The sequence below is a fragment of the Salvia hispanica genome, chromosome 2 (assembly GCF_029641045.1).
Source record: "Salvia hispanica isolate PSC_SH4W2 chromosome 2, Shi_PSC_v1, whole genome shotgun sequence".
Classification (NCBI taxonomy): Eukaryota; Viridiplantae; Streptophyta; class Magnoliopsida; order Lamiales; family Lamiaceae; genus Salvia; species Salvia hispanica.
The window spans coordinates 57,173,644-57,289,502 of NC_142693.1; the positions used below are offsets into that span (position 1 = coordinate 57,173,644).

General features: G+C 36.5%; 12 protein-coding genes and 2 long non-coding RNA genes across 14 annotated transcripts; 7 read left to right on the top strand and 7 right to left on the bottom strand.

Annotated features, from left to right (window-relative positions):
- The first annotated feature begins 16,882 nt into the window (after nucleotides 1–16,882).
- Nucleotides 16,883–19,027, top strand: LOC148932721 (uncharacterized). The gene is made up of 7 exons (XM_089063606.1): nucleotides 16,883–17,121; nucleotides 17,249–17,325; nucleotides 17,678–17,928; nucleotides 18,154–18,262; nucleotides 18,378–18,445; nucleotides 18,562–18,799; nucleotides 18,910–19,027. Exons 3-6 carry the CDS (start codon nucleotides 17,918–17,920, stop codon nucleotides 18,635–18,637), a joined length of 264 nt encoding a protein of 87 aa, XP_088919732.1. The 5' UTR covers nucleotides 16,883–17,121; nucleotides 17,249–17,325; nucleotides 17,678–17,917; the 3' UTR covers nucleotides 18,638–18,799; nucleotides 18,910–19,027.
- Nucleotides 19,028–30,451: 11,424 nt separating this feature from the next.
- Nucleotides 30,452–32,397, bottom strand: LOC148932722 (uncharacterized). The gene is made up of 3 exons (XR_016134859.1): nucleotides 32,251–32,397; nucleotides 31,144–31,477; nucleotides 30,452–30,780 (listed from the first exon to the last, which is right to left on the bottom strand). It is a non-coding gene; the product is annotated as an uncharacterized LOC148932722 (long non-coding RNA).
- Nucleotides 32,398–36,776: 4,379 nt separating this feature from the next.
- On the top strand, nucleotides 36,777–39,654 carry LOC148932723 (uncharacterized). Its single transcript, XM_089064126.1, has 3 exons — nucleotides 36,777–37,225; nucleotides 38,131–38,211; nucleotides 39,066–39,654. Exons 1-3 carry the CDS (start codon nucleotides 37,057–37,059, stop codon nucleotides 39,449–39,451), a joined length of 636 nt encoding a protein of 211 aa, XP_088920252.1. The 5' UTR covers nucleotides 36,777–37,056; the 3' UTR covers nucleotides 39,452–39,654.
- A 6,685-nt stretch (nucleotides 39,655–46,339) lies between these two features.
- Nucleotides 46,340–47,246, top strand: LOC148932724 (Cupredoxin superfamily protein). The gene is made up of 2 exons (XM_089064295.1): nucleotides 46,340–46,550; nucleotides 46,721–47,246. Exons 1-2 carry the CDS (start codon nucleotides 46,388–46,390, stop codon nucleotides 47,059–47,061), a joined length of 504 nt encoding a protein of 167 aa, XP_088920421.1. The 5' UTR covers nucleotides 46,340–46,387; the 3' UTR covers nucleotides 47,062–47,246.
- A 2,710-nt stretch (nucleotides 47,247–49,956) lies between these two features.
- LOC148932725 (uridine/cytidine kinase UKL1, chloroplastic) lies at nucleotides 49,957–54,501 on the top strand. The gene is made up of 14 exons (XM_089064409.1): nucleotides 49,957–50,248; nucleotides 50,346–50,437; nucleotides 50,918–50,987; nucleotides 51,108–51,226; nucleotides 51,416–51,512; nucleotides 51,613–51,692; nucleotides 52,348–52,542; nucleotides 52,889–52,972; nucleotides 53,054–53,114; nucleotides 53,259–53,319; nucleotides 53,588–53,681; nucleotides 53,788–53,860; nucleotides 53,946–54,028; nucleotides 54,123–54,501. Exons 1-14 carry the CDS (start codon nucleotides 50,068–50,070, stop codon nucleotides 54,267–54,269), a joined length of 1,437 nt encoding a protein of 478 aa, XP_088920535.1. The 5' UTR covers nucleotides 49,957–50,067; the 3' UTR covers nucleotides 54,270–54,501.
- A 60-nt stretch (nucleotides 54,502–54,561) lies between these two features.
- LOC148932726 (chloride channel protein CLC-a-like) lies at nucleotides 54,562–57,969 on the bottom strand. The gene is made up of 6 exons (XM_089064408.1): nucleotides 57,614–57,969; nucleotides 57,207–57,407; nucleotides 56,924–57,101; nucleotides 56,212–56,744; nucleotides 54,948–56,109; nucleotides 54,562–54,853 (listed from the first exon to the last, which is right to left on the bottom strand). Exons 1-6 carry the CDS (start codon nucleotides 57,808–57,810, stop codon nucleotides 54,749–54,751), a joined length of 2,376 nt encoding a protein of 791 aa, XP_088920534.1. The 5' UTR covers nucleotides 57,811–57,969; the 3' UTR covers nucleotides 54,562–54,748.
- Nucleotides 57,970–73,338: 15,369 nt separating this feature from the next.
- On the bottom strand, nucleotides 73,339–74,842 carry LOC148932727 (small ribosomal subunit protein bS21c-like). The gene is made up of 2 exons (XM_089063827.1): nucleotides 74,386–74,842; nucleotides 73,339–73,743 (listed from the first exon to the last, which is right to left on the bottom strand). Exons 1-2 carry the CDS (start codon nucleotides 74,811–74,813, stop codon nucleotides 73,635–73,637), a joined length of 537 nt encoding a protein of 178 aa, XP_088919953.1. The 5' UTR covers nucleotides 74,814–74,842; the 3' UTR covers nucleotides 73,339–73,634.
- Nucleotides 74,843–77,859: 3,017 nt separating this feature from the next.
- On the bottom strand, nucleotides 77,860–78,468 carry LOC148932728 (uncharacterized). The gene has a single exon (XM_089066106.1). The coding sequence runs from the start codon at nucleotides 78,404–78,406 to the stop codon at nucleotides 77,954–77,956; it is 453 nt and encodes a 150-aa protein (XP_088922232.1). The 5' UTR covers nucleotides 78,407–78,468; the 3' UTR covers nucleotides 77,860–77,953.
- Nucleotides 78,469–88,323: 9,855 nt separating this feature from the next.
- LOC148932729 (WEB family protein At3g02930, chloroplastic-like) lies at nucleotides 88,324–92,343 on the top strand. The gene is made up of 3 exons (XM_089065707.1): nucleotides 88,324–88,809; nucleotides 89,287–89,482; nucleotides 89,549–92,343. The coding sequence occupies exons 1-3, from the start codon at nucleotides 88,793–88,795 to the stop codon at nucleotides 92,099–92,101; spliced, it is 2,766 nt and encodes a 921-aa protein (XP_088921833.1). The 5' UTR covers nucleotides 88,324–88,792; the 3' UTR covers nucleotides 92,102–92,343.
- A 1,502-nt stretch (nucleotides 92,344–93,845) lies between these two features.
- On the top strand, nucleotides 93,846–96,694 carry LOC148932730 (uncharacterized). Its single transcript, XM_089065591.1, has 7 exons — nucleotides 93,846–94,146; nucleotides 94,225–94,329; nucleotides 94,526–94,640; nucleotides 95,158–95,273; nucleotides 95,666–95,845; nucleotides 96,111–96,253; nucleotides 96,355–96,694. The coding sequence occupies exons 1-7, from the start codon at nucleotides 94,022–94,024 to the stop codon at nucleotides 96,537–96,539; spliced, it is 969 nt and encodes a 322-aa protein (XP_088921717.1). The 5' UTR covers nucleotides 93,846–94,021; the 3' UTR covers nucleotides 96,540–96,694.
- Nucleotides 96,354–99,002, bottom strand: LOC148932731 (cinnamoyl-CoA reductase-like SNL6). The gene is made up of 5 exons (XM_089065592.1): nucleotides 98,755–99,002; nucleotides 98,483–98,640; nucleotides 97,667–97,858; nucleotides 97,249–97,580; nucleotides 96,354–97,135 (listed from the first exon to the last, which is right to left on the bottom strand). The coding sequence occupies exons 1-5, from the start codon at nucleotides 98,885–98,887 to the stop codon at nucleotides 97,027–97,029; spliced, it is 924 nt and encodes a 307-aa protein (XP_088921718.1). The 5' UTR covers nucleotides 98,888–99,002; the 3' UTR covers nucleotides 96,354–97,026.
- Nucleotides 99,003–101,049: 2,047 nt separating this feature from the next.
- LOC148932732 (uncharacterized) lies at nucleotides 101,050–102,547 on the bottom strand. The gene is made up of 3 exons (XR_016135023.1): nucleotides 102,484–102,547; nucleotides 101,878–102,060; nucleotides 101,050–101,752 (listed from the first exon to the last, which is right to left on the bottom strand). It is a non-coding gene; the product is annotated as an uncharacterized LOC148932732 (long non-coding RNA).
- Nucleotides 102,548–107,605: 5,058 nt separating this feature from the next.
- LOC125220775 (inositol-tetrakisphosphate 1-kinase 2) lies at nucleotides 107,606–108,979 on the top strand. Its single transcript, XM_048122915.2, has one exon. It carries the CDS (start codon nucleotides 107,699–107,701, stop codon nucleotides 108,665–108,667), a length of 969 nt encoding a protein of 322 aa, XP_047978872.2. The 5' UTR covers nucleotides 107,606–107,698; the 3' UTR covers nucleotides 108,668–108,979.
- A 1,602-nt stretch (nucleotides 108,980–110,581) lies between these two features.
- Nucleotides 110,582–112,360, bottom strand: LOC148932733 (transcription factor MYB41-like). The gene is made up of 3 exons (XM_089065548.1): nucleotides 111,872–112,360; nucleotides 111,053–111,763; nucleotides 110,582–110,968 (listed from the first exon to the last, which is right to left on the bottom strand). The coding sequence occupies exons 1-3, from the start codon at nucleotides 112,126–112,128 to the stop codon at nucleotides 110,947–110,949; spliced, it is 990 nt and encodes a 329-aa protein (XP_088921674.1). The 5' UTR covers nucleotides 112,129–112,360; the 3' UTR covers nucleotides 110,582–110,946.
- Between the last annotated feature and the right edge of the window lie 3,499 nt (nucleotides 112,361–115,859).

Genomic DNA, 115,859 nt, shown 5'->3' on the forward strand with positions numbered 1-115,859 from the left:
TTTTACTTGATTAACATTTTAAAATGCAATTTATTCAAGTGGGTTTAGTACTTCATTCAGAAACTTTATTACTTCATTGGATAAGATTTTTACTTCATTCTAGTAGGATTTCAAATGCTTCTACACATACTTCATTCCAATAATTTATTATATTATTCCATGTGTTTATTAAACCATATCATCACCGTGGAGGTGGTGATAGATATTGTAGAGAGAAGAATGGCACGCGACGGCGAAACCGCATTTACGTACTGAAATGAAGTAATAATCCTATTGGAATGAAGTAAAAACCTTCAGGAATGAAGTAATATATTCTGGAATGAAGTTAAATCTTCGTAACATGTTAGTATGACTTATTTACCTTCGGATGAATTAAAATAGGCTCGTGATGAAAGCGAAAATAATTTATAAATTTGTGTATCTCATCCATAAAAAATTAGATCTAAAAACCCTAATTTGGTATGGTTCGGTGGTTCGGTCTTTAAGAGTGGATTTATGGATAATGCAACTCTATATATATATATATATATAGGGACGTATTCAAATTCGTTTCATATTTTTTGTCCTTTTTCCTTCTTAATCCTAGCCCCACGATTTTGTCATCTGACGGTTAGATTAATGCCACGTGTCATTTAATAATGCACATTTTCATTCTAATAATGCACAGCGGCTAATAATGCAACATTATAGACTAATAATGCGCATTTGCATTCTAATAATGCACAGCGGCTAATAATGCAACATTATAGACTAATAATGCATTGATCACAACCATCCAATTCAAGGATCCAAGGGCTGAGATTAAGAAGGAAATAGGACACTTAGGGTGCAAAGGAGCCTAAGGCACCCCTATATATATATATATATATATATATATATATATATATATATAGGGTTGCGCTAGTGCGCTAACTAATTTACAGTAATAACTAATAACTTTCAATTCTGTGTATTAAAAATATCAACACAAAAACATAATTATATCAATAAAACATGTAAAATTTAAATATTAACACAAAGACATAAGTTTATCAGCACAAGAAGATTGATAAATTTATGTCTCTGTGTTGATATTTTTAACATACAACATTAATATTAGTTATTAGTTATTACTGTAAATTAGTTAGTATTTGATCACACACCTATATATATATATATATATATATATATATATATATATATATGGGTGCGTTAGGCTCCTTTGCACCCTAAGTGTCCTATTTCCTTCTTAATCTCAGCCCTTGGATCCTTGAATTGGATGGTTGTGATCAATGCACTATTAGTCTATAATGTTGCATTATTAGCCGTTGTGCATTATTAGAATGAAAATGTGCATTATTAGTCTATAATGTTGCATTATTAGCCGCTGTGCATTATTAGAATGAAAATGTGCATTATTAAATGACACGTGGCATTAATCTAACCGTCAGATGACAAAATCGTGGGGCTAGGATTAAGAAGGGTCCTATTGCCCCCTTAGAGTCTATTTCCTTCTTAATATCAACCATTAGATTAGTATGATGGACGGATTAGATGAAGCCTCACAAAATCATCCCGTGTTGCATTATTAGATTGTTTCTGTGCATTATATCGGTAAAATTGTAAAACAACCATGAATTAAAACGGAAGGAGCGAGATTTCAGTGGGATTTTCATAGACCTTCCATCTACTCACTCTCTCTCTCTCATTCCAACCGTCTCACTCCTCAAACCCACGACTCAATCTCGTCTCCCTCAATTCCCACCCATTTCCAAACCCTAGCCGCCACTTCCTCCCACCAAAATCAATCCAGAAGACGATTTTCACCATTTATTCAACCCTCCGACGCCGTTTCACTGTCGAAAATGCACTCACCGTCGATTTTCGTTGTGAAGAGCACCGTGGATCGACGATTCACAACTACAAAGTTTCGGTTTTGTTTTGAGCGTGCCGCCGGTCGTCGATTAAAGAGGAACTAACGAAAACGGTGTGCTTCAAAAATCCCTTTCTTGAGTTAGAAACACTCCTAATCGTCGATTGTCTACTTTTAGGAGACAACGTAGTAGGCGATTCACAGTTTTTAGCGTCCATTGAACTTTGATTTCGAATAATGCACAAAAGTTGTGGTTGTTTTCTTTTGGAAAATATGAGATTGTGAGCATTTGATTTAGGGTTCTTCTCATTATTGAAGTGTGTAGTTGATTTCTGAGTTATTTTTTTGCTTCGTCGATTTTAGGGTTCAAACCTTTACTGATTTGGTCGTTTCTGTTTTCGATTCTGTAAAATTGCGTCGTTTTACGTAGCTTTCTGGGTTTGTAGTGGATTTGGATTCAAGAATGAAACTAATGTCGATTTTGTGTCTTACAGAGAACAAATGACGAAGAGAGACAGAACATACACAAGCCAACCAACAGATGATGAAGGTTACATACTTGGTGCCCCTGTTTTGATGCATTATTTGTTGGTTTTGTGAATTACACATTGGACATTACTGCATTAGTAGTCTAATTTATTGCATTATAAAATGAGAAGCATGACTTACTGTTAGTTACATTATATGTCTGATTCATTGCATTATATTAGCATCGGCTGTGCATCGTGTGATCTGTAGAGTCTATGGGTTGGTTTGCATAACTGGAGAAGCTCAATGCTCCTGAGTTCATTCTTTGATTAATTTTGAGAATCAATAAGCAATCGATATTTGGTTCAGTGAATGTTATAGATTGCATGAATTATTTGAAGGTTACATACTTGGTGCCCCTGTTTTGATGCATTATTTGTTGGTTTTGTGAATTATGTAGGCTAATCTGTGCATTATGATTGGTATTAATTTCAATTAGGCATTATTAGTTTGGTATGTTGCATTACACATTGGACATTACTGCATTAGTAGTCTGATTTATTGCATTATAAAATGAAAAGCATGACTTACTATTAGTTACATTATATGTCTGATTCATTGCATTATATTAGCATCGACTGTGCATCGTGTGATTTGTAGATTCTATGGGTTGGTTTGCATAACTGGTGTTTGGTGTAGTGAATGTCATTTAATTTCGTGCATTATGTGCTGGAATGTGAGCATTACTCTATTAGGTTTTTGGCATTATGTTTTCATTGACCATTGGTTTATGCATTACACAAAACACAAACTTATACATCTCTGTTTGCTATTCTGTACTACAACATCTAAGCAATGACGAACTGCTTTTGACCAAGCGATTGACGATTTGATTCCAATCGCCTTAGCCCAGAAGGTGCTAAGGCGACTTGGAAATGTTCAGAATTAAGGTTGCTACTGCGCTGCTGACTTCCGCACATAACTCCAAAGGTGCAAACAACCATAGATATATATATATATATATATATATATATATATGATTTTGATCAAAACAGGAATAGCTTTAAATAAAGAAATACAGGCCAAATGTGGTCCCTAGGATTTGGCGAGATTATCTTAAGATTAAAAGATCTAATGGCTCAATTAATTTCATAAATCTTATTATTTTATTCACTAAAAATCTAATAAGGTTACTAATGTCATTAGCTCTTAGTCGATTGTTATTCCAATTCCTATAATCTTGTTATTTCTCTTTCCACTAACAAATCATATGCGTTAATTATGAGTTAATATTCCTCAACTTCATCTCCTTCGTATCTTCTTTCTTCTTCAGCCGATGTACCATCAATCTTCCATTATACTTTTTTCCATGAAGAATTATTATTTGTGATTAAGTAGTTGCCAGACTATTCGATTTTTTAATATCGAGAATCAATCTCTCGTTGCATCCGTCGGTATCCTTCATCTGGAATTTTTTTTCTCCGGATACAATATAACTGTAAGTTAATACTCCTTATTATTGCTCTCTCATCTCCTTATTCACTTCATCACTTTGTTATCATTGTGTAATCTATAAATTCAGTTTCGTAATTTTCATCGATTTTTTTACCTTTTTTTTTGCCAGATCCAATATATACTCTAAGTTCATCTCATTTTTCTCAATTCAGCCGGCGGTTAATATATAACCCATAGTTTTAGTTTCTGAATTTCCATTGATTTTGTTTAATGTTTTGATAACAAAATTTGTTGTTTATGTCTTTGTATAGATTCTCGTTTCTTCACTCCAAAAATGGAATCCAAAACACCTTCTACTTCGTATGTAGATAATCAAGCATCCTCCGATGACATTATTGGGAATACATGTTATAATTTTGATTAATATAATATTACCTTTTTATGATTAATTTTCATAGTCAGTCCGCATAATTTCTTCAAAACAGTTTTTGTGCCTGTAATTTTTTTTGTTGTACTCTGATTCTTAATATGACTTAATTATGGGTTTAGTATGACATATAATTATTATGATCCCAGTCCGCATTTAGCATGACCTAATCTTATGAACACTTATTTTTGTACTTATTTTTTTGTAAGTTTTAGTACTGTTACAACCATAACTTATTTATCGTTTTACTATGACATGTTATTGTATGACCTCAATATGCTCTTAGCATGACCTATGATCATTTGTAACAGTACTTTATACTACCTATATTATTTGCTGTCAATCATCAACCACTAACTGTCTTTGTTTTTATTATTATAGATTTAAATACACCAGACTGCCCTGTAGAACTCAAACCATTTGTTGGTCGTAGCTTCCCTACATTGGACAATGCTATTGAGTTTTATGAGAACTATGGTCGTCATGTTAGTTTTGACACAAGGAAGAATGGTTCAAAGAAGGCTGATGATCGGACCATATAGTTTTACATGGTTTGTAACAGAGAAGGTGAACAGAAATTTCACATTGAACAACCCAAACGCCGTCGTAAATCGAAAAAATGTGGATGTAATGCTCGGGTGGCATTCAAATTCGACTCTGGACGTGGTTATGTAATTCAACATTTGAACGAAGAACACAACCATCCCATGGTTTTGGTACAACACCAGAAATTCATGAGATTAAATCGTCAACTTGATCCAGTTCACCAAAAATTTATTACGGATTGTGCCGATGCTAATATTAGACCATCTCTAACTTTTAAGCCCTTGATTGAATTGATGGGCAGATATGAGTCCGTCGGGTGTACTATGTTGTCTATGTATTCTGCGTTCGAATAAATTTTTGGTTTATTTGATATGTCAAACACATAAGAATAATTGTGTATTTTACTTCAGTTTGTTTGATATGAACATTTCGATCAGAATTGTATAAGACATTCTGGAACTCAGTAGTTTTATATCATTACTCGAATGTTGGTTTATTATGACAAAAATTAACCATACGATGCTATGACCCATATATTTATTTATTATGACCCAATGTATTGAGTAATTATCATCCCACAGTATTTCGTCTGCAGGAAACAAGAGGAAAACGTTACAAGGTTATTGTAAGTGTAGTTTTATTCAAACGACTAATTTTTTATTCAAAAGTCCAATTTTAAGTCATTTTAAGTGTAATATTCAGTCATATGACTGAAAATTAGATGGGGAAAGGACTAAGTGTTGTTTAGGTCATTGTTGTTGTATTTTTGGGTCATATCATCGCGCGGTTAATCTAAATTTGTCAATACCGGCAGAATAATTGTACAGATGAAGAGTCTTAATTGCTCTGTTTTTTTAATAATTGGTACAATGCAGCATCAGCTAGATTACTGGTACATAGAGACGCCAAAAATAAATACAGATGAAATAATATATAGTAACAATAACATCCAACTGACATATGTAAAATATGGTCCACAAAATGAGAGTTACAATAATGGTAATCTATAAAGAAATGAACAAAAAGATTCAGTAGTTTTAGGTATGACATAACTATTGATTAAGATCCGTAGTTTGCTATCATCTTTTCTACGTTAATCTTTGTTTTCTTGCTCTCCCTTGCATAATGTTTGGATGCCGCCTCTTTATTCCAGAAATGGAAACATCTAAAGCTGTTCCTTTTCCTTCTTCCCCTTCTGCACCGATTTGTTTGTGTGGTACTGTATTTGAAACATCAATAAATTAGCATACAACAATAACACAACCAAAGCATAAAAATATGAGTTTTATCCATATCCTGTTACCCACATATCTCCTATTATGAAAACATATCCCATACCAATTCATGAGTTCTTCAAAAGCAGAGGTACATGACTTTAACCTTGTTTTGTGTCATGGATATCATTCCCCAGTTCAGTCGATTTTTGTGTGGAACTTTGACCTTTTGCTTATGAAAAAAAAATACAAATAAATACCTGAGTTCCCAAAACGAATCAAAACTACATTCATTCAAAACCCAGAAAATTTAGTCGACATACCTTTCTGCGATTTTTGTTTTGGCGGCACCTTCTTCTTCCCAGTCGTTCTTTGATACACTACGTTATATCCAACCAATTGAAGTGAAAATTGGGTAAGATTTGGTTAGTTTTCAGTCCATCAATGTAAAAAATCTTACTAACCTTCTCCGTCATGCGTTGTCGTACCAGAAGCTTGTGTGTCGACCATTGTTGAAGAAGACGTTTGGTTTACCGCGTCGATTTTAGAATCGTCAAGTAGGCGTTAGGTCAGATTTGGTCAGTTTGCAGAATCGTTGTTTTACAGTAGGGTTTTTGTGGATTAGATAGAGAGGGACTCCAATTTAATCTTCTCTTAAAAAACGGAACGACGGTTCCTTACTTTTTGATTCCTAATTTACCCCTCGCATGACATAAAACCGTTTTAATATGACCCACAAGAACCGATGATGCACTCCAGATCGTGGCCACTAATCTCTAGATCTAATGGTCCAGTCTGTATTTCAATACTTAGGGGCTTCTTTTGGTAGATGAAAACCCTATATATATATAGAGAGGGAGAGTTGTGATCAATGTCGAACCAATTTTAAAGACCGAACTAGAGACCAAATCTGGGCCATTAGATCTAGTTTTTTTGATGAGATGTGCTGCAGTGAAATTTTTTTCGGCTTCATTACAAACCCATTTTACTTCATTGTATAGGTTTATTACTTCATTTTGTACGTAATACCTTGAAACAACATGTTTTTACTTGCTTCCAGTAGGTTTTGAAATGATTCAACGTATGCTTCATTCAAATTCATTGGCGTGGGTTTTTCCTTGATTAACATTTAAAAATGAAATTTATTCAAGTTAGTTTATTACTTCATTCAGAAACGTTATTACTTCATTGGATAAGATTTTTACTTCATTCCAGTAGGACTTCAAATGCTTCTACACATACTTCATTCCAATAATTTATTACATTATTCCATGTGTTTATTAAACCATATTAGCGCCATGACGGTGGTGATAGATATTGTAGAGAGAAAGAAAGGCACGCGACGGCGGAACCACATTTACGTACTGGAATGAAGTAAAAGACCTACTGGAATGAAGTAAAAACCTACTAGAATGAAGTAAATACCTACTAGAATGAAGTAATATATTCTGGAACGAAGTTAAATCTTCGTAACATGTTAGTATGACTTATTTACCTTCGGATGAATTAAAATAGGCTCGTGATGAAGGCGAAAATAATTTATAAATTTCTGTATCTTATCCATAAAAAACTAAATCTAAAAGCCCTAATTTGGTAGGATTCGGTGGTTCGGTCTTTAAGAGTGGATTTGTGGATAATGGGACTATATATATATACATATATAGGTTTGTGTTAAAATGACAACAACTCTTAAAGTGACACTGTGACGCCATATATACAACAATATTATAAACTCTACATAGCAATATTTTAAACGCTACACAGCAATATTTTAAACGCTACACAACAATTTATAGATTGCTGTATAGTGTGTTGGATATTGCTAGCCGAGAAAAATTGTTGTATACAGTGTTGCATATTGCTTGCAGAGATTTTTACCTTTTTTTTTTGCCACATGGCAGCTTATTATTCGTCCACGTGTACAAATGATTGGCTAGGAATGGTGGTATGATGTTATTTTAAGAGGTGTTGTCATTTTAACGCACCCATATATATATATATATATATATATATATATATATAGGGATCATATCATAACTCATATTGTGATAACCTAATAACCCTATCATTTTATGTGTCAAAAGTAACATTTTTACTAAAAATGATATTTATACACGATAAAATGATATTTTTTCAGCATGCATAAAATGATACTTTTATTCCATAAAATGATATTCTGTTCCATAAAATGATATTTTTCGTCCATAAAATGAGGGTTATTAGGTTATCACCATAAATATGGGTTATGATATGATCACATCCCTATATATATATATATATATATATATATATATATATATGTATATGTGGATGTACTAATATGCTAACTAATTTTAAAGTGCTAACGTACATCCAATCACGTGTTGCCATGTGGAACGAAAAATGCAATATTATATACAGAAAAATGCAATATGCATTTGTAAAAGTTATAACTGAATTTCGACAGATTGCATTTTTGTTATATGCAGATTGCATTTTTTTAATTTTGAGTTTTGCATTTTCGATATTGATTGTTTAATTTGCATTTAATATCTATACGGATTGCATTTATATATGTGAAAATGCAAAACTTAACAATATAAAATGCAATTTATGTGAAAATGCAAAACTTAACAATTAAAAATGCAATTTTTCTATAACTAAAATACAATCTACGGAAATGCATGAACAACTTCACAAATGTGTATTGCATTTTTATATATACAAAATTGCATTTTTCGTGCCACGTGGCAGCATGTGATTAAATATACGTTAGCACTCTAATTAAGGATGCGCCCTACTGCTCCCCTATATATATAGGTTTGTGTTAAAATGACAACACCTCTTAAAGTGAAACTGTGACACCATATATACAGCAATATAATAAACTCTACACAGCAATATTTTAAACGCTTCACAGCAATCTATAGATTGTTGTACAGCGTGTTGGATATTGCTGGCCGAGAAAAATTGTTGTATACAGTGTTACATATTGCTTACTGAGATTTTTACCCTTTTTTTACCACATGGCAGCTTATTATTCGTCCACGTGTACAAATGATTGGCTAGGAATGGTGGTATGGTGTTATTTTAAGAGGTGTTGTCATTTTAACGCACCTATATATATATATATATATAGGGGTGCGTTAAAATAACAAAACACTTAAAATGACACTGTGACACCACGCTAGACTGCAATATTATAAAAGCTAGATTGCAATAGTATGAACGTTACACTGCAATCTATAGATTGCAGTCTAGCGTATTGGATATTGCAGTCCTTGTAAATTTACCCTTGAACTTGCCACATGAAAGCTTATTATTCGTCCACAAGTACAAATGATTGGCTAGGAATGGTGGTTTGGTGTTACTTTAAGAGGTGTTGTCATTTTAACACAAACATATATATATATATATATATATATATATATATATATATATATATATATCAATGCAATTTAGGAGGAATCAATGAAAGGACATCAATTCCAATCCTGGATTTTCGAATTGCGAGAGATATTGAGAGAGATCAAGAATTCTCACCATTTCTTAGATTCATGAATCCAATTCAATTCAGTGAGGTCTTTCATTCACATTTTTTTCCACCAAGAACGTTTTCTAAAACTCTTTGACCCCCGAATTTTGAGTATCCTACTTTCACGCAATTCACAGGGTTCAACAAGCAATCGATATTTCACGATCAAGGGTGTAATACTATTTGTAGTAGTATATATATATATGGGTGCGATTATGTCATAACTCATATTTATGTGATAATCTAATAACCCTATCATTTTATGGGTCAAAAGTATCATTTCTACTAAAAATGATATTTATACACGATAAAATGATATTTTTTCAGCATGCATAAAATGATACTTTTATTCCATAAAATGATATTTTTTCCGTCCATAAAATGAGGGTTATTAGGTTATCACCATAAATATGGGTTATGATATGATCACATCCTTATATATATATATACATATATAGGTTTGTGTTAAAATGACAACACCTCTTAAAGTGACACCGTGACACCACTTATACAACAATATTATAAACGTTACACAGCAATATTATAAACGTTACACAGCAATATCCGACACACTATACAGCAATCTATAGACACACTATACAGCAATCTATAGATTGATGTATAGTGTGTCGGATATTGCTGGACAAAAAAAATTACTGGTTAAAGACCAGCAAATTGCTGGCTGAGTTTTTCAGAATTTTTTTTATTTTTTTGCCACGTGGCAGCTTATTATTCGTCCACGTGTACAAATGATTGGCTAGGAATGGTGGTATGGTTTTATTTTAAGGGGAGGTGGCACCCTAACATGCCTATATATATATATATTGGTGAATAATTTGGGGGATATGGATGAAGGAAGATGGAAGATGAGCACGGGATGAAAGCACCAATTGTTACGGACGTTCTCCGTAACGAGGCCGGTTAACTAACTTCTCGGAGTGATAGGGTGATCGAACCATAGACAAGCTCGAAGGAAAGGTCACGATTTGTTGTTTCACGGTCGTTTTCCGATCAACAGCAAAGAGACAGCGAAAATATTCTTGTTGCACAAGTCAAATTTAGGGAAAATATTTCATTGATTAAAATGATAAAAATCTCTCCTGTTTATAATACTCTAATACTACTACCTTAACTTATTAAACAAGAAACAATTATCTAAACAAATATAGAAAAGATACGGTAAATCAAAATATAACAAAATAATTTGTAGATCCTAAAATAGGGCTGGGGAAAAATACCGAAAAAATGATATATCGCGCGTATCGTATTGAAAAATATCGAAAAATTATCGAATTTTGAATATATCGTAATTTTCGATACGATACGATATCGTATCATAAGTTTTCGATACGATAACGATATGAATTTCCTTATATCGCGATATATTGTTTTATATCGAAAATTTTCGATATATCGATATTTAACGATATATCGAATTTCGGTACGATATATCGAAATATCGATACGATAGCGATATGAAATTTTTTTATATCGAAAGTTCGATATATCGAAATTCGATATATCGAAACTTTCGATACGATAACGATATGAAATTCTTCTTCTAACAATACTATCTGTATTTTCCATAAATTACACTGTATACTAATATAATGAACGAGTTTTCTAAAAAATTATTATTGTGATATACCTATAAGGCTATATGACAATGTTTATCACCATCGACCCAACTCAACCTACCCTAATCATCAACTTTTTTTATATTTAATTAATTTCTATCTCCTCCACCAACTCAACCTCCCTAAATCCCTAATCATCAACTTTTTTAATATTTAATTCATTTCTATCTCCTCCATATCATCTTCGAAATCATCAATATGCATCCAATTCAACAATACTATTTTTATGGTTTATCAACGACCACCCTACCACACTATTATATATTTTTGTTTTTATATTATTTTTTAATTATATTATTATTACATGAAATATTTATTATTACTGCCTTAGTCCCACATTAGGAGTCACATTTACTTTTCTCTCTTACTTTACTATTTCTCCACTTTAAATATTTATTATCATTACATAAAATGAGTGGAGAAAGGTAAATATGACTCCTAATGTGCGACGGAGGTAGTATTACACAATACAATTTATAAAAAACACAATAAATGACAAATAAAAAATTATATAAACAAACAAATAAAAAATATAAATTACAATAAATGAAATACAAAATTGAATATATGAAATTGTATGAATGAAGAAGGATTATATTATAGGAGGATAAAAGATGATATTTTTTTATGCAAAACTATAGCAAATATGGTCCTTATATATAGAGGATGAAAAATTATGAATTTTAATAATTCCTCCGTCCCATAAGAGTGTCCACAGTGGGAGGGCCGCGGCTCCCTACTACTAGGGCCGAAGGGAGGCGTGGCTCAGGGGGGTGGACGAGAGAGAGGCGAGCTCTCGGCCAGGCCGAGGCCCTTAGGCGCAAGGCGCAGCCCTCCACTGCAGGGGGCCGAGAGCTGTGGCCCTTGGCTATACGATTTTTTCATTTTTTTTTCTAATTTTTTTATAAATTCACCATTTTTCCTCCATTTTTTTACCTCAATCCAAACTCCATTCTTTCCAATTGATTTCAATTAACTTTCAAAATATGGATTCCGACGATGAAAGGTTTCAACAAGCGAATGATCAGGAGTTCGATGAACTCGTTGCAGCGGTGCAAGGTGAAGCTGACGAGGAGGAGGAGGAGGAGACGGCGGTGGCGGTCCCTCGGCCGATCCATTATCGGCGTTATATCAACCGCGACCATGTCGGGGCCGACCAGCGGTTGATGGAAGACTACTTCGGTGATAACCCCCGTTATCCGCCGGAGATTTTTCATCGGCGATTCAGAATGTCGCAACGACTCTTTTTCCATATAACGACGTGTTTGTCTCAGCGGTTCATGTGCTTCACCTTGCGACATGATGCCACCGGTCGACCCGGATTGTCGGCATATCAGTAGTGTACCATGGCAATTAGGCAGCTTGCCTATGTCGGGCCTGCTGACATGTTCGACGAGTATCTACGGATGGGCGAAACGACTGCCCTTAAGACGCTGTGACAGTTTTGTAGGGGTATCAAGGATATCTTCAAAGGGGAGTATCTACGGAAACCAACGGCCGATGAATGCCAGAGACTGATAAATATGCACGGGACTGTGCATCATTTTCCAGGGATGTTGGGCAGCATCGATTGCATGCACTAGGAGTGGAGGAAATTCTCGGTGGCTTGAAGCCATTGCTGACTACCGTTTGCGAATCTGGCATGCGTATTTTGGTGTCGCTGGGTCGAACAACGACATCAACGTTCTACAATCGTCGCATCTCTTCAATGAAGAGACCCGGGGTGAGGGTTTGCAAGTCTCATTCATGGCCAATGGCACGCAATACAACAGGGTACACTATTTGGCCGTTGGGATATACCCTCGCTGGCCCGTGTTTGTTAAGACAATTCGGCAACTAGTTGGGCCAAAGCAGACCTATTTCGCAAAAAATCAAGAGGGTGCTAGGAAGGATGTTGAGCGTAGGGCTGGCAAAATATACCGAAATACCGAAATATCGCACTTACCGTACCGAAAAAATGCCGAAAATATCGCATTTTCGGTATACCGCACTTTTCGGTACGGTATGATACCTTACCGATAGATTAAGGTACGACAAAGGTATGAATTTTGCATATACCGCGGTATACCGCATCATACCGCAATTATGGTATATACCGCAAAATTACGGTATATACCGTAATTTTGCGGTATATACCGTTAATAATTATATATATATTTAACATATTTATTATTTATAAACTTATACTAATATTTTATGGTTTTAGCAATTAGGCGTAAAATTTAATCAATATATATTTTCAAAACTTTTGAATTCTCTCCACCACCGCCGTTCTAAATTCTAAACTTTCAAAACTTTTCAAAAGTCAAAATTAAAGAGTAAAGTTAACCCTAATTCTTAATTCCAAATCTCCACAATCCACTCCGCCGCAGGCCCGCAACAGCACTTCACGTCTCCACCACCACGCCGCCGCTGCACTCCACCACCACTCCACCACCGCCGTCCGCCGCAGGTGATTCTCTCCACCACCGGCGGACACACAATTGATTCTCTCCACCACCGCCGTTTGCCAACACTCCACCACCAATCTACCACCGCTGTCCACCGTTGAAGCTCTAGCGTCACTTTCTCTACCTAAACCATGTTATTTAACCTTTTGGAAGTTGTATGAATATTGATGAACTATGTTTTGAATGTCATGAACTATGTTTTGATTTTTGAATGACATGAATTATGTTTGATTTTGATGGAATTTTATATTTTGGACCTTTTCTAGATAGATGAAATGTTACATTCAATATTTTATATATCAAACAGGTATGATATGCAGTATACCGCAATACGGTACGGTATACCGAAATGTCGGTAAGGTAAAGGTTTTCAAAGATTGACATACCGAATTTTCGGTATACCGCAATGCGGTATACCAAAAAATTCGGTAAGGTATAGGTACGACATTTTCTCATACCGCAATTTGCGGTACGGTATGCGGTATGACATTCTCTGTGCGGTATACCGTACCATATACCGTACCGTGCTAGCCCTAGTTGAGCGGGCTTTTGGAGTCCTCCAAGCGCGTTGGGCCATTATCTAGTGCCCGGTTCGACAAGCACGAAGATGATGTCGCAGACATCATGACTGCGTGTATGATACTCCTTGTGTCCCACAAAAGATGTCACACTTGTGGGATGGCACAAGATTTTAGGAGGTTTTGTTTTGTGTGTTAAATGTAGAGAGAAAATATAATTTTTATATTTATTTGAGGGAGAACTTTTTCCAAAAAGGGAAATGTGACATCTTTTCTTGGACAAACTAAAAAGGAAAGTGTGACATCTTTTGTGGGACGGAGGGAGTAATAGATGATGAAGGATTTGCTGCAGAGCGCTTGGCACCGGAAGAGGGTGCTAGCACAAGTCACGGTATTGCAAACCCCCCCCCCCCCCCCCGAAGATGGGTGTACCACGTAGTAATGCATACTTGATTCGGCGGTTCACCGATATGCGCAGGGAAATAATAACAAAAAATGTAAGAAAATAAGTTTAAATGGTGGCTCGGAGGGCCACCATTGTGGTGGCCAAGTTTTCATGGGCAGGGCCAAGTTTGTTGGACATGCCCAAGAAATAGTGGCTTGGGCTGCCCAAGTGGGCCACCACTGTGGACAATAAGATGTCACACTTTTCTTTTTAGTTTGTTTCACAAAAGATGTCACATTCACTTTTATGCAAAAGTTCACTCTCACATTAATATAAATATATTATTTTCTCTTTCTACTTAACATATAAAATAACACCTATTATGGGACAGACCATATAAACTTTATAATTTTAAAAAAATATAGTATTTATCAACCAGTAAGATTTGCCTGACAAAATCCCATTGGCTGATAGATTAAATACGTTGGAAGACAGTTTGGTTTGTGGTCGCTGCTCATGCAACTACGATTCTAGACCTGCCCAAGGTTTAACGAACCGACGGTTAAAACTGAAACCGTAACCAACGGTTACGGTTCCGAACCAAAACCGTGAGAATTTACCCGAACCAAAACCGTCAATTTTTGAACCATGGTTCGGTTTAGGTTCAAAAATTTTCGAATCGAAATCGTGCCGGAACCGCTAAAAACCACCGAAAAACTGTGAAATCAAGCAGGACCTAGGGGTGAGCAAAAAAACCGAAAACCGAATATCCGAACCGAACCAAATCGAAATTTTGAAATTCGGTTCGGTTTGTTCGATTTTTCGGTTCGGTTCGGTTTTGAAAATACAAAATTTTTGGTTTTTCGGTTCGATTCGGTTCGGTTCGGACGGAATAAAAAACCGAAAAGCCAAATTATATTAATTTATATACTAAATATATATATAGGGTTGCACTAGTGTGCTAACTAATTTACAGTAATAACTTATAACTTTCAATTCAGAATATTAAAATTATCAACACAAAGATATAATTATATCAATACAACATGTAAATTTTAAATATCAACATAAAGACATAAATTTATCAACACAAGAAGATTGATAAATTTATGTCTTTGTGTTGATATTTTTAACATACAAAATTGATATTAGTTATTAGTTATTACTATAACTTAGTTAGTATTTGATCACACACCTATATATATATATATAGGGTTTTGATCTATGAAGCCCAGATTTAAATACAAAAATGCAGAACAAAGTCATACGTTGGGCATTTTTAGGTCATAGTTAGTTTATTTTTAGGTCATGCTAAAAAAGCATGACCTAAAATGATCTTAACATGACATAAACCCAAATCTTATAATATGACCTAAAACTACTTAATTATGACCTTCCGTGTTTTGGGTTAATTATTGACCATTAGATCATCTAATCCTAGGGCCAAGATTTGGGCTACATTTATGGATTTAAATGCATTCATACATATATATATATATATATATATAGTTTTGTTCTATGTAAAACTCATTCTTAATACAAAAATACAGAACCAAGCATACAGAGGTCATTTTTAGGTCATCGTAAGCTTATTTTTATGTCATTATAATAAGGATGACATAAAATGATCTTAACATGACCTCAAACCCAAATTTTATAATATGACCTAAAACTTCTTTATAATGACCCACCGTGTTTTTCTTTAATTATTGACCATTAGATTGAAAAATCTCTTGGTCAGGATTTGGTCTGGATTTTGTATTAAGATGATGCATTTTTGTATTGATCATTTATATATATATATATATATATATATATATAGGGGTGCACTATGGTGCCACCATAGATAGGATAACACCATACCACCAATATAGTCCGTTAGATCTCATTTGTGGACGCCTAGGATTAAGTTTCGTGAAAAAACACGGGTTTGCAGCCTACTGTATTAGATATTGCAGTCGTGATAAACTGCAATATTGTTGTGGTAAGACTGCAATATTCAATGAATAAGACTACAATCTGGTAACGTAAAATTTGAAATTTCCTATTTTACCCCTCCGTGTTTTTACACGTGGCAGCATGACAAGCACGCGATTTTCAGATCCAATAGCCTAAAATGGTGGTATGGTGTTACAATAAAAAGGGTTGTCATCTTAATACATCCCTATATATATATATATATATATATATATATATATAGGTTTGTGATCAATTGAGATTATTTAGGCTAATTGAAAAATGAGATGCAATATCAGCCACTCATTTTTATTAAATGAGTGGTCCAGATTTTGCCACACAATAAATATTTTTAGATTAATTTAATATGAAAGGACATAATAGTAATTTTATGCTTATTTGTCAATCTCTCACGCAAGGCGGCGGAGTTCTAAATCCAGATCCAATTTCGTCGGAGCTGGTCACGATTCGCCTTCGCCGCGGTGGTGAAATCGTCTCCATCGGTAAGTTTGCGCGGTCGCTGCTCGGCGCGTGCGGCAACGGCGGCGATAATCGCGGCATCGAGGTCGGGTGAGAGGTCTGCGAGGGATCGGCTGATTTTGTGCGGAAAATTCGACTGAATCCGGCGGGATCGTCGATTGCGGTGGTGAGGGAACTGCCTTTCTCTCTCTGTAAATTAATTTTCGTGGTGAGCATCTGGTGAGTGGAATGTAGCGGATTGGATAATACGAAACGATCTAACCTCTCGTTTCGTAGTTATAAAATTCTCACTTTTCTGAGTTCAAGTTTGAATCGTGATTGTTGAATTGCAGGTGCATTTTTGTAGCTGTTGAAGGAGAAGGCGTGGGAGCTCGATTTTGTTCAGAGAATCGTGGCAGACAGCAATATATCATTAGCAAGACGGTTCGTGGCTCGTCATACTTTTCCAAGTCCTTTTAAGTCATATGGTTTCACGTAAAAAGCTTAAGGTTTTAATCCTTATCTGGTTAACTATATTTGTAATGTGTATTTGTTGTTTTGTACTAGTTCTAAACTTGTTCAAACTTGTTTTGTTGACATGCATACGTAGTAGCACTGGACATATTTTTCTTGTAATTGTTAACATCTTCCAAATGATACTTGCTTATGAGCATATTCATCTTTGTTTCTGGTTCAGATGGTTTACTTTTCTGTTTAATGAGATCAAAACTCGTACAATTTGGGAACTGTTTCCCTGCATTGACTGATATCAAAGCATTTCTTCTTTTTCAAACAGGGACTCATCGTACTTGGAGTCTTATCTGGATCCTGCATTCATGTCCCTGATCAAAGATCCAGATTAGAGACGCAGAGAACAATGGGAAAAATCAGCTCAGGCTCGAAATGGTTGGTGTTTTGCTAAAATGCTTGGATATGGAGACATTGGCAGTCCTCCTTTATCAGCTGCTGAAGAAACTCGCTCCATTCTCGATACCTTGCTAAAGCAAATTCACTTAATCTTTCTGATATTGCTGAAATGAAAATTGTGTAAGGCACTGTTAGCTTTCTATTTTAATTGATGTTATGCATTTAAGAGGGATCCCTCCCTACAAATGATTCATGTCTAGCTTGACTCGGATATATCACTGAACTGTTACTCAGATAAAATTTTTTGTAGACCATCTCTTTGTTATTATCAGATTAAACTTTAATAGTAGGATTTTCCCTGTATGAGCATCCTAATTAATACACAGCCTCTTGTCTTAATTTTAGTTACCGGGGTGGGGTTGATAGTGAAGGTCGTCCGGTGATGGTGGTGGTTGGAGCACACTTTCTCCTAAGAGGTCTTGATCTGGAGCGGTTTGTGCTTTACATAGTGAAGGTAAATGACCACATTTCAGTAATTTAATTTATTGGACCACTGGTATCTATCTACTACTTTTTTGAATCCTTACTTGCCTTATTTGCTAGATGACTACTTATTATTCTGTTTTCAGGAGTTTGAGCCCTTGATACAGAAGCCTTACACAATAGTTTATTTCCACTCTGCTGCATCATTGCAGATGTGAGTATTTTCTCAGACAGATTATTCTCTTAGTGCCATTTCACTGTTTGCTTTAAACTCCCTATAAAATGTTAATGAGCCAACTGCAGCATCTAATTAAAATTCCTATTCAACAGACAACCAGATCCAGGGTGGATGAAAAGGTTAGAGCAAATACTTGATCGGAAACACCAACGCAATCTCCATGTATGATAATTCTCTTTAAGAGCTCGTATATCAACGCTGACAGACATTTTCTCTTCACATGCTCTTCTCACCGGTCTTAGCTTTATAATTTGGGCAATATACATTCTTCATCCAACCTTTGGTCTGAAGACTGCAATATTAGGATTGCAGATGCTTGTAGATAATGTGGTATGTGTGATCTCAGTTTATCCCGTTACACAACAAGGATGAATCGCCCAAATTTCAGATACCATGTCTCTCTTTTCCTGAAACTCTAGAAATTCTAATCCAATCTTCAGGTCTGGAAGAAGGTGGTCTACGTTGACCTTCTTCTGCAGCTATTCAAATACGTCCCTCATGAACAACTGACTATTCCAGACTTCGTATTCCAGTGAGTTGCTGTGCCTTCCAATCATCACTTTCTTTATCGGCCTCATATAATCAATCCATGTTAATATGCAGCTAATGTAACTGATTTACGTAGGTGAGGTAAGAGAAGCGTATGATAGGGTAGGATTTGAAGTGGTTACTATTCGAATTACTGATTGCCTTTTTAATTCGAAATTTGTGAATTCATTTGTTAATTCTATGGATTCGATTTTTCTAAAATCAAAAGCAAATTACAATTAATTTGTGAAATATATGGATGCAGCTTTTAATTCGATTGTGTTGCTGGAATTTTTGAGTTGTGTAGATAAGGTGTTTGTGATATTGCCTAAAATATTATTGTTGACATAAATTATATAAGTTGTTGACATGAAGATGTTTATTTTTGACATGAATTATATAGCTCGTTGACATAATAACGTTTGTTGTTGACATAAATTATATAGGTCGTTGGCATAAATTTTATGAAAAATGTTGTTGACATAAATTATATGTAAAACATTGTTGTTGACATGAATTATATGTAAAACGTTGTTGTTGACATAAATAGTATAGGTCGTTGACATGAAAATATTTGTTATTGACATTAATTATTCGTAAAATGTTACTGTTGACATAATAGTTGACATAAATAATGTTTGTTGTTGACATCGTAGTTTACATGAATAATGTTTGCTGTTGACATCATAGTTGACATGAATAATGTTTGTTGTTGACATCGTAGTTGATATGTGAATTATAAGTGTTATTTTTTAGCTGTTGACATTTTAATACGAGTTGTTGACATTCGATATTCTCTGTATTGATATGTGAATTATAAGTGTTATTTGTTAGTTGTTGACATTTTAATACGAGTTGTTGACATTCGATATTCTCGCTATTGATATGTGAATTATAAGTGTTATTTTGTTAGTTGTTGACATTTTAATACGAGTTGTTGATATTCGATATTCATGGTATTGATATGTTAATTATAAGTGTTATTTTTTAGTTGTTGACATTTTAATACGAGTTGTTGACATTCCCTAATCTCGCTATTGATATGTGAATTATAAGTGTTATTTTTTAGTTGTTGACATTTTAATACGAGTTGTTGACATTCGATATTCTCGGTATTGATATGTGAATTGTAAGTGTTATTTTTTAGTTGTTGACATTTTATTACGAGTTGTTGACATTCGATTTTCTCGGTATTGATATGTTAGTCGTAAGTGTTATTTGTTAGTTGTTGACATTTTTATACGAGTTGTTGACATTCGATATTTTCGGTATTGATATGTGAATAGTAAGTGTATTTGTTAGTTGTTGACATTTTCATACGAGTTGTTGACATTCGATATTCTCGGTATTGATATGTGAATGGTAAGTGTTATTTGTTAGTTGTTGACATTTTCATACGAGTTGTTGACATTCGATATTCCCGGTATTGATATGTGAATAGTAAGTGTTATTTGTTAGTTGTTGACATTTTCATACGAGTTGTTGACATTCGATAATCTCGGTATTGATATGTGAATTGTAAGTTTTATTTGTTAGTTGTTGACATTTTAATAAGTGTTATTTTATTGAATGTTGAAGATTTGAAGATTTGAAGAATGTTGAAGATTTGAATGTTGTAGATTTGAAGATTTGAAGATATGAATGTTGAAGATTTGAAGATTTGAAGAATGTTGAAGATTTGAAGATTTGAAGATATGAATGTTGAAGATTTGAAGATTTGAAGATTTGAAGATTTGAATGTTGAAGAGATTTGAAGAATGTTGAAGATTTGAAGATTTGAAGATATGAATGTTGAAGATTTGAGATTTGAAGATTTGAATGTTGAAGATTTGAAGATTTGAAACTTTGCAGCTAGAGTTTTAGAGAGAATTTTAGAAAATGTTTTCAAACACAATTTAATAAAAAGACAATTATACCCCTTGTTGACATAATGTGGTATTTGTTGACATTTTGTTAATCTTGTGGATTAGTGACCCATATTGCATCTCATTTCTCAATTTAGCTAAATAATCTCAACCTAACAAGACCCTCTCTCTCTCTCTCTCTATATATATATATATATGCTATTAACATAAAACTAAACCCTAAAAAATTAACTCCTCCACACCTTCCGCCTCCGCTCTTCACTCTTCTTCCTCCACTCCCTTCTAAGTTCCATCTCCACTCCGCCTCCATCTCCAGACTGGAATCCTATTCTCTCCAGCTCCAAGCCTCCAGCCATGAGCTGTCCACCCACACTATCACACTCGCCTTCAACTTCACGTCGTCACCGGGAAACCTCCGCCATCCGCGACTCCAGATCTGGCATCCACGCCGTCACCCTAAATGCTAGATCTCTCCGGCGACTCCAAATGCTAGATCTCTTCGGCGACTCCAGATCTGGCATCCATGTTGTAATCGAAAATTATAAAAAAATTTAAGATTTTTGTTGATTAGTTTACTGTTAATAGTGTACTCATTTTGTGGAAATTGTAGAAAATTATTGTTGATGAGTTGATTATTTTTTACCCATTTTGATTAGATTAGTTAATAATGAAATTTAAATTTTTTTTTTCCAGATTTTAGTTGTTCTTAATGGATGATAATCAAGGTTTCTATTATTTTTGGTTTTAGCTTTTTTAGTTTTTTTAAAATCTTGTAGAATTTCGGTTTTTTTGTTTTGTTCGGTTTTTGTAGTTCGGTTTTTCGGTTTTTCGAATTTCGGTTTTTCGGGTTTTCGGTTTTTGTTCGGTTCTAGTTTTCACTAAAATTTGGTTTTTTGGTTCGGTTCGGTTTTGGCAAAAAAACCGAACCGAAACCCGAATGCTCACCCCTAGCAGGAACCGCAAAAAACCGACGGTTCGGAACCGTGAAGAATCGTCGGTTCGGAACCGAAAACGAAACCGACGGTTTTGGAACCGGAACCGTAACCGCGAAACACCCTCGCAGTTCGGTTCCGGTTCAATAGTTTCCAAAACCAGAACCAGCGGTTCTGATGGGCACCTCTACACGATTCAGGAGAGAGAGACCTTTTTTTCAATTTTCTTTTTTTTTTTAATTGTTTGCTGACTTGGCGGTTGATCAAAAATTATCGATAAACATGGTCTAAGCGGAGATATGAAATCAATTAGTACTACTAAGATTGGAGCCAGAAAATTGAGAAAATATCCGTTCTCACAAGTGAGAGAATATCATATTTAAATGGAGAAATTTTCAGCTCCAAGTTCTTTCCCTTTTTCCTATTTGGCTTTTCTTTGTTATCTTATTTTCTTTTTAGCTTTTTTAGTTTCTTAATCATTTTTAAGTTCTTATCTTTGTCAGTTTTGCTATGCTAATTCTCTCATATCCCTTCGCAGTAACTAGTTCAATTACATATGACTATGATAGAAAGAAATTTACAGAACTTTGCGTCATTTCATTGTATCTTTCTTACTACTAAATTTAATTAATAGTCTTAATGTTTCACCTTTAGAGCATCTCCAACTACTCCCTCCGTCCCGCTTAAGATGACACGTTTTTCTTTTTAGTTTGTCTCAACTAAGATGACACATTTTCCTTTTTGGTTACTTTTTCTCTCCAATTAATAACTCAACCACTTTTTCTCACTCCTATTAAAATATCAATTTTTCTTTATCTCTCTATTTTAATACTTACCCCCACCTTCTCTCTCCAATTACACACTTTAACCAATAACTTCTAAAACCCTGTGCCGGCTAAGCAATGTGTCATCTTAGCCGGGACGGAGGGAGTATTAAATTAAACTCAAATTTATATTCGTATAGAAATTACACTTTTTATGGATTTTACTCTACACGAAAATGGATTTTACTCACATGCTTATTAAACTAACAATACTAGAATCTTACCAAACGCATCAAAAAACTTTCCTAAATTTCCACACGTATCATGAAATTAAAACTACCATAATTAACATATTATATGCCTAATTATCGATCAACCAATGCTAATCATTGATTAAAAATTCTATATAAATGTGGTGTCCGTCCCTTAAATTTTTGACAAGCGGCGAAGATAGAAAATTCATAATTCTCTCATAAATAAAATTCGATTACTGATGCATCTCAAGATTGAATCCCTCCAGTCACTTTTTTATTTTGCAGCATTTTCATTCACAAGTATGTTGATAAGTCGCGTTCTAGGCATTGATTACTGGTCAGTATGGTGAGCTAACATGCATTATTTGCAAAAAAGTTGCTTAATTGTGCAGAAAAAAGAGTACAAGCCAGTAGGGAAAAGACCGGAGAAATCAAGTGGAAAGGACACCAGCAGGGTGCAATACTGGTTAGGATGCATGCCAGAAAAGCTCGAGATGAAGAATGAATGATTGCTAGGAAAAGCCAACTACAAACGGGGGCAAAAGAGACATTTCACGAGGAGAATCAACCCTAAAAGTTTAGGCAAGCCACCCTATAAATAGGTCACTTGGAGAGAGAAAGAAGTTCGAAATTCACCCTCTCGGATATCCCAAGTTCCAGTAGCAGCGGAGGCTAGCTCCTGCACTTCTCGTTCCTCGCAACCAGTCATGATCACTAGAAGACTCCGGCCACCTGCCAGAGAAAGTTCTCCATCGTTCCAGCTAATTTTCATGTAGCAAACACACCGTTTCATCGCCCATGAGGCAAAACAATCTTTAATCGATTTCTTAGTTTAGTTTTAGTTGTGTTTTGTTGGATCTTTAGTTATCTTTAGTTGTCTTTTGGATTCTGAAATATTGCGTTTAATATTGATATAATTATACATACTTCATGTCAGTATATAACTCAAAATTTTAATTACTATATTTTTATTTTAAATGCTCAACCCATGGGTTAACCCACCATCCATCTGGGCCAGCCCGCATAACCTGCCAACCCGAACAGGCCAGTCCGTGTAGCACGCTTCTAAATTTGGGTTATGATTTTTCGGCCCTAACTGATGCACTATTTTTTAGCACTATAAATACCTGCAAGTATACAGAGTATGAGCATTTGTCCTAGCGGCAAGGAGCTTAGACATCAACGTATTAGATGCCGAGTTCGAGCCCTCTTGACCTTAATTGTAATTTTCTCCTTTCTTAGGAGTTTATTTGTAATTTCCTTCTTCATGTTGGAGTTTTTTTTTTTTTTTTTGAAGTATACAGAGTAGGAATAGTATAGCTAAAGGTCAGTACCGGATATCGAACACGGGGAAGACGAACACAAAGTGTCTATCCTCTACTAAAACTCAATTACTATCTGGAGAACCGAAAGAATTTTGGAAATTTTGAAAACAGAAAACAATTGAAAGCAAATAACAACTAGTTGCAAATAACTCACATAGATAAACAATAGAGATAAAGGAAATTCCAGGGATGTGCGTTCACAGTTATGGTTATACAAATTCCAAACTACAATACCCTAGCGCATTTATTACTTTGATAGAATGAGTCACCTAGCTTATGCTCATGCGATACAAACATTGATTACAATATTGGGGTTGTCAATCCTAACACGTAACTCCAAAAAGCTCCTAAGATCCTTGAAAAGTCCTCACTCTCAATTAACATTGCCGTTTAAATGAAGCTAACAGTAGTGTCTACTAAGTGGACCTAACACGCTAGAACTCTCTCACAGTTATGAAGCAAGTTATATTAAATCATACATAATTGTGTCACTCAATCATGCATCATCGAGATTAACTTAGAAAAGAAACAAAGTAAAAACAAAACGGATATTAAATAGAAAATTGGAATTGTATAACCAAAATCGTTACTAACACATCCTTAGAATCTTATTGATACGCTCGGATTTTGCACTATTTTAAGGTCATTATTTGGTCCGTTTTTTATATCAAAGTCACTCTACACGTCCATTATTTGCATATTTTGTCTATTTTGGTATTTTGACGTGTTTTGTGAGAAACGTGCATAATTGAGCCGAAAAAGGGAGCCAAAACGCAAAGTCTGGAAATCTGGAGTCAGACGGCAACCGGCAACCGCCGGCGCCTGACCGGCAGATCAATGCAGCGGTCCGCCTCGAAAAAATACGCTTGGAAGAGAAGTCTCGTCCGGCGACCGCCGGAAGTCTTGCGGCTGTCCGCTGCCGAGGAAACAGACTCTCTGGACTCCAACGCGGCGACCGCCGGCCAAGGTGCGGCGGCCCGTCGGAGAAAGGCGGCGAATCCGAGATGCCCTAGATTTGCTCCAAGATTTACCATATTTTGGAGATCTTTTCCTTATACAACAAGGATTGGTTTTCCCCTATAAATAAGACCTCAAACTTCATCAAATTAGAGAGTTTCTACTTGCAAAATAATTCGTAGAGATTAAGAGCTAGAGTACTTCATTTGTGCAAGGAGCTGGAGAAGGATTTCAAGAACATCAAGAACGACGGGTTTTATTTGCTTTAGTTTTATGTTCAAATTGTCTTCCCTTCAATCTATGTGAAGAGTGGGTTTAAAAGCTAGTAGTTAGCGAAAGAGTGTTCTAAAATTAATGAAGAAAACCCTCGGTCCAGGGAATCCGCTAGACACTGGGTCTAGGAACTCAGAGAACCTTGAGCTACCTATCGTTGGGCACACAATCACTACCTTAACTCCCCCTTCAAAACCCTCAACCCGCTTTAGCTAAGAAAACTAGTACATGGAAGTAGGGATCGAATCCACATAGATGAATGCGCAAGTAAACATGTTCAAAGACTCGGGAACTATTTTTTTGTTGGCTGCTGCCACGCAATTTTGGGGTTGAGCTTTAATTCCTAGACTTGGTAATTGAAATATTCTACTCTAACAGCTAGATCTAGGCAGAGACATAAAAGCATGCATATCAATCGAAATAGAGTGAGACAATTGCTAGATCAAACGAACAATTTCCTAAATTAACCTAGACTTGGGAAAGAAACTAGACGTGGGGACCATTTTCTGAAAAGGTAGAGTACGATTAAAAAGCTGCAAAATAACTAACTAAAGGACTAACTAACAGCGACATCATCTTCTCCAATATTTATCATGAAACAACCAGTTAAAACAGAGCAAGAACGTAGATCGAAGCAAAGTAAACGAAATTAAACCGATAGAAATTAAGAACAGTTAAAACTAAAGCAGATCTACAACTACTAGACGAGGCAAAATGAGAATGCAGAACTTAAACAACTAAATAAGCGAAAACAACCAGATCCATCCACGGGACGCTTAATCCACTCCGGATCCAAGCCATCCACGACAATCAAACATCATTTTCATCTCCGATCCTCACAAGTTTACGTAGATTCAACCGATCAACCACAAATTTCTCACAATCCAACTTCAAACTCAATTCATCCAACAATAATCAGCAAATCAAACCAACAACACCACAATAAAGCAAACGAAACAAAAGTAGCGACATCCATTTCAAAATACGAAATATTCGACGTCAATAACGAAACAGAGCCGAGCCTCAAACAACGAGGACTCGGAAAGTACGAAAAGAAAATAGGAAAACTAAAGATAATTGTTTCTTCGCCTCCGTAGAGACGGTGTTGCTCCACAATCGAACTGAAACGTGAACCCCCGCACCAATTTCCCCGTGAAAGTGCGTGTAGAGAAGTGGAAAACTAAGCTAGGAGCTGAAAAGTGAAGGAAAAAAAAACATTCTCTTCATGTTGATCGCATGCTCTTATTTATAGTGGATAGAGCTTCTAGATTGTTCCTGTGTTTCCAATTTTTCCCTCCAATTTGATGCTCCTCAGTCTAGTAACTCTTCCTTCTTCCGCTCATTTTCCTCGCCAGCTTCTTCTTCCAGACAATCTTCATCTTCTTCCTGGGGCTGGCGATTTCTCTACACACCTGGCTTATAAAACCTTGTTAGACCCAGGAAATCGCAGAATTTTACCACATAACCAATGCATGAAATTAGTCTTATCACTATGTGTTTAGCTTATTTCATTATGTGTAACTAAACTCATAGGATTCTAGGGATGTGTTAGTAACGACTTTGGTTATACAATTCCAATTTTCTATTTAATATCCGTTTTGTTTTTACTTTGTTTCTTCCCTAAGTTAATCTTGATGTTGCATGATTGAGTGACACAATCTAGTATGATTTAATATAACTTGCTTCATAACTGTGACAAAGTTCTAGCGAGTTAGATCCACTTAGTAGACGCTATAATTAACTTCCCTTAAAACGAAACTGTTAATCGAGAGTGGGGACTTTTCAAGGGTCCTAGGAGCTTTTTTGGAGTTACGTGTTAGGATTGACAACCTTAATTTTGTAATCAACGTTTGTATCGCAAGAGCATAAGCTAGGTGACTCGTTCTATTAAAGTAATAACTGTGCTAGGGTATTGTAGTTTGGAACTTGTATAACCATAATTGTGAACGCACATCCCTGGGATTCTCATATCTCTATCGCTTATCTCTGTGTTTTATTTGCATTTAGTTGTTGTATGCTTTTTTATTGTTTTTAGTTTTCAAAATTTTTCCAAAACCTATTGTTTTTCCAGATAGTAATTGAGTCTTAGTAGAGGATAGACACTTTGTGTTTGCTTTCCTTGTGTTCGATATCCGGTGCTGACCTTTGGCTATACAATATATACTCTGTATACTTGCAGGTTTATTTAGCGCTGAAAAATAGTGCATCACTTATGAGTTTAGCTACACATAATGAAATAAACTAAACACAGAGATTGAAGGGAAGACAATTTGAACATAAAACTAAAGCAAATAAAACTCGTAGGTTGAATCATTGTCGTTCTTAATGTTCTTGAAATCCTTCTTCAACTCCTTGCACAATGACGTACTCTAACTTTTAATCTCTGGGAATTATTTTGCAAAAAAGAAGCTCTGGGATTAGGGTTGGAGGAGGAGTCTAGGAGACTTCCCTTTTTTTGGGGCTATGGAAGGGTGAATATTATGAATTAGGTTATGGGGTATATATAGGCTTGAAAATGATTTAAATTTGGTAAAAAGTTTCCTCCAAGTATTAGGAAAGGTAGAATTTTCGACTCCTATAGTAGAAGGAAAAGATTTGGCTTCATAAGGTAATATCTTCTTTACTTCTTTAAATTTCCGCCTAGACTGCACTTGACAGCTTTGCGCGACTTTGGTAGAACAACCATAACTCTCTGCACAGAAATGCGATTGAGATGATCTTGGTACCAAAGCGAAGCTCTTTCGAAGAAGAAGAGAATGACATGTAGAATGACCTGATCAGACTTCAGGATCGCTGGACACAGCTGTCGTGCGCTGCATTTTTGTGGCGGGCCGCCGGAGAGAGTCAGAACAATCTGGACAGGTTGCGGCGACCGCCGCGTTGGGTACGGCGGGCCGCCGGGTTGCGCTTCAGTTCCAGCTCCCAAACTTTGTCGTTTTTATGCCCCTTTTTAGCTCTATTTTGCACATTTCTCACAAAATACCAAAATAGACAAAATATGCAAATAATAGACATATAATGCAACTTTGACACTCAAAACGGACCACAAAATAGCCTTAAAATAGTGCAAAGTGCGAGAGTATCACTAACCCTATGATTTTACTGGATTATTCGGGTCGACCCGCAGATTTCGGACTAGATTGACATCCCCCGAGTCTCAATACAATTACTTTTTTCATCTCAAATAAACTGACTCATTTTAGACGGTCTATTATTATGTCGTCCACCATTAAAAGTCTCGGTTTACTATTTTAGTACATCTACTATTAGGAGTCTCGGTTTACTTTTACTATAAATGGTAGGTAGATCTAACTTTTCACTAACTCAATCCACTCACATTCTATTATAAAACTTATATTCCCACCTTCCCAAGATAAGCGAAACACTTCTTTTGGGGACGAGATCTAATGAATTGATATTTAAAGAGTTAAAATAGAGAGATAAAGCATGAGAGACAGAAAAGTAGAGAAGTAAAAAGAATAAAACCTCTAGCTTATACTCTCTCTGTCGCGTAGAAATAGGCCATATTTCCTTTTCCGTCCGTCTCATGCAAATAGTCCATATTCGTTTATGATAACAGTATTCTCCTTCTTTTTTACTTTATCTTATGAGCCTCATCATTTACTACATAATTTCAACCACTTTTTTCCTTTCTCTTTTACTTTACCAATCACACATTAAAACTTGTGTCAAATCCAAATGGTCTATTTCTACGGTATGTGAATCTTAAATACTAGGGACTAAACATGTCCTTTACTCATGATTTTATATCGTGTTATTTTATGTATTACTGTAAAATAAGGAGAGAATAATGTATTAGAGAGAATAAAATAGAGATAATCATATTTTTTTAGAAATAAATCATACTCCCCTTGTCCCATAAAATTAAGGACTTTGAAGATTGATACGACCCCACGTGGCGGACCCACGACGAGGGCCATAGTGAGGCGGCTTCGAGAAGAACTCGCCATGTTCATTCAAAAGGCCATGCAAGAGGAGCCTATGAAGACGGAGGAGCCGACGGTGAGGTTGTGCTGAAAAATGAAGGCCAACCCGGGAAGCAAGAGGAAGCCGTACATCAAAATTTGCACATGCAGCTGGATTTAATCAGTATTATGCCTATCAATATGGAGTCCAAATGCCCTGAAAATGCCACCAATCTCTTTGTCTTCTTCGAAAGAGATTCACGTGGGCACCTTGCATGCCTCAATCGGAGCCTGGATGAGGAAGTTATGATCGTTTTACATAAGTCGCGCAGTCCAGAGTGAAACGCGCGGCTCGGGAGTGAAAAACGCCCGGGTTCAATAGAAAAATGCCCGGTTCCAGAGAAAAACGCTCGACCCGAGCATTTTTAAGGAGGAAAAATGCCCGACCGGGCATTTTTTGTGACTTGCGTTTTTTTCAATCTTTTTGTCTCTTTTTTTAGCACTTTTATCCTCTTGTATAAATACTCATACCTAGGTTTTTGTGGAGGGACTTGGATGAACAAAGAAGCTTGAGAGACTTATTTCCCCTTTGAGGGTTTTCTTTCAAATTCCTAGATCTAGGTTGCTTGAATCCATCAATTGATAGTTCAAGTATGGAATATCCATCAATTGCTAGTTCAAGCATGGATCAAGTAGAGGTATGCTTTGAGGAAGTGTGATCGCCTTGAAGATTTAGCCATGAATGCTTGTTAGTACGGTGTAAGTGCCTTAACTTACTCTATCAATGACTTTGTATTCTCTTTTCCACATTATCTTGTATTGATCTTCTTTTTTTTATAGCTTAGATTCAATTGCTCTTGTTGGATCTATGTTTTACTTGCTTTGGACCATTTCATAAAAATATTGTTAGATTAAACATCATAAGGGTATAAATCTTGGGTTAATGGATCACAATCTACATGGATCCTTATCAAAGATGACAAGTGTTTTAATGCAAAATAGGTAAAATAAGAGAGAAATAGAAAGAAAAAGTGATTGAAGTATTGTTACTCACCTCATAAGAAAAAATGGAAGATGTTTATTTTTGTGGGACGGCCCCAAATAAAAGAAGAAGAGTATTTTTATTTTGAAGAGGAGTATTTATTACTATGATTTGAAAAAAAGAAAAAAAAAAGAAATTGAATTATCTTTGTTTGGACATATGGAAATATTTCTCCACACCCAAACCACTGAATTCATAGCAAATCTCACATTGCCAAAATCGGCGAAAGAAAACTGCGACTATGATGAGACCTCGAAAACTAACAATCAATGCTGCAATTTGGTAGAGGTGAAAAAGACGAGCAGAGCAGCATTCAACCAGAAGATACAAAGATATGGTCACTTGGGAAGGACTCCTTCAGGCATATCCCAGTTGTCATCTGTCTTCCTTTTTGCTCTTCGAGATCTCTGGCTTATCTTGTGTTGTGAATTTCGCTTGAGGACGTCTGTTGATTATTCATAAAAAGAATATGATCAAGGAACATGTTTCTTAAAGATAATCATGTCCGCAATGAATTATCTTCAAATTCATGGATATTTGAACATGTAACAGATGTAAGACCATTGTGCCACAAAAAACCACATCAATCTGATCAATATATGAAAATTTTCAAGGAATTCCAACAAATATGCATCTATAGACATGCCAGTTTTGACAAAAAAGCTCATCAAAGTTTAAACCTCAAAACTTCAAACATGCAAATATCTAAAGACTCTAAGTAGCATGCACTTAATCTGCCTAGATAAGAGACATAGAAACAGAGCAAATTGCAGAGCGCCAACAGTAATCATTAGAGTGTGAGAGAGACCTGCGACGGTTGCGCTTTGCAGCATTCTTCTCTGCCAATTCCGCAGCACTCTTCTTTACAAATTCCACAACACGTTTAGATTGCTTTCTTGGGCATTCCTCAAACGGGGGAAAACTTTTACATGGCAGCTTATCATTCTCAATACAATTTCCACATATTCCACAGAAATTGAAACCTTTATATTTATGAACAAGTTTCCAATGATCTATCATGTTAATTGGGTCAGACAATCCATTTGACCTGTCCCAATTATCACAATTGGGATGATTACAATGGAGTTCCCTAACCATGGATTTCATATAGTCGTCGTTAAAAGAAGAATAGAATCGAGAACCTAAATAAATAAATAAAAAACAACATCCAATCAGCTCCAATAAGAAGTAAAATACAAATAAGAGTTATGACATTAAATCTCATATTGCAAGAAATCCAAGAATTTCTGAGGGCACTAGCACAAGCAAAAATAGTGGAAAAGTCTACTGTTTGAAAGAGAGTAAAACAACCCGAAATCCCAACACCTAATACAAAATCACCGAGAAATGAATTAACAAATATGAAGCGTATCTAGTTTGGAATAAGGACCCAAAAATTGTTAATATTAATAAACTTTTAGTATGGATTTACATGAATAATGTTTGTACCCCCAAAATTGTTAATATTAATACAACTTTTAGTAATTATTTTTTATTTTTCATATTATGCCTATTTTTTAGTTGCTTTCATTTTCTATATTACACCCGATTACTATATTTGATCATTTATGTAATATTTACTAGTAGTAAGACTCAAAATTAAAAAAAAAAAAAATCTTACTTTTTTTAATTGCTTTGTTTTTTACATTATATTCATTATATCATATAATGTTATTTTCAATACAACCACTTTACATCAAATAAAAATTCTTGTTATAGTATAGTATCTTGTAATTATCTCGAGTCACCAACATTGGCATAAAAAAAAGTAAAAATGGATAAATTAGGAACAAATTGAAGAGAGTTATCTCCAGTCACCCACATTGGCAGAAAAAAAGTAGAAATGGATAAATAACACATAAATCGAGGGCATAAAACTGCGATTAACATCCAATGATGGAAACGTGATATTTACCACTATACTAAGAAGCAGCCACCAAGCTCCGCGGTGGCGCAATGCTCCGAGATGGCGCAAAGTTCCAAGAGGTAAACCTTCTAGCCACGGCTCGGATTGTAGACATCACTGCAGAAGGGAGTAAATACAGAATTGAAGAGCAGCGGCGACAATAAACTGTTAGCGGCGGCGTTAGAGAGGGAGTAAATTGCTATTTATATGAAAAATGAACGGTAAAAAATTAAAAATTTAAAATTAAATTAACAAAAGAAACTTACTGATCAAGAAAGAGGAAATAGAAAAATATAGTAGTATAAAATTTACTTGTATGAGAATGAACGGTAAAACCTAAATCATGGGCCAGTAAAAAATTAAAAATTAAATTAACAAAAGAAACTTACTGATCAAGAGAGAGGAAATAAAAAAGAGTATAAATTTAAGAAAAAATGTGAAGAAAAAACTAAAAACAACTTGTTTACCAAAAAAAATTTCTTGTAGCCCAACTACTAGACAGAACTGCCCCAATTTTAAAATTGAATTGTTATCTTAGACTATACTCCGTCTAAGATAGTTTTAAGAAACTGTTTGGCATTATAATAATTAAATAAAATCAAAGGATATTAGAGCATTAACAGTGGGGCGAACTGTAGCTCCGCGTACGATGCATGCCCTATGCATTGTCCGCGGACGATGGTGTCGGAACACGCATCGTCCGCCCCATTGCGGGTCACACGGACGATGCAATGCGTTTTCCTTTTTTTTTTTTTTTTTTTTTGAAATTTCTTATCTATATATACCTCAACGCCTAATGCAACCATTTTCTAAAATACCTCAAATCCTGCCTTGTCTGACTGAATCACCACTGGTTTGGACATCTGCATTGCTAGCTTTGGTGTCTCCTTCCTCCCGACAGCCACGTTGAAAACAAGATAGCCCCTGTTTCTTGTCTGCACCACGCATCCTAATCCCTTTCCTAAATCCGGCAAGAAACGGCTCCGTCCACATAGGAGTCGGTCTTCAAATCCTTTGAATTTGGATTCATCGTCTCCATCTTCATTGCCTTAAAGCATTAAGAGAAACTCTATAGTTACTTTATCTTCATCTGCATCTAGTGCTTGTGATTCTGTCTCCTCATCCAAGTTGAGTGCTACTGCTTTCTCATCTCCCATCATGGAGTCAAGCTCAGTTAGTCTTGTCATATGGGATTGATCTTGGACAACTTCTTTAACAACCTCACTTGAAACTGAGCTCTCCTCTCCCTCATCTTGGATCTCAAATCCCTTATCCTCCACCTCAAAATCAAGAATGTCGTTGTCTGCTTTATTTGAGGAGTTGGCTCGTCAAGATTAAGGTCGTCCATAGGAAGATCTTCTTAGCCAGCTCCTCTTTGGCCCCCTGGTGACGGAAAGGAAGCAAACCCAATTCAAGCTGCACCTGTCTCGGAGACTTTTGAGCAAGAAATAGAAGAACAAAATGAAGAAGAGACAAATACATCTAATGTCCCCTAATCAGTTAAAAGTGTCTGTGTTGCAGATACAGAAAATGTCCCAGAGTCGAGCATTCGTCAAAGTTCTGCTGAGAATACAGGTCAATGTGACAAAAAAGAAGGAAATCAACAAATTGATTCCCCTCTCGTCTTGCCACATGCCCCATGTTCAGACATCAAAACATCAGAAAATGAGCCACAATATGTTGGAGGTTTTGGCTAGTGCTCATGTAACAGAATTGGAGGCATGCGTGCTGAAAACACTGGTGAGGTTGAGCATGAAAACATAAGTATTAAGATAATGTATTTGACAAAAAATATCATAGTATTAAATGTGTCATTATTGGATATTTGTTGAATAGAAATGTTTGTACTCCGCTTATGGTGACAATATACAAGTACTATAACTTATGGTGTGAATGTTACTCTATCCGCTTCTTTGTGTCTCATATCCGGCTAGGACATGTGTAGTTTTCAAGCGGTCGCCCAATAATAAGTTTTGTGCCCTAATTGATCGCTTAACGACCTTGTCAAATAATCCGTAGTCAAATTAGTCTAATGATACACATATTTCACCACTAATGAAAACACTGGTGAGTAGGGATGTCAATGTAGCCCGCAATCCGTAGGTCGGCCTGAATAGCCCGCCAAATTTATAGGTCAAGGCTGAAAATTTCTAGCCCGATAAAATTGCAACCCGATTAGCCCGCACCCGATTAACCCGCAACCCGTTAGGGCCAGACCCAAAAACCCGATGGACTGGCCCGAAAACCCGATAAAATTTCTATCGTTCTATTTGTTTGACTCTAATTCAACACTTCATTGGTTATTTTATAATATAGATTACTAAAAAAATGACTTTCAATTTTATATATTAAATATATAAATTATAATTAAATTTTTATTAACATATTAATAGATATATACATTTGAAATTTCAAATTCACTAAAAAATATTATTTAAATTTCTAAAACATGCTTTAAAATTTCTTGATGTTTATGTTTTATTTTGCATAAATCTCAAATATTAGTATTTGATCATGTTTATATTTGAGTTTAAGCATATATCTCAAATCTATCATAATTAAATATTTTATATTTTATAAATATAGCTAATTTCACCATAATATATTAGATTGATTGCATGTTAATTTTATCGGTAGCAATCCGATTAGCCTGCTGGGCTAGCCCGAAACCCGAGCTTTTAGGGTAAGGGTTGAACTTTTATAACCTGAAAAAATCACAACCTGATTAGCCCGCACCCGATTAACCCACAACCCGAATAGGATTTGCCCAAAATCCGGTGGGCTGACCCGATTGACATCCCTACTGGTGAGGTTGATTACCAAAATAAGTATCTGACATAAAATTTTGTAACAGTATGAGAATACATACTTGGTTGAGATCATACTTGGAAGTTAAAAAAAAAAAATCTAAAGAACATTTAGTTTCTCATTGATTTCATAGTCGTTAACAAGAGTGAATGAATGAATAGTTTTCCAATTATACTACATTTGATCCTGAATTTATTAGAGGTCAAAGTTGAAAATTTTATTTGGACAACGAACATGTGCGCCGCCCAAATATTTGCAATTATAATTAATAAATTACGATTATTATTGATTAAAGTCGACTGTATGCGGGTGAACCGTGAACGTGCCTAGTTGAACTTCTCCACGGCCAAATTTAATTAAGACATGTTTGGATTTTTATCATGTCCACATAGCATTTCTGAATAATTATGAGACTCAATTTATAAAAAATGACTCTATATTTATTTACATTCATGATTTTTACAAGGCTTTCAAAATGTTGTGATCAAAATACCATCTTATAAATTTTGTTTGGCAATTGTAACATTCTCAATTGTTTTAGTTAACAAGCAATTTGTTTATATATTTCCCCATATTCATTTATTAGTGTAGTTGACACTTGACACATCTATATACTTATGTTTTCATGTATAAATACCACAAGACAAATTGAAAATTACTTGTTAATGAACATAGATGAAAAATATGTATAAGTGTCAAAATTAATGGATCAACTTAGCATTTAGTTATTAACTTTTGTTTATACTATGCCATACTATAATTCTTGGTCGAAAACTGAACTTTTTTAATATCTCATGTTTAAATTATTGATTAACTCAAAAACATGTGTATGAATTATTTAAGAATTTGTGGTGATAGATACATGTTCAAAATGATCACTAAATTAATTTGAATTTTATATAGAGCATGTAGCGCGCATTTCTTTAACACTTAACATTAACAACACATTCATATTTGTAGCTGTAATTTTGTATCCAAATAAATATCATATTTGATACACGTAATCGAACTTTTATATGATAGTATAGATTTTGAGAATAAATTACAAACACGACCACCGTTTCAAATGTAGATAATAATAATAATAATAAATTTTAAGATATACAGACAACAAAAAATATTCATGTCTATATACATGCAAAGTAAAGACTAAAAAAAGATACGGTAATGAAAGAAAACATGATTCAATTTGAGAGGTCTAGTTATAAATTTACTAGTGCTTGATATAAATTTTCATTAGTAAAGAAACATGATAATATACTACTAGTTCATTATATTTGAATTAAAAAAATTTTATCAAACGAAATAAATATTACGCGTGACGCCCAATTTAATTAAGTGGATCTTTTATTTAATGAAATCAGCTTTGAATTTTCAATAACTTCTGACGCGTGACGCCCAATTTTATAACCATATAAAAATCATAAATAAACACAATATTAGACGCATGATTTTACTAAAAAATATCTACACACACATTTAGTAATTAACGAAAATTAATAATTATATCGTGATTTATTTGGCAGCAGTCCGAAAACGAACAAATTCCACTAAATAAACATAGTCCAATAATTCGACCTTTATCCACCATGTGGGGCCAAAACCATGTTCTTTTCACACACATACACACACTAACTTCGCTTTCAAACCCCTCCCAATATTTCTCTCTCATCAAATCTACTTTTTCCACTTAATTTCCCTGATTACTTTGGCATGAATTTCATAATCTAAAACGTTCTCCAATTTATATTCCCATTTGCAGTGAGCGTAACGCAAGAACGCAATATCTCTCCCTCCGTCCCTTCCCCTTCTCTCTCTTCTACTTCACTCCCTCTCTCTCTTTCTCTAAAACACCCCACCTTTTGTCTTCCATGATGAAGCTCTTATAAACAGAGCTAATCATTCCTTTTTCTGCCTCACAAAAAGAGAGGAGAAAAAAAGTTTGTTGATGATGATGTTGTGAATCGTGAATGATTATTGTGTTTTAGTATTTAATTTGGGGGAGAGATGGGATCGTGTGTTTCGGTGCACAAGGACTCGGATTCTTTAACGAAGCTCCGTTTCTCAATCGGGTCGAAAAATGAGATCGCTTCGCCGGTCAAGGAGAAGCCAATCGCGGTCAACGCCGCGCCTGCGGTCACCTCGCTACGGTCACCCGCCCGTTATTCTAGCGTAGGTGGGTGACGTCGTCTTTATTTTTGGTTATGTTCATGCTGTCTGATTAATTATTTATCCACCGGCAATTTAATTTTTAATTCTTTTATTGATAAAATTACTAAGCTGTCATGTTCTGTTTAAAATCACCAATCATGCATCTTTCTGTTTGTAAACACTTTTTGTATTTTTCGGGTGGTCGTAAAGTTAGTTACATGATCTTTTTTCTTTTTTGCCTTTTAAAATTTATGAAAAAAATGAGCCTTTTGTTTTTATTGTCACGATTGAATAAATTGCTAGGCAATGAATTTCTTAACATCTATGCTATCTATATGTTTTGTACTATATATTCTAAGATATAGTATTAATCACCGCGAAAGCAATTGAAATATTATAAAGACGTCTACATTGAGATCTTTATGTATATTTCATGGAAAAGTTGCTATCGATATTTACTATTTCTAGATATTGAATATATTATTTCAATGACCCTTTCTATTTTGTTTTATGGGTTAGATTCAAAGGCTACTCTAATTTATTGATAGATCGTTGAAGACAATTTTGTATGATGTGAACATAGCATTTGTTGCTAGAGGCCATGCCTGTCTACATTAAGTTCACATGGAAAGGCCTAATTTCCCATAACTTTATATGCATAATGCATTAATGAATTTCTACCTATAAAACGAATTCATTATTTATTTTTGAGTTACATGCCCTCACGCAAACTCTAGGTGAAATATTATGATTTGAGCTATATCTATCAAGAAGATGATGGCTTATGTTGTTTCTTTTTTTATAAAAATTGATTGAATCTCGATTTTCAACTTATGTTGGTATCAATTTTATGCAATTATGACGATCAAATTGCTAGGATGATCCATGTCTATCGTCGTGTTGTTCTAAGACGTGTCTCGATTTTTGCAGGTAGCAAAGACGAAGCCTTCTTCGACTCCCAACCATGGTTGGAATCGGACTGTGAAGATGACTTCTTAAGTGTTAATGGTGGTAAGAAACCTACCCAACAAGCAAAATACATTTTACTTTTATTGGAATTTTGTGTGTACTTAGGTGATAATGATACAAGAATAGGAAACTAGTCTACCAATTTTTATTCAAAATTAAGTGAAATAGATAACACTTTGAATGGCTTTATGGCCTTTCATTACCAGTTGCCAGTCTTATAGTATGAAATGAATTTGTGCTCACATCTACATTAATTTTAAAGTGTATATTGTTCATACAACTACTAGTAGTTAAAACCACCTAAAATCATTGATTCAAAAAGTTGGGGTAGGAATAAGTTATAAATCCACATTTAAGTGGATGGTCTTCCTCTCATCCTTTCCCTTAAGGCCAACAATAATTGAAATTTTAAACAACCGATAGTATTGATATTCATTTACTCTCATTTATGCCTATTACTGGGTGTAGTCTTCATTCAGAATTGCAAATATGTCGTTGAAATATGAATTTAAATCCAAACAAAAAAGTTTTAATTAATTTAGTACTACTATTAAAATGGGCTGGTAGCGTGAACATTTTTCGTTGGGAAAGCCAATATCCAGCCCAATTTGCCATAGGTAGGTGGCCTGGCCCAAGTACCACTTCTTCATTGTACTATTATTTGCAAAAAGTTTTACTCTGCTTGTTTAGTGTGCATAAATTCAACATAAATTGATTGTATAGATAAATAAAGATGATACTTAATGTGCTAGCTAGCCTTAGATGGTTATGAATTTCGATAATGAAGCACAAATTAATTAGTAAGACACTTTATTTCCAACCAATAAGTTAGAGATTAAAGTTATCCGGGTTGTGTGTAAATGAATCTAAAATTTGATTATGGATTTGGATTGCAGATTTCTCATCATCACGGGGAAATACTCCAGTCCACCCCAACTCCTCTTTGGTAAATAAGTTGCCATCGGAGGAGGCCAGGGATTCCATAGTGGAATCGCCTCCTCTGGACAAGAAGAAAAGGCTCTCGGAACTCTTCAAAGAGAGCTTACGCGAGGAACAATACGATGAGGCTCCAACAACCACTACCCTAGCCCAACAACTCAAGTCCACTAGTGGGACTCCAGACTTCTCGGGAGGGGGGAGTAGCGAACAGGCTACCCCGAACCGAGTGGTTGGGGAAGAGAACAAGTCATCGAGGTCTACGCAATGTTGCCTTCCCATATTGCTCTCAAGTCGAAGCATGAACGAGAGGAGGCGGTCCAGCCCTGTTCCAAATGGTGGTTGATGCTCATGATCCTATCTTAAATTATCTTTGTTTGATAAAGCATGAAATGTATACCTGAAACTTGTGTTTCATGCAAAAGTGAGAAGTGACAATCTTGTCCGATATATACAAATTAGTCTCGATTGGCTGAACTTTGTTGAATCTATGTTGCGTTATAAATGAAGTACTAGATGGAATGTCAAATAATAGTTGATTTGGTTTTATCTATTTTTTTTATATGGCTTCTAATCATGAAACAACATACGTTTATTAAAGTCATCGAAATTTGAGGTCAATCGAAATGGAATTTCGTGTTTATAATTCATGATATGAGTGGACCCATATTGGAGAGAGGTTAGTAATAGATTGAGTAAGAGGCCAAGTCAATGAGTGGAGTAGATTGGATTGGTCCCTCCCCCGCGTAAATTGCTCCGGTTATTGGTATTACGAATTCTAGGATTAATCCCATAAATTACTATGATATTTTTTGTATTTGATGATGTATCAGTAAGAAGTATTGTGTGTATTAAAAAAACTAAAATGTTTTGATTGATAGTAGTTTTTTTTTTCTAACTCTGTGCACGAAAACTACTGGGCTTCGTGATATAATTATAGAATTCGAGGGCATCAAATTGAAATCGAAGCCTTTGATTTTAGATTTAATATTTGGTGTTACAATATTTGGGTTTGAAAATGAAATACCTGTCAATTCAAAATCACATACACCAACACCCACAATGCACACACACAACATATACTATACACATTGCTCACTATACACATATTACATATATAGACAACACACCATTTATACACCATATTATGCACACATACACATTGCGTGCAAATACTCATATAATACACACATTGCACATAAACTACACACTGCATGAACATACACACACATTAAGAACTGACCAAATTTGGACCATGTTTACAAAATTTGTCTGTGTGGTGCTGAGAACGCCCACGCAAATTTAATAAGCTTGGTATGAATTGTGCGCACACGTTTGGTAACTCTTATGTGAATTAATCGAACACATTTCCTCTAAGAGCATCATTAACCCCAGCTCGGATTCAGGCCCCAAGTCTCCTCTACATCATCATTCCCCTAATTTTCAGGGCCAGATCACAACTCTCATAAGGGCATCCGCAGCGCGGCTCGCCACCGGCTCGGTCTTGTCCCGGCGAGACGCGACGGCGGCGAGACCGCGTTGCAACAGATATCTTGTAACGCCCCACTTTTTCAAACCCTAATTTTCGGGTTATAAAATTTTTGCATTAAATGCCTTAAATGCTATGATATGTGGATTATTTGATGAATAATTAATTGCATGGTGTCTTTGTGACCTAATTGCGTATGGGAATTGAGTTTGAGTTGAATAGTCAACTTGTTGAAATGTGGACGTGGCTATTGAATAGTCAAAGATGGGAAAAATATGACGTGGCCGTTGAAAGGTCAATGCGTTGAGAAAAAGAAGAGAAAGTGAAGAAATGATTGATTGGGTGTGAATATTTGATGCGGAGAAATATAATTATGGGTGAATTATTTTCCTAAGGGATGAGTGAGAATTTAATAGGAGCATTATTTAATCATGTGGAATTATTCGATCCCTCCTATTTTTTTATTTGAAGAAGAAATCCTATTTTTCTTGGATTCAATTATTTGTTTGGGATAATTATCCAAATTAAATCCAAAGTCCGAATATTCCTTATTTGTTGATGAAATTTTTGAAACTCCACCTTTGATTTTCCATGAGATTTTCGAAAATCTCATATATTGTGGGAGAAGGGATTATTTATTTATTGATCTCTTATTTATTCTATTCCATGAAGAAATATAAATATGCTAGAATATCCTAGCATATCTTGCCAAATCTAAGGAGATCTTACCATATCCTAATTTAATTAGGATTTATATTAAATCCCTTTTGGAGATTGAAACTACACGCCACTTTTCCTGTTAAATTGGGGAGATTTAATTATTTATTCTTGCTCCATAATATATTATTCTACTCCGTGAAATATTTGAAATAAATTATAGGCTAATAAAATAGCCAAGAATTTCGAATTCCCCTCATTTCTCCCCTACTTCACGCCAACTTCAACCAACAAATCTCTCCATATCTTCCAAATCTTGATTTATTTAATTATGGGATATTATTTTGGCACTCTATAAATACATGAGAGATCCTAAACCCTAGCATTCACAAAACCGACGCCTCCCACTCCTCATAATTTTCGAAAATCTCTCCCCCACTCTCTCCAAATTTTCTTCAAGTTTTCTTCAAGATTTCTTCATCAATTGAGAAGAATTCAAGTTGGAGTTCAAGATTTTGTGGAAGAATCAAGGCTATAACTTGTTTCTACCGATTGTTCTTTTGGAAAAGGTACTTTAATCTTTGATATCCTCTTCTTCTACCGATTAATCGGTGTTCTTGAGTCCACATGCATTTAGATTGAGTGAAGGGGAAATAAATTGATGAATTTTGGGATGCATGGATGTGTGTGTGTGTGTGTGTGGCCGTGTATGCGTGTGCGTGCATGCCTCGGGAGGCATGCACATGTGTTGTGATCGTGTGCGTGTGTTGTGTGTGTGGAACACTCATGCGTGACACGATTTAATGGTGAATTTGGAGTTGTTATTTGAATAAAAATGATATGTTAATCATACTTTGATTTTAATTGATGATTTTGAAAATAATCGATGGGAAAAAGGGAAATATGGGAGACATGCATGATTTGAAATCAATGATTGAAACTGATTTGTGATACCCCTAATTTAAAGGTGATACTTCGCGCTCTCAGCGTGATAAACGAGGAGAAGAGAATACTCTCGAGCTAAGCCGACGAGGTGGGCTTTCTTTTAAAATAAGGACATTGTCCTAAATTGATATTGATGAGAATGAGATATGTGTTATCATGCCCTGATTTGTTTTGTCGTGCCTATCCCTCGTGGCTATGCCACTATTGATTTAATCGAATTCGGATCCTTGTAGAGCCGCAAACTCTTCTTGGGTTAGTGTGCACCAATGTTAGACCGAGTGTCAGCGTACGGGTTGGCCGGTCTAGTGACCTGGATTGCGGCCGCATTCCTTGTCATGTAGAATGAGGATATGGTAAACGTCGATGTGAAAAATGGTTGTGCGACCGTGATATTTGATAAAGAAAATATTTTGGTGCCTCGGGTCTTTCTAAAGTTAAAACCCCGATGGACACTTGAGAATGGCATGATGATAACTATATTTGTGATAAAACTGTTTTCGGCAATGAGCCCACTGAGTATGATTATAAGTACTCAGCTCTGCATTGTTTTCCCTATGTGCAGGTTGAGCGGTGGCGAGCGGGCGGCGGTGTTGAGTAGGAAATAATAACATGATCTGTTGGAACCTTAAGTGTCGTTGTGTCTCCATACATAGCCTCACTTCTCTCTTGATCGCTTCCGCTATATTATGAAACTTGTGATCTTTTGGTTGGGTTAAACTCTTTTATTTCGTGGGAATATTTTGGATATGGAACAGATGAGATTATTTTGGAACCTTTGCTATTTCAGAGCATTTATTGTGATAGCCTTTTGTTGGATTTCTTTGCTAAGGCATTATTCTTGTTCTACTTAATTGTTCATTAAATGCTTTGGTTAAATCCCTTTTTAAATGGAACCCTAGCATATGATCTTTGATGCATTTAAGTCCGCCTAGTTAACGATCGCCGCATTTATTATACCCTAGATGGGCGGGTCGTTACATATCTCGTCCCGACGAGACGGGACATCCCGTCACGCGTCGCGCACGGAAGGGGCTGGCCTCGAGCTGGCTCGCCACGCGCGCGGCGTGACGCCCACTCGCCGGCACGCGAGTGGGCGTCGTAATAATGACGTCATAATTTGATTTTTTTTTAAAAAAAATCGATTTTTCAAAAAAAAATTAAAAAACGGTAATATGACCGTTCAACGGTCGGATTTTAATTTTTTTTATTTATTTTTTATTCTATAAATACTCTTCTCATTCTCCATTTTACACACAAACACACATCTATTCTTCTCTCATCTCTCTTTCTTTTCTCTCCAATCACTTCTATAAATCATTCCTTTATTTTTTTTCTTCTCCCAAATTTAATCCATTCATGGATCCATTTGAGCAAATGCGTCGAATAATGGAAGAATCGCTAGAAGAAGATCGACGTAGGGAGGAGGAAGCCGCTGCGCCTCCTCAAAGGCGACCCTGGACTTACATCCATCGTAACCGGGAGGAAGCCGCCGTAAGGTTGGAACGTGATTACTTCAGTCAGAACCCGGTATGGGGAGATATCTACTTCCGTCGTCGTTTCCGTATGTCACGCGCGCTATTTTTGCATATCGCGAATACATTGGCGGCACGAGAAGAGTACTTTAGAGGAGGGTTCGACGCTGTTGGCCGTTCTAGCCACACGACGCTCCAGAAATGTAATGCAGCGATCCGTCAGCTTGCTACTGGACAAACGGAGGATTCGTTCGACGAATACCTGCACGTCGGAGAATCCACTGGGAGACTTTGTTTGTTGAACTTCTGCAAAGGCGTCTGACAGCCTTCACTGACGAATTTCTGAAGAAGCCAACCACCGCAGATTGTCAGTTTCTGCTCCAACTTCACGAACAAGTACACGGATTCCCCGGGATGCTCGGGAGTGTCGATTGCATGCATTGGCAATGGAAGAATTGCCCTGTGGCGTTGAGGGGGTCATACACGAGCGGCCACAAAGGGACCCACCCCACCGTTATACTCGAGGCCGTCGCCGACTACCGGCTATGGATTTGGCATGCGTATTTTGGGGTCCCCGGCTCAAACAATGACGTCAACGTGCTCAACAATTCCGACCTCTTCGCTGAAGTTCTGAATGGTAAAGCGCCGACCACCAACTTCATCGCTAACAATCGCCAGTATAAAATGGGGTACTATCTTGCCGACGACATCTATCTGAAGTGGCCAACCTTCGTGAAGACGTTCAACAGGCCTGCGAACGAAAAACAGTCTCTTTTTGCGCAGAAGCAAGAGGCTGCTCGCAAGGATGTGGAGAGAGCGTTCGAGGTTCTCCAAGCTCGATTTAACATTATCAAAGCCCTGGCTCGTACGTGGTTTATGGATAATATGGTCGACATCATGTATACGTGCATAATCTTGCACAACATGATTGTCGCCGACGAAGGACCTGAGGCGGGAAATTGGTTCGACCCTGAAACTCCGGGAAGCTCAACCGCAAGTAGTCCGCCTCGAAGGGGAGTGCATCCGTCTTTGCAAGAGCGGTTGTCTATTCGGGCAAGGACACGTGATTCTACCGCCCACACCCAACTCCAGGAGGATCTAATGGAGCACGTTTGGACAAAATTTGGCAACCGTTAGATGATCGTCACTAGAGAACTCCTTCTTCTGCTTATTTGCCTCCATTTTTTTGTGATTTGAATTTAAGTGTGCAATTTGTAATTTCTAGTTTTTTAAATTATGTCTTTTTTATTTTTTTAGGTATTTAAATTGTAATTTTATTTTATTTAATAAAGTGTTGTTTTATTATTAATTGAATTTGTTGGAAATAAAAATAAAAAATGAAATTGAATGAATAGTTAAGGGATGAGATGGTTAAAAGATGGAGGGATACATGTGCTGTCTCTAAGTTAAGAGATGGGCTGAAAAGTACAGTGGGACCCATGAATAGTTAAGAGATGAGATGGTTAAGGGATAAATAAGAGATATGGATGCGAATGACCTAACCCTGCAGGCCCCATCACACCCTTCCCGGCCATTAACGTTGTGGGCCGGACCACACCTGGGTCTCGGCTTGCAGCCTAGCGCGTTGGAGGGGGCGGGGATGGGTCAGGACCGCAGCGTTAATGGATGGGGCCTGCAGGATTATGGGAGTTAGCACTGAAAATTAGGGGAATTATGAGTCGTGATTAAACTAGACAATATGTAGCACCTACTACTTAATTAAGGTCAAGATTAGTGACGACATTCAACTAAATTCAGCCTGTGTGTGAGAAAAATACATAAAAATAATAATTATATGCAAGCAGCCACTTTTGTCTTTGATGGCAAGGTTAGCTTAATTTCAAAGCCAAGTCTTGATACTCATACCAGAATTTGCTTAACATGCAATCAAATTCAATTATTCCTAAACCACCGAAATGATAGAGCATGCTTCTAGAATTATATATAGACAACATCTAATCACTTAAAAATGAAGTTTCATAAATATGGTAATGCATCAACAATTAACTATCTATATATAGTTATTTCAAAGTGCAAGATTTATTCCAAGAAAAAAAAAAGTATAGAAAAGAATGAGAGTTTGTTCTAGAGTAAATAGACACACGAACCCAAATCAAGATTGAGAATACGTAAAACATCAAGTTAATCAACTATTACTCCTATATGCTAATATTTTGTCATGTTCACACTTGTGATCAAATATAAATTTATTTGCAACTTGTAGATATTAGCACTTAAAAATGACAAGATTGATAGTGTGATATGTTGTTCAAACAAAATATAAAAATTTTGTGGAGACACACGGTCATATCCAAAGTTATACTACTATTCAAGAACATAATAGTAATTACGTATACCAATGAAATTACACATGTATCATTACCATTTACAATATGTGATCGAATTCGAATTTTGACTCATTCATCTTACACATTATTTTATACTCCATAATTAAAAAAATTTAAATAAATTATGAAAGTATGAGGCGGTGACACATCTCACAACCTTTTGTGTTGTTGATGTTACTCCATAATGAAGGTCACATCAAATTCAAGTCGAACAACCCAAACTGAAAACTTTCATTTCTTGGTGGAAAATAATGTCGTATATAGCATATCTTTAGATTGAAGAAACAACTGCTAGAGTTGTATATATAGCTGCTGAGATCATATCATCAGAAGCTATCAAAGAGTAAGAAATATATTAAGATAAAACAGATATGGTGCCTTCATACAGATTGCTAGTGGTAGTTTTTGTTGCAGTTTTTCTCCGACAAGCATTTGCGACGAAACATACTGTCGGAGGAAGCCAAGGTTGGGATGAATCCACCGATTTCGACTCTTGGGCTTCTGCTCAAACCTTCAAAGTCGGAGACGAACTCGGTAATAATATTATTGCATTAGTATTTACCTTAAATTAAACCAACATTTTTTGTCATTTTACTAGTTGATTAATAGTACAAACTTAATATCGTTTGGTACTTAATTCATACTAAATTATTTATGAAAACGAATTTCACTAAATTAACTAGCACTAATTTACGATATTGCAGAGTTCAAATATAGTCCGTTGCACAACGTGGCCGAACTACCTAGTGAAAGCGCGTTCAAGCAATGCGACGTTAGCGCTGCGTCGAATTCTTTAAGCGGCGGCGACAGCAAAGTTAAGCTAACCAAGGCCGGTACACGTTACTTTGCGTGTGGTACATCCGGCCATTGCGAGCAGGGGATGAAGGTCAAGATCACCACCGTGGCGGCCGATGGCTCGCCGTCGTCTCCCACTGACAGCTCAACCACTCCGGCAGCCACCACCGGTTCCACCTCGGCCGCCGGGCCACGCCACCAACTCCTTAGCTTCTTTGGCTTGATGGTGTTCGTTGGGATCTTCGTGTAGAAAATAGCTAATAAAGAAAACTCGACTATAATTTTGTTTGCGGTTGTGGTGAAGGTTTTATTTTTATCATCCTTTTATTATTTTCGTTTTTCCAGCTATTATTGAGTCGGCATTTATTTGTAGAACTATGTAAATTTTGATTCTTGATTATTATATTTCATATAAACGATTGTTGGTAAGTCTAATATTTCTTCAATTTTCATTTTTATTGGATTAATTTTAAATTGTAATTCAAACTTTGACTTTTTATACACTATTTTTAGTCTAAATATAGGTTATTTTGTGTTGGGAGAATTTGATCCATGCGCCAACTTCACTACAAAAATCACGCGAATCAGCGGCAAAATCCCTTGGGTAAAATTAATTTATCCGTTGGAAAACTATGATACTAAGGGATTACCAAGGGACACTACACGTTGGTAAAAGGCACGTTGCAAATTTTTTTATCAAGGGATATTTGCCGTTGGAAATTTTCCCAACGGTGACTGACATTTTGATGTGAGTTGTTAAGTAGGAGTAAATAATTATATGTATTTGTAGTGTTTTTTGCAGATTGTAATGTGTTAGCTGTTTGAACAAATATGTTTTGCAGTTTGTAATGTGTCGACCTATACAGTTTTTAAGTGCTTGCTACTTGAAATCGATTGCGGAGAAAATAAGTGTCCGCCTACAAAGTGCAATATTTAAATCATTCAATGATGGAAGATAATACTCCTTCTGTTTCTTCATAGTTGATGTGGAACTTTTCAGCACGAAATTTTAGAAATGAATGTTAGGTGTGTTAAATAAATAGATAAAATAGTAAGAGAGAGAAAAAGGTAGAGAGAATAAAGTATAAAATGAATAAAGTAGAGAGAATAAAGTAAGAGAGAGTAAAGTAAGAAAGAGAAAAAAAATACCATATATAGAAATGACTCAACTACGAAGAAACTTTTCGAAATGAAAAAATGACTCAACTATGAAAAAACGGAGGGAATAATAATTAAGGTGTTAAGGATGAAACACTACTATGTTATAAACTTTGGAGTATTTTTTTATGAGACAAGTGGATTTAGTTTTGGTAAGTGGGCCTTTATATTAACGTCTTATTAGCACAATAAGCCATTTTAAAAGTTCTTCAAAAGAAGAGCCCACAGAAGGAACTAACTACAAATAAGAAGACTGAAGCTTATTTAATTATATAAATGAGTAGTTATTGTTGTTGAAAGTAAAATAATTGATGAAAATCCAAATGCAGATAGCAAAAAACGACAATTTGTATCGTTTTGATCATATCCATTCACACAATAATCCTAGTCATCCGTTCAAAGACATAAGGCAAAAAGTACAAACATACTTTTGATTCTAGTCATCATAAAAATAAAAATTAATCATAATCATCCATTAAAATGCAAAAATACAAATTATATACTTTTTGATCTTAGTCGTTTGTCATGAAAGCACGAATTATTTATTGACTATGTTAAAGTGTAGAGAGATACATTCATATCTTCAAGTATGAGAGCTCGTAACATCACAATTTCTATCTTCAACTTTTTATTAAAAAAAGTCTTTTTCGTAAAGAAAGATATGCAAATGATGAAGGCACCCTTTATATAAAGTTTATATGCAATTTCACAAGACCCACTCATAGAGATATGTCAATCATCACAACGTTTCTGGAAACGTAAACGTTCGGATGATGTATTCAATGAAGATAGAGACCCGACTTCGCTAGAATCCTCACAAAGTTCTATGCAGACTCGTATTTAAACCATCAAGAAATCAACAAAGAAATTTCATGAAAGTGTTTATCATATAAGAATTTTCTCAGTAAAATTTCTTTGATGTTTCTCGATGGTTTGAATATGAGCATGTAAAGATCTTTGTGTGCGCCCAACTAAGTTGAGTTTTTATATTCGTTGAATGCATTCCCACACACTTCAAGAATTGATGTGATGATTGACACGTCTCTATAATCAAAGTATTTTGAAATTTATATATAAACTTTACATAAAAAGACGTATTCGTCATTTGCATAGTTTTTTTTTGGGAAGACATTTTGTTAAAAAAAAGTTCAAGAAGGAGATAGAGTGATGTTGTCAGATCTTCTATTTATAGAAATGAACGGATTTCTCTATATTTGAATGGATAATTGTGATTAATTTATGCTTTTAAGATGAATGACTAAGATCAAAAGCACATGGATTATGTTGTTTTTGTATTTGGATGGGTGGCCTTGATTAATTTGTGCTTGTACGATGAATGACTAAGATCAAAAGCACACAAATTTTGATTTTTTACTTTTCGCATTTGAGCGAAAGGTTAAGATTAATTTGTGATATTACTATGAACGACTAAAATCAAAAGCAAATAGATTATACCTTTTATGCGTTTGAACGAATGACTAGGAATAATTTGTTCTTTTACGATAAATGACTAATATCAAATGCAGACAAATTTATGCATTTGAAATTTTTTTGTAAATTGAAGACAGGTAGTACTACTTATTTTGTCATATCAATTAATCACTCAATTTGTTGTTCACATAACTCTTTCTTCTTTTAAAAATCTTATCTAACCTTAATTCCCATTTTATTCCTAGTAGTTATTTTAGATGTGAAAAAGTGTAAAAATGTCTTTTATTGGTTAGGATTTTTTTTGTTTTATTTTTTCAGTAACCAAAAATATGAAATCCCAATATTTAGGAAGCATATATAATTATATATAATTAAGGCAAGTTATTATACTGCACTACATGTAAAAACTAATATTGGCGAATACTATGTAAAGTCAGGCCAAATACATTACTAAAGTCAATACCATCAAAATCATGTGCATAAAATGATCACTAAAAAATTGGTGCTCATAGAAAAAAAATTTAAAAGACAAAGAAAGCAAATAAAGTAGGAATAGCATTTGCCTAAGGAAGATCCCATAACACATTCGCCACATTTGAAACCACTGAACCAAACAGCACCTTATTCTCTTTCTCCTTCAAACAGCCCCTAAAAGCCAACACTACCCATGCTGGAAGAGACGACGGCGATCGACTACGTCATGGAGGCGGCGTCCGGCCCCCACTTCTCTGGACTTCGCCTCGACAGCCTGCGCTCTGCTGCGCCCTCCCTTCCGTCGCCGCGCGATTCCGCGCCGCTCGCTACGCCGGCGTCCGATTCCGCCGCGCAGAAGCAGCCCTTCGTGATCGGTACTTGTTACTTTCTGTTTTAATTTGCGTGCTCGTGTTGGAGAAGGTTTGAATTTTGTTTTTGAGTGTGGCTGCTTGTTTTTTACCCTCGGAGCAGGGGTTTCGGGAGGAACTGCTTCGGGGAAGACGACTGTTTGCGATATGATTATTCAGCAGCTCCATGATCATCGCGTGGTGCTAGTCAACCAGGTTTGTGCTTGAATTCTTTTATTGATTGATGCTACTGTTGTTGAAAAGTCATAAATTGAAACTTCATTACCCTATTTTGACAAATAATTGAGCTCACTTTTAATTTATCTTCTGCTATTTGTGGAAGTGTGGTGGACAACTTTAGCTAGTGTGCTTGGGCTTTCCATGTTAGATTACTGAACTTCATTTGATTTCAACACCTACTTTTTCTGGACTTAATTTTTCTGAAATAATCTTAGAGAGGTTCTGTAAGGCTAACAAATATATGTGTATATACATATCAATGTGGCATGGTATCAAATTCAATCACTCCAAGGCATAATGTAGAGTATTACCTTCACTTTGATAAATCCCTTATTTGCTTGTTGGTGCTTTGTTTCTCCAATTAAGACCAGATGATGAGAATGAGTTCACAGTACTAAGTTGATCACCATCTTAGTTCTGTTAAATTCTTAAACACGTCATCCTGGTGTAATGCAGGATTCTTTCTATCGAGGTTTAACTCCTGAGGAGTTGGAACGCGTGCACGAGTACAATTTTGACCATCCAGGTATCTCAGTTCTTGATATGGAACTTTACCTTTAACTGAACTATTCCAATCAGCCTATAGTTGCTTCTATAGTTCTATAGATTTGTGAGAAAGTTCAATGCTTATGAACATTTATTGCAGATGCCTTTGATACTGAGCAGCTTCTGGAGTGTGTTGGAAAGCTTAAATCTGGCCAGCCAGTCCATGTCCCGATATATGATTTTAAAACACATCAAAGGTGTTCGGACAGTTTCCGCCAGGTAGTTATCTTGAATCTTGAATGTTTGCCAGCAGATTGCACTTTTTTTTACTCTAAATTTTTTTGGGTCAATGCTTAGAATTTGCATAAAGCATGGTATTTGCTGGCATAACCATTATGCTGATTGCGGCTGGTATGTGAAAATGTAGAGAATCTTTTATTTTCCAATACAAAATTCTTATGATTTCAGGTAAACGCATCTGATGTAATCATACTTGAGGGTATCCTTGTTTTTCATGATCAACGAGTACGCAACCTTATGAACATGAAGATTTTTGTTGACACAGGTGAACTTTGAATTATTTCTTTTTCATTTATTCCTAGCTGAGATATCATTACAATCATGGTTAAATCATGCATTTTGTTAATGATAGTTGTTTGATTCAGATGCTGATGTGAGACTTGCTCGTAGAATAAGGCGAGATATAGTGGAGAGGGGTAGGGAGATAAACTCTGTGCTAGAACAGGCAAGCTCCCACTGTTTTTATTTTCTTTTACACTGAAGATTAATGTAGTTTCTTTTATTTTATGCCCCACAATGTTTAGGAAATTGCTTGAATTCATTTACTCCCTCCCTCCCTTAAAAATATGAACTATTTCCTTTGTAGTTTGTCCTTTAAAATTATGAACTATTTCCTTTTTAGTCCGTCCCTTAAAATTATGAACTTTTTGTTGTAAGAAACTTTTTTTCCTCTCTTATGAGGTGGTACCCATTCTCCACTAACAATACTTCAATCATTTTTCTTTCTATCTCTCTCTAACTTTACCAATTGCAAAACCTTGTCCCTTCAAAAGTTCATATTTTTAAGGAAGGGGGGAGTATTATTTTGTGGTCATTTATTTGAGGTTGCCAATGTTTCAGTTTGCCAACCTCTTGTTTTTTAGTATACCTAGATAAAAGCCCCTGGAGACCAATAACTTGAATTTTTCCTTGTGTGAGTTCTTTAGTTTAAGCTGGCTTGTATTGGAATTGAAGTGTTATTTTTCTTGAAAACATACTAGGAAATAGTAGTGCTTAACTTCTGGGTTCTCTATTTCGGAGTTTCAAGATAATGTACTTTTACTTGCAGCCTTGAGCCTTCATATTAACAAAGTTTCTTTTTAATATTATCCTTGGTACAGTATGCGAAATTTGTGAAGCCTGCTTTTGATGATTTTGTCCTGCCATCCAAAAAGTATGCTGATGTAATTATACCTCGTGGAGGTGACAATCATGTTGCAATTGACTTGATTGTCCAACATCTTCGCACCAAACTTGGGCAGCATGACCTGTGTAAAATATATCCAAATGTTACTGTCATACAGTCGACCTTCCAGGTATACATTCTAGCTTTGTTCTTGTTATAGATTCATGGCATCTTGCAATTTAATGATTTTTAGAAGATAAAAGGTCCCTCCAACTTAATCTTTTATAAAAGTAGCTATTAGGACTGGACTGTGGTAGAGCTTCGTCTTTTGGAAATGCTACGAACTCACTGAGTAATAATAATATCTAATTTCAGTTACATAATAGTAAATGATAAACAAGGTTTTTAATAGGCTCTTTGCTTAACGTTGCAGTACTGTTACAAACAACTGAATTTAGCAGCCTTTATATCTTTCAGTTGAATGTTTGTGATATTATGAATCTATAGACTTTGATTTCTGCGATTTTGTGCTACAGATTAGAGGCATGCATACCCTGATTCGAGACCGAGACATTTCCAAACATGATTTCGTATTTTACTCTGACAGGCTTATACGTCTGGTAATTATGAATTCTCTTAATTCACAACATTACTGAATAATAGATGTTCCCAGATACGAACTTTTGATTATGATATTTCAGGTTACAGAACATGGTCTTGGTCATTTACCATTCACTGAGAAACAAATTACCACCCCGACTGGTATACTTAAAAATATGAGATGTATTTTGTGTGTGTGCAAGCTTCTTCCTTTTTGTTGTTGGGGGTTGGGGTGCCTCTTATTTTTGTATTCAAGCATGTAGTGGTTGTGGACGTCACTCATTGCATTATTGGAACTTAATGCAGGATCGATATATACTGGTGTTGACTTTTGCAAGAAACTGTGTGCGGTTTCCATTATTCGAAGGTAAGGAAACAATTTTGTGTATCATGGTCTGAATATAGCAAAGTACTGAAATAGTTAACAAAGAGGTAGAGGTTAAATTTTTGGTGATATTACCATCAGAATTTAGTAAATATATAGAGAACGTGTGCTGTCGATTTCAATTTCATCTTCACATTTTCTACTTTCTAGTACTAAAATATAAGTCTGCTAATCTCTTTAAAATGGATTTTGGTTTTTTCCATAGTTATTTGGAAATGGGATCATATCTATCACATATATTTTCTTGCAGTGGGGAAAGCATGGAAAACGCATTACGTGCTTGTTGCAAAGGGATTAAAATTGGGAAAATCTTGATCCACCGTGAGGGCGATGATGGGAAGCAGGTTGTATATTCGTTCCTTCAGTTTACCCTCGTAGATTAGTCTGTATCAGAATGGCAGCAAAATCTTCTGACATTTTCTGTTGTTTCTAATTCTCATACCTAAACAGCTCATATATGAAAAACTTCCTAATGATATCCGTGAGCGCCATGTCCTCCTCCTTGACCCTGTCCTTGCTACAGGTAGAAGAATCTACTCACATTTGTCGGTAATGGCTAGTCGCCTAGTTGGTTATGATCTTAACTCCTGAAATATCTTTTCTGTCAGGTAATTCCGCTAATCAGGCAATCGAGCTACTAATACAGAAAGGAGTTCCAGAATCTCACATTATCTTCCTAAACCTCATATCAGTGAGTCATTCTTTCTTCTCTTGGATAATAACCAACTTTATCATGCAGTTCTGATCAATGCAAATTATTTCTTACATATCCCGTGTATGTACAGGCACCAGAAGGCATACATTGCGTTTGCAAACGCTTCCCCACATTGAAGATCGTGACATCAGAGATCGACGTAGCCCTGAACAAAGAATTCCGTGTAATACCGGGTATGGGAGAATTCGGCGACCGTTACTTTGGCACTGATGATTGATCGTTGCTGGTCCTGATGAGGCATTTGGTTGCCTATTGACCGTATTTATAATTGTACATTTTATGCTAATCCATGTTTGCTCCCTTCGAGCACGAATCTCTTGTACCCTTTCTCAGTCATTGGCTTTTACCAGTTCATGTTTTACCATAATCAAAATACAGTCATTGAACATTTGTAGAAGGTGGATGTATTTTCCTAATATGCTCTTTTTAATCTATTTTTTTCGATAATATTTGAATTCGCATCTAGCTTGTTGTGAATGGACAAGATTGATAGATTTTCACACATTGGAGAAAGCAAAATTGGGTGGCACCCTTAAAGATTCATGTCACTTTGATTAATGATTATTACATATCAAAACAGTATTTAAGCTTATAGATGAAACGATGTAATCTTGGTGTAGTATTTCTATGATTCCGGACAAAAATAGGGAAAAGAATCTCAAGAATATTATCATGGTGGAGAGTTGGCTGATGAGATCAATGGCTCTTCTTTCCCTTTGAGCTAGAGAGATGAGGAAACACATCCAAAATGTTGTGAGCTATCAAATCTTGCCTTGTCAAGATCCCAACAACAGGGAAGACCTACGAGTTGATCAACAACAAACAGGTCAGCATTAAATTTTTGTCAAATTTTATGAAAGAAAAAGGATTAAATTTTGTTGAATTGTGAACTTACTCCTGCAGCTTGATACTTGGGCAGAATGAGCATGTGCCGTAGCCCGACTTGCCGGAACAGCACCAGGGCCTTGGCGACAGACATGCTCTCAACAACGGTGTACGGGGTCATGTTGGTCAATGGGTGCAGGTCGATGTACATAGCCATCTCGGCCTTGGTCACAGTCACCTCCTGTATGGTTGTGCCCCTCTCAGCAAGGTCGATGGACGTGAACTCTTTCCGTACCTCCCAGTCCTCTGTCCTCCGTGGCTCGGGCAGGAACCACTTCTTCTTGAGGGCTAGTATGAGGTGAGCTCTCAAGATAAGCCCGTGTAGCTCGTTGGCACCGTTTGGTGACGAGCTTAGTGGTGGATGGACGGTGATCCCGCTGTCCACGACCGGGAACCCGTTGTGCGTCGTGTTTTTCAGGACCTCGACTATCCGTCCCACCCTCTCGACCCCGTTGAGGGTGACGACTGATGGCTTGACATCAGCGAGCTCGCCGACTGTTATATTCCTCATCCATGGCTCAGGGTTTGCATCCAAGAAAGGCAGCCCTTTCAGCTCAAGGATTATCTCGTAGATGCTCGGGTTGAAGCAGTCTCCAACAGTCTTTGCGATGAGCAAGACAAGCATTGTGATGGGGAGCAAGAGGAGGTTGTTTGTGAGCTCAAGGAAGATGACACAGAGGGAGACTGTCATTCTCATTGATCCAGCCATGAGGGAGGCGGCTCCAAGAACCGCATACAGCCCTTGATCAATCTTCGTGTAGGGTGCCATGACGAGGCCGAGCATTCGCCCGTAGGCCGACCCCATCAAAATGATGGGGAGGAAAAGACCAGATGGAACAGCAATGCCAAAGGTGATCAGCCCTAATACGCAATACAGTGCAAAGAATATGACCAGGGAAACAATGTTGAACTCTGATGCAGTGTTTATGGAGAAGATGTTCCTCACTGCATCGTCGTTCGTGGTGAGGAGCAGTGTGGCGAGATCGTTGTAGTGCCCCTTTGGGCAATTGAACTGCTTGAAGTTCCCTTCCCTGCCAGTCGAGGGGCATGAAGAGTCTAGCAGGGAGGGATCACAAGGCCGGCACTGTGCAAGGAACGGTAGCCCATAGAGGCATACGGAAGTGAAAATGGAGACACTCAACGCAAGGAGAAGCTTATGCATCTTGCCCTTCCTGTGAAAGAAACACGAAAAAAAAAGAGCCGGGGTTTAATATGTTGCGGGCCAAAAGGCAACCGAGTGCTTGCCCTAGTGGAGAGATGGATAGAGATCTTACTTATTGATGACATTGTAGACCTTGAGAACTTTGTGAAGAGCATAATTGTAAAGACTTCCCAAGAGGCCACCAAGAACTCCTATCACAGCCACAGGGATGAGGTCCGCAGCATGATACGTCACCTCAACGCCACTGACATCGAACATGATGAGCCCTCCGTGCCCGAACAGGCCACAGTAGCCTGACTTGCAGGTCTCAATCGCAGCCCTAAGCACCACCACCACGACTGCTGTACTGAAGAAGGTCCTCCACAGGAGTGCACTCCTCCACCACGTGGCCACCTCCTCGAGGGCAAAGAGGACCCCACCAACTGGCGCCCGGAAAGCAGCACAGACTCCGGATGAGGAACCACACGTGATCAGATCACGCCTGTCCCTATCGTTGTTGAAGTATCTCAGCCAACGCCATTTTACCCGATAGTTGTCCGGCCCGCCTTGCCCTAACAACGAAGCAATGCAGCTTCCAATGTGCACCAGAGGCCCCTCTTTCCCGAGATCCATCCCTGCAGAAACAGCTCCGATGCTTCCAATAATCTATACACGGTGAAAAACAGCAGCAAAACTTTAGTTCCAAGGTACTAATATGGAGTCTCTCTATTCTATTGATCATAATCAAGAACTTTGCACACACCATACATCAAACTAGTTACATTTCCAATCATTTAAGACATAATTTTCTGTAATCTCAAATTTTTATGGCAAAGGAAGAGCACCTTAACAATCAATGTTGTAGCACCAAACATATCAGGAGTGTCAATTCCATTCAGATAGGCTTTAATCTCAGGAATTCCTGGGCCAGCTGCTGTAGGTGCAAAGAAAACACAGAGAAGTGCAGCTACCAATGTAAGAATAAAATTTGCTCCAGCCATGACTACAAATCCCATTATATATCTGCAAAAATACATATATACTTTCCACATCACACAACTTTCTTACACAGCTATGATCAAGAATTTGTTCAAATCAAAAAAATTAAGTACAAACTTGAATAGTAACCTTTCTTCATCTATGTATTTGACCACAGCCAGAAGTTTGTATCCAGCTATATTCTCAACAGCAAGATTGATCAAAGTTGCTATCCCCCCTGTGAGAAGCCCAACCAAGAATGCCAGCAGCCATTTCATTAGTATATACTGCAAGACTTGAACTTTTGATCTGCTTCTCCAATCATGCTTGAACAAATCATTCTCATTGATCCTAATACCAAAAACCCACATTAGATTTTCTTAAAGAAAACCATTGAGAGAGATCTTTCAAAGTCCCACAACCAAATTCAAGGAAAAAAATCATAACTTGCAAAGTGGGATTTCCTCAAAAATCTTTAACTCCCACTCACAGTTGAAACAACACCACATGCTAAAATTTCAAGAAATCAAAGACTTGTGGAAATGAGAATGGCTTACTCATAATCCAAGCTCTCAATATGGGAAACCTTGGTTCCAACAATGGCAAGTGGGCTTGATGAGAGGGTTCTGTTTCTCTTGAGAAGAGGCTGGTGAAGATCATTGCTTTCTGGGTCATTAAAACCATCAATTTCTTCTTGTTGACTTCTTTCTATGCTTTCTGATTCAGATTCGGCAAACCTGTTGAGCTCCTCCATCAGCTTCAGTGGCTGAAGCAGATGAGAGAGGGAGAGAGATGTGTCCGAGTAGGATATACCAGGATTCGCGGTTGCAAATGGAAAGTGCGTTGTTTCCACTTTTTCCACTGATTTTGGAATATATACACAAATAAATATAGGTGGTTTTGGGCAGTGGACAAAATTGTTTTCTTGCAGAGGATGATTGTGTTTTTGTGATTAATTATTTTGTCGGAAAGTGGTCCTCTTAAATATTTAGATTAATTAAAAACTGTAATTACGCTGGTTTTTATCCATATAACAAATTGGCTTTTGGAATTTGTAAATCACACATACCCCTTGAAACTTATTTATATTTTTTTAGGATTTAATGTGAAAATCATTCGGAGAAAGAGTTTTGATGAAGTAGATTGATTGTTAAGGTTAATTAATGATCTATGATTTGGAGAGTGCACCTGGAGAAACACATCTATTTTAATCATCATTCTAGGTATTATGACAAAATTCTTACATCTTTATCTCTGAACCTTTAACTAATATGTTTTCCATGTGTTTAAATAACCGTAGTGCTGATATTTTCATAATTTGAGTTTGTTCAAAAATATAGAAAATATTAGTATTATTTAAATCATAATCATAGTATTATTTACTTGACCTCTGATCAATTGTATAATTTTTAAAATGTGCGGATTAATTAGCAATTTTACTATAACTTGCAAATGTCCATGACATTCACTCATTTCTGATGATTATCTGATGTTTATGTAAATGGTATGACACTTATGTAACACTAATACAGATTAAAGCGTAGTCCTAATTTTCATGCAGCAATGATTTGCGAACCACAATCCTTAAGAAAATTTGCGAAAGACAAATACTAGAAAAGATCTTAATATTATGACGTGCAAGATATAAACTAAGAGAAAAAATTCCTAAAATCGATTTAAATGACTGGAACGACAATGTTTCAAGTATGATTCAAATCGGCTCTTTGACCTCACCAGAAAATCCGACTTCCTTTCACCACTAATTTCACTGAAAATTAAGAACAACTGCGGATCGTAATAAAAATGCGAATTAATTCGCATAGTTCAAAAATTGTGGAATCAACTATAAGTCAAATAAAAGTTTGTACTACATTTTAAATAATAATACGAATGAAATTGCATGGTTTAAAAGATTAGAAGTTAAATAAAAGCCACTATGTAAATACAGTATAATACTTTCTCATCCTTTAATTGGTTGTTCAACTGTGTTGTTTTGCTGGAATGTAGATTTGAATGGACTATGCTCATTGGTCTCATGTTGGAATTTTTGTAATAGGATATATAGGTGGAAATATATTTTCGATATAGTACTATGGTTTCTAGTGTTAATATTCTATACAATTATGAACAGTTGTTTTGACCCATGTGGCAATTGGATTAGAACATTTTGGAAGTTATTGTTTGTTCTGTCAAGACAGATAAGCTAAACATGTGGAAAAATCAAGTTGACAGATTTTCAGATCCAACGGTGGAAATTTAATGACCTCTTCAATGGATGATGAGTCACTATTATCCAAACCCTCTTCCAACTCCGGATCAAACTATCCTCCCAACATAATTGCCCTAAAAGCTTTTTCAAGAAAAATAGGTAAATTGAAAAGATACTCCATATTTTACCTCTTTAATACAACAAGTATATCTTTTTAAAAAGTAGTGAATTACAAGAGAAGAGGGTAAATTGAGAAAGATATAAAAAATAATTATCAAATTTACCTTTTGAAGAAGAGACAAAGACACTTTTAAACTTGAAGAAGAAGGTATGAAGTATAATACATTCTCAAATATTATTTTTATTAAAAAAATAATTTTTATAAAAAGGAGATAAATATAATATTACTCTTTACATTTCTATTATCCCTTGGAGATGCTCTAACCATCTTTTGATATATTCAACTTTTATCCAAAACTAGTTTCTTTAACATCTTCGAATACTGTTCAATCTCAATCAAGTGGCATTTTTCGATATATTGATAAGTAGTTAAATGATAAGCTAGGTTTGAAAATTAATTCAAATAATCACTTTAGTAAATGATAATTATTCTTTTTTTATTTAATATAATTATCATCTTTTTTAGGATATCATCCTTATTTTCTCTATATAGAATATTTCAATTATTTGGCGATAGCATTCTTTGATAAAGGCCCATATTTACGTCTGATTTCGGGGCCTACTCACACACCTTAGAGAAATTTTGTCCACACACAAACCAGATGCCTCACTTTATCAAATAAATAAATATGCCCATTTTTCCTATATGTGTACTCTAATTTAAACACGTCTACAAAAATGAATTATCCACACCTTATAATGCTATATAAGAGTATTGTTTTATCGAAATTGATAATTCAAAAGGGAAGGTTTGTAATCAGAAAGTATGTATATACCAAAAAAATTCAAAATTTAGATGAGGGTGACAATTGACAAGTCAAGATCTGGATGCAAATTCATGTCCAATAGCATATTCATAATTATAAATATACTATTTGGATTTAAATCTTTACTCTTTTGATCATGGAATAATTTTATTTTGATATTTTCACTTGTTTAACAAATGTTGATCATGGAATAATTTGTTAAGTACAAGACACTCCCATATGTAAAGAGAGTATGAGAAATAGAAGATAAAGTTGTCGTAGATAACTTATTGTGCATATAAAAGTACACTAGGTCTGATAAAATGTAGTACCTCTCAATTAGTTGTTCGGCTGACAAGATTATATTTCGTATTGAATATGTACTGTTGTGTTTGGTTCATGAGATTAAATCTCACAACTTAAACTAGCTAAATTAAAAATCATGTGATAATTAGTCATAGTCTACCCTCTCTAAGTAAAATAATCTTACAACTTAATCCTAGATTATATCTTGATATTATTTTATCTTGCCTAAGAGATTTAGTTTGTAACTATGAGTGTATTATTTTAAATTAGTAATCGATAAATTTTAACTAGATTGTGGCTATTTAACTATGGTGGAGTAGATGAGGTGTGCAAACAAGTATATCCAATCATGCCACCAAATTGAACTAGATTCTACATTTATTTCTCTATTCTTCATGGGGTGGTGGGCCTACAGAACCACGATTTTCACGTGAATTGATATGAACAAATGGCGATAATCCCATGTTCCATTAGCTAGGCCTCTACTTTTCATCCTCCTTTTTAACTACTCTACTTTGTACTTATGATGAATTGCTGCATATGGCTTCTCTTTTCTTTTAAGAAATGACTAATTATTACTCTTTTGGTCTGTCATTAATCGTTTCAATTTGCTAATTTCATCCGTCCGTAATTTTCAATGAGTGTAAACATTTGCAATGTTGAGTTGCAGCCACGTCCCTCACAAAATGGGAGTGGGATGACGGAATATTATTTTTAAGTAAGGAATGTAGTAAAAATGGTACTCCCTCCGTCCCGGCTAAGATGATACATTGCTTAGCCGGCACGGGGTTTTAGGAGTTATTGGTTAAAGTGTTTAATTGGAGAGAGAGAAGGTGGGTGTAAGTATTAAAGTAGAGAGATAAAGAAAGATGAATATTTTAACAGGAGTGAGAAAAAGTGGTTGAGTGTATTAACTGGAGAGATAAAGTTACCAAAAAAGGAAATGTGTCATCTTAGTTGGGACAAACTAAAAAGGAAAACGTGTCATCTTAAGCGGGACGGAGGGAGTAATATTAAGGAGGTCATAAATAATACTCCCTCCGTCCCCCATTAAGAGTCACATTTTTCCATTTCAGTTCATCCTCAATTAAGAGTCACACTTCATTTTTACCATAAATGGTAAGTAGGTCTCACATTCCACTAACTCACTTCACACGCATTTTATTATAAAATCAATATAAAAAGGTGGGTCCCACATCTCACTAACTTTTTCAACCAACTTTTCTTTACATTTCTTAAAACCCGTGTCCGGTCAAACTATGACTCCTAATCGGGAACGGAGGGAGTAGTAGTATGAAAGTAACAATTTTGGTGACTCAGTATGAAAGTATTAATATTAAACATCTGTTTTAAGAAAAGTGTTTCCTAGAAATATAGGAAATGTGACGCCCGATTTAAATAATTTTCTTTGATATATTTCTACATTCCTAGAAATGTGGCTCATTGTATATGGAGTAATTTTTTAAAATTATAGTACAATTTAATCCGAACCATACAGTCTCACTAAAATCAAAATATAAAATAATCATATGAATAATAAAAAAAACTGGATGATGCTAGAACTTAGAAGGCTGTTGTTATTGTGTTACACAATCATTGGTCAATCCTCAACTATACATAGTTCCTTTTTGTAAAGCAAGTAGTATTAACTTTTTTTTTGTAGATATAATTAAAAAATGATAGTGTCTACTGATTATAATTGTTGATAAGTAAATCTTTGAGGATTACAGGATGCCAGATTGTGGCTAAGAAAGATGTCAGATTGCGAATTTTTGTGCTAAAATTGTATTTTGAGATCTGAAAATGATTGTGGCCTTATCCCTTCATTAGACTTTCATGAAATTAATTATAATTTTTTTAATATATTTTATGGTGGGCCATTTTTATATTCAATTTTAGTGACTGTAGATAGAGAAAAAGACTGGCCTACGCACCCCCATTCACTGCATGACTCCCGTTGCCGTGCACATATATATTACTACTAAAATATGGTTAAAGTATTTTACAATAAAGTTGGAGGCTAATTTGATTATTCTTTTTAAAAAAATTACATAAGTTGAATAAAAGTAGAACATCTTACTAATTGAGCTGTATTCATTGTGAATTTAGAGAGTGATATTTTAAGGTCATATGATACTATCAATTAATATGAGAAGTCAAGTAGAATTGACCAAAAAATAACGTCGTATGATGTATAATTGTATTATTGTATATGTACATTTAAATACGGAGTAATGCTTATGCGCCTTGATTTAATAGATGTTGAAAGTAAAACGTTGTCGCGTCGCCGTATGCTTTCAAATTAAAGCCCACTACATTCACCCACTCCACGCCAAAGGCCGTAGGCCCACCCCTCTCATCCCGAGTCTGAATGAATCAATACAATTACTTTTTTTCATCTCAAATCATTTTAGCCGGTGTACAAATTTGCTATCTACCATTAGAAATTTCGATTTATTATTTTAATCTGTCTACTTTTAAAAATTTTGATTCACTTTTACAATAAATGACAGGTAGACTCAACTTTTCACTAATTCATTTCACCTACATTTTATTAATAAACTAATATATAAAAATAGGTCTAATATTCCATTATTTTTTTTCATCCACTTTCCTTTACATTTCTTAAAATACAAGCCGAACTTCTAATGGCAGATGAAGAGTATAATTTTGGAGTGAACTACGTATGTAGTCCTTAGTAGGGGTGGTTATTCGGTCGGTTAACCACCCCAAAATTTCATCAAAAAACTAACCAGAACGACCCGATCTGAAGTTCGGTTACTTAATTAACCGACTCGGTTAGAACAGGTCGGTTATCGGTTATAACCGAACTAACCGAATTGAAACAAAAATTATTTATGGTTTTAACTTTTCATCTATTTTATTATTATTATTATTATTACTATTATTATTATTATTATATTTCTATTTACAAGTAATATATAAATTGTTTAGGAACTTTTAAAGTCTTAAACTTTAAATGATCTAAAATTTAAAAAAATTTCTCCAATAATAAGTGAAGGGTTATCCAATTTTTAAAACAATAGTAATGCTTAAGCAGTTTGTTGACTTTGAGAGATCTTATTTATAAAATTAGAAACTTTATAAACTTTGAGATATTATAAGTATAACTGATAGTGATACAAATTAAAATAGACTTTTTTGATATTGCAATAGGAGACTTTGGCAAATTTGGAAGTAAATTACAATTTCTTCTATTGTGACAAAGTTTGAAAGTAAATTACAATTACTTCTATTATTAATTAAAATATAATTGAAATTAAAAATATTTTTGGTATTAACTTTTTTCATCTACTTTTATTATTATTATTATTATTATTATTATTATTATTATTATTATTATTATTATTATTATTATTATTATTATTACTACTACTATTACTATTATTGTTATTATTATATTTCTATTTACAAGTAATACATAAATTGTTAAGACACTTTAAAAAACTTAAACTTTTAATGATCTAAAATTTAAAAACTTTTCTCCAATAATAAGTGAAGAGTTATCCTATTTTTAAAATAGTAGTAATGCTTAAGCAATAAACTTTATTGACTCTCTGAGAGATCTTATTTTTAAAATAATATTTAGACTTTACACACTTTATAGACTTTGAGATTTATATGTATAACTGATATAAACACAAATTAAAATAGATTTTTTGACTTTGAGAAAATTTGAAAGTAAATTACAATTTTTTCTATTGTTACAAAGTTTGAAAGTAAATTACAAATTTTTTAGTATTAATTAAAAATATAATTCAAATTAAAATTGAATTTAATTTCGATTATCGGTTATAACCGATAACCGACTTGGAGCAAAATGTCAAACCGGAACCGACCCGAACACCATAAATTTCGGTTATCGGTTAACCAAAAACCGTTTACCCACCCCCTATGTTAGGATTGGTATACTGAAAAGCATATTTCGAGCATGTTGCACGGATAGAATTGTTTGTATACAATAAACTCTACAATCCACTTTTAACCCAAGGCGAGAAAAAGTAATTTTATCGCATTGGTGTTTGTTTATGCATTTATAAGATGTTTCTCAAACATTTAAATGAATAAGAAGCAAACAAGTCTTATTCTTCTGCATAGTAGACTGGTCGTGAACGATGTTCACAGAAGGTGGCGCAATCAGTTCTTTGTAGAAGAGAAATAGAATTTCACAACCTAGATAGGCTTTGGCTACCTATCGTGAAAGGTTGCAGTGTCAGTCTGCATGTTTCCTTACTTTAGGAAATAAACGACATTGGTGTGGTATAGCACTAAAGGATCTAACAGTTGATCTTGCTATTTACTGAAAGACGAGGTCTCGGTGATTGTTATTTCTTAATCATTGTTGATATAACATTGATACGATATTGATTATGCACTACTTTGATTTATCAAATGGTGCGAATTTTTCGTAATCCAAGAATCCAGTGGTGATCAATGTCTAGAGGTGTTAGTATTGTTATTGCAACGAATCGTGTGTTGGGTGAGTCCAGTTTGATAATATCCTCAAGAGGTGTTCGAAAAAGGTTTTATTATTCAGAAATCCGACCGGGTTGGAATTTATTCCAGAATAATAAATAAAGATTTTGAACTAGACAACACTTGGAAAAAAATATTAATTAATTAACGTTAAATAGCATACTTAAATTAATTAATGGATATTTATATCTTAAACACGGGAAATAATAAATTAAAGAGGTAAAGCCCGGATTACTCGTAATTTGGGATTGGACAAGCAGTCAACATTATTTTACTGTAATGGCTGATAATAATATTCTCTTGGACTTGTATTAAATTGGGGCTCAATTTAATTAGTAAAAGTCCAACAGGTTTGGCCCAAATCTGACCTCCATGGATCCCTAATCTGACCCATAATAACTCTATATAAAAGGAGATTAGAAAAGAGATTAATGATAATTTTAATCATAATTTTCGTGCTCCCCTCTGGGAGTGGACGGAAAAATCAGTTTTTGACAAAACTGATATTCTGTCTTCTTTCTAATCAAGCCCTTTTCGATTCTGACAAGCTTTGCCCACCCAAAAATCATTATCTGAGTTCGGGATACAGATTAGAAGATTTGTGGTTGAGTACGAAGAACATCTCGTGGAGAAGGCGCAAGCAATCGTCAATTCTTTGGAGATTTAGATCGGTAATTCTAAACTGTAGGAAATTCATGTTTTAGGTTTTAATTCCTTTTACATGAATTATTTGCGTTCTTGTATGCAATTTTGATTGTTTAACATGTAGATAATTAATTCCATAATTGGTCAAATAGATCTGTGAATCTGATTTATTTGTTTATGCATGTCTTCCGCTGTGCAAGGGGGCACCAAACCCCAGCACCCTAGTCCTTAGTATTCGAGCTTTTCACACTATAGCCTCTTAGCAAAAAAAAAGTTAGCATGGTTAACCTCTAGCATTTAAGTTATTTACAATTGAGGTCATTTTTCACCTTCTTAGAATTTTTTTGGATGAAAATGCCTCCAATGGACAGTTTTATCCATCTCAACTCCCTCAACCTGCAGCAAACTGACACAACTTTGATGGTGTCAAATCTGTCCTTTTAATATCTATTCTCTATACTGACTATGTTCTTTCTATTCTTCTCTATGTTATTCTTCTTTATTTCTCTCCGCAACTTTCGAATTCCATTAAAATGTTGAATGTTCTTTCTTATGCATTCATTTAAGAATTTGAAATGATTTCTCATTTGGAAGCTTACTCATTGAAAACATGAATCTGAACGCTCTAAAATTTCTCTTTTGGACGCACCATTCATGTAACCATTTTTTACTGGTATTTCGCAGGTCATTGTTAACCCGCCGCGCTGTTTTGATGAAGCCTCACAATGGCTTTCTCACATAGAATCGATCTCACGGTAGCGGAGGAGTTCGAACAGTACGTTCGGGTGGGTTTCAAGAGCACCGAGCACATCCGACTATCCGTTTCAAAGAAAAAGACCGAGGAGAAGTTAAAGATTCTGGGCGAGATTGCGACGGTCGGCAAGATGCTCGTCCAGAGTCGCATCACCAGAAATCACTGTCGGGATGCGGAGAGTGGTGGACTAGCTTCGTATCTCGTCCGGGTGCTGGACAAAGTGACGGTGGCGGCCAGAGAAGGACCGCTAGAGCTTCCTGCACTTAGGGCTGGCAAATCGTGCGGATTGGGTCGCTATTGGGTCAACCCAATATCGACCCAACCTTATCGGGTCCCAACCCAACCCAAATCATCGTGTTCTAATTGGGTTCAACCCAAACAGATTTGTGTCGGATTCGTGCGGATTTCGTATTATCCAAAAAAATATCGGTCGTGTCGGATTCGTGCGGATTTCGTGGCATCCAAAAAAATATCAGTCATCTTTTAATGATAGTAAGTTACTACACAATATAAACGCTATACGATAACGACCGACATATGATATTATATAATTAAAAGATAAAATAAGATATTACTAAATTAAAATAATTAATTAAAATAATTTTTAAATTCAAATAATAAAATTAAAGTATATTAAAATTAAATCTAACTAATAAAGTTAAAATAATTAAAATAATTATTTTTTAATAAAATTTAAGTATGCAGTAATATTTTTTATCATAAAAGTAATTAATAATAGTATTAATCATATTTTTACTAATAAAATTAAAATTATACTCCCTCCGTCCCGGAGTATTAGACTCACTTCTTTTGGGCACATGATTTAAGGAATTGATATTTAAATAGTTAAAGTGGAGAGAGTAAAGTATGAGAAAGGGAAAAAGTAGGGCAGACAAGAGAGAAAAAGTAGGTGGAGAATAAAATAAGATAGATGTTTTTTGCTAAAAAATGAAATGAGTCTAATATGTTGGGACATCCCAAAAAGGAAAGTTGGTCTAATACCTTGGGACGGAGGGAGTAATACTTTTAAAATTAATAAAAATAATTAAAATTAAAATTTAAAATATTATTTTAATTAATAGAAATAATCAAAATAGTTATTTTTTCCTTAACGGATAACCCAACCCGACCCAAATCCGACCCAACTCAACCCAACCCAAAATTTTCGGGTTCTTATTCGGTCGACCTTATGATGACCCAAATCCTAAACGTGCGTGTTCGTGTCGAGTTAACTTCGTGCGGATTCGTGTCGAATTATCGTGTCGAATCAAAAATTGTCAGCCCTACCCGTACTTGGCCTTCAGTTGTCTGAGGCATATGCTGAGGCCGCAAACTATCAGGCAAAACTGGAGCTAAAGGTAGCCGACATCTCCACTGAAAGGAAATCCTCCCATTTTCGCTATATAGCTTTTCTCGCAATGGTTTTTTTGGCCTCATTCTTATAAAGATCTGAGGTCAAAGACAATGAGGGAAAATATGGGAAAAATGTATCCGTCAACTCCTCTGAAAGGGAATCACAATCCTCTCTACTTGGTTATTTTGGTTATTGTTGTGTTGTTGTAGCAGGTTTTTTCTTCCTCATTTTTAAAAAGATCTGTTCACTTGAGCCACAATGGTGAGTGATAGGTCCTTGACCTATCAAGCTTGAGCACCACAATTTGAACGAACAATTTGAAGAACAAGATAAACCCTAGTTGAGGTGCTAGGCGGCGATTTCCGCCAGAACCGGAATGAGAACAAGTAATTAACTTTATTTCTCAATGAATCAAAATACTAGAGAATTCTATAATTTATAGAATTCTAAACTCTAAACATATTGTCACGAGAGGTGGTGATATTGAATCAAATAAAATAAAAGATACTAGAGATGATCTTCGGCGAGATTCACTAAATCGAGGATCCTATCAACTCTCCCACCCTCGAAAATCGCCTTGCCCACAAGGAGAAAAATAACGAAATGTTGATAGGAGGGCCTTTGGCGGTTCCCAAGGCGGCTGTGATGATGGGTTTGAAAACCAATACACGAGCTGAAAAAGATGAGCTCGGAGTTGAGGTCCGAAAGGATTCTGCACTAGCATGATAAGCAAATTATTATGGATAACACCCTTATATTCTTTCCATCTAGAAGCCACTTCTGCAGACGTACTCCTTAAATCAATTGAGATAGAATGAGGCACACATAAAGAAGGCCAAGCTTGAAGAACTTGACTTCCATCAGCCAAAACATCCCAATACCACTCCAATAATTGTGGCAACACTGGGCTCTCTACACTTGAAAGATACTTCACAGATGAATGCAACAACACAGAAAAATAGAAATCAACAACTGATAGTTTTAATCCCTCGTGCAGCGTAACGGGATTTGTAACAAATTCATCAATGAAGTAAAGAGCCGTAAGCTTCTCAGCAATAGTTTGATTCTTGAAGAAATGAGCAAAATCCATCGATCTCACAATCTTGATTTTCATGTGAAACAATTCCTCACCTGTTGACGAGCCCAACAACATCTCCAAGGGAACCTTGTCTGCACCTTCAGTGATCATCGGGGAGCTAATGATAGTGGGAGTCAATGGAATGGGATGATCGAGGCGGTTGTTTTGCTCTTCACTGTAACTGGCCCTGAGAAAGAGATTAAGTTGTTCGTTCATACACAACTTTACATAGGGTTGACAAGGAGTCTGATCCTCTGAGCTGGGAACTTTCACTTCTCCAAAATAGGCCTCCTTGTCCTCATCAGCCACATAGAAGCTCAAAACGGTGTGTTGTAACTGCTCGATACTGGGAACCAAATGTTGGTTATTGATACTCTCAGGCATGGCATCATCATTAGGGGCGGCAACGTCGTGGAAAACATCACCAGAGAAGTGCTGCCCATGATCTACCACGCGTCTCGTGGTATTCCCCTCGATATACAGCTTGTTGTTAACACATCTCCAACTGCGCAAGTGTTCAGGTTCCTCTTCATCAGAAACTTCATCTATCAATCTCAGAGTGCAGATAGACTCGCCAGGGTCCCATGTAGCCGGCGCTTCCTCCTCATCTTTTTCACATAAATGATTTGTAATAGGAATCAAATATCATAGCAGGCACATTGCTTCTACCAGTTAAATCTGTTGAGACTCCCTTGTTCGCTGCTTCTTTTAGTGGATCCTTTGGACCACCTCGTGACAACATGGGTTGTGAATCAGCTGGAACCTCAGAGTGGGGGTTGACTGAATCAAGAAATTCGGTGCAGAAATCAGTCTCGGCAAGAGCTTGAACCTGTGTGGACTGCTCCTCAATATCCTCGGCAGCGATGACTCCATTATTAATATTCAAAGCCTTGTAACAAGCTTGGTCAATGAGACTGTCATCTATGGGATTTATATCAATAGAAATCAGCCCCTATTACATTCGTTGTGCTCCTTAGTGACAATATCCACATATAAGGTATTCATGCCCATATTCCCATCGCAAATAATTGAATTGGAACCACTCTCATTAGTAAAATCATTGCTAGAAGCATTCCCAGGTAGAACACCAAATTGATTGACAACACTTACTTGTGTGACCTCCTCTTTACGCTGCGGTGGTTGATGATTGGGATCCTGATTTTCTGCTGGTCCCGGTCGGTCCATCCCCTCCCCATAAACAACTCAGGTGAGGTGGTCGCCGCGTATGGTTTGTAAAATTCGAGATCGAACCGCTGCTCTACGGCCAACAAGAAATCATCCCAACTCTTACCTTTGTTAATTTCCACCCAATATTCTCTCCAATCCGATGTTGGCTGATCGAATAAATATTGTGAAAGATAAAGACGATCATTCTAGCGGTGTGTAGTGGTGGTTATAGTACTTTTGGATCTTTTGGATCCACTCGGGGGGCATTCTCTCCGTCGAAACGTGGTGGCTCGAGGCGGAGACGTGGTAGGGAGTGTGGCTTGATACCCAGCGGTGCCTGCGTGACCGACGGCGGGAAAGACCGACGCCGCATAGGCGCCGCAACATCGGGTGGTCGCTGATGCGGAGGTGAGTGCTCGGCAAGGCTGTCCGGAGCCTCCTTGATCAGCAATTGTTGCTCGAAATTTTCAGTGAAGGCTTGATTTTGAGTTTTGATCAGTCTTTTTAATTCCAAGAGCATATCATCGATGGTTGGGCGGTGGTTTTGGGATTCCTTGAGAGAAGGCATGGTTCTGTAGAAGGATAGGTGTATGTGTGTGAATTAAGGTTTTCAACAAAAACTTGGGTTCAAGAAAAAACCCTAGGCAATCGTGAATTTGAGAGGAATTGATTATAGTGGGAGGAGTAAATCAATGGAAGCACCAGTTGATAGGTCCTTGATCTATCGAGCCTGAGCACCATGATTTGAACGAACAATTTGAAGAACAAGATAAACCCTAGTTGAGGTTCTAGGGGGCGATTTCCGCCAGAACCAGAATGAGAACAAGTAATTAACTTTATTTCTCAATGAATCAAAATACTAGAGAATTCTATAATTTATAGAATTCTAAACTCTAAACATATCTTGCTAAGCAAGCAAGATAATTAAATAAAAAGATTACAATAAATAAGGATAACTAACTGAAATAAAAGATACTGAATCAAATAAAATAAAATATACTAGAGATGATCTTGGGCGAGATTCACTAAATCGAGGACCCTATCAGTGAGTTTGTCGTTATTGTGTACAGAGATATCAACTACGGTGGAGGATTGGTGCCCTATGTGAGGATGGACTCGGGTTGTGCTCGGATGATGGTTGATGTGCTTACCAATTTCTCGGTCTCTATGGATTCAATGACTAAGGAGGCGATGCAAGGTCTATCTGGCTTGCCTATGACAACATCGCTCTAACGTAGAGTATAACATCGGTGATACGGTCCCTTTATGGCTTTGTCTTCCACCATTGTCGGTTAGCGCACCGGACCAGCTGCCACGTGGCTTTGATCCAAGTCGATCGATTGTGGTACCTGTTAAAGCTACTGCAGAACAGATATTGTCATGTGATGGTGTTCTGCAGCACCAATGGTTGGTGCGTTGGTCTTTGCAATGTTCACCTCCGCCATGGGAGCTGCGCGACGCGTTACTTCACCATTTTCCAACACTTAGCCTTGAGGACAAGGCTATTGTTATGGAGGGAGGAGTTGATAGGGACTCCAATCTAGAAGATCCGCCCACGAAATACAAAGATCTCACACCTTATTAGAATTGATCTTTGTAATCTTATTTTATTTGTTTTCTTTATTTATTTTCTTTTTGTCACATTGTTTAATTAGGATAGATATTGATAAATCTTTTCGGATTTTCTTCTTGATTCTTTTCCGAATCGTAAAGTCGAATCAAGCAGTGCCCGATCTCTATAAATGCTAGTGATCATTAGAGAGTCAAACTATTGAGAAATATAAAATAAACTTCTATTCTCATTCTTGTTCCAAAAACCCTAGAACTTCAGGAATTATCTCTTTTGCTCCGTTCAATCTTCGCGTGCTCTACAAACCTCTCGATAGGGAACTTAACCCCTATCAATTACGCTCCCCCTTATAAGGCCTTTTAAGTGGTGAATGGTTCATTTCTAATAATTGTTTACGCATCCAACACATCTCATTTATAATATTTGCATTGAATAAATGAAGAAGATGAAAATACATGAGGCATACATTGTCTATATAAAGGGAGTTTATTTGTTGAAGGAAGTTAAGAAGATGGTAATTGCCATTAATGACAAACATACGCGCACATAATTAATGTTGTAAAAAGCAACTTATTAATATATGAAGTACTCGTCTAAATTTTTACATAAAGTACCTTGACAAAAATTGGATTACATATACAAAAACATACACTTTACTTCAGATCAATGCAGAAAGGCGTAGAAAGGTACAAAAATATAAATGCCCAAAACTGCCCTTCATGGGTTGTGGGGCGTTTTCATCTTAAAAAACCTCATTCGTGAATAACTTAAATGTTAGGGGTTTACAATGCTAATATTTTCTACCAGGGGTCTGTGGTGTGAGAATCTCAAATACTACGGACTAAACATGTATTTCCCTCATGGTTTTATACCGTGTTATTTTATGTACTAGTACTAAAATAAAGAGAATAATGTATTAGAAATAATAAAATAAAGATTAATATTTTTTGAAATAAATTATACTCTCTCCATCCCATAAAAATAGAGATCCTCAGATGACACATGTTATAGTGAAAAATTGGTAAAACAAAAGAGAGGTAAAAAGAAATGATTGAAGTATTTAGTGGATAATGAGACTCGTCTCATAAGAGAAAATAAGTTGCCAAAAATGGAAGATGACTATTTTTGTGGGACGGCACCGAATCAAAAAAGAAGATTGTTTTTATGGTACGGGAGGAGCTTTTGTTATATGATTTGAAAAAGAAATTGAATTATCTTTGTTGGGACATATGGAAATATTTCTCTCCACCCAAAATATTCCGATCAATATTGCTTCACTAATTCCTTGTCTTCCACAATAAAAACTAAAGCCCATTAACTGCACTAAATTCTGAAGCCCATTCCACAAATATCGATTAATATCTAATTATATTTAAAATTATTAATTTATTTTCAAAAGTAATTCGTAATTGGAATTACAAAGAAATGTAGGGTGAAAAAAGTTTAGATTCTCAACTTCTACCCACGCAATTTCCAACCATATTTACCCATCAGGCGCTGTAATTTATAAATATCAAAATAATCAACAAACCGCATGTCATGCTAATCAAATTCTAAATCAAAACAAATAGGAGTACTCCATACTAACTTGACAGCATTATAATTTTCAAGTTCACCGTTAGAGTTCATTGCAAACAATCCTTTTTAAATTTTCAATTGTAAATCCAAAAGCAATCTAGTGGTAGAGTTAGATTTCGTTGCAAACAATTCCTTCTCAAATTTTCAATTGTAAATCCAAAAGCAATCTAGTGGTAGAGTTCAGACACCAACAACATATACTTGCACAGGACCATAATATTAACACCTACTACTGCATACAATTTACATAAATCCAATTTCATCCATCTCAATTTGATCAGTAGTAAAATAATGATTCGGATGAATACAAAGCCCACCTCATCCGAACCAGTGAATTCATACTAAATTTCACATTGCCAAAATCGGCAGAAGAAAGCTGCAACGATGAGACCTCGAAAACTCACATTCACTGCTGCAATTTTATAGAGGCGAAAAAGACGAGAGGCAAAAAAGACAAGCAGAGCAGCATTCAACCAGAAGATACAAAGATATGGTCACTTGGGAAGGACTCCTTCAGGAATATCCCAGTTGTCATCATCGTCTTCCTTCTTGCTCTTTGAGATCTCTGGTTTATCTTGTGTTGTGAATTTCGCTTGAGGACGTCTGTAGATAATTCATAAAAAGAATATGATCAAGGAACATGTTTCTTAAAGATAATCATGTCCGCAATGAATTATCTTCAAATTCATGGATATTTGAACATGTAACAGATGTAAGACCATTGTGCCACAAAAAACCACATCAATCTGATCAATATATGAAAATTTTCAAGGAATTCCAACAAATATGCATCTATAGACATGCCAGTTTTGACAAAAAAGCTCATCAAAGTTTAAACCTCAAAACTCCAAACATGCAAGTATCTAAAGACTCTAAGAAGCACGCACTTAATCTGCCTACATCAATACCTTATTTGGATAATCAATCAAATCTCCCGCCTTCCCCCTCTCTGTAGCACTTAATTTCCCAACTACATATGTTATACATACAGCACACACCACTTCAATCTCAATTTTATTTAAAGATAAAAAAAAGCATCAACTACAATTGCATCCATATATTTCACAATTTTTCGAGTTAGCTAATAAAATTCACTAATTGATTCAATTATCACGGATTATCCTTCAAATGCAAATATACTAAACCAATCCTCATCCACCACTAATGAATTCGAGCAAAATAAGAGAAATAGAAACAGAGCAAATTGCAGAGCGCCAACAGTAATAATTAGAGTGAGAGAGAGACCTCCGACGGTTGCGCTTGGCAGCATCGCGAGCCCTCCGCTTCTTCTCCTCCTGTTTGTTCTCGAAGAAGCGGCGGCGCTTGCACTCCTGAATGATTCCGGCGCGCATAACTTCCCTCCTGAACCGGCCGAGCAGCTTCTCCTCCGGCTCGTTGTCGTCCACGATCACCTGCACATTGTAGGCGGATCGGAAGAACATCGTGTTGGCGTACGCCAGCGAAGGGCACACCACCGCCGCGACGTCGGAGGAGTACGAAGGCCGCGATTGCGCCTCGTTGGACAGGACCAGCGGCTCGAACACTGGATGCGAGTCTGACGAGGAGGAGAGATGAAGCGGCGGGAGTTTGGGAGCGCGAGAGGGCGCCGCCGACGGTGGTGGCTTCGAGGGGTTGAGGAGAGAGAAGAGATTGGCCAAGTGTGAGGTCGCCATGACTGGAATCGGTGTTCCTAATTTCGGATAAGGATTTAATCAGATTTTTCGAATTATCTTAAATAATTAAAAACAAAAAAAAAAAGTTGAGATATTATTTTCTGGTTTAGCTTTTGATTTTAAATGGGCCTATTTTGGCAAGGGCCCATATATTGAAAATATAGAGGAAAATTAAATGGGCCAATAAGATGGATTTTGATATGCGAAAATAATCTGATTGTGAATCAATAATTGAAATGGCCGAAACTTTAAGTATTGGGCATGTGAGATTTTTGTTTAATCTGCATATGGAAATTCATTTAGGTGTATCTTGAAGCATTTGACAGAAATTGAATTAAGAGATGAATCCTAGGTAAAGTTTTTTTTTAATTTCTTTGATTTTAATAGCTTAAGATTAAAGTTAGTGTTGGCCGAGATTTTAAGGGTAGAGAACGGAGAATGTTTTGATTAATTGGGTTGGTTGAGTTTGATATGGAGCACTATAATTGCTAATTTTACAAAAGAAGTTAGTTCATAATATATGTTGGTAATGGAGTTTTTATACTTGAACTAGTGAAATTAACTTGGAATATGTTGGAAACAAAGATATCTTATCAGCTCAACCTAATAAAATGTTGTCAAAAATTAAACCTAATAAAATGTTGTCAAAATTTTGAAATGATCGACTGATGATTGTTGTGAATATCGTGTCATTTACACATGAATAGGTAACATAAATCAGTACACATTGCTAATTTATTGCATAGAAAAGTGATAACTATCATTCTATCGACGACATTGTGATTGCCGTTTCACATATTTTTGTGAATCTCATGCTAGTTTCCAAGGTGCATGTGATCTATTAAAACTTCTGCTAACTAATTTCAGGTTTGTTGCAGGACGTTATGTAGGTTTTTACTTGTTACTTGGTTGGCGAATCCTCTATATCACATTCTGCTGATGATGATCATATATATACCAAACTTGCAAAAAATTCAAGATTATAAGTCTTTACCACAATGGAATTTAAATATTGGATTATTTGCATTAATATCGGGTCATTTCGTGCCAAACCTCACAATTGGCAAATTCTTACTTTGCAAGGCATATTTAGATTGCCACCTGATGGTAACAAATCATATGGATTATGTTGAGCCGTTTGCCTTTCTTCTTACACTCAGGATTTTCTTTGACATAAAATTTGGTGCTCCATTCATGTGCTAAAGCAATAGAGCTTGTTATATTCTTTGTGAGAGATAAGGTGGCAACTAAAGAAGTTGAGCTACCAATTCTTCTCGAGATTATGTACTAGGTTTTTCTATTACCAACTATAACGATAGATGTCTTCTTTGGTGGTCTTGTATCATGTTTCTGTTTGAGATAGAGAGGGTTTTGGGATCTGAAGATGCAGGGGTGGATGGATCATGGATTGTAACATGGCGGTGGCGATGCAGCTGTGCGGGCGAAATTGCAGCGAGGCTGCTGCAAGAGATGACGACGGAGTGATTAATATATAAATTTTGTCTTTTGTCAAAACTGGCGGGTCAAATTTTATTTAAATATATAAATTTTGATCTGTGTATTGTTATTATGTAGTGTATAATCACGAAATATAAATTTTAAACTCCTACTTTCCTTTTGGAGCAAAAGTTAACAAGTTTAATTTTTATTCTTTTAATATAGTTCTACTAAACAAGTAGTAATATTTTTTGTACACGTTGTATATTGTAAAATTATAATTTATAAGTTTATCCGGTGTTTGATCGGTCTACTAACGTTTCTTGTTATTAACAAATACTGCTACTAGAAATTTCCTTTTGACATCAACAAATAAATAAATAGTAGTAGAATATATATGGGATTTGTAAATAACCAACAATTTAGCTTACCATATTATATACGCAGCTAATTCGAATGTGGACCTGGTTGCTTCAGTCCCACGAATGGGTTAGAAGTTGGTCATGGTCAAGATATAAACCAAGCAATAATATTTCTGGTCCAGGTTGACTTCGTCATCCAGGACGTATTCTAGTGTCACCAATTTTATATTTCAATTATGCGAACGCTATGTCGAAATTATCTTTATTTCCCAAAATTAAAGTATTATGTGAAACTTGTAATCTATTACTATTTTTAAATTTTGTGTTAGATCGCCGTATAATCATTTATAGTTTTATAATCTTAATTATTTATGTTTGATGTCATGATGTCTTTGAATATAAACCATGATAGTACATGCATCTTATCAATTTTGACATGTAAAACTATCTCACAAATTTTACTCTATGATTCTAGATTCTATACAAAAAATTTACGCCACATCATCATTTTGCCTTTGTGGCATCCACTTTTCTTTCTCTCTTTTATATATATTTATTTTGTTAAGTTTACAACTAAACATATGGAAGACTGGAAATCTGGAAGAGTATACGTAAAATGAAAAGATGACAGTTAAATAATAAATTTCACAAAAGACGCGTAATTAGCTTTTCTTATATTGGACATTGAGTGGTGTGCTTTAATTGAATTATTATGGAGGATCTAATAATTTCTATTATTATTGTTGTTTTATTTGCCTGAATCTTTAGTTTATTGGTTGAAAAAGAAATGTCTAATTAAAATCTTAATAGTTCAATCATTTTACTCTCTCTTAAATTCGCCTCATTTATATGATTCATGCCTAATGAATTTCCTACAACATGAACTACTATTTTACAGACATTATCTATTCGAAAAAGCCAAGATCATTTTGTGTGCTACTAAGGCCAAAAGAGCTTGTTTTTGCATAGAGACGAGTCATCGTGTAAAGGACACATAACGACCATTCACCGTTATCCAATCATGGTTTGCAATCGTGAAATGTCTTGTGCATATGTATGGTACAATGACTTGTTCGTAGACATCATACATGCATGTATCATATTGCACAAATATGAGAATTGACAATGAGTGAAAGGTGCTTCTAATTGAAGAAATTTGAGTGCGCTGTGGATGAATAAAATCCATCTCAGCAAAAATAAATAGTCTCGAATATTAATGCCAAAAAGAAAAAAGAAAATAAGAAGAATAAAGCCATAATAAAGAATATATAATCGTCTCGAATACCAAAAGAATGAATCCCTAGCTCTACACAAATCATCAAATGAATAATTCACAACTAATCATTTACACGCCGTCACCGCCACCGCCGCCGAGGGCGACGACGCCATCATGACCTTGAACTCATCAAACGTGAGAACTCCGTCAGCGTTGAGATCGTAGGTGGCGATCATGTCGCCGCACTGATCGACGCTCCTCCGCTCCCCCAGTCGGCTGAGCATCCGGCGCAGGCTCGACGGCGTAATGCAGCCGCTCCCTTCCATCTCGTACATCTTAAACGCCTCCCTCAGATCGCTCGCCTTCTCCTCCTCCGCAGCATCCTCCACCACTCTCACCAGATCCTCCATGCTCAGCAATCCGTCCCCGTCCGAATCCATCAGCGCCACCGCCGCCGCCGCCTCCTCCTCCGTCATCTCCCCAACTATCGCCGCCACGCACCGCTGCAGCTCCGCCGGGCACACCTTGCCGTCGCCGTTGGAATCGAATCGGTTGAAAACTCGCGCGTATTTTTCCATGGAATCAGATTTGAATCCCTAATTAAATTAAAACCCCCAAATTATGAGAAAGGAGAATTAGTACAAGTAGGAATGATTGAATTTCCTTCAAACTAAGCAGAATTGGTGTATTTATACATATATATAGAGGAGTTTCGTGGAAGTAAATTAAACGCGCAACTAAGAAATAGTAGGGTTTTACGCATTTTGACCAGTATTCTTGTTTGTTGAAACTGACATATATGTTGACGTATCGAATTCGAAATACTCTGTAACAAATTTCAAATACGCGGTTAAATATATTTCGGCTTCATATTGCAACACTAGGATTCATAATATACATGTTTTTTCTTAAATATTTGTGTCACCTTTAAAAAAGTTATGAATAATTAAATGTATACATTCGTTAAATGGATATAATCTGTAGTTTTAAATAAAATATCAGTTAGAAAGGAAAAATATGTATTTATTCAAAATAAAATTAATAGTATAATACTTATTTGAAAGCGGGGGCTTTCAAATTATTGGTTTCAGTTAGATATACAGGTTAATATGAGTTGTATTATGCTCAAATATATATTCATTTCTGTATCGATAGAAGCACCCAATGCATTAATTGATTTTGTTTTGGAAAGTACTACTTCTATAAATCTTGTTTCAACTCATTTTAAACTGACATCCATATTTATTTGGATTTTTCATAAGATTGGATTAGATTTAGGATATCTTTTTCTTCAAAATTTGGGCATTCGGTTTGATTCAGATTGTATTTTAAATAAAAAATCCCAAACTCATAATTACATTGTGTACAGTATATAATACTAGTGTTTTATGCTCATGACTTTCAGCAAATTCTATACAATGTCCTCAACTTAATAATGTTCATAACTTTCAACGTATTTCACAAAATATTCCGCTATGCAAAAATTCCCATCAAGTCATCAACACATGAAATAACATCGTTTTAGCAAAAAAAATCGAGAAGGGTTAATAGGGTTTGGTGTCCTCAACTCATTTTTTTCAAATGTTATGGAGATTTTCTGGAATATGCTAAAAGTAAGGGACATTTTATGAAATACACTAATGTTCTAAAAGATGAGAGCATAAAATGTTTTTAACCTTTTTTCGCTATAACGATGTCGTTTTATGGGTTGAGGAGAAAAATATTTCACATTAGACTACGACTAAGTAGATCGGCTTTTCGTCACCCCAGCAATTTACTGTTTTACATAGTTGGACATTTTATGAAAACCGCTAGAAAAAAAGAAAGTCAAGTTTTTGAGAATTTTTAACAAACGGTTACCTAAAAGTTGTTCACATAAAATTCTATAAGTTCACATTGGTGTAATGATAATTGATACATAAATATGATCTGGATACTTCACAATTTCTACGGAGAGTCGGAGATCCATGTCAATAAATTTTATAATAGTATAATATTGTCAGAATAAAGTAATTAATGTGTGCTCCTCACGAAAAACTTCAAAGCTATCACATATTTTAATTCACAATGTGAATAACTTATATTTTGTGAGGATTTGTAAAGTGTTATATATGAAGTTGAATATTAGAATAAAGTAGGAAAATGTCTGAACAAAGCCGCGTCGGCGACGATTCATAATTTCAGTTGTGATAAAAAAAATAAAAAAAAAAAGAAAATACAGGCGCGCATCATACGCCCTCACTCACGTGAGATTTTGTTAAAATATAGTGGCAGTTGTTATGTTTGAGAAACTTCTTAATTCAATAATATATGAATAATAGAAAATTCGTTATTTATTAGTTTTGTTTGTATAGAGGTGGATAAGAGGTGGCCGGTGACGGCCGAAGGAAGTTGAGCGGCTTCACACCGTTATTTCCTGTTTGGTTGAAATGATCTACAAATAAGTAATCTCATCACTTCGCATTGTTTGAATTGGTTCACCTGAAAAATAAACAAATTAGCTTAACTCGTAAGTAATGGAGATTTGGCAGAAATACCTGGGCTATATGACTGTAATGGAATTAGAGCATTCAATTCTCCTTATGGGTGCTTAAACGGTTCTCGGTTAACCGAAACCGGCCAGTTAATTGATGAACCGGAACCGGAACCGGCCAGTTCCTAATCGGGAACCAGATTATAATTCAATTTTATTTTTTTTATAATATAATATACTAATAAATATAATTTAATTAAATTAGTTTTGAAATAAAGAAAAATAATTTGAAACATTGAGTGATTTTTAGATTTAAACAATGTTAGATTTGTGAGCTATGTTTTCTGAAATATTAAAATGTTTAAATCGTGATACTTTGAATCTACAATTATTTTCCCAATCCATTTTTTATGAACTAACTACAATGAATAAGAGATTATATGTTTGTCTTTAATGTCCAAAAGAACTTATAAAGATACAATATCATTTCATATGATAGAAATTTAACTTTATAACAAATTTATGTAACAATTCATTTAACATACGATTTTAACATGTTTGTCAATAATTTATTAATTGTTTTGTTATAAACCAAAAAGTCACACCAAGATCAATTAGTATTGGAAATCCATTGAATATTTGTTAAGCCAAAAAAGGAAAAATGGAATTCAATTTTAAAATAAAATTGCTAAAGTAGAACTCCTATTTTTTATAAAAAAAAATTGTTAACATAAACTAGTCCGACCTACTACACTTGGCATCACTCTTATCCATATATGAATATTATTGTATTGTTGGTTTGTATTTTTTTTGGTATTTATTTGAATTTTAAGGTATTATTTGTTATATTTCTAGATGTTGGATTATTATTTTTTAGTATTGAACTATTTAAAATAATAAATAATATCGGATTAAAATTACACATCGGTTCCGGTTCGGAACGTGAATCGACCAGTTCTTAACCGGCCGATTCTAAACCGGAACCGATCGGTTCCGGTTCCGGTTCTAGGATTTGTGAAAATTTAAAACAGGTTAACCAGACAACCGGTTCGGTTAGAACTGGAACTGGCTTATTCCGAATAAGCAGGCCTAATTCTACTATACACACACTACACACGCTATATATATTGCACACATTGTGTGTGTATATGCAATGTGTATTATGTGTGTTCCGAGCGTATAAATTTTTCAAATTCAATTTCTATTACTTTATTTTTATCAAAAGGATTTAGAATTAAATACTTCTAATTCAATTTTATAAAATAATAATTTTATTTTAATTAATTCTAATCCCGTGTAGCAAACAAACTCTTAATATATATATGTTTGATGTGATATTTATTTAAAATCATCATAATGTATATGTTTGATATGATATTTATTTAAAATCATCATTCGATATTATATTATCATATCCACTTGATTAGGAATAAAGGCATCCGCAATGGTGCGGACGATGCGACGGACGATGCATCGTTCGTCGTATCGTCCGCCATTGCAGCATCGCAGACGATGGGTTAACCATCGCCCGCGCCCAATAGATCGTCCGCGGACGATGCGCGGAGGATACCCATCGTCCGTCGCATCGTCCGCCACTGTGGACGACGCTGACGATGGGCACGCGTTTCGAATTTTTTTGAATTTTTTCAAAAGTTTTTCTTATTTAAACTCTACTATTCACTACCATTTCACACACTCCAATTTCACATCTCTTCAATTTCTCTTCAATTATTCTCTCTCATCGACTCAAAAATGAATTCCGACGACTACGATTTGAGTACATCGGAAGGCTGCAGACGGGCCTTGACTTGAGCCTTGTTCGATGCCGTTAATGAAGCCAAGGCGGAATGCTTGACACAAATGCAGCGGGAGCAGGAAGCGGCGGAGGCGCGGGTCCCTCGCCCGATACGACGGCGGACGTTTGTCCCCCGCGAGCACGACGTAGCGCACGAACGTCTACTCGCATATTATTTTGCTGAGAATCCAAGGTGGGGGCCGAATGTTTTTCACCGCCGTTTTAGAATGAGCCGAGATCTTTTTCTCCGCATTGTGCATACGTTGGAGGCCCGTGATGAGTACTTCCAGTATCGGGAAGACGGGATCGGCAGACCCGGACTTACGCCGTTGCAGAAGTGCACGGTTGCGATCCGCCAGTTGGCCTACGGCACAACAGCGGATATGTTCGACGAGTACCTTCACATCGGGGATACAACTGGACGCGAATGTCTGAAGAATTTTTGTAAGTTAGTTGTGGAGGCTTTTGGCGACACATATTTGCGACGCCCGACTGCTGACGATTGCCAGAGCTTGATGCGGATGCACGAGACGGTGCACGGCTTCCCTGGGATGCTAGGGAGCATCGACTGTATGCACTGGAAGTAGAAGAACTGCCTGACGGCCTGGAGAGGCCAATTTACTAGCGGCTACAAGGGCAGCCACCCGACGATGATCCTAGAAGCCGTCGATGATCCTAGAAGCCGACGATGATCCTCAACTCGTCCACCCTATTCGCCGATCAGTGCAGGGGTCGCGGTCCGGCCATTCAGTTCACTGCCAACGGCCGCACACATCATATGGGGTACTACTTGGCCGATGGCATATACCCTAGGTGGCCTGTTTTTTTTTAAGACGATCAGCTGCCCAATTGGTGAGGGGACAGTCTTGTTTGTGCAAAGCAGGAGTCCGCGCGGAAGGATGTGGAGCGGGCTTTTGGGGTGCTCCAATCGCGGTGGGCAATCGTGAAAGGTCCGGCGCGTTTCGGGTACAAGGAAGTCATCGCCGACGTCATGTATGCGTGCATCATCATGCATAACATGATAGTCGAACAAGAACGTGGCCATGTCACCAATTGGGTGAATGATGAAGCCGGATCTAGCTCCAGCACGGCGACCTCACCGGTCACTCGAGGATTACCGACTGGCTTCGGTGCGGTTCTAGAGCGACAGGCCTCAATGCGCAACCAACAAGACCATACTCAACTCATGACCGACATGATTGAAGAAGTTTGGACCCGCAACCGCCGCCGTTGAGAAATTGTAGTTTTTTTTTCGTATTGTAATGTTTGAATTTTAATGAAATGAAGTTTTAGTTTTCCAAATTTTGAAGTATTTAAATATTTAAATAATAGAAAAATGCTTAAGGCGTCGCTTATGGGGGGCTATAGTCTGCCCCACTGCAGGTGGAATAGGAGGAGGATAAAATGCTGACGTGGCGGTGCATAGGGCGTCGCTTAGGGCGTCCCATTGTGGATGCCCTAATAGTAGTAATTCCTTTCTCGTTGTATTAGTCGTTCTTTGTTTATTATAGTAGAACACTTTTTGACAATTTTTTTTTTTTTTTTTTAATCGTGTGTTACCCATCGATTAGGCTGATGGCAGACCTATCAAAGTCCAGAAAAACTGGGTCAATAACATTGAGTTTTTTCGAATTATTGGATGCCCAAAAACATGGCCCAACTCTCAAGCCACAACCCCAACATGCATTTATTACCTAAATAAAATTATGAATGTAATTAACCGAATATAACATATATCTATGTAGACGCATCTATACCCAATGATTGTTAGGCCAACAACAAGAAAGCGACATCCGTTATACCCTCCAATAAAATGATCGATTTCATTGCCACACTCTTCAACGTATGGATAAGAATATGATTTTTGTTTAATAGTAGTATTAATGTAAAATAAACTATGCACATTGTACTCTGTTCTATAGTAATGGAGACGTTTCTTTTCGACACGGAGATTAAGAAAAAATTGTGTAAGTGAGTTAAGTAAATGGAGAATAAAGTGAAAAATGTAAAAGATAGAGAAAAAAAAAGTATCTAAATGACTTTTACTGTGCCACCGTACGTAATGGATATTATGAAATTATATAGTAAATGATTTTACTTTAAAATTTTTAGCAATTTTGCAATTTTTTCATGTACCAACTTTTGTTGACGGATTGAATGCTATACCTTACCACATTAATTAATAATAACCACGTTGAATAAATATGAAAGTGAAAAAGTAAAAAGGAGGCATGAAATTCAAAGTTATTTTACCTTTCATTTTCATATTCATTTGGGTAGAAAAGTTGGCACGCTGCAGTAAATAGTTCGGTGCTCCATCTTTATTGGTCAGTCCGTCAGAATATCTATATGCAATACTCAATCTCTATTAAAAAATGGAAACATTTAAAACTGACATAAAATTAATGCACAATTTATAAAAATTAATGCACAATTTATAAAGTAAATATAAAAAATTAATAAAATAAGAAAGATAAAAAGAAAAATGAATAGAATAAGAGAGAAAGAGAAAAAATTAGTGAAAGTAGAGTTAGTGGATTATGGGGTCACATCCTAAAATAGAAAGATTCTAAAATTTATATTTTTAAGGAACAATCCAAAATAAAAATAGTTGCTATTTTATAAAATGAGGGAGTACTAATAAGTAGTAATATTACTTTTTTTTTAAAGAAAAGTAGTAATATTACTTAATTTAAACTTTAAATGTATAATTTATTATATATAATTAAAATTTATTATGTACATCTATCAAAATATCATTTATATAATAACTTATTATTATTTGTTACGATAATGATGATATATGTGATCTATCGTTAGTGTACTCTTAAAGATGTTTTCCAGATTTTATGTATATATTATTGTGATTAAATTTATAAGTTTTTAATACTCCATTTAGATTTGATACTCCATTGATGATATATAATATGAGCAGTGATAAATTAACAAAAATTGTATATACAAAATTGGACATTTTAGACATTTTACATCTATAATTACATTAATGACGATTAATTAGTTTGTATATCACATATGGGCAGTGATAAATTAACAAAAAAATTGTATATACAAAATTGGACATTTTAGACATTTTACATATATAATTACATTAATGACGATTAATTAGTTTGTATATCACATATTTACCCTTTCGTAACTATTTTAGGGAAAAAATAAGTTTGTTAACTAAATAACTACAGATTTAGGAAAGTATTAAGTAGTTCTATCTTAAAGCTACATAATTACAGATAGATCAAAACTAAAATGATGGATTCATCACATTTTTCATCATACATTTAATAAAATCTTGGGTAAGTAATTAGTCAGACTCAGCATTTAAATGCTACAGTATTATACAATAAAATTTTATTGAATAAATTGACATATAAAATTTTAGTCACTAAAAGAACGTCACATAATGTATTTAAATATTTAGGATTATCATTCAACTAATTATAATTTATTATTTCAATTTTCAGTATTCTAACTAATTAAAGATTATTATTTTGATTTATTTATAATAAAAATAAACTAAATAATAATAGTTATTCAAAAAACTAACTATTTCTTTGTTAAATGGAATAGTAGCGAAATTATAAATTATAAATATAACTACTTGTAAATATACTTAATTAATTAGTATTGTCATCCAACTAATTAAATATCATCACGTCGATTTCCTTGAATACTAGACGTTTTAACTCAAAAATTATGAAATGAATACAACAATAAAAAATAAATTAAAACAAACAATCATTCGATCAAACTATTTTAATAGTATTAAATAATTTTTAAAATTGTAAATTATGGACAACCACATATATCTACACTTAATTTTATAATACTAACATTAAACTAACTGATAATCATTAATTCAATATCTTGACGCAAAATCATGAAATAAAAATAAATTTGATATATAAGTAATAAAAATAAATTAAAACAATAGTAGGAGCATTAATTATTATTCACATCCAAATATTTTATTATTCAATAATTTTAAATGCAAATTATAAAGATGACCATATATATATATACTATATATATACTTGATTTCTTAGTACTCTCGTCCAACTAATTGATGATCGTTAGTCGGTTTTTTTGTGTAATCTACATCTTGACTCAAAAATTACAAAACAAACATAATACAATGTATAATAGTAAAAAATATATTAAAATGATAATGGTCATTCGCATTCAATTATATTATTGTATAACTGAATGATTAGTTAAGAAATAATGATTAATAATTTATTAATATAAAAATACTTATCGCTAAAAGTAATTAAAATTAAAAAAATTATGTATATGCTTTTGGATATTTAATAAAAAAGGAACAAGCTAAGGAAAATATTAAAGAAAAATAGCGCAAAAATAAAAAGAAAACATAAAATATATTAAATTATTATGACTATAAGTATGTTCTCATGTATAGTTGACATTTCAGTTATATAAAAAATTATTTTATTATTTGAATTTATTATTTTCATATATTGAATTATTTCATTGTAACAATATTGATGATTTACAACAATTTGAATGAAATATTAAAAAAAAAACCCCAAAAAAGTTATGAAAAAATAATATGAATGACAATAAAACACTAGATACTAAACTATAAAATGAACAAATATAAATTTCTTTTAAAAAGTAGTATAGTACTTTATTAAATTATATACTACGGAGTAGTATTTATTTTATAATTAAATATAGTAATTTAATTATGTAGTGTGTTAATCAATATTAACATAAATAGTTTAAAACCTAAATCAATGATATTTTCCTAAACTAGTACAGTTAGAAATATCCAACATTAATTACTAAGGGTAAATTAGTTATAAAATATTATCCTCAAAATAAAATTAAATTAAGGGGTATTTTCCATTTTGTATATACAATTGTTGTTAATTTATCTTTATCCATATAATATTGTGATATATGTATATAGATTTGATACTCTATTTAAGTTCAATTAAGACTTGTACTATATGAAGTCCCATATCATTAGTGTAACCTAAATGGCGTTAAACTCTCTCCCTCTATCACTTACCTAAACCATAAGTGTTGTTGAAAATGTCAAATATTTTTTAAATATAAATAATTTTATTAAAAATACGCATATTGAATTTTTTTGCAAACTTGTTAAATTAAATTTAAGTGTTTAACACGTGAATGCATCATGTATCCCACTAAGTTCCCCACTATTTTGTTAGATCATACTATTAGGTTAGCAGATTCCCTAATAATACAAAAAAGTTGCACGATCGATTTTGCATTTTGTCGACACAGTTGATTAAATTGAATGTTTACGAGTGTCATTATCATATTTTCGAGGGTTAATTACACGACTTTGATCATATTAATATCGACTAAATAACTATAAAATGATTAATATGTTCAATTTCACCTAACATTATATTAAATCATAGTATCTGCGATTAATTGTCTCTTTTTCATCCAATCCTAAATAATTGTCACATTTTTTTTTTTACCACCTTTAATAAAGAATACTATCTCATTTTATTAATATTTTATTGTCTAAATTATATAAAAGTATGACTAGTAGTGTTTCACAAAATTTTATGACATACTTTCTTTTATTGAGACAAATGTAATTAAATAATGGAAGACAGTGAGAGTACTATAGAAAAAATAAGATGGCTATAAAAATATTAAATAATACAGTAAATCATTAATATGATTAAAGTAAAGAATATTAAAAATACTCCTTCCTTCCCAGATAATTTGTTCCATCTTGATCGGGCACGAATTTTAAAAAATATAACAAAAAGTGAATTGAAAAAGTTAATGGAATATGAAAATGAAATAAATTATGTGAAACAGATCAAAATAGAAAGATGAGATAAATTATCTGAATGGAGGGAGCATTAGCTCCTAGGATCAATTTCTTCCAACCCTGCCTCAATTAAAAATAAAGAATAAAAAAACTTGAAACATATTTTTACCCACTTTCTCATGATTTCGAGATATGACATGATGGGCAAAAATGGGTAAAAACTGAACTTTGATGGTCAAAGCATATGTAACATTCCTTTTTTCTCCAATTTTATTCCAAGAAATTAATTAATGATGCTTCTTATCTGGAGAAACAGAGCTGAGCTGCATCGATTAAAAAAACAATTAATTAAGCTTTATTCTTCCCAACGAAATTTTCCAAATTAAAACCAAATCCACAAATTAGGCTCAATTGCATAATGCAAACAAAATAGTAAAAGCAAATGGCTCTGAAGCGATTAAAGTTTCTCACTTTGTAGAGAGCTCTTTATCCACCATTTTAGCTGAAAAAAGCAGTAGATTCACATTCTCCCCTCTCTCCCCTTCTTTTTGTCTGCGACAGTTTTTAGACTTTGCAATGGAGGGGGCAATTTGGTAATTTCGTCGGACTGGTAAAGGTGGTAGGGAGAGACAGAGAAAGAGCAGCGGTGGTTTGTTAGAATCTGCGACAAGAACACCCCACTCAACTCCACCACCCTAAATATTTCTTTTTCAATTTTTTCTGTTTCCTATAATCACTCTGTTGAAACTAAAGATTTCAGATTCAGGTTTATTCTCAGAGTTGGAGTGATAATTTCCCTTTCTCTTTTCACGATGTCGACATTATAGATAAACCCCCATTTTCTTTTTTAGTACTTCGCTGTTGAAGAAATTGAAGCGAGAGGTTCTTGATTTTGCGCAATGTCTGCTAAATCGAAGTAAGTGTAGCTCTATCTACTCTTGTTGTGGATCTGGTGCGGTTTTGCTTTCTCATTCGCTATAAATTTTTTTTGTGTGTTTGATTTTTTTTTTTTTCTGAATTGAATCTGCCATTTTCGTGTTTATGATCAGATATGTGTCTATTGCGAAGATAAGAACGTAATGTAGTTAGAAATTGTCACTTTAATTTCTTTGGGTTGCCGCAAAATTGCTTGTTTTTTTGAACCTGCATAGTTATCTTGGTTGAATTGTTGTGTATTTTAGTGTTTAATTCAATTAGGTTTTCCGTTTAATTTTTTTTTTTTTGGATTTCGCATGTGTTGTGAAAATGCCTTGCTGTAGAAGTGGAATTGGCAGAAAATATTCCATGTTTGGATTATTATCCATTTTTGTGGAATTGAACTTCATTCCTGAAATGTGCGTTTGTGGATCTTGGATTTTTAAGTTGAGAGTTGAAGAATTTCTGCTTTGTGTAGATCTAGTTTATCTGGAACTCCAAATGCTAAAGCATCACCGGCAACTCCTCGAATCAGCAGGGGACTTGCTAGGCCTAGTGGTGATTCGATTTCCTCGTTGCAAAACGGCCGCCTCTCTATGGATCGTTCCCCGGGATCTGTCACGCCCAAGTCTAAAGTGGAGAGGGTGTCTCCCAAGCCCAGCACGCCAACTGATGTAAGTCGAACTAACTCTGTTTTTCATAGCGTAGTTGCATTGTGCTGATCTTGTGTTTTGTGTCAGAGGAAGCCAACGCGTTTGGTGAGGCCCTCTTCAGAGCTTCAGGCGGAGCTGAGTCAAACGCAGGAGGATCTGAAGAAGGCGAATGAGAAGTTGGTCTCAGTCGAGAAGGAGAAGGAAAGGGCCCTTGATGAAGTGAAGGAAGCCCAGAGATTGTGTGCTGAGGCGAACGAGAAGCTTAAGGAAGCTCTGCAGGCTCAGAGACGTGCGGAGGAGAATACTGAGATTGAGAAGTTTCGGGCGCTTGAGATGGAGCAGGTGGGGTTTGGGGAGAATCACATTAAGGAAGACGAATGGAGGAAGGAGCTGGAGGATGTGAGGAGTCAGCATGCCATGGATGTGGCTGCGCTGCTGTCCACGACTCAGGAACTTCAGAACGTGAAGCAAGAACTGGCCATGACGTCTGCTGCTAAGAACCAGGCACTGAACCATGCTGATGATGCAACAAAAATAGCCGAGATTCATGCAGAGAAGGTTGAGGTACTGTCTGCTGAAGTGATTCGCTTGAAATCTGCGCTTGAGTCGAGGGTGGAGATGCAGGCCGTTGAGAACAACAAATTGGTGTCAGGTTTGGAGTTAGAAATACATTCTCTTCGACAAGAACTAGAACGAGTGAAGTTTGTTGAGGAGAAATTGGCCGGAAAAGATGCTGCGATGGAGAAACTCAATGTTGATCTAGAGGCTTCAAAGTTGTCTGAATGTTATGCGCATAATCTAGTGAGGGAGCTTCATCAACAAGTCGTGGAGCTAACGTCTCAGGCTGAGCAAGCACGTGAATCAGAGAAGTCGGCTTCAGAAACTCTTGGAACGGTCGCGAAGAAACTGGAAGACAGTAATGATCTGCTGCATGATGCAAAGTCTGAAATCGAGCTGCTCAAGGAGAAGCTCGATTTGTTGGAGATCTCGAATGAGAGACAGAAAGGTGACTTGGAGGAGTCAGAGCATCGTCTAGAGCGAGCTAGAGCAGAATCTTCTGAACTGGTGAAGAAGGTTGAAGTGCTCGAGTCTGAACTCGAAACCGCGAGAGAAATGAGAAGCATGGCGTTGAACAACGAAAAGATTGCAGCTGCTAGTGTAGAAAAGCTGTTGGAAGAGAAGAACAAGCTCACGAACGAGCTGGAAACATCCAGAGACGAAGAGGAGAAAAGCAAGAAGGCATTGGAGAGTTTGGCATCAGCGTTGCACGAAGTCTCCTCGGAAGCAAGAGACGTTAAAGAAAAGCTAATCTCAAGTCAAGCTGAAAATGAAAGTCATGAAACACAAATAGAGGATCTGAGACTGTCACTGAAATCAACAAATGAGAAGTATGAAAGCATGCTCGATGATTCAAGAAAACAGATCAATACTCTTACCGATTCGGCTGAGGAATTGAGGCATAAATGTGGTAACTTGAAGGCCGATTTGGAGCAGAGGGAGCTAGATTTGGCAAATTCTGTGAAAAAGTCTGAAGATGAGAAATCCGATATGGAAAACAAAATAAGCAGGCTGATTGATTCAGTTGAACAGTCGAAGATCGATTATGGTAACTTAAAGGCTCAGTTGGAGCAGAAAGATCAAGATTTGATGAAGTCTGTGAGAGAGTCTGAAGAAGAGAAATGCCATATGAAAAATGAACTAAGCAGGCTGATTGAATCGCTTGAACAATCGAAGCTTGATTATGATAGTTTAAAGGCTGAGTACCAGCAGAAGGAGGTAGATATGGTGAATTTGGTGAAGCACTCTGAAGAAGAGAATGATAGCATGGAAAATGAAGTAAGAAGGCTGGTGAGCTTGCTAAAACTGGCGGAGGAAGAGTCATCTGCAGCGAAGGAGGAGAGGGATCAGTTGAATAAGTCCTTCAGCGAGGCTGATTTAGAGGCAATTCACCTAAAGCAAGTACTTGGTGAAGCGAATGAGGAGAGCGCGAGGCTCAAAGAATGTGTGAACGAGATGGAAAACCGATTGCATAGGATTCTTGCAGAGAATGAGGATTTGCACAAAAGGGAGGCAGCGTCTCAGGAAAAAATCGAGGAGCTATCTAAGTCACTCGAAGAAGCACTGGCCAAGCAGGAGGAAGAAAGTGGCAACCTAACGGACTGCGAGAGAGACTATGATATGCTTCCAAAAGTGGTAGAATTCTCCGAACAGAATGGCAGGGGAGATGTGAGGCATGCAGCCGAACCCCTATCTCAGCTGAACGAGCTGCGTATCAAGGAGGGGCAAGCCGAAGCGAATGCATCTGGTGATGAAGTTGAGAACTCGAATGGGAAACTAAAAGATGGTGAAAGAAACACAGAATCCACAGAGGTCGACCTCAAGATGTGGGAAAGCTGCAAGATCGATGCGAAGGACTTCTCTCCTGGGAGAGAAACGGAGCAAGAATCATTTGAGGATGAGCTGGAGTCAAAAGGCGAAGGCGCTGATATGTATGATCAAGCGAACGGGGTGTTGTCGGGTGATAGTGCTGGGAACAACGGGAGCCCCCAGTCGAAGTCAGGCAGTCAGAAGAAGAAAAAGGCTCTGCTGCAGAAGTTTGGAAGCCTGTTGAAGAAGAAGGGCAGTAGCAATCACAAGTGATAGCAGACATATATTTGTGTTTAGGGAGGTAAAGTGAATATTTTTCCATATTTGAAATGGAATTTGGTTTTGGTGATTTGGTTCATTTTTTGTTCCAATTTCAGCCCTCTTAGGTTTATTTGGAAAAGTTGAAAGTGGAGATTTGTATCATCATGGTTTAGCATATTATTTGTCTGACAATGTAATGTGAGTTATGTTGTGGACTTGCCCTTGTTTTTTTTATTAGGTCTGATCTTTTATTCTATGTCGTGTTGTGATTTACTCATCACGGGATCTTGTATTGACCTGTACTGATGAAATGAAATGTACACGGTTATGTCATTGTGCATGGGGAATTGGGGATGTTATGCATGACTATGTCAGTGTGCACCTCTCAGATCTTACAAATATGAGTTCAAAGTACCAAGGCATATGACAAGAGCATGGCGATGTATGTTGTGACAGTGTCTTATTATTTAGTTATTTGGATTATTTATTATCTATTTTGCCAGAAACTATTTTATTTTTGAACAATTATAGTCGAGCAGAATTATAAGCTCTGTTTCGGAGTTTCTTGTTGGTTTCTTTCCGGAATGATCGAGTCGAACCAAACTTAGGATGCTTAGTTACAAAAAGGGATTCTGTAGATTGAAATCATTAATCAATATATTTACTTTCCTCGCAAGTATCCTCATAAGAATTTACCTTATTTTTTGTGTTTATTTACTTTCCTCATAAGTATCCTTGTTCCATCAAAAAACCCTAGCAGATAGCGGCTACTCGACGGAGAAAACCTCCGCGAACGATCCCCCCGCTAGAAACCTTCGTTGAACCCGTGAATACGACTTCCCGTCGTATCATATTAACTAAGCTACGCGATGATATGTTACTTTATACTTTCTCCGTCTAGTTGAGTTTGTCTTTACTCCCTCTTCATCTCTCTTACTTTACTCTTTCCACTTCAACCTTTACACATTAATTTCTTAAATCTCGTGTCTAAAAGAAATGACCGAGGGAATATATAAGAATCAATTTCATTATTTATATTTGGATAAAAATTGGTATTTTCCAACAAACTTTAAAATTGGTCTAAAATATTTGTATAAATTTTACATTTTGTTTGTTATTTTTCATGGCAAGTCAATGATTATATCTGACTCACTTAGGATGCATTTTTTTTTATCCTACTATAAACTTAAAAGGTATATATACTTCTTAAAAAATGGCGATGACAAGGGAAGAAGATAAATTGAAAAATACTAGTAGTATATAAAAATAACTAGCGCATTTTTTTTGAGAAGAGATAAAAATAAATATGTTAATTATTTCTTTTTAGTTTTCTATTTACCTCTCTTCTCTTAGGTCATCTCCGACCATTTACGCCAAACTCAAATTCATTTTTAAGCAAAGATCACGTTAAAAAGTTGTTTTACTCTAATCATTTACACAATATTTAAGTTTTACACCATTTTTGAATATTTGACTCACAAAGATTTTGCAGTAACACCATATTTGGTGTTATTTCATTAAAAAAATCTAAAAATAGGTTTTAGTTTGATATATACTTGAAAAAATTATCTATACCAAAAATAAATTTTAGTGTATAACTAGAGATGGTATTAAAAATATTCTATAAAAATTCATTTTGCATTTTTTAGTAGTAGTACTTTTCCTCCGTCATTAGAAATTTTCATTTCTTCGCAAATTCATAGTGATCTATTTGACATTTTGAATCATCGTTACTTGCTATTTAAAAAAGAAAAAAAAATACTACAAAAGTCGAGTGAAAGAGCGGTGAGAATGTGAAATTTCTATCAATGATTAGAGAGCGTGGGTCATAATATCATCCATCCTTAAACATTAAGATTCAAAACCCCAAAAATAATCTCTATTGCTGTAGAATTCTCGCCATAGTTTACAGATTAATCAATAAAGCTAACGATGTTCGCCGAATTGATATGCGGTTTGGTTTTCTACCGGATAATTAAGCGATTTTTCTTCGACGACGATTCCGAATTCGATCTCGATTCCTCACGTTTTAATGCCCTCACTGCCGTCGCTAAAAGGTTACATTTATTAATTTTATGAATTGAACTATCCTCATTTCTATTGATGTTTTAATTGTACTAATTGTGTGGGATTAGATTGGAGAAGCTGTATGCAGGGAGCAAAGTTTACGTGGGGCTCCAAATTCCAGACCCTGATTCTGCTTCTCGCAAAAACATTGATCTTATTCTCGTCACGAATCAGTAAGTCTCCCTCTTTTATAAATTTCATGTGCTTACTTTACTGATTCTGTAGTCTTGTTTCGTACGACATTGTTTAGTGTGTTTAAGCTAGTGATGTTTTTGCCTGGTGAATCGTCAGCTCGTTTTGTAATTCATGAAGTTTACAGAGGAATTTGAATTGTTACGGTTGGATGAATGTTGTGTTCCTCTTGTGCAGTGAGGCAATAGTGATTTCTGTAAAGAATGTATCGGGGTTTGTTTCGGTCGATAAGGATGGTAATTGGGTGTGCACTGACAAAAAGCATCGAAGAACTGACCGCCTTCCCAATCCCGTAAGCTACTTTCTTTATGGAGTACATTCTTCCATCCATTCCACCTTGGTTTGCATACACTTTGCATACTTCACCACATTTTCTATAGGGTACTATGACTTAGTTAGAGGTGGATTTGGAAACCACTGCTAGGTGAACAATTTGACTCTTCTATTAGCCTCGATGGCGTTGTGTGCTTTCTGTACATAATCATAGCTTTTTGTGTGATAGATTAAGGACTTGGATTTGAAGTTACTGAGTACTATGGCACATAGAGCATGCTGACCTGACTTGTATTTCATCTAAAAATGAGCCAATTCCATATTAGTGGGATAACAGATTATTTTGAAGTTGTAGAGTACTTTGGTCTAGAACAGATAAGGATAAGATATCTTATAAGATTTTCAAAAACTCTTGGTGGTTAAGTATTTTCTGATCCTAAGAGTTGTGTCATCGTCTCTAGCTCAAAAACTAGTGATTTTCTTTCTCTTGCAAGAACTCATGCCTTCCACAAGTAATCTAAATTTTTACAATTCAGGTAGCTGAAATCGAGCACTTGGTTTCCATTCTTGAAGGGTACCTTGAACAGAGGGGAGTTGCTCTTCCAGAAGGATATTTATCTTATAAAGTCATATGCCCTGATCCGAATTTTTGGTATGATTTTTGTTTTCTATGTTTTTATGGGATATGTTTGATTGATTTATTTTTTCCTGTTTTTTCTTCGTTTATGACTTGGGAGTTGGGTGATCCACTGATCTGTATTGGTTTCATATTGAGGGACTGTTTTTGCCTGCTATTGAGAAAAAACTTTTTTTCCCTATGGTTTTATTTGATTCCTACATGAGTTGTGTGTTTAGTGAAAACTAACCTTTGCAAGTTTCTTAGGATTCCTCCAGGGTGTTACGTGTGTATGTACGTGTGTGGAGTATGCATACTTGTTCCGTGGGAGTGTGATTGTGTGGTGTGTGTGATTGTGTATGCAGCGTATGTAAATTGTAAACTGTATGTAGTCGTTCATTTTTCTGACCTTGCTGCTTTTCAATCAGCCAATCGGTCCCCTTTCCACCTGAGGTCATTACTTATGGTCAGTGGACACAATTAAAACCCGACCAAAATAGTTCATATTCTGGATGGATCAAAGGTGCGCTTTTTCGTGGGAAGAAATTGCAGGAGTCATTTTCCGAGAAGCTCAACTCTGTTCTCTGCACTGCTCCAGCGTGTGATAGGTTTGTTTCAGAGTCACTTTTACGATTGTGTCTTACTAGCTTTCTAATCAGTTTGACAAAACTTTAAGGGTTGGCCTGTGCTGCAAGCATCCCTTCAAAAATAGACTCAATAAATTAACACCACATTGATTTAGAAAAGATCATGTGAAACATCGGAGATTTGTTGTTGTTGTGTTGGACCCCTTAGACTAGCTCGACTTTTCACTTTTTAAAGGAGCTTGGCCTGCAACTTAACGAATATGGACATTGGCGTAATGTGATGCAGGTTGGAGGTCAAAGGGAATAAGTCTATTTTGGGAGAGTTTCTAGAATTCAAAGGCAAACAAGACGACCTCCAGGCGTTAAGAAAGATCAAAAGATCGAAAGTCAGTCATATGACCTTTCAGAAGACTAGCATGTTTTCTTTTGGTAAATTCTTTCGTCCCCTCTGTTGGATTTTGCCACAAAAAATCTGCATCTCATTCACAGAACTTCTTCACATGTCTTGCTGCCGGGTTTGTTCCTTGCAGTTCATTCAGAAGTCCAAGTCTTGTATGCTTTGCGTGATTATCGCGTTGAAGGACCTTCTTGGTCGTCACAATGGAAAGAAGTTGCTGTTAGATCGAGCACGGAGGTACTTTTTAGGCCGCAGAACTCTACTAGATTATGCAAGTATAAGCTTTCTACAATTACTTCGATCTCACTGAGTGTTTGAGCACTGCATATAGTAACCACCACATATATGAGGTAGCAGTTTAAGTTGTAGTACTTTACTATTCCCTCTTCCTCTCTTGAATGCATGTATCTAATCCATGGATTGTGGTTTGTAAATTTATGAGCATAGATTATTATTTAAAAGTAGCATTAGTATGATGTTTGTAAAAAGTAGGCTTGTCAAAATTTGTTGCTGGGATTTGGATTATACTTGGCCAAGTTCATTGTGAGGAATAATCTCATGACATCAGCCACTTTACCCTTTTCTTCTTCTGCTAGGTTCAAAGAATCGGATATACATTGGGAATATGCTACACACTATTTTAGTGAGCTTGAAAATATTCTAATATGTCTAAGACTTTACTTTTCTTCATTTTCACTCAACGTATGCAGTGTTGCATTGCCAAAATGCATCGTCTCCTTGTGTGCAAACTGTTTGTGCTTTTGTGTCTTTTTGTTTTTCCCTTTGAACAAATCAATTGATTGATTCATTCATCTTCGCTTGTCATTTGCAATCTACTCTCGAAATCCACCATCAACTTGCGCAATTTCCCGTTGCTTATCCTCTGTTGGTGCACACTGTCGTCGTCGTCGAACCTGTGATCGCAACAAGATTCACGAATTTTAACATACAGAGACAGAAAGATTTTATCGATTCTATCATGGTTTCTAAAATATTTCTAGCTCTGCCACCAAGCTACCAGACTTACATGTCTTGTGACGGTGATGACGGTAGGAGCATCTTTGCCAGCTTCACCACATCATCGTTGCAGTTTATGATGCCATTGAAGCACAGGTACCGGCCATATGAGGAGACGTCCTCGAAGACGCAAATGTGTGCGTCAACGAGGAAGTCGAGATCGACAGTGACAAGGACACCGTCCTTGAACATCTCAGCGGCCCCAAGCAAGTAGGGGTCCTTGATGCTCAAGTCAGGGTACATCAACAGCCCCGCGTTTATCGACACCATGTTCACCTCCCGGTCCATTGCCAACGCCCATGCCGTCTTCTCGGCTATGGTTTTCGACAGGCCGTGCCACAACTGCATACGAGAATACGAGATGAAAAACTATAACAAGACACAGTCAAATCGGTAATAAAAGAAACATTATCTAGCTAACCAAATACCTTAAACTTCTTGCAAAAGTTGACATCGCTCCAGTTTCTTTCATCGACATCGGACGTCCGGCTATCGCCATGTTCCCTCCAGACCACAGCCGTTGCGGACGAAGTGAAGACAACCTTCTCGATGGTGTCCGTCTGAGCACACGCCTCCAACACGTTGTGGGCCGCTCTTACTTCCAGCTCACCCATAAATTCCTGCACAAATATAATCACACTAACGTGATCAATTGCGCTTTCTTGTAACTTTGACGAAGACAATTAGTTTACAGCTAAAGCTGTCGGATCGTTTTAAAGGGTGTCTCCATTTGAATTCCAAACGACATTTAATTCCGATTTATGTCGCATTCTAGATTTCGTGTGGGCGAATTCCTAACTACAATTCAACGATAAAAGATTGAAGAGAGATGAACTTTTAAAAAATGAAGCTGATGATTAAAAATCAGTTAAAATTGAATTCCTTTGATAATTTTTAATCGAATTATTTATGCAAATAAAATAAAGTTGAAGGTGAAAAAATACAGAGTAACGTAATGGATGACTGAATGAAAATTGAATACATATGAGATTTGAAATATATATTTGGATTTTACGTGCACACGTGGTTTTGGTGGTTTTCTCATATAAGCCGTCCCTAACTTGAGAAAAAATAAGACTCAATCAATATCCTTCTAGAAGCAGCCATTGGAAATTGGTTTATGAGCTATCAAATGAAATTCATGAATTTAATAAGCTGCAAAAACAATCGGCCTAATTTGTCTCTATCTCTACAATTTTTAGCGGAATTAGGTGAAAGGGGGAAAAAATCGGAGACGAGCTTACATCGTAGGTAGGGTGATCGGAGGGGAGCTCGAAGGAGTAGAACAAGGCGCAGCAGCCTTTGAGAGCATCCAAAATGCTGTGATAATCCAATGGATCCGAATGAAACACTCTCAGCTCCTTCTTCTCCATCGATTGCCTCTTGTAACGATGCATCTCCTCTGAAAATCCAACCAATTTCACATCACAAATTGAAAATCGGAAAACCTAATTACGATCGATCAACGCGACTGAAATTAGAGAGGTAGATAGATAAGAGAGGTGAATAAACATACCGTGGCTATGGACGGCGGCGTGCACGGTGTAGCCGCGGCGGAGGAGGCGGTGGACGAGAGCGGAGCCGAGGCGGCCGGAGGCGTCCATGACGCAGACGGTTTTGGATGAGTTCCAGAAAGAAGCTGGCGCCATTGCGGAGCTGTACAGAGTGGGAGGGATGTCAACAATGTAGAGGGGTTTTAGAGAGAGAGAGAGAGAGAGAGTGTGTGTGTGTGTGTGTGTGTGTGTTTTGAAAGGAAGTTGAGGGATTATCGAAGGGGTATACGTATTTAAAGAGAGAGGGAAAGAGGGGAAATGGGCATTGAAAGAGTGTGTCGTTAGCAGATGGTTGGGAAGGTGGTAGTTAGTCACAGGTAAACAACAATACTTATTTTAATCCTCTATTTATTATTATTATTTTAATACTCTGCTAATAGTAATGAGTTTTTTTTTTCATAAAGAATAATAATGATTTTCGATTTATTGAAGGTAGAAAAAACGTTTTACCAGCTAAATTGTGATTTATAGTCATTATTATGAGTTAGGAAGAGGCTAGTTGCTGCTATTCCTATTGAATGTGTTTTACCAATTAAAATGTGATTCAAAGTTGTTATTAGTATGATTTATGAAGAGGCCAGTTGCTATTATTCCTATTGAACGTAGGAAAAAACGCTTTACCAACTAAAATGTGATTTATAGTCGTTTTTATGATGAGATAGTTATGAAGAGGCCAGCTCTACAAATAGTAGCAGCAATTAGTGTAGATAATATCTAGAAAGAAGCCTCGACAATGACTCTAAATTAGTCTTCTCTACGCAATTGAAATAATTAAAATTAGTCAAGATGCTAAAACAGTTGTTTCATTAAAGTTTGGTGTGTAATTATCTTCAGAGATTTTAAGAATGAAATAATATTTAATCGCCTAATTTTACTGCTCACGATGTGCATTCAAATGTAAAATTGAACCATTGTAATACAAAATTTGACTTTTTAATTTTCTAAATGACATTAAATCTTTCTGCTTGTAGTCAGTCCAATATCAATTTTACAGAACAGAGAGCACAGTTGAATTATTGAATAAAGTTGACTATGATTGAAGCATTCCAATTTTATATGAATTGTACTATTATTTTTCTTCTTATAATAGTCGCCAAGATAGTGGTCTAGAAGCTTTTAATCATAGATGTAGCATGTAATATTAAATAAGTCATATTTTTAGGATTTGTATCAAAAGATTGGCCTATAAAAAGAGCAGTTCAAAATTTAAAAATATAAGTATTGTCAATGATTGATTCCACTTGCAGAATGCTATACGATAATGATGAATGATGAGAGAGAAAGAATTGGAGCCATAATTCAGAAGAAAATGAAAAAGTTTGGTAGGAAAAAAACGTGCTGTTTCTCAACTGTAGATGGTTGGTTTGGCTTTTGGGGCATGTGTATTTGGCTCTTTACACAAATAGCATCGTCACATATTCGAGAAAAAATGACAAAGTAAATCAATTCAAATCAAATTGCAACCATACTAATTTAGTTTAAAGATAATCAATTTATATCTAGATAAGACTCTTAGCAATGTGTAGTTACACGAGAGAGTATTATTCGGATTTATTCAACGAAATTTGAACTCAAATTCTTAGGCTTATTTATGTTAAATTTCGGTCATTTTAAATTACTAAAATCTTTAGTCTTTTGATTGGCTATAAGCGACATTGTCTATTGGATTGTCTTGATGATGGCTTCCAATTTCTCCGCTTACGCATAGTAGTATAAGGTGGTGTTTGGTTTCCTAAATAAAATAGTACTACTAAGATATAATCTAGGTTGAGTTGTGAGATTATTTTAGTTGGAGAGGTTGACTATAACTTATTATCATATGATTGTTTATCTAAGATTGAGATTCAATCTCATCGCCCAAACACACCGGTTGACAAGATTAAATCTCATGATTAAATATGTATCATGCTTGGTTCAGAAGATTGAATATCACACCTTAATCCTAGATGTATAGTCTCATGATAATTAGTCATAGTCATCCCCTCCAACTAAAATAATCTCACAACTTAATACTAAATGGATAGTCTTATGATAATTAGTCATGACAACACACCATACATTTTTAATCTCAAAATACAATCTTGCAAACTGAATAGTCCTTATATGAATCTTTTAAGAGCATAAGATGGTGCACTTTCGTTTAGTGGTGGCGCAAATGGAAAAGCTTGCAAATTATAATCCACGGCATCCATGTTGAAAGGGTAATCTTACCGAACCACTTAATTATTGCAAAAATAATTGAAAATCTTCCTGGATTTCATGAATTGCCTAAAGCAGTCATTGTATACAATCATCCTGAAGAGGAAAATAGGCAGTATCATCGTAAGTTAGGGAAATAAATAGAGCTCACAGTCCACTTTCATTTCCTAAATAGAGCACAACAACGTTGTTGCCAAAGAAATCCAAAGAGAAGAAAGCTTTGAACTTAAATTTACCACAACTCCAAAGAGCCCTCTGTGGAAAAATGTTGATGAATTGAATGAGCACAAACCAAACACTAGTGAGCTGTCATACCACGCGTACACGCTGCCCATACTATTTAACGGTTACAGCTTCACCATGTCAGTCAATTAATACCACAAACATCAACTACCACCAAATATACATAAATCAAAACAAAATACAATAAATTCACGAATTAAAACTCAAAACCTCATGTCAAAATTCGTCAATCTAGAAAGAGTAGACTCATGAATTTGTTCTAGAAAGAGTATACAATAAATTTTGCAGTTACATTTTCTTGTCCTCTATCATACAAATTATTGCATTAGTATCATAGAAACATAAATAGGCCAGAACATTATGGATTTACCTGTCTCTTCCAGCAGTCACCAAGGTCCATCCATCTTCGGATATTGCAATTGAAGTAACAGTTGATTGATGTTTTTCTAGTGTTGCGGCACACTTTTTCTTCGCAAGGTCCCACACCCTAGCAGTGCTGTCATCACCACCGGAGAAGATCTGTACAGAATTTAATCACTTCAATCCAATCCATCCAAGCGAGATTTCCAAAGTAAGATATCCAGAAGACTATTAGAAAATTAGACCTCATTGAGATATTCTTTGTTTCAATAAAGTGAACTCACAAGTAATCGGTTCGGGTCTGGGTGAAACATGAGGCTGGTTACCACCCCTTTATGCCCCTTGAAATAATGTGTGCAGAAGCCTCTATCAACATCCCACACTTGCACTTTCTTATCTGCACCAGCTGTTGCCAACAACCCTCCTGAGGAATGGCAAGCCATTCCCATTACTGGCCCTTCATGCCCCTAACCCCAACAAGCCAATATATAAATTAATTTCAAATAAACTCAGGTATGTAAACTAGACGAAAATGCTAGACATGCAATCATAATTCTCAGCCTAAAGCAAGTTCCACCTCTGTTTATAATAACAGAGGAAAAGGTCATTTCCATATGTATACAGCAGTCTAAGGCTTGGCAAATCATAAAGCTCACGTGTCTAACCTCATCAAAAAAACAATTGAAACTCAAACAAATTCACATGCTTACATTGTTGAATAGTATCATAATCAGATTGATTCGATTCATTTCCAGCTCTATAACCGAGCTAAATCAACTAAAATTATGAACAGCGACCTCTTCGAAACAAGCTTCAATTCTTCAATACCAAAAACATTATCTGATCACCATACAAAAATCAACAAACAACATAATGAAATAGCACCGGACCTTCCACGAGCGAATGCATTTGAGCGTGGAGACCTCCCATACTCGAATTTGGCGGCTGTGGCTGGAGGAGAAGACGAACTTGTCGTCGGGGCTGAGGATGAGGGCAGTGACAGGTTCGGAGTCGCCTTCTATGGTTGATCTGATGGCGGAGTTAGAGTGTCCACTATAGTTGGCCGGGCGGAGTTAGAGTGTCCACTATAGTTGGCCGGGCCAAACCACAAAGTGTGGCCAGGCCACAAAATCGTGGTCAGGCCACCAATGCCCATGTTTCCCACTATAGTGGACATGGCCAAGCCACCAAAAAATTTATTTTTTCCATTTTGTTTATATTTTAATTCTACTACAATAAAAATTGTTAGACTACAATAATTAAATAAAATGCATAATTTAATGAAAACTAAATCGAAAACTAAAACTTCGTTGTATTATAGAACGGGGTAAAATTATACAACGAAAATTGTTTTAGAACACGCAAACAAAAACATAAAAAAACACAGCCATCGCCGACTACTCGGTGTCATCATCAGAATCCGCCGCTTCATCTTCACCCGTTGCATCGTCACTGCCAACGCCATCACCGTCACCACCACCGCCACCGCTCTGAGGTCCCGTCGCCGCCGCCGCCGTGTCCTCCCACCCCAACAACGACCTCAGCCTCACTGTAAGGTCGTATTACATCATCTTGGTAGTCGGGTATGTCGACTTCTCATACAAGGCCAGAGTGTCCTTGAGTTCCTTTATCATCTGCACCGCGGTGTTGTTCAACGCCGCTCGGGCCGATCCGGGGGGGGGGAGGGTGCAGACGGGCCCGCAGCAGAATGTTGGGAGGCAGCGGCGGAGGCGGATCTAGCGGCTCAGATTGCGGACTGTTGACCCAGGGGCCGTGGACACCGGGATAGTGAAGAGGGGGGGGGGGGCTCCTCCATAACCTCGTCGTTGAGGTCGAAGGTCCTTGAACCGCCGCTACTACTACTGCAGTTGCCGCCCCTGCCCCGTCTTGTACGGCTCGGCCCCAGAATCAGACGCGTTCTCGCAGATGGCTCTGAATTTTGGGGAGTCCCCCAGAACGAGGAATTCTGCCCAATAGGTAAACTTCTTGCCTACTTGCACACTGAACAACTGCATCGACGGGGATTTTATGTCGGCTTCGCTGCGGCTACTCTGAGCAGTGCGCATTTGGTTCTCGTATATACCAATGAACTTCCGAAGAGCTGTAGTGATCCTGCCGAACTTCTTCCGAATCTGATCGGGTGTACGGTCGACGCTCCTTGGCGGTTTGAATTCATTGTACACCACCAAGACTTTCCGCCAGAAGCATAAGTCGGTCTGATCCGTGCCAACTATGACATCTGTCGTCACCGCGTCCCATGCCCTAGCAATAGCAATGGACTCGGCGTCTGTCTACAGAAACCCTCGTCGACCACGACCGCCATCGCCATCTCCGTGACCACCGCCGCCGCCTTTCTGCCCGCCGCCGCCATCGCCTTGTCCGCGACCACCGCGGCCGCCTTGCTACCCGTCGTCGCCATTGCCGCCACCTCGCGCGGATCCTCCGCCTCGCCCACCGCCGCCGCCGCCCCTTCGCCCACCGTTGCCGCCGCCACTTCGACTGCCACCGCCGCTGCTTCTTCCACCGCCTCCTCTCCCCGTCTCTACACGACCGGGCGTCGGCGTCGGGGTATCAGGCGACCCCATCAATTGTTCCCATGTGAATCTATCAGATTCATCAAGCGGAGATTGACTGCTCTGGAATTGGGAGGATTGAAATTGGGACGAGAAGTTTATCGCGTCCATGTTGGGTCGGTAGTCGCCGGTCCCCGGTTGGGTACGACCCGCATATCTCTGCTGATAAGCCGGGGACTGACCCCGGTTTTGGGGTGTTTGTTGCTATGGCGCCGGCGATGGCGGACTCCACATCTGGGGTGGAGGAGGGGTGGGAATCGATCTCCAGCGTTGGGGGGGTGGAAAGCTCCCCTGTCCCAAATCTCCATAACCGTGATCATCTCCACCTTGCATTTCACAAAAATTCAAATTGAAGGGAATAGGGTAAATTGTGTGTGAGAGTAGAGTAAAAATAAGATATGAATTTTAGGTATATATAGAAAAAATTTCGAAAATTTAAAATAAAAAAAAAAAATTCAGCAAATAGGAGAGCCGCGGCCCGTGGCCAATGCAATAGGAGGGCCGCGGCCAGGCCACGATCGTGGCGCTCCCATGTCCACCCCCCCCCTCCCCCGCCGCGGCTGCCCACCCCCGTCACTATAGGGAGCCGCGGCTCGCGGCTCTCCCGTGGCCCGGCCGCGGCTCCTCTATAGTGGATGCTCTTAGAAGATTCGACGAGCTTGATGGTGTCATTGCAGGCGCAGACAATGAAAGAGGCGTCGGAGGCGACGGCATAAGAGCCGCCGGTGTAGAACCGGTGCAGAGATTGGAAGCATCGGTAGTTCTTCTTGAGCGCCACTGCCGACGCCATGAGCTCAACGGAGACGATGGAGGGAAGGGTTTAGGGTTTTAGGCAGCTTTGTAACAAAACCGTTTTTTTTAAGTACTGATGAACTTCAAAATTGGTTCTTTGTATTTATTTTTCTTTACTTATTCTTTTTTATTTTGTTATTTTTTTGATATTTTAAAAATTCAAATATAAGTGAAAAATTACAATTTATTTTTTAAAATATACTACTGCATATATTCATGTAAGACCATCTCCAACCATACTCCATAAATGAGTTTTGGTGTAGAAATCTTCTCCAATTCATACACCAAACTCAAACACATTTTTGGTGTTTTTTGTGAAACAACACCAAATATGGTGTTATTGCAAAAATTTTGTGAGACAAAAATCCAAAAATGGTGTAAATTTTGAATTTGGTGTAAATGGTTGGAGTAAAACTATTTTTTAGTGTGACGTATATTCAAAAATTGAGTTTGAGTTTGGTATAAATGGTCGAAGATTGTACGACTCCATCATATTGTATATTGCGGAGCCATGTGTAAAAACAGAGAACACATAAGAAGAAGACACTCCATTTGGTTCTTATTAGAGAATGTACAATGATTCATCCAATTCTACTTACATGGTAACAATTTTGATTTCTATTATCCATATTCCATGGAATCAATAAAGACACCACGATATGTTATTGACATGACATGTAAAGAAGAGTGGCTTGTTATTTGCCCAAAATGTTCAAGCAATTTTTTTAAAATGGCTTTCAACAACAAAAAATGAATACTTAACTTCCATCCACGTTGGAGGGTCGAAACAAAACAAACGAGTACTAAATTGGATCATAAAGAAATATTTGGCCGTAATAAAAGCAACTCCGAGGGATAGGTAAATGAGAAGGTAAATCATGATAACTGCCAAATTTACCTCTTTTTGACAGAAAAACATTCTGCCAAATTTACTACATTTTGACAGAAAAACATACTCAAATAGAAAAAGCTGTTTTTGAGCTTGGCGGGAGATAAAGAAGTGGCAAAATCTTAAAAATAAAACTGAGCATATATTGAATTCTCTTTAATTGGTTGTTACTTTTATGAAATTAATTCCACCAATAATAAACATAATACTATTAAATTCTAAACCCTAATTTTCAAAATAAAAAGACACCAAGAATAGACTTTCACCTCATTCACTTCTACTCCCAAAGCCAAGCAATTCCTTTTCAATATCAGGCAAACGAAAAATCAAAGGTATAAATATAGAAAAGAAGATAGAAGAAAGATATTTGTGTTTGAGAGATTGAGATAGTGCTTTGGTTCCTTGAAGGATTGCGCTGCGGTTATTGTTGGAATTTGACAATGGCCAGTATACATACCTTGCCACGCAGTTGGACAATTTTTCCACTTCCAGTACATGCAACCTATGCTTCCTAACATACTTGGAAACCCACGTTGTTCTCTAAGTGCTAGTAGTCGAGCTATATCATTGTTGTTTGAAGCCCTCAAGTATTGTGGGCTATATACCTCTACAATAATTTTCAAAAACTCTCTCAAATAGTACTATCTCCGATTCTAATATATTCATCTACAGAATCCGTTGGTTGGCCATAGGCAAGCATCTTTGTGACTGTCGTGACCTTCTGAAGAGAGGACAAACCGGGAAGACCGGTAGCATCACATCTTTGGCGAAAATACGCATTGTGAGCTACCACATCGTCAACAATCCGGCTAAAAAAAGGATGACTCATGCGGAATCTCCTACGGAGTAAGTTTGCAGGATACACGGGATGCTCAAATAAGTAATCGCGACATGACCTTCTTGCCTACCACGATGAATCACTCGATGTCCCGAATGGAGCCGCGATGGCCCCTCGTCCGCCAACTACTCATCTCTTCCTCTTGTGCGGCCGTTATAATGGCATCAAATTTATCATCTGAATCATTATTCCTATAATCTAAAATATTTGGAAAAGGAAACATTTGAGTAAAGAATGAATTGTCCATTAACTCATCTTGTTGCTTCCATATAATCTTAAATACCCATTCTAGTAAAATAGTACCTTGCTTAGTTCATTTTGATGCATAGTATTTAAAATAGTATCGTTGCATTCTTGTAAAATGCAGTCTAGCAACTAACATTTTAAAAAATAATCATTTACCTTTTCAATATACCTTTTATCTTTGGAGAAGACATAAAATTTATGATATACCCTTTTCATTTACTTCTCCCTTTGAAGTTGCGATGTATTCAATATTTGAGGACAAATCATTTTTGTTGAAGAACTTGGAATAATGCAGATATGGTTAAACATTAATTAGTTTTGAATTTTTTTTTTCCTTTTGTAAATTATTTGTTTCTAAATTTTATAAGTTGTTTTGATATTTATTTATTTTTCTGGGTAATTAGAATAAGTAGATGAAAAGTTGTTAATCAATGTTAATTGGTTTTGACATTTTTTCTTTTTATAAATGGAGATTTTCTTTTAATTTAGTTGATTTTTAATTTATTTTCTTTACGTTATTATAACTTAGAATTAGTGCATGTAGATAAAATTTCATTTAGATGCTTTATCAATATATTTTGAATTTTATCTTCAATAATTTTATTTCCATTCCTTTTTTAAAAATTATTTTTTTGTTCTTTTGATTCTGCAATGTTAAAGATAAAATTTGAAATTACCGGCAAAAAAACTGAAGGGAAAAACCCAAAATCGTTTGCCCTAATTCTTTACCTTCTCTTCCTCAGCGAAGAATTCCAAACTACGATACGATGTCGGAGGAATCTAAGCCAAGGTACCGCATAGGTTATGCTCTGGCGCCTAAGAAAGTGAAGAGTTTCATTCAACCGTCACTCCTCAATCTCGCCAAGGAGAGAGGAATCGATCTATTTCCCATCCAAACCACCAAACCCCTGATCGATCAATTACCCTTCGATTGCATCATCCACAAATCACCCGACCCGGAATGGCGGAACCAGCTCGAGCAGCTCCTTGTGCAAAACCCCAACATCGTCGTAATTGACCGCCCGGAGGCGATCGAGCGCCTCCACAATCGGGTAACCATGCTGCAGGCGGTGAACCAGCTGGAAATCGCGAACGGATTTTCGATTGGGGTCCCAAAGCAGGTGTCTGTGGAAAATCCCCAATCGCTGATTGACCGCGTCGCGTCGAGTGGTTTGAGGTTTCCGGTGATTGCCAAACCTCTGGTGGCGAATGGGACCGCGTGCTCTCACCAGATGTCGCTGGTTTTCAACGAGGAGGGCTTGCGAGGGCTGAATTGGAGCCAGCCGTTTGTACTGCAGGAGTTCGTGAATCATGGAGGGGTCATTTTCAAGGTATACGTGGCGGGCCAGCACATTCAGTGTGTGAAGAGGAAATCGTTGCCGGATATCTCAGAGGAGAAATTGGGCGTTTCGGAGAATTCGGTGTCGTTTTCACAGATATCGAATGTGACTGCTCAGGATCAGAGCGATGACAGCGTGGAGAAGCTGATTGAGGCGGCTGAGCTTCCGCCATCTAGTTTTGTGACGGAAGTAGCTAGTCAGTTGAGGGAAGCTTTGAAGTTGAACCTTTTCAATTTTGATATGATAAGGGACAGTAGAGTTGAAGGACGGCATCTTGTTATTGATATCAATTACTTTCCAGGGTATGCGAAGATGCCTCACTACGAGACAATTTTGACTGATTTTTTTCTTGACATTGTGCGTAAGAAGCCAAGCGTGGTTTCTAAGGATTGTTAACTGAATATAGCTGAGTAGTTCTGTCACTCTGAGCCGATATTCTAGCCTTTTGTGGTGATAAACCAGCACTGGGTTCATCTTGATTGATGAAACGCGTAGATAATTTGTGTGGAAATTCCTAGGATAAGAGATGAGCGGTGTGAACTTGAGCCAGACTTGCACGGACAATATGCTGCGGGAAGCTAATTATGTGTTTTCAGTCTTATTTTACTGTTTTGGAATTCACGACTGCAATAAAAGGAACCTATTTCTTTCTTGCACAAAGCTAATTGCCAGAATTGTTGGCAGCTAATGATTTGGATTTCCGACGCACTTTCCCCCATTTTGTTATATCGATATTATTTACAGAAAATTTTCGTATCAATGCCGACTCTGATTCTTCCATTTTGTATCACTTTGTTCGTCAGTAGATTATTCATTCTGCATTGGCTGTCAATTTTGATTGTGGCTAAATAGAATGTCCAGAATGGAACTTAATCTTTTCAATGTTCCATCTAGCAATAAGGCTAATTTTATTTCTAGAGTTGTTCTTAATCTGAGATGAATGCTTTTACCAGTCATATACCAGTGACAGGTTCCAGTTTGTCAAGAATGTTAGCAATAACAAAGCAATTGAAGCTCCTAAGCTGAACTTTTGGACCCCTGTTATAATTTACAAAGGCATTTAGTTTCTGGTTAGTCATGATATTGTGTCTTCTAAGGTTATGTAGACGAATCTAGTAATCACAGCAAAGCTTAGCACCATCCAGCTCAGGTTGCTACAACCTCTAATGCTGTTTGACCTGTAAGAAGAATGATGGTTTCTGCAGGAAAATTTTGAAACTATCTATTATGAATGCGCAGATCACTTGAAAATTGGTTTTCTGTATCATATTTTTCTATTTTGTACATGGCGAAAAGCATTTCCATGTCTGCAATTACAGAGACACTGAGGAAAAAAAAGCCCCTGATATATAGCTACGCCAATGTTTCACCTCTAAGTAGAGATCTTCTCTAGATCAATCGTAGTTTTATATAACATTGATGATTATAAAGCTATTCATTTCTGATTTTAATCTAATGCTTCTTTTTTCATGCCAAATCTTGCTATGGTATAGTCTGGTATGCACGGGGTTGATGAAGTTTGGCATGTGTAGATTGGCTATCAAGAAATTTTATTATATTCCTATATTTTTAATTCACTTTCTTGGTGATTACTGGTTGCAAGTATCATTTAAACTCTTCTTATATGCTCTAAAGGTTGACGAGATGGAGGCAAAAACTTAGGTTCAATTTATCAAAATATTGGTAAAGGTTGGTGGGTTAGTTTGTTTATGAGATCATCGCTTGTTACAGAAGGTTTGTTGCTTACTTGTGCATTGGGAAGTCTTATACCCAATTACTTTTTGTATCAGGTAAGATCCTACTCTTATACTCGCATATTGTTATTTTCAGATATATACGGAAGAAACATGTTTTCTGAAATTATGGATTCCTGTGTTGACTATCCTTAACTCTCTTATGCCATTTTTGGCAAAATTAAAATAACATTTTATTTTAACATTGTATGTCTGTTAAAAGTTTCTCTTAATGTATCTCTGTGATTTCTACCCTACCTAATATTTTGATATTGAATTTTTTATCAGTTTAAACTTTAAAGCTCACTTAACCTAATACTATTGGCCAATGCTGAAAAACTATTATTCACTAGGCATATTTTAACTAGGCCAAAACTCATGCAGATCAATGCCTGGATTGTGACACTCCACATAAGGTGATTTGACATTTTAGTTCTACTCTTTCATATGAACGATTTCGTTTACCTAATAGTATGACTTCTTCGTGTTATTTTTCACACCCCCTTGCTTGTGAAAACCAAGTGAAAAGAACAAATATATGATTAGTATGTGTCAGTCTGGGGGGAAGAGTGCTATGGTGAGCCCATTAATCAGAATAAATCAGGTGGAAGAAAAATATCAAATTCAGTGAGAGACTGAATATTTTGCACAAGCCAGCCTGAATGTATTCTCTTTACACTCTGTCAAAATGGATTGTTACACAATAAGGAAATCGACCTTATTTGGCAATCATACATGGAAAATTTAGGGAAAAAAGTGTGGATAACATGAATCACACTGCTGATGGATATGATCATACAGGCTCTGTACCATAGCAAAGAAATAGTATTACATGAAATCTGGTAATTTTCATTGCTAAATGTTGGTATTTTCCTTGAGATGCAACTCTATCTCTTGACACCATCTGTTAGCAGCCTGTCCAGAAACGATATTGATCATGATTCATGGCGACAGTCTGGCCTGACTGTAGTGAAAAAAACACTGTTAGCAATATTTGAATAAAAAAGGGCACATATTTTACAATGAAGGGAAGCATGATTTTACTTACTCAAGGACTTGTTTCCAGTAGTAGTTGTTTGCTTCATCATCCATGAGAATATCTTCCATTGTATTAGAAGTAGTTGGAGGGTTGGAAAATTCATCCGGGCTGATGAAATTGTTTGGTTCTTGATCTGTACTTAAACACACAGGAGATGCTGAGACGAGATCGGGTACTTCAAAATCTGTGTACATGTTAGACGATTCCCCAAATTTGGTACTATCTATATCCATCATATTGCCGGTTTCCATTGTGTTCTGGAAGACAGGTTGAAGTGCTTCTTTGAAGCTTTGTTGGCATGTCAGAGTGTCAGACTTGGCTTTTGGAGTGAATCTTTCCGACTGCAATCCCATCAGAAGGGAATCCCATGGTGTTCTGCTCATGACTCGAGCAGATCCCTGGCTAGGACTAATAGTTTCCATTGGGAGATGAGGTGAAACTGTAGTACCAGAGTTCAACAGCTGTAAAATGTTACCTACCAGTAAAATTTTTGCGAGACGAGCAGCATTCTCTTGAGATCTCACAACACTTTCCCAGGTATGACTATTACAGCTGAGAAGCTGAGGTAATACAGGTAACAAGGTATCAAGATGAGTCCTTGGCATATGGGTGTCGGGGTCTATCCCATTCCGTAGCAGCTTTTTCTTGAGACGAGTATTCCAGAAGTTCTTGATCTCGTTATCAGTTCTCCCTGGCAGGTAACTAGCTATAGCCGACCACCTGAAAAAACATAAAACATGCAAGATACATCAAATGCATTAAAACCCCCGTCTTCAACAGCACAGAAAATCAAGTCTACGAGTTAGATATCTGAGGTTAGTTCATTACTTGTTGCCTAGCTCTGCATGAAGATCGATAATGACCCTTTCTTCCTCGTCAGTAAAGGCTCCTCTCTTGATGTCAGGGCGTAGATAATTCGTCCAACGCAGGCGGCAGCTCTTGCCACACCTGTTGAGCCCAGCAAGCTTCGGAAGCTCTTTCCAGCTGCCATGGCCGTATTTCTGAATGCAATCAACGAGCTTCTGGTCTTCTTCAGGTGTCCATGGCCCTTTCTTTAGGCCATTTTCTTCTGCCGTGCTTTCCATCACGTTGTTTATCTCTCTCCCTCACTCTTTATGTGTGTGTTGAGTGATTTTAGATGAACATGAGATAGTGTTGTGTGGGATTTCATTGCTTATAGCAGAGGTTTTATAGTGTGGAAGTGTTTGAAAAACTTGACAGTGGCGTGCTGTGGAGAGTCATTGACTCTTTTCTTTTTTGGCTTTCTTGATATGTTTTTCTTCCTTCCTTCCTTCCTTCTCCCGTTAGAGGTCTCAAAATATCGACTTGACCGAGCCTAATTAGCCTCTTCTATTTATTGGTATAGAGTCCAATAGTATCAACACCGAGATAGAATGATTAAGTGACGATGAAATGCAACTTAGTAGGAGTAATTTTTAAGGAAATTTTTCAGTTGATTTTTCAAAATTCCAAATAAAGATTTCGATTGCTTTTATTTTGTTTTGATTTTCGATAATATCTACGAACTTACAATTGGTACACAATCCTTTTTGGGTACGTTTGAGATTCTATTTTTTTCTAATTACGTATACAATTTGTTAATCAGAACAATTTTGAACGACTTAAGTGGTTAATACTAAATACCAAACCCCACCAACCAGCAACATAAGAATAGGAAAAAAAAATGAAATGCACTGAATTTTGAATGCAATTTCTAAATTGGGTTATAGCTTAATTTGAAATTGCACAGGTCCTAATAATCCCCCAAATTAGTCACAGTATTAAATAATCTTACGACCAAAGCAAAATCTTCTTTGAAAAGCTTCAGTTGCTAGTATTATAGAGTAGAATATGTGTGTATACATTTTCTTATCCAAATTGTACTATATAGGAGTAGTTTTCATTTTGCATTTCTTGTTGTCAGGCGGCATTTGAAAGTATTTCTTGAGAGTATTCGTGACCGTGGCGGCCGGGCTCGCGGCCGGCCACCCCTGCTTCGAGGTCGACCTCCACACTCGCTCGCGAATACTCTTACCCACGAGCATTATGTTCATCTTACCCTTGTTGTGAGCTCGGTTGTGGATCTGTTTAAAGAGGTGCACATAATTTCTGATGATGTTGAGGTCGACTTGAATAAAGTCACCTCAACATTTGAGGCTGTCTTTTTACGGATAATGAAGGAGGAGGAGTTGGGGTCTTCGAGCTCTTCAGTACAGTATTCTGTTGGGTCCAACAGTACTCCGGCTCCAGTGTTGGAGGCCCGACTCAAGGGAAGATGGAGGAGTGACGGGTGGAGGCGGTGAAGACATTAGTTGCTTTTAGTTTAGTTCGTTGTTCTATTTAGTACTTCTATTCTAAATTGCTTTTAGTTTAGTTTGTTGTTCTGCTACTATTCTGAATTGTGTAAAGTATTCTGTTTAAATAATTAAATCTAATGTTTGGCTTTTGTGTATTCAGATTTGGTCCAATATTATATTTGACTAATTGAAACCTACTAGTATTAATGCGTCATACGTTAGAGCATCCACACAATGCCAGCTAGCCGATTCGCGTCGCTAGCCGATCGGCTAGCCGAACCATTGCGTTCGGCCAGCGGCGAATCGACCAGAAAATCGACGTGGGCTAGCCGATTCAAAGGTGCTGGCCGCCATTGTGGCGTGCCGATCGGCCAGCGCCTATTTTCGATTTTTTTTTAAAAATTTTTTGAAAACCTATATATACGCGATTTTAGTTTCATTTTCATTTGCACCACTTGTTTTAACAAGTTTTATCTCTCTAACTTTATGTACAAGAGTATCATCGAGCGATGGACAACAACAACGAGTCCAGTCTGGCGACGAGCGGCTCTCATACGCCCACGGTACCCGTGGGATCTGGATGGGGCCATATGGACGGGCAGATGGGCCCAGGGTTTAACGTCCCTTGGGGACAGTTGATGGGGATGATGGCTGGAGCGTCGGTGGGGATGCAGGGGGGTATGCCGTGGGGGATGCCGAGCGGGGGGCAGGGCAGCGGCGGGCAGTCAGCACAGGGGTGGAGAGGTATGCCCCAAATGCAGCAACAGATGATGGGGATGATGTGGCAGGGAGGGATGCAACACGGTATGCATCCCGGGATGCAGGGGCCACCGGGGGGGGACACGGTGTATCGTCCCTCTCTTGATTTTTTGACGGCTTCGTCTCACACGTCGACCCCAGTGGAGACGCAACTCACTGGCGATGACCTTTTTTCATTGCATGATATGGGGATCGATCTCGGGGATCCGGACACTCCAGTTCCAGCGGGTCGGGCCGCGCCGAAGAAGAAGAAGGGCAAGGGGAAGGGCAAGGCGGTCGGCGAGTCCTCGCAGCCCGGTGTTGACGACACTCCCACGCGGAGGAAGTGGACGGATGATAAGTACGCCGGCGTGGCCAAGGCGTGGTTGACGGTCTGCGACGATTCGCTTGTTGCGAACAACCAGCGGGTCGTCAACATGTGGGCGAAGATTAGAGTAGCCTACAGGAGGAACTGCCCGCATGGGAAGGACTACAGCGGGGAGGAGTGCCCGGAATGGGTGGAAACGGATCAGGGCCGCGGTCGGCCGATTTTCGGGGTTGTACGCCAACGCCCTCCGCCAACTGACTAGTGGGCAGAATGAGGAGGACGCCCGGAGGATAGCGGAGAGTCAGTTCCCCTTGCCGGGGAAGTATAAGGAGTTCCTCTTCTGGGAATGCTATGTGTTGCTGAAGGACTCCGAGAAGTTCCGGGCGGGGTGCGACGCTGGGTGGCCGAAGAAGCAGAGGCTGAACTATTCCGGCGACTACAGCGGCAGCAGCGGCAGATCCCACGACCTCCCCCCGGATGCTGAGGAGTTTCCGTCCCCTCCATCCGCTCCTCGTCGCCCTCGCCCGGTTGGCCAAAAGCGGGCGCAACGGGCAGCGAGGGGAGGATCCCCCCCTATCGCCCCATGAGGTCATCTCGGCCCCCCCACCCCCACGCGCGTACACGTTATTCCCGCGTGCGAAGACGGAGGAACGTATGTTCGAGGTCTTCCAAGAGGGGAAGGTCGCAACCGACCCCACGGAGAAGATGTTCCTCTACTCGATGCTCGAGAATATGCGGGTGGATTTGGGTGTCTCGAGGGCACTGGTGGGGGGTTCAGGCGCGGGCTCAGATACCCCGGGTGGCGGCGGCGACGACGAGGAGTAGAGAGTGGCGGGGCTCGTGTGTGGAAGCCCTTTTTTTTTTGAAAAAAATCATGTATTTTTTTTAATCTATGTACCTTTTTTTTAATGAAAATGAATGAATTTTTTCGTATATGTCTCGTAAATTTAATTTTGTAATTTAATCGTAAATTTTATTCCGTAAAATGTAGTTGTTTTTGAATTATTTTTATTGCGGCTAGCCTATGGCTGGCCTATGCTGATGTGACAGGTGGATTTTTAGTGCTGTTGACGTGGCAGGGAGAGAGAGTGGCTGACCTATTACCATTGTGGATGCTTTTACAACCCGATCCTCAAATTATAATAATTAAATTTGAAATCCATAGTTTCAAAAAAGAATTTTAATTAACTAATACCCTTAGATTGTGCAATTTTAGTCCATTCATCCAACAAAGCGAAAAAAGTTGTACAAGTCATTGACTTTCCACAAATCTTTATTCAGGTACTAATATAGTGTTTCGTCAGAAGAAATTTTACACATTGAGCTAAATAGGTTGAGGGCTGCAATCTCACTAATACTATAAAATGAAGTTAGAGCTTTGATTTCCAATCACAACATTCATTCACAACGTCGTTGTAATCTTATGAGGTTTTCCTATCTACAAACGACGTCA

Excerpts from the sequence above, each read along its gene's own strand:
- LOC148932721 (XM_089063606.1), top strand. Across the intron at positions 18,263-18,377 it reads TTGTGCTTTACATAGTGAAG|GAGTTTGAGCCCTTGATACA; the intron begins GTAAATGACCAC and ends TTCTGTTTTCAG. Across the intron at positions 18,446-18,561 it reads TCTGCTGCATCATTGCAGAT|ACAACCAGATCCAGGGTGGA; the intron begins GTGAGTATTTTC and ends CCTATTCAACAG.
- LOC148932723 (XM_089064126.1), top strand. The coding sequence starts at position 37,057 with ATGGGATCGTGTGTTTCGGTGCACAAGGACTCGGATTCTTTAACGAAG. Across the intron at positions 37,226-38,130 it reads CGCCCGTTATTCTAGCGTAG|GTAGCAAAGACGAAGCCTTC; the intron begins GTGGGTGACGTC and ends CGATTTTTGCAG. Across the intron at positions 38,212-39,065 it reads CTTCTTAAGTGTTAATGGTG|ATTTCTCATCATCACGGGGA; the intron begins GTAAGAAACCTA and ends TTTGGATTGCAG.
- LOC148932724 (XM_089064295.1), top strand. The coding sequence starts at position 46,388 with ATGGTGCCTTCATACAGATTGCTAGTGGTAGTTTTTGTTGCAGTTTTT. Across the intron at positions 46,551-46,720 it reads CAAAGTCGGAGACGAACTCG|AGTTCAAATATAGTCCGTTG; the intron begins GTAATAATATTA and ends ACGATATTGCAG.
- LOC148932725 (XM_089064409.1), top strand. The coding sequence starts at position 50,068 with ATGCTGGAAGAGACGACGGCGATCGACTACGTCATGGAGGCGGCGTCC. Across the intron at positions 53,682-53,787 it reads AGGGCGATGATGGGAAGCAG|CTCATATATGAAAAACTTCC; the intron begins GTTGTATATTCG and ends ATACCTAAACAG. Across the intron at positions 54,029-54,122 it reads TCTTCCTAAACCTCATATCA|GCACCAGAAGGCATACATTG; the intron begins GTGAGTCATTCT and ends GTGTATGTACAG.
- LOC148932726 (XM_089064408.1), bottom strand. The coding sequence starts at position 57,810 with ATGGAGGAGCTCAACAGGTTTGCCGAATCTGAATCAGAAAGCATAGAA. Across the intron at positions 57,408-57,613 it reads ATTGAGAGCTTGGATTATGA|GATCAATGAGAATGATTTGT; the intron begins GTAAGCCATTCT and ends TTTTGGTATTAG. Across the intron at positions 56,110-56,211 it reads GTCTACAATGTCATCAATAA|GAAGGGCAAGATGCATAAGC; the intron begins GTAAGATCTCTA and ends TTTCTTTCACAG.
- LOC148932727 (XM_089063827.1), bottom strand. The coding sequence starts at position 74,813 with ATGGCGACCTCACACTTGGCCAATCTCTTCTCTCTCCTCAACCCCTCG. Across the intron at positions 73,744-74,385 it reads GCCAAGCGCAACCGTCGGAG|ACGTCCTCAAGCGAAATTCA; the intron begins GTCTCTCTCTCA and ends AATTATCTACAG.
- LOC148932728 (XM_089066106.1), bottom strand. The coding sequence starts at position 78,406 with ATGGAAAAATACGCGCGAGTTTTCAACCGATTCGATTCCAACGGCGAC.
- LOC148932729 (XM_089065707.1), top strand. Across the intron at positions 89,483-89,548 it reads AGCCCAGCACGCCAACTGAT|AGGAAGCCAACGCGTTTGGT; the intron begins GTAAGTCGAACT and ends GTTTTGTGTCAG.
- LOC148932730 (XM_089065591.1), top strand. The coding sequence starts at position 94,022 with ATGTTCGCCGAATTGATATGCGGTTTGGTTTTCTACCGGATAATTAAG. Across the intron at positions 94,330-94,525 it reads CTTATTCTCGTCACGAATCA|TGAGGCAATAGTGATTTCTG; the intron begins GTAAGTCTCCCT and ends CCTCTTGTGCAG. Across the intron at positions 95,846-96,110 it reads ACTGCTCCAGCGTGTGATAG|GTTGGAGGTCAAAGGGAATA; the intron begins GTTTGTTTCAGA and ends AATGTGATGCAG.
- LOC148932731 (XM_089065592.1), bottom strand. The coding sequence starts at position 98,887 with ATGGCGCCAGCTTCTTTCTGGAACTCATCCAAAACCGTCTGCGTCATG. Across the intron at positions 98,641-98,754 it reads CGCCGCCGTCCATAGCCACG|AGGAGATGCATCGTTACAAG; the intron begins GTATGTTTATTC and ends TTGGATTTTCAG. Across the intron at positions 97,136-97,248 it reads TCATCACCGTCACAAGACAT|GTTCGACGACGACGACAGTG; the intron begins GTAAGTCTGGTA and ends TTGCGATCACAG.
- LOC125220775 (XM_048122915.2), top strand. The coding sequence starts at position 107,699 with ATGTCGGAGGAATCTAAGCCAAGGTACCGCATAGGTTATGCTCTGGCG.
- LOC148932733 (XM_089065548.1), bottom strand. The coding sequence starts at position 112,128 with ATGGAAAGCACGGCAGAAGAAAATGGCCTAAAGAAAGGGCCATGGACA. Across the intron at positions 111,764-111,871 it reads CATGCAGAGCTAGGCAACAA|GTGGTCGGCTATAGCTAGTT; the intron begins GTAATGAACTAA and ends ATGTTTTTTCAG. Across the intron at positions 110,969-111,052 it reads TACTGGAAACAAGTCCTTGA|TCAGGCCAGACTGTCGCCAT; the intron begins GTAAGTAAAATC and ends TTTTCACTACAG.